Genomic DNA, 144,179 nt, shown 5'->3' with positions numbered 1-144,179 from the left:
CGCCGGTCCATCTGAAAACTGTCCAGTGACAACGTTCCGCGGTGAAAAAAATTGTGCGATTAAAATGCGTTAATTTTTTTAACGCGTTAATTTTTCTGTAGTTAATTAATCTCAATTAACGCGTTAAAGTCCCGGCCCTAATTATAATATAAGGAGGAAGAACGTTTTCCAAAAAGTGTACAGTAGGCCTACTTGTTAAAATCATGCTTTTATGTGGACATGTGGAATCGTAAATATAGTCCATAAGCCATATCTGCAATATTCTGTCAATAATTACACTATACATTTTGGTACTGCTAAGGAGATTTTGTGTGGAGACACATTGACTGGTCAGAATAGCTTGGTCTCTGAGAGCAATCCCTTCAGAGGTTCCCATGCAGACTACCTGCAGGGGGTAGCCTTTGAGGCTTGGTGAGGTGTTGGAGACACTTAGTATTCTATTGTCCTCCAGGAACCTTCAAGATGTTTGTGAGAGACCACTTGGCTATCTCTCTGCAATATGTTGATCTGTATGTAAATCTTAACCACACCCAGAGTTCAACTGTTGTTTTGTGAAAAGTATATAGGCCTATCTTGTCATTTTGTCATGTAAAAGTTACTAGTCTTAGCTGGCTGCGGTCAGTCATGGAGCTCCTGAGCTCTTGCTCAGGGCCCACGGCGAAGCTATCTGTCTTTGGTCTGGAATAAAATGGTCAACATGGATCTTCAGTTCACTCTCTCTGCCTGCGTTTCTTCGATCTGATCTGAGGTTTTTGACTACTACAGTTTGCTTTGTGTCTAGAGAGTTCATGTTTCTCTAGTTTAGTGAGTTTACTGGGTCAGTTGTGTGCGAAAATACACGACAGACACACAAAACATTACAGTGCAGAAGAGAAATAAAGAGACAGAACAGTCTTTCATTGTGATTTTTTTAAGTTGCAATGTAAGTTCAATTTGACAGTCTTCATAAATAGTAGCCACACTGTGAAGGCCTTCACATCTTTTACGATTGATTTTAACTGCTAAACCTACATTCCCAGCATCAAGGAATCAAATAGTTATGAAGATGATATTTTTCAACATTAACCCTTTAGATGCATGACTGGGTCAAAAATGACCTGGCGTGGTTAATCAGATGACTATGTAAATTTGTTGGATTTGTTTTTAAAAGATGTGCATAACTATACATTTTAGGAAAGGGTATTGGCTAAGGAAATCAGAAAATCAATGTTTTTGCATTTGCCCAGTTGTGTATGTGGCGGCCATATTGGAATCTTAATCATCCAAACATTGTTTGTTTGTCATGTTTATTTCAAATATGCCAATAAAAGTAACAGTAACATTTCTTGCATTTCCTAATCACAAAGAAAAACAATTTAAATAAATAAATTCAAATATAGTGAGTGAGTGAGTGAGTGAGTGAGTGAGTGAGTGAGCGAGTGAGACATTAAGTATGTGTTAAGGGTTAGGCTTTGTAACTCTGAGAATATGACACATGGAACCAAATGGACCCTTACAGCTCTGTAACTCTGAGAATATGACACATGGAACCAAATGGACCCTTACAGGTCTGTAACTCTGAGAATATGACACATGGAACCAAATGGACCCTTACAGCTCTGTAACTCTGAGAGTATGTAACCAAATGGACCTTTACAGTGCTGTAACTCTGAGAGTATATGTAACCAAATGGACCGTTACAGGGTCCAATGTCATCAAATGGTGGTCCGTGGCTCAAATGGGTCTGAGAGGCTAAATGTCATCAAATGGTGGTCCGTGGCTCAAATGGGTCTGAGAGGCTGAATGTCATCTGGTGGTCCGTGGCTCAAATGGGTCTGAGAGGCTAAATGTCATCAAATGTTGGTGGCAATGTATGTAATGGAATGCAATGTATGTAATGTATGTAATGTTGGTGGCAACGTAATGTGCAATAAACTTAGACAAAATACCCCATTGAAAGTCAACCAAATGGACCCTTACAGGGTCTGAGAGGCTAAATGTCATCAAATGGTGGTCCGTGGCTCAAATGCTGCACAGACTTGGCGAGCTGCAGGCACCCAGTCAAATTTCCTGAAATTTGTTTCTAGTTCTGGGTGCCTGCCATGCAATGGCAGAAACACAGGTTGAAATCTAAAACGCATACTTAATCGTAGTAATAATAATAATAATCACCAATACGCGAAACTTCGACGTCTATGGCCGGCCGCACGGTTTACCAAAGCCCCGCAATATATACATCAAAACGTGCGGCTCGGCCGGGAATGGTGTGCTTGTGCTTTTCTTTCCGATTCGCGTTACCGTGCCCACGTAATTCGCAATAAACGACGCGAAAAATGCCCCATTCAAAGTCGATGGGGAGACGCGGGTAAAAACAGAAAACGACACGTTACTTTGGAGCCACATTGCTCTGGCATACTGTTACGTAGAAACACGATTTAAACGTCAAACAGCACACGAGGCCATCGACTTTGTGGTGGTTCAGACGGAATTCGAATACGTTGCACGGTTTGCCCGCTATCGCAGTTCAAAGTGTGTGTGGTCTGAGCAATAATCTCGACTCAGAGTGTCGCACGCCCAGAGAGAGAGCTGGTTAGAGTGAGAAGCCAATGTGAAGACTGTACCGAAATTCTCCGAACAAATTGTCCTCACGGCCAAAATATTCACTTTACACGCATGGGTTTCGGTAATTTTGTAGCCACACTCGTCCTCTTTCACCCAATGTCACAACCATAGCCCAGATACATACAGTACGTGAACTACAGCCCTGAAAGCGACAGGTGTACCATCATACTGTGTCATAAACTCCATGTTAAATACCTGAATGAGTCAGCAATTTTTTCATCACAAGCACAATTCTTAACTCGCTCTTATAACCACGTTTTTTTATCGTACCAATACCACGATCGCACGCGGCGTACCTCAATGCCTCGGGTCACTCACGGCAAAAACAAAAATCGCATTCGACTTTTACTTTTTGCGATAGAGCAATTTGTTCGGACATACGTTCTGTCATTGACAGTCAGTGGGCATATAACTTTCAATACTGTTTGCGTTTGCATAGACTAGCCCAGGTGAAAATGATACTTTGTTAATGATTCAAGGTCACCTGACCAACTCTCACACACGCGCGCACACACGCACATGCACGCACATGCACACATGTGCACGCACACACACACATTGAAAGTCAATAGAGAAATTTGGTGAAACACGTAACTCTGTCATTTCTCAACCGTTTCGGACGCGGGGCGGCTCGCCAGAACCGGGTCGCCCCCCTGAGCGAAACCAAATGGACCCCTTAGCATGTTAGCATTAGCATGTTAGCATTAGCATATTAGCATGTTAGCATTAGCATGTTAGCATGTTAGCATTAGCATGTTAGCATGTTAGCCTTAGCATGTTAGCATTAGCATATTAGCATGTTAGCATTAGCATGTTAGCATATTAGCATGTTAGCATTAGCATGTTAGCATGCTAGCATTAGCATGTTAGCATTAGCATGTTAGCATTAGCATGTTAGCATTAGCATGTTAGCATTAGCATGTTAACATGTTAGCATTAGCATGTTAGCATTAGCATGTTAGCATTAGCATGTTAGCATTAGCATGTTAACATTAGCATGTTAGCATTAGCATGTTAGCATTAGCATGTTAGCATTAGCATGTTAGCCTTAGCTTGTTAGCATTAGCATGTTAGCCTTAGCATGTTAGCATGTTAGCATTAGCATGTTAGCATTAGCATGTTAGCATGTTAGCATTAGCATGTTAGCATTAGCATGTTAGCATTAGCATGTTAGCCTTAGCATGTTAGCATTAGCATATTAGCATGTTAGCATTAGCATGTTAGCATGTTAGCATGTTAGCATGTTAGCATTAGCATGTTAGCATTAGCATGTTAGCATTAGCATGTTAGCATTAGCATGTTAGCACTAACATGTTAACATGTTAGCATTAGCATGTTAGCATTAGCATGTTAGCATGTTAGCATTAGCATGTTAGCATGTTAGCCTTAGCATGTTAGCATTAGCATGTTAGCATTAGCATGTTAGCATGTTAGCATTAGCATGTTAGCATTAGCATGTTAGCATGTTAGCATTAGCATGTTAGCCTTAGCATGTTAGCATTAGCATATTAGCATGTTAGCATTAGCATGTTAGCATATTAGCATGTTAGCATTAGCATGTTAGCATTAGCATGTTAGCATTAGCATGTTAGCATTAGCATGTTAGCATTAGCATGTTAACATGTTAGCATTAACATGTTAGCATTAGCATGTTAGCATTAGCATGTTAGCATGTTAGCATTAGCATGTTAGCATTAGCATGTTAGCATGTTAGCATTAGCATGTTAGCATGTTAGCATTAGCATGTTAGCCTTAGCATGTTAGCATTAGCATATTAGCATGTTAGCATTAGCATGTTAGCATATTAGCATGTTAGCATTAGCATGTTAGCATGTTAGCATGTTAGCATTAGCATGTTAGCATTAGCATGTTAGCATTAGCATGTTAACATTAGCATGTTAGCATTAGCATGTTAGCATTAGCATGTTAGCATTAGCATGTTAGCCTTAGCATGTTAGCATTAGCATGTTAGCCTTAGCATGTTAGCATGTTAGCATTAGCATGTTAGCATGTTAGCATTAGCATGTTAGCATTAGCATGTTAGCATTAGCATGTTAGCCTTAGCAAGTTAGCATTAGCATATTAGCATGTTAGCATTAGCATGTTAGCATGTTAGAATTAGCATGTTAGCATGTTAGCATGTTAGCATTAGCATGTTAGCATTAGCATGTTAGCATTAGCATGTTAGCATTAACATGTTAGCACTAACATGTTAACATGTTAGCATTAGCATGTTAGCATTAGCATGTTAGCATTAGTATGTTAGCATGTTAGCATTAGCATGTTAGCATTAGCATGTTAGCATGTTAGCCTTAGCATGTTAGCATTAGCATGTTAGCATTAGCATGTTAGCATGTTAGCATTAGCATGTTAGCATTAGCATGTTAGCATTAGCATGTTAGCATATTAGCATGTTAGCATTAGCATGTTAGCATTAGCATGTTAGCATTAGCATGTTAGCATTAGCATGTTAGCATTAGCATGTTAACATGTTAGCATTAGCATGTTAGCATTAGCATGTTAGCATTAGCATGTTAGCATGTTAGCATTAGCATGTTAGCATTAGCATGTTAGCATGTTAACATGTTAGCATGTTAGCATTAGCATGTTAGCATCAGCATGTTAGTATTAGCATGTTAGCATGTTAGCATTAGAATGTTGGTGGCAACGTAATGTGCAATAAACTTAGACAAAATACCCCATTGAAAGTCAACCAAATGGACCCTTACAGGGTCTGAGAGGATAAATGTCATCAAATGGTGGTCCGTGGCTCAAATGCTGCACAGACTTGGCGAGCTGCAGGCATACTTAATCGTAATTATAATTATCAATACGCGAAACTTCGACGTCTACGGCCGGCCGCACGGTTTGCCAAAGCCCCGCAATATATACATCAAAACGTGCGGCTCGGCCGGGAATGGTGTGCTTGTGCTTTTCTTTCCGATTCGTGTTACCGTGCCGACGTAATTCGCAATAAACGACGCGAAAAATGCCCCATTCAAAGTCGATGGGGAGACGCGGGTGAAAACAGAAAACGACACGTTACTTTGGAGCCACATTGCTCTGGCATACTGGTACGTAGAAACACGATTCGAACGTCAAACAGCACACGAGGCCATCGACTTTGTGGTGGTTCAGACGGAATTCGAATACGTTGCACGGTTTGCCCGCTATCGCAGTTCAAAGTGTGTGTGGTCTGAGCAATATTCTCGACTCAGAGTGTCGCACGCCCAGAGAGAGAGCGGATCAGAGTGAGAAGCCAATGTGAAGACTATACCGAAATTCTCCGAACAAATCGTCCTCACGGCCAAAATATTCACTTTACACGCATGGGTTTCGGTAATTTTGTAGCCACACTCGTCCTCTTTCACCCAATGTCACAACCATAGCCCAGATACATACAGTACGTGAACTACAGCCCTGAAAGCGACAGGTGTACCATCATAATGTGTCATAAACTCCATGTTAAATGCCTGAATGAGTCAGCAATTTTTTCATCACAAGCACAATTCTTAACTCGCTCTTATAACCACGTTTTTTATCGTACCAATACCACGATCGCACACGGCGTACCTCAATGCCTCGGGTCACTCACGGTGAAAACAAAAATCGCATTCGACTTTTACTTTTTGCGATAGAGCAATTTGTTCGGACATACGTTCTCTCATAGAGAGTCAGTGGGCTTTTAACTTGCAATACTGTTTGCATTTGCATAGACTAGCCCAGGTGAAAATGATACTTTGTTAATGATTCAAGGTCACCTGACCAACTCTCACACACGCGCGCACACACCCACATGCACGCACATGCACACATGTGCACGCACACACACACATTGAAAGTCAATAGAGAAATTCGGGGAAACACGTAACTCTGTCATTTCTCAACCGTTTTGGACGCGGGGCGGCTCGCCAGAACCGGGCCGCCCCCCTGAGCGAAACCAAATGGACCCCTTAGCATGTTAGCATTAGCATGTTAGCATTAGCATGTTAGCATGTTAGCATGTTAGCATGTTAGCATTAGCATATTAGCATGTTAGCATTAGCATGTTAGCATTAGCATGTTAGCATGTTAGCATTAGCATGTTAGCATGTTAGCATGTTAGCATTAGCATGTTAGCATTAGCATATTAGCATGTTAGCATTAGCATGTTAGCATGTTAAAATGTTAGCATGTTAGCATGTTAGCATTAGCATGTTAGCATTAGCATGTTAGCATGTTAGCATTAGCATGTTAGCATTAGCATGTTAGCATTAGCATATTAGCATGTTAGCATTAGCATATTAGCATGTTAGCATTAGCATTTTAGCATGTTAGCATTAGCATGTTAGTATTAGCATGTTAGCATTAGAATGTTGGTGGCAACGTAATGTGCAATAAACTTAGACAAAATACCCCATTGAAAGTCAACCAAATGGACCCTTACAGGGTCTGAGAGGCTAAATGTCATCAAATGGTGGTCCGTGGCTCAAATGCTGCACAGACTTGGCGAGCTGCAGGCACCCAGTCAAATTTCCTGAAATTTGTTTCTAGTTCTGGGTGCCTGCCATGCAATGGCAGAAACACAGGTTGAAATCTAAAACGCATACTTAATCGTAGTAATAATAATAATAATCACCAATACGCGAAACTTCGACGTCTATGGCCGGCCGCACGGTTTACCAAAGCCCCGCAATATATACATCAAAACGTGCGGCTCGGCCGGGAATGGTGTGCTTGTGCTTTTCTTTCCGATTCGCGTTACCGTGCCCACGTAATTCGCAATAAACGACGCGAAAAATGCCCCATTCAAAGTCGATGGGGAGACGCGGGTAAAAACAGAAAACGACACGTTACTTTGGAGCCACATTGCTCTGGCATACTGTTACGTAGAAACACGATTTAAACGTCAAACAGCACACGGGGCCATCGACTTTGTGGTGGTTCAGACGGAATTCGAATACGTTGCACGGTTTGCCCGCTATGGCAGTTCAAAGTGTGTGTGGTCTGAGCAATAATCTCGACTCAGAGTGTCGCACGCCCAGAGAGAGAGCGGTTTAGAGTGAGAAGCCAATGTGAAGACTGTACCGAAATTCTCCGAACAAATCGTCGTCACAGCCAAAATATTCACTTTACACGCATGGGTTTCGGTAATTTTGTAGCCACACTCGTCCTCTTTCACCCAATGTCACAACCAAAGCCCAGATACATACAGTACGTGAACTACAGCCCTGAAAGCGACAGGTGTACCATCATAATGTGTCATAAACTCCATGTTAAATACCCGAATGAGTCAGCAATTTTTTCATCACAAGCACAATTCTTAACTCGCTCTTATAACCACGTTTTTTATCGTACCAATACCACGATCGCACACGGCGTACCTCAATGCCTCGGGTCACTCACGGGGAAAACAAAAATCGCATTCGACTTTTACTTTTTGCGATAGAGCAATTTGTTCGGACATACGTTCTGTCATAGAGAGTCACTGTGCTTTTAACTTGCAATACTGTTTGCATTGCATAGACTAGCCCAGGTGAAAATGATACTTTGTTAATGATTCAAGGTCACCTGACCAACTCTCACACACGCGCCCACACACGCACATGCACGCACATGCACACATGTGCACGCACACACACACATTGAAAGTCAATAGAGAAATTCGGGGAAACACGTAACTCTGTCATTTCTCAACCGTTTCGGACGCGGGGCGGCTCGCCAGAACCGGGCCGCCCCCCTGAGCGAAACCAAATGGACCCCTTAGCATGTTAGCATTAGCATGTTAGCATGTTAGCATTAGCATGTTAGCATGTTAGCATTAGCATGTTAGCATGTTAGCATTAGCATGTTAGCATGTTAGCATTAGCATGTTAGCATTAGCATATTAGCATGTTAGCATTAGCATGTTAGCATGTTAGCATTAGCATGTTAGCATGTTAGCATTAGCATGTTAGCATTAGCATGTTAGCATGTTAGCATTAGCATGTTAGCATGTTAGCATTAGCATGTTAGCATTAGCATGTTAGCATTAGCATGTTAGCATGTTAGCATTAGCATGTTAGCATGTTAGCATTAGCATGTTAGCATTAGCATGTTAGCATGTTAGCATTAGCATGTTAGCATTAGCATGTTAGCATGTTAGCATTAGCATGTTAGCATGTTAGCATTAGCATGTTAGCATTAGCATGTTAGCATGTTAGCATTAGCATGTTAGCATGTTAGCATTAGCATGTTAGCATTAGCATGTTAGCATGTTAGCATTAGCATGTTAGCATTAGCATGTTAGCATTAGCATGTTAGCATGTTAGCATTAGCATGTTAGCATGTTAGCATGTTAGCATGTTAGCATTAGCATGTTAGCATGTTAGCATTAGCATGTTAGCATTAGCATGTTAGCATGTTAGCATTAGCATGTTAGCATGTTAGCATTAGCATGTTAGCATTAGCATGTTAGCATTAGCATGTTAGCATGTTAGCATTAGCATGTTAGCATGTTAGCATTAGCATGTTAGCATGTTAGCATTAGCATGTTAGCATTAGCATGTTAGCATTAGCATGTTAGCATTAGCATGTTAGCATGTTAGCATTAGCATGTTAGCATTAGCATGTTAGCATTAGTATATTAGCATGTTAGCATTAGCATGTTAGCATTAGCATGTTAGCATGTTAGCATTAGCATGTTAGCATTAGCATGTTAGCATTAGCATGTTAGCATTAGCATGTTAGCATGTTAGCATTAGCATGTTAGCATTAGCATATTAGCATGTTAGCATTAGCATATTAGCATTAGCATGTTAGCATTAGCATGTTAGCATGTTAGCATGTTAGCATTAGCATGTTAGCATCAGCATGTTAGTATTAGCATGTTAGCATGTTAGCATTAGAATGTTGGTGGCAACGTAATGTGCAATAAACTTAGACAAAATACCCCATTGAAAGTCAACCAAATGGACCCTTACAGGGTCTGAGAGGCTAAATGTCATCAAATGGTGGTCCGTGGCTCAAATGCTGCACAGACAGCTGCAGGCACCCAGTCAAATTTCCTGAAATTTGTTTCTAGTTAAGTATGCGTTTTAGATTTCAACCTGTGTTTCTGCCATTGCATGGCAGGCACCCAGAATAATTATTATAATCAATACGCGAAACTTCGACGTCTATGGCCGGCCGCACGGTTTGCCAAAGCCCCGCAATATATACATCAAAACGTGCGGCTCGGCCGGGAATGGTGTGCTTGTGCTTTTCTTTCCGATTCGCGTTACCGTGCTGACGTAATTCGCAATAAACGACGCGAAAAATGCCCCATTCAAAGTCGATGGGAAGACGCGGGTAAAAACAGAAAACGACACGTTACTTTGGAGCCACATTGCTCTGGCATATTGTTACGTAGAAACACGATTTAAACGTCAAACAGCACACGAGGCCATCGACTTTGTGGTGGTTCAGACGGAATTCGAATACGTTGCACGGTTTGCCCGCTATCGCAGTTCAAAGTGTGTGTGGTCTGAGCAATATTCTCGACTCAGAGTGTCGCACGCCCAGAGAGAGAGCGGATCAGAGTGAGAAGCCAATGTGAAGACTATACCGAAATTCTCCGAACAAATCGTCGTCACGGCCAACATATTCACTTTACACTCATGTGTTTCGGTAATTTTGTAGCCACACTCGTCCTCTTTCACCCAATGTCACAACCATAGCCCAGATACATACAGTACGTGAACTACAGCCCTGAAAGCGACAGGTGTACCATCATAATGTGTCATAAACTCCATGTTAAATACCTGAATGAGTCAGCAATTTTTTCATCACAAGCACAATTCTTAACTCGCTCTTATAACCACGTTTTTTATCGTACCAATACCACGATCGCACACGGCGTACCTCAATGCCTCGGGTCACTCACGGCGAAAACAAAAATCGCATTCGACTTTTACTTTTTGCGATAGAGCAATTTGTTCGGACATACCTGTCATTGACAGTCAGTGGGCTTTTAACATTCAATACTGTTTGCGTTTGCATAGACTAGCCCAGGTGAAAATGATACTTTGTTAATGATTCAAGGTCACCTGACCAACTCTCACACACGCGTGCACACACGCACATGCACGCACATGCACACATGTGCACGCACACACACACATTGAAAGTCAATAGAGAAATTCGGGGAAACACGTAACTCTGTCATTTCTCAACCGTTTCGGACGCGGGGCGGCTCGCCAGAACCGGGCCGCCCCCCTGAGCGAAACCAAATGGACCCCTTAGCATGTTAGCATTAGCATGTTAGCATGTTAGCATTAGCATGTTAGCATGTTAGCATTAGCATGTTAGCATTAGCATGTTAGCATGTTAGCATTAGCATGTTAGCATTAGCATGTTAGCATTAGCATGTTAGCATGTTAGCATTAGCATGTTAGCATTAGCATGTTAGCATTAGCATGTTAGCATTAGTATATTAGCATGTTAGCATTAGCATGTTAGCATTAGCATGTTAGCATGTTAGCATGTTAGCATTAGCATGTTAGCATTAGCATGTTAGCATTAGCATGTTAGCATGTTAGCATTAGCATGTTAGCATGTTAGCATTAGCATGTTAGCATTAGCATATTAGCATGTTAGCATTAGCATATTAGCATTAGCATGTTAGCATGTTAGCATGTTAGCATTAGCATGTTAGCATCAGCATGTTAGTATTAGCATGTTAGCATGTTAGCATTAGAATGTTGGTGGCAACGTAATGTGCAATAAACTTAGACAAAATACCCCATTGAAAGTCAACCAAATGGACCCTTACAGGGTCTGAGAGGCTAAATGTCATCAAATGGTGGTCCGTGGCTCAAATGCTGCACAGACTTGGCGAGCTGCAGGCACCCAGTCAAATTTCCTGAAATTTGTTTCTAGTTAAGTATGCGTTTTAGATTTCAACCTGTGTTTCTGCCATTGCATGGCAGGCACCCAGAATAATTATTATAATCAATACGCGAAACTTCGACGTCTACGGCCGGCCGCACGGTTTGCCAAAGCCCCGCAATATATACATCAAAACGTGCGGCTCGGCCGGGAATGGTGTGCTTGTGCTTTTCTTTCCGATTCGTGTTACCGTGCCCACGTAATTCGCAATAAACGACGCGAAAAATGCCCCATTCAAAGTCGATGGGGAAACGCGTGTAAAAACAGAAAACGACACGTTACTTTGGAGCCACATTGCTCTGGCATACTGTTACGTAGAAACACGATTTAAACGTCAAACAGCACACGAGGCCATCGACTTTGTGGTGGTTCAGACGGAATTCGAATACGTTGCACGGTTTGCCCGCTATCGCAGTTCAAAGTGTGTGTGGTCTGAGAAATATTCTCGACTCAGAGTGTCGCACGCCCAGAGAGAGAGCGGATCAGAGTGAGAAGCCAATGTGAAGACTATACCGAAATTCTCCGAACAAATCGTCCTCACGGCCAAAATATTCACTTTACACGCATGGGTTTCGGTAATTTTGTAGCCACACTCGTCCTCTTTCACCCAATGTCAAAACCATAGCACAGATACATACAGTACGTGAACTACAGCCCTGAAAGCGACAGGTGTACCATCATAATGTGTCATAAACTCCATGTTAAATGCCTGAATGAGTCAGCAATTTTTTCATCACAAGCACAATTCTTAACTCGCACTTATAACCACGTTTTTTATCGTACCAATACCACGATCGCACACGGCGTACCTCAATGCCTCGGGTCACTCACGGGGAAAACAAAAATCGCATTCAACTTTTACTTTTTGCGATAGAGCAATTTGTTCGGACATACGATCTCTCATAGAGAGTCAGTGTGCTTTACCTTTCAATACTGTTTGCATTGCATAGACTAGCCCAGGTGAAAATGATACTTTGTTAATGATTCAAGGTCACCTGACCAACTCTCGCACACACGCACATGCACACATGTGCACGCACACACACACATTGAAAGTCAATAGAGAAATTCGGGGAAACACGTAACTCTGTCATTTCTCAACCGTTTCGGACGCGGGGCGGCTCGCCAGAATCGGGCCACCCCCCTGAGCGAAACCAAATGGACCCCTTAGCATGTTAGCATTAGCATGTTAGCATGTTAGCGTTAACATGTTAGCATGTTAGCATTAGCATGTTAGCATTAGCATATTATCATGTTAGCATTAGCATGTTAGCATTAGCATGTTAGCATTAGCATGTTAGCATGTTAGCATTAGCATGTTAGCATGTTAGCATGTTAGCATTAGCATGTTAGCATTAGCATGTTAGCATGTTAGCATTAGCATGTTAGCATTAGCATGTTAGCATGTTAGCATTAGCATGTTAGCATTAGCATGTTAGCATTAGCATGTTAGCATTAGCATGTTAGCATTAGCATGTTAGCATATTAGCATTAGCATGTTAGCATTAGCATGTTAGCATATTAGCATTAGCATGTTAGCATTAGCATGTTAGCATATTAGCATTAGCATGTTAGCATTAGCATGTTAGCATTAGCATGTTAGCATTAGCATATTAGCATTAGCATGTTATCATTAGCATGTTAGCATTAGCATGTTAGCATGTTAGCATGTTAGCATTAGCATGTTAGCATTAGCATGTTAGCATGCTAGCATTAGCATATTAGCATTAGCATGTTAGCATTAGCATGTTAGCATGTTAGCATTAGCATGTTAGCATATTAGCATTAGCATGTTAGCATTAGCATGTTAGCATTAGCATGTTAGCATTAGCATGTTAGCATTAGCATGTTAGCATGTTAGCATTAGCATGTTAGCATGTTAGCATTAGCATGTTAGCATTAGCATGTTGGCATTAGCATTAGCATGTTGGCATTAGCATTTTAGCATGTTAGCATTAGCATATTAGCATTAGCATGTTAGCATGTTAGCATTAGCATATTAGCATTATCATGTTAGCATGTTAGCATTAGCATGTTAGCATTAGCATGTTAGCATGTTAGCATTTTAGCATGTTAGCATTAGCATGTTAGCATTAGCATGTTAGCATATTAGCATTAGCATGTTAGCATATTAGCATTAGCATGTTAGCATGTTAGCATTAGCATGTTAGCATTAGCATGTTAGCATGTTAGCATTAGCATGTTAGCATGTTAGCATTAGCATGTTAGCATGTTAGCATGTTAGCATTAGCATGTTAGCATTAGCATGTTAGCATGTTAGCATTAGCATGTTAGCATTAGCATGTTAGCATTAGCATGTTAGCATGTTAGCATTAGCATGTTAGCATTAGCATGTTAGCATATTAGCATTAGCATGTTAGCATTAGCATGTTAGCATTAGCATGTTAGCATTAGCATGTTAGCATATTAGCATTATCATGTTAGCATGTTAGCATTAGCATGTTAGCATTAGCATGTTAGCATGTTAGCATTTTAGCATGTTAGCATTAGCATGTTAGCATTAGCATGTTAGCATATTAGCATTAGCATGTTAGCATATTAGCATTAGCATGTTAGCATGTTAGCATTAGCATGTTAGCATTAGCATGTTAGCATGTTAGCATTAGCATGTTAGCATGTTAGCATTAGCATGTTAGCATGTTAGCATGTTAGCATTAGCATGTTAGCATTAGCATGTTAGCATGTTAGCATTAGCATGTTAGCATTAGCATGTTAGCATTAGCATGTTAGCATGTTAGCATTAGCATGTTAGCATTAGCATGTTAGCATTAGCATGTTAGCATTAGTATATTAGCATGTTAGCATTAGCATGTTAGCATTAGCATGTTAGCATGTTAGCATGTTAGCATTAGCATGTTAGCATTAGCATGTTAGCATTAGCATGTTAGCATGTTAGCATTAGCATGTTAGCATGTTAGCATTAGCATGTTAGCATTAGCATATTAGCATGTTAGCATTAGCATATTAGCATTAGCATGTTAGCATGTTAGCATGTTAGCATTAGCATGTTAGCATCAGCATGTTAGTATTAGCATGTTAGCATGTTAGCATTAGAATGTTGGTGGCAACGTAATGTGCAATAAACTTAGACAAAATACCCCATTGAAAGTCAACCAAATGGACCCTTACAGGGTCTGAGAGGCTAAATGTCATCAAATGGTGGTCCGTGGCTCAAATGCTGCACAGACTTGGCGAGCTGCAGGCACCCAGTCAAATTTCCTGAAATTTGTTTCTAGTTAAGTATGCGTTTTAGATTTCAACCTGTGTTTCTGCCATTGCATGGCAGGCACCCAGAATTATTATCATCATCAATACGCGAAACTTCGACGTCTACGGCCGGCCGCACGGTTTGCCAAAGCCCCGCAATATATACATCAAAACGTGCGGCTCGGCCGGGAATGGTGTGCTTGTGCTTTTCTTTCCGATTCGTGTTACCGTGCCCACGTAATTCGCAATAAACGACGCGAAAATGCCCCATTCAAAGTCGATGGGGAGACGCGGGTAAAAACAGAAAACGACACGTTACTTTGGAGCCACATTGCTCGGGCATACTGTTACGTAGAAACACGATTTAAACGTCAAACAGCACACGAGGCCATCGACTTTGTGGTGGTTCAGACGGAATTCGAATACGTTGCACGGTTTGCCCGCTATGGCAGTTCAAAGTGTGTGTGGTCTGAGCAATATTCTCGACTCAGAGTGTCGCACGCCCAGAGAGAGAGCGGATCAGAGTGAGAAGCCAATGTGAAGACTATACCGAAATTCTCCGAACAAATCGTCCTCACGGCCAAAATATTCACTTTACACGCATGGGTTTCGGTAATTTTGTAGCCACACTCGTCCTCTTTCACCCAATGTCACAACCAAAGCCCAGATACATACAGTACGTGAACTACAGCCCTGAAAGCGACAGGTGTACCATCATAATGTGTCAAAAACTCCATGTTAACTGCCTGAATGAGTCAGCAATTTTTTCATCACAAGCACAATTCTTAACTCGCTCTTATAACCACGTTTTTTATCGTACCAATACCACGATCGCACACGGCGTACCTCAATGCCTCGGGTCACTCACGGGGAAAACAAAAATCGCATTCGACTTTTACTTTTTGCGATAGAGCAATTTGTTCGGACATACCTGTCATTGACAGTCAGTGGGCTTTTAACATTCAATACTGTTTGCGTTTGCATAGACTAGCCCAGGTGAAAATGATACTTTGTTAATGATTCAAGGTCACCTGACCAACTCTCACACACGCGCGCACACACGCACATGCATGCACATGCACACATGTGCACGCACACACACACATTGAAAGTCAATAGAGGAATTCGGGGAAACACGTAACTCTGTCATTTCTCAACCGTTTCGGACGCGGGGCGGCTCGCCAGAACCGGGCCGCCCCCCTGAGCGAAACCAAATGGACCCCTTAGCATGTTAGCATTAGCATGTTAGCATGTTAGCATGTTAGCATTAGCATGTTAGCATGTTAGCATGTTAGCATGTTAGCATTAGCATGTTAGCATTAGCATGTTAGCATTAGCATGTTAGCATTAGCATGTTAGCATTAGCATGTTAGCATGTTAGCATGTTAGCATTAGCATGTTAGCATGTTAGCCTTAGCATGTTAGCATTAGCATATTAGCATGTTAGCATTAGCATGTTAGCATATTAGCATGTTAGCATTAGCATGTTAGCATGTTAGCATGTTAGCATTAGCATGTTAGCATGTTAGCATTAGCATGTTAGCATGTTAGCATTAGCATGTTAGCATTAGCATGTTAGCATTAGCATGTTAGCATTAGCATGTTAGCATTAGCATGTTAGCATGTTAGCATGTTAGCATGTTAGCATTAGCATGTTAGCATTAGCATGTTAGCATGTTAGCATTAGCATATTAGCATGTTAGCATTAGCATGTTAGCATATTAGCATGTTAGCATTAGCATGTTAGCATATTAGCATGTTAGCATTAGCATGTTAGCATGTTAGCATGTTAGCATTAGCATGTTAGCATGTTAGCATGTTAGCATTAGCATGTTAGCATGTTAGCATTAGCATGTTAGCATGTTAGCCTTAGCATGTTAGCATTAGCATATTAGCATGTTAGCATTAGCATGTTAGCATATTAGCATTAGCATGTTAGCATTAGCATGTTAGCATTAGCATGTTAGCATTAGCATGTTAGCATGTTAGCATGTTAGCATGTTAGCATGTTAGCATTAGCATGTTAGCATGTTAGCATTAGCATGTTAGCATTAGCATGTTAGCATTAGCATGTTAGCATTAGCATGTTAGCATGTTAGCATGTTAGCATTAGCATGTTAGCATGTTAGCATGTTAGCATGTTAGCATTAGCATGTTAGCATTAGCATGTTAGCATGTTAGCATTAGCATATTAGCATGTTAGCATTAGCATGTTAGCATATTAGCATGTTAGCATTAGCATGTTAGCATATTAGCATGTTAGCATTAGCATGTTAGCATGTTAGCATGTTAGCATTAGCATGTTAGCATGTTAGCATTAGCATGTTAGCATGTTAGCATTAGCATGTTAGCATGTTAGCCTTAGCATGTTAGCATTAGCATATTAGCATGTTAGCATTAGCATGTTAGCATATTAGCATGTTAGCATTAGCATGTTAGCATGTTAGCATGTTAGCATTAGCATGTTAGCATGTTAGCATTAGCATGTTAGCATGTTAGCATGTTAGCATTAGCATGTTAGCATTAGCATGTTAGCATTAGCATGTTAGCATTAGCATGTTAGCATGTTAGCATGTTAGCATTAGCATGTTAGCATGTTAGCATTAGCATGTTGGCATGACAAGTGTTTGGTTGGTTGGTTGGTTGCATTTGGAGTTTGTTGTTGCATGTGGGGGTCCCCGGAACATCTAGGCACACAGGAACACCCCCAGCCTGGTTCCTGTCACAACGAGAAGATGAAGTTAACATCATAATACAGCAGCAACACCAAACCTTGGGCTATCCACATAGCGTGCTGACTGGGTAAAAAAACAAATGTCAGCTAAATGTAGACCGTAATTAGCCTTAGAACCTTTAAGTGAGCTGGAAATTGAACCATCTTGTATTTCTGCTTAAAGGCCTGTCTTGGTTTAAAGCCCACTCACCACGACAAGGTGCAGGCTGAGAGTGGGGGACACATGAGGGTGGGGGAGACAGGGGACAAACATGACAGGGGGGGTTCACGGGACAAACACAGCGACAAACACAAGACAAACACAGGTGGGCGACATTGGGAGAAACACGGTGAGGACACGGAACAAACACAAAAAACAGAGGTATGGGACAAACACACAGGGTTAAACATTAAAAACATGGAACAAACAGAGGGGAGACACAGATATGGGTCAAACACAGGGGAAACAGGAAAACACACGGAACAAACAGAGGTGAGACAGAGACACAAGACAAACAGAACAAACAGGGAGGGGGGACCAACAAACGGAACATACACAGAGGGAAGACACAGAGACACGGGACAAATACTGAGGGAAGACAGATACACAAGACAAAGACGGTACACAAGCAGGGGGACACAAGAGACAAACAGGGGGAGTAACAGGACAAGCATGGGGGGACATTGGTGGGAGACACAAGACAAACCGGGGGAGAGGGGGCATGGGACGAACACAGGACAAACACAGGGAAGTGGGAATGGTGCAAACATGGAGGTGGGAATGGTCACAGGACAAACATGGCGGGAGACACAGGACAGATCCAAGGGGGGGGGGGAGGGGGACACCATCCAAGGCGAGGAACTGATGGAGTGTGCGGAGAGTGCAGCCAGCGCATGGTGAAAGGCAATATGGGGAACGAACTGGCCAGATGTATGGAGAACCCGGATGACTGGGAGTGACGATGGAGAGCTCATCTGAGGACGGCCTAGAGATACCTTGGGTCTTCCCGTTTGTCCCTCAGCTGTCGTTGAGCTTTACGGTGGCAGGCTGATGGACGGTTAATGGCTGGCTGTGATGTGATGTGACTGACAGGCTGTCGGGTGGGCTTGCTGGCATGTGACTGACTGGCGGATGGGTCGTTTGGGATGCTGATGGCTGGCTTGAAGTCAACACGCAGTATATGGCATCGTGATAACTGTAGTATGAGCCAGCGCATGGTGAAAGGCAATATGGGGAACAAACTGGCCAGATGTATGGAGAACCCGGATGACTGGGAGTGACGATGGAGAGCTCATCTGAGGACGGCCTAGAGATACCTTGGGTCTTCCCGTTTGTCCCTCAGCTGTCGTTGAGCTTTACGGTGGCAGGCTGATGGACGGTTAATGGCTGGCTGTGATGTGATGTGACTGACAGGCTGTCGGGTGGGCTTGCTGGCATGTGACTGACTGGCGGATGGGTCGTTTGGGATGCTGATGGCTGGCTTGAAGTCAACACGCAGTATATGGCATCGTGATAACTGTAGTATGAGCCAGCGCATGGTGAAAGGCAATATGGGGAACAAACTGGCCAGATGTATGGAGAACCCGGATGACTGGGAGTGACGATGGAGACCTAGAGATCCCTTGGGTCTTCCGATTTGGACGGCTGATGGCTGGCTGTCATGTGACCGACAGGCTGTCGGAAGGGCTTGCTGGCATGTGACTGACAGGCGGATGGGTCGTTTGGCATGCTGACGGCTGGCTTGATGTCAACACGCAGTACTTCATTTGTTCCTCAGCTGTCGTTGAGCTTTACGGTGGCAGGCTGATGGCTGGCTGTCATGTGACCGACAGGCTGTCGGGTGGGCTTGCTGGCATGTGACTGACAGGTGGATGGGTCGTTGAGCTTTACGGTGGCAGGCTGATGGCTGGCTGTCAGGTGGGCTTGCTGGCATGTGACTGACTGGCGGATGGGTCGTTTGGGATGCTGATGGCTGGCTTGAAGTCAACACGCAGTATATGGCATCGTGATAACTGTAGTATGAGCCAGCGCATGGTGAAAGGCAATATGGGGAACAAACTGGCCAGATGTATGGAGAACCCGGATGACTGGGAGTGACGATGGAGAGCTTTACGGTGGCAGCTTTACGGAGAGCTTTACGGTGGCAGGCTGATGGCTGGCTGTCATGTGACCGACAGGCTGTCGGGTGGGCTTGCTGGCATGTGACTGACAGGTGGATGGGTCGTTGAGCTTTACGGTGGCAGGCTGATGGCTGGCTGTCATGTGACCGACAGGCTGTCGGGTGGGCTTGCTGGCATGTGACTGACTGGCGGATGGGTCGTTTGGGATGCTGATGGCTGGCTTGAAGTCAACACGCAGTATATGGCATCGTGATAACTGTAGTATGAGCCAGCGCATGGTGAAAGGCAATATGGGGAACAAACTGGCCAGATGTATGGAGAACCCGGATGACTGGGAGTGACGATGGAGACCTAGAGATCCCTTGGGTCTTCCGATTTGGACGGCTGATGGCTGGCTGTCATGTGACCGACAGGCTGTCGGAAGGGCTTGCTGGCATGTGACTGACAGGCGGATGGGTCGTTTGGCATGCTGACGGCTGGCTTGATGTCAACACGCAGTACTTAATTTGTTCCTCAGCTGTCGTTGAGCTTTACGGTGGCAGGCTGATGGCTGGCTGTCATGTGACCGACAGGCTGTCGGGTGGGCTTGCTGGCATGTGACTGACAGGTGGATGGGTCGTTGAGCTTTACGGTGGCAGGCTGATGGCTGGCTGTCATGTGACCGACAGGCTGTCGGGTGGGCTTGCTGGCATGTGACTGACTGGCGGATGGGTCGTTTGGGATGCTGATGGCTGGCTTGAAGTCAACACGCAGTATATGGCATCGTGATAACTGTAGTATGAGCCAGCGTATGGTGAAAGGCAATATGGGGAACAAACTGGCCAGATGTATGGAGAACCCCGATGACTGGGAGTGACGATGGAGAGCTTTACGGTGGCAGCTTTACGGAGAGCTTTACGGTGGCAGGCTGATGGCTGGCTGTCATGTGACCGACAGGCTGTCGGGTGGGCTTGCTGGCATGTGACTGACAGGTGGATGGGTCGTTGAGCTTTACGGTGGCAGGCTGATGGCTGGCTGTCATGTGACCGACAGGCTGTCGGGTGGGCTTGCTGGCATGTGACTGACTGGCGGATGGGTCGTTTGGGATGCTGATGGCTGGCTTGAAGTCAACACGCAGTATATGGCATCGTGATAACTGTAGTATGAGCCAGCGCATGGTGAAAGGCAATATGGGGAACAAACTGGCCAGATGTATGGAGAACCCGGATGACTGGGAGTGACGATGGAGACCTAGAGATCCCTTGGGTCTTCCGATTTGGACGGCTGACCGACAGGCTGTCGGGTGGGCTTGCTGGCATGTGACTGACTGGTGGATGGGTCATTTGGCATGCTGATTGGCTGGCTTATGGTGAAAGGAAATATGGAACGAACTGGCCAGATGTATGGAGAACCCGGATGACTGGGGTTGACAATGGAGGTCTCATCTGTGGACGGCCTAGAGATCCCTTGGGTCTTCACGTTTGTCCCTCAGCTGTCGTCGAGCTTTACGGTGGCAGGCTGATGGACGGCTGATGGCTGGCTTTCATGTTGACGGCTGTCGTGGGCTTGCTGGCATGTGACTGACAGGCGAGGCGGATGGGTCATTTAGCATGCTGATGGCTGGCTTGAAGTCAACACGCAGTAGACGGCATCGTGATAACTGTAGTATGTGTGCAGTACACCCGACTGAAGGCAATACCCTGGTTGTGATATGTAGATGTGATCAATCAGGGTATTATTTTCGGTTGTTGCAGTGGAGATCAGCTGGCTGTAGCCTTTGGACTCAAACTCCTCCTTAACTAGTTTCCGGTCCGTCTTGAGCAGGTCCTCATTGAAGTCTCCACAGACAACAACAGGCTGGCAGTCCATCAAGGCCAAGGATTCCAAGAGGCGGCCAAGGTTGAGACAAAAGGCGCTTTTCCTGTATTTGGGGGGTCTGTAGACAGTGGCTATGAGCGCTTTGACTGGGGCCTCAACTCTGACGACTGCAAACTCGAGATCGGTGACATTGTGAACGGCCCTCCGGGCGTCTGCTAGAAGACTACTTCTGTAGTAGACCGCGACTCCACCTCCCCTTTCTGTAGCAATGTCCTTAGTGTTGGTGTACGACACGTGTCTGTTGCGTGCAAACACATGGTATCCCTCCAGCTCGATGCCAGGGGGAACGGAGGATCCAGTCAAATGGGTCTCTGTCATGCACAACACATCGGCGTGTCTGAATTCGTGGTGCGCTTTCACGTCCCCAATGTGCGACATTAGCCCCTGTGCGTTGTGATGCACGATGGTCAACGTCGGGCCGATGTTGTCTGCTGACTTGACAAAGTGCAACAGTGGTCTCGTCATTTGGAACGAAGCACGAGTCATGCTCTCCATTGCCGCCTTTATGTCTGGGTTGGCATAAATCTTCTTCTCGTTGAAGTCTGTGATTTTGAGCCCTTGAAGGGAGGTTGTTCGGCTCAGGGCGACATAGGCCATTCCGGGTTGAAAGATGTGCTTCAGAGACACCACTGCATAATCCATGGTCATGCCTTGCACTTTGTGGGCTGTACACCCAAAGGCAAGTTTGATGGGAAACTGCCGTCGCACCACCGTTGATTTGGTCAGTCTCTCCTCAAACCTTTCGATGTACACCAGGTCATCAGTTGGCCCTTGAATCTTCCTGCGGAACGTCCGACCTGCCGTGGGATTGTCCAGTTGGAGGCCAAGCAAATCCACAACGGTCTGCCCGTTTGCAGTGGTTGTGACAATGTTGGCTATTGTTCCAAAGGTCCCGTTTACCATCCCATCTTCAACGTCTAGATTCCTGATGACCATGACTCGCGCTCCTTCAGCAGCTTGGAAGGTTGACGGCAACTCCCTCGAGTTGCCTCTGAAGGGACAGACCAGCGGCGTCATGTCTTCGGAGTTTCCGTACTTCCGATAATCTTGAGCTTGAATCGTGGAAATCTGGGTGCCGAGCTCGGTGATGACCACATCGTTGTGGGCATCGACCTCCTTGTTTGTCGCAAAGATATGAAGGACATCACGTGGGCAGTCTTTGCTTTCAGCCACAGCCTGTGCGAGCAGACAACTGTCGTGGGCACTCAGAGCGTCCGCCTTCCCCTTTACTCTCAGCCTGTTCAAGAGTTCGGCGAAAATGAGATCATCTTTCTGACGCATGATCTCGGTAAGGTCGACCATCTGAAAATCTGCCCAGACACCTGGCACAGCCTCGTTGACAATGCAGAGCGCTTTGCTATTACCAACGGGTGGCAGCTGGTAGAAGTCTCCAACTGCGAGGACAGACATGCCACCAAAGGGTTTCCTGTTGCCCTTGATCTGCTGCAATCGCAAGTTGACAAAGTTAAAGAGCTCCTGGGAGACCATGGATATCTCATCAATGATCAAGATCTCGGCGTGGGCCAATACCCCTCTCACGTCGTCCAGTGCATTTCCAAGTGAAACATACTGTTCCTTCAAACTTCTCGGCAGCTTCAGCAAGGAGTGCAGGGTTCGTCCATTGATGTTGAAAGCCGCAGTGCCGGTAAACGCTGACAGCAGCACCAAGGGCTGGGTCATGTCTGCTTCGTTGCGATAACTGGGCAGTTGACGGAGAATCTTGGTACCCTCCTGATAAATGCACTTGATGACATGGGATTTGCCACAGCCAGCACCCCCAGAGATGAAATAAAGAAAGGGCTCAGGGTCGTCACGCAAGACACGCTTCAAACACCATTGACGCACGGTGTAGAAGATGGACGCTTGCGTTTCGTTGAGGCTCCGGTACATGCTCCTGACATAGTCCGGGCTCAATTCGGGAGCATCGATCACTGGCATCGCTTTACTGGCGTCGGGATGGACTTGGTATTCGGGAACCTCGTCTCGCTCTTGTCGCTCGTGGGGATCGCTGGGTTTCCGAAGGCTGATGCACTCCAAACGGTCGACCTCGACCTCTGGCGCAAAAGTGTTCCACGCATTGAAAACTGCTCCTTCTTCCGCAAGCGTGTCCAGTACCTGCTCCACAATTCTCCCCCGCCCTTCATATAAGTCCTTGTTCTTATCCACAATCTCCTTCACACGGACGCGGAATCCAATCCTTGTCCTGGCAAGATCATGTTCGTAGAACTGCTCATACGTGGCATGGGTCTCGCCTTTCAGTTCCCTGTCTGCTCTGTGTGGAAAGTACAGTTTCAGCATCCCTCTGTAGTACTTCTCCTTGTTTTTCTGCTCGGAGAATCGAGTGAAGCGAATAACGGCGACTCTTTCAAGGTTGGTCCTTTTCTGAACATACCCCATGTCGTTCTGCAGGGGCAGTGCGTTCTGCAATTTGCTTGTGCTGGCCAGAACCCTGTATTCGGACGCAAACTCAGCAAGACACATGTATTCGAACTCCGGCTCGTCTGGTCTGTTCAAGTACTTCTCGGGAATGCCTGACATCCACACATCTTCTGCGTCTGGGTCCATCTCCTTCAGTTTACTCATGGGCTGACTCATTCTCAGGCCATCCTCATCAGTCTGTAGGAAAATGACCTGACGCGTGCACTTTTTAAGCGGGAGACTGCATACACGCGCGACAGACTCCTGAGCGCTGACCTCTCTGTGCTGAACGTATGTGTGCATGATGTGCTTCATTTCATCCATTTCTTTGGCGTCCGGATTAGACTTGCGCGCGTCCGCAACGACTGCGCTGAGGAGCTCGGACATCTCGTGTTCCGGTTTCGCCACGTAAGCCATCATGTACTGGGCACAAGATGCATCATCTAGTATATACTGGATGTCCATGTTGGCGTCCCACACTCGCAGCAGATGGGGATTGTACGCATTTATCCAGCACTCATCAGGATGACGCCTCAGGTGAACTTGCGGTACAGTGCTAAGGTCAAAGACAAATTGCAGATACCGCCCCCGAGTAAGGTTGCATTTCTTGAGCAGTTCTGGCAAATCCCTGAATGAGGCTTCAGGGTCATTGAGCATGTCTCTCAGTGGTGCCAGCTTTTCCTTGGCCTCCTTTTGTTTCAATGTCTCTTTCCGCGAGCCTTTTCGCCTTTTGCCTTTAGCTTTCTGGCCACTGCCGCTGTTGTCTTTCTGACCGTCATCGTCATCATCTGAGGACAGGAGACGAGGAAGTGCGATGATAGTTTCGTCCATGGGTAGTTTGGGGAACCCAAATCGACAAGTCACATTTCCTTTCTTGCATGACCTGGAGTGGTTCCGGCTGTGAACTTGAACTTCAGACACGATTTTGTGGAGCTCGGGGTCTGCATACTGGTCAGGCATCCTGCAACTGACGTACTTGTTGTATGAAGTCGTCAACACCAGGATCCTCAGCATCTGGTGCATTCTTGACCCAAACCATCATGTGTATGTGAGGGCTACCACGAGCCTGGAACTCCACGCGATAGAAGTAATCCTCCACTTTACCGACTGGATGTGCAGGCGACAGCAAAAAAGCGACGGCTGCGTCCACTCTCTTTTCAAACAATCGCATGAGAGTGACAGGGTTGCTCCGGAGAATGTCGCATTTTGCAACCCAGTCTAGCTCTGAGAAGTCCCCTTGTTCACCTTGTTGTGCTTTGATGGCCTTAATGACTTCTGGCCACCTCATCTCCGCGGCACTCAATGTGATGAACCAGTTGGGCTTTCCGAGCTGTCTGCACATAGCGTGGAGATCTTTAAGCGCTCTGCTCCAGAACGCCGGAGTGCCTCTGAGGGGCTGCATGAAGCGCGTCGCATCCCTGTTACGGACGAGCTTCACTACCTCGTTTTTGTCCTGAAGCATTTTGTTTGACAGCGTTCTTCCGTCCCTGGTATATCTTTTCCCCTTCCGCGTCTGGATGGACATGCTGTTGGTAGCCTGCTGCGTTTCTGTCACAAACTGCGCAAAGAAGAGGTAGGTTTGGTCGGTGGCAAAGCGGGTATCGACAGAAAGGAGCCTCGCATTGAAGTACCTACTTGGGGACAATTTGATGTCTCTGACCTCATCTAATGTATTCTCTCCGGTTGAGAACTGCACGGGAAAGGCCATGCTTTCAAGCTTGGGGACGGTGAAAATACCCACAGGTCTGTTTCCTTGGGCTGGAGCGATGCTGAATACCCCCTCACCGTACGATAGGATTTCCTGTGCGATGTCAGGAGGCTGCATGCAAGAGTCAAAGATCAGACCGGGTCTAAGTTCCTCCTGTTCGCTAGACGGCTGTTCACCTGTTGTGTCAGCAACAGGTGACACAGCCTCTTGTGCATCTTCCTCATCGACTGACAGTTCATCCTGGAGGCGGTCAAACGTGGCATTATCATTAATGACTATGTCACGGTATTCCGGATGAGTCACTTTCAGTTTCCTCAGTGCCGCCAGCACATCTGTCATGTTCACCGTGTGGAAGTGCTGATATCCCTTGTACTTGATGTTCCGCTTCAGCTTAACCTGCAACAGCTGGTCTTCATGTCTGGACCTCGGCAGAGCATTCACCGTGGCTTCCACTTCCGACGGTACACACACAACTGGACCATGCACTGCCCTTTGCCGTCCTTTCGGCAACGAAATAATTTTAGCAAAGGGTATGTACTTTGCGATTAGCTGCCTTTCCAGGTAATTCAACAGTTGCAGCTCTAGGGGAATGGGTGCTGGTTCCAGCTTATTAGCAGCTGCTATGCATGGCATCCTCCCTTTTGTTAGGTTGTCGTCACAGCTGTAGCAGATATACTCCTGTTTTCTCTCATTTGCAACGTCACACGGGGCTGAGCATTCACAGTCACATATGTGCACATACTTGGCTGTCAAGCAAGCAGTTACCAGGTGTGGGTTTAATTTGAGGTACTTTGCCCTGTTGCACCATAGGACCTGATTGCCGAACAAAACTCTGTGGCACACCGTACACACAAATGTGGGCCCTAATTTAATCCGTTCTCGGAATTTCGACATGTGAACTTTCATAAGAGCTTCCATTTCACGTAGAGACTGGCGGTTTGCAATATGTATGGATTTCCTCTTTAGTCTCATAGCACACTGCAACTTGTGGTGGATACGGAGTATAGTATCTGCTGCGAGTCTCTCCATCTTGTTCTTGGTGCACAGTTGTATATGGCGCCGCCTGAATTCAGCTTCATTGTGATATCTTTGATGGTGCTTCTGTTTGCGTGATTCACGGAAAACAGCATCGGTGCTCCATCTGTTGTTCTGCTTCTTTTTGCGTGATTCACGGAAAACCGCATCGGTGCTCCATCTGTTGTTCTGCTTCTTTTTGCGTGATTCACGGAAAACAGCATCGGTGCTCCATCTGTTGTTATGCTTCTGTTTGTGTGATTCACGGAAAACAGCATCGGTGCTCCATCTGTTGTTCTGCTTCTTTTTGTGTGATTCACGAAAATCAGCATCAGTGTTCAATCTCTTTTTCCAATAGTTTTTCATGAAGGCTTTATGTGTTTCACGGAATCCAGCATCAGTGAGCCAGCGTGTGGTCCTGGATTCATTCTTGTACTCATGCTGTTTCTGCACAAGTTTCCGCTGATTCTTTATTCGCCTTGCTTTATTTAGTTTGGAAAGATGATATTCTGGAGTCTCACTGGAGCCGTGGTCAAAGAAGGGCACACTGTGAGGTGGTGCCGCTGGTGCCTCACTGGAGCCGTGGTCAAGGGAGGGCACACTGTGAGGTGGTGCCACTGGTGTCTGGTCAATTTCAAAGACAACAGGCAAGAGCTCATATGACGCATGAGTAGGACGGCCTTTGAGGACCAGGCGCAAGTGGCAGGCCAAGTCAGTCACGTTTTGGAAAGTCAACATAATTGCTTTTCCTCCAGATATTGGCATACCCCAGTCATTTCTTGAGTGTGAATCAAACAACCCGTAGCGTCCTGATCTGTCCCGAAACACTGCAAAGCATTCAGGATGAACCATCAACACTGCATGGGTGAGATCATTTGACAGGCACTGCAGCTGTTTGGCAAGGGAGTAATTCTTTCCTTTTGTTTTGTTCAAGGGACCAACTTTCAGGTCTGACATGTCCATGCGAACGGTGTAAACACTGTTCTCGCCGAAGACCCGATTTGGCAACTGCTCCATGGTCAAGAGATCTGACTGATGCGTATTGTCCAAATGCAGATGCTGTATTGTGTCTTCGTAGAGAACATCTCCCTGGACAAGCACTTTGTCAAGGCAGGCCGTGTCAAAACCAACTCCCTCATTGTGGTAGGCAAGAAAGGTGAGAGCCATGCAGGTGCACTGAGTGTTTGACCTCTCTGACTCAGGATTGGTGCGTATGTCACCTTGACACATAGTGGCACTCACCAATTGTGGCGCTCGCTGCAGACCCTGCTTTGCATGCCACCTGTTGCTCTGCACTGTTGGTACTGCTGCTCTAATTGTCACATTTGTTGACGGTGCAGGAGTCTTGCTGGAGACATGGTCGATTGCTGCAGTAGCTGGTGTGCTTGTCACACTTGTTGACGTTGCAGCAATCTCGCTGGAGCCATGGTCGATTGTTGCAGGAGCTTGCGCACGTGTCACATTTGTTGACGGTCCAGGAGCGTCGCTGGAGTGATGGTCAAATGAAACAGGCACAAACTCATACCGCGCTAAAGGAGAACGCTCTTTGAAAAGCATGTCAAAGTGGCGGACCAAACCACTCAGATCTTGGAACGTCAGTAGAATAGCTTTTCCTTCAGGCATCGGCAAACCTGTCGCAGATCTCGAATGGGAGTCAAAAACGCCATAACGTCCTGATGTGTCACGGAACACTGCAAAGCATTCGGGACTTACAATCAGGAAAGCACGGGTGACCTCTTGCGACAGGCACTTCAGTTCCTGCTCCAGAAACAGCATATCCTTAGGTATGTTAGTGTGGTGTTTGGCTGATGGGTTCACATAACCAACTTTCACATACCACATATTGACACTGTAGAAATTGCTCTCAACGACAACCTGTTTTGGCATCTCCTCTATGGTCAGATTCCTGAACGTAAGCTTTGCTTCATGGTTTTCCACAAAAAGGTGGCGTATATTGTCTTTGTAGAGATCATCTCCCTGATAAAGCACTTTGTCAAGGGAGGATGTGTCGAAACGCACTCCATCAGTGTGGAAAGCCAGAAAGGTGAGCGCCATGCAGGTGCACTGACTGTTCAACTTGCCTAGCCAAGGCTTATAGGGGTTGATGTAGGTTATGTCCGCTTGACAGATGCTTGCCCTCACTGACTGCACAGGCTGCTGACTCTGCCTCACCGCACTCTTCTCCCGACGTTCAACAGGGGACATCTGATGTAAGCAAGAGCACACAAACCGTTTCATCACCATTTGACATAGCGCCTCTTGGACAGTATAAACATTCTTAGATTTTACCAATTTATCTGGGTCAGAAAGGGAGAGAAACTTTTTAAAACGCTTCAATGTCAACATAAACATTGCATCCAAATTACCTCGCTGCCACATGGAATAGCTGGGCGACCCACATAGCTGGAAACATGGGATCGGACGGCAGCATCCATCGCATCTGAGAAGTCACGGGGAAAAGACACAGGATCTGGTCGGATGGAACACTCAGCCAAGTCCACCTGTGGAGCAAAGTACGTCAAATCATACACATCAATGATAATGGTAATATAATATTGGCTGCATGTTAGCATGCATGTTAGCATGTTGACATGCTAATTCTAACATGCTGATGCTAACATGCTAATGCTAACATGTGCTAATGTGCTAACATGCTAATGTTAACATGCTAATGCTAACATGCTAGTGCTAACATGCCAATGCTAACATGCTAACATTACCATGCAAACATGCTAATGCTAACATGCTAACATGCTAGCATGCTAATGCTAACATACTATCTAACATGCTAACATGGTAACATGCTAGTGCTAACATGCTAGTGCTATCATGCTAACATGCTAGTGCTATCATGCTAACATGCTAATGCTAACATGCTAATGCCAACATGCTAGCATGATAATGCTAACATAATAATGCTAACATGCTAATGCTAGCTGGATAGTAATTATTATTATTCTGGGTGCCTGCCATGCAATGGCAGAAACACAGGTTGAAATCTAAAACGCATACTTAATCGTAATAATTATCATCATCAATACGCGAAACTTCGACGTCTATGGCCGGCCGCACGGTTTGCCAAAGCCCCGCAATATATACATCAAAACGTGCGGCTCGGCCGGGAATGGTGTGCTTGTGCTTTTCTTTCCGATTCGTGTTACCGTGCCGACGTAATTCGCAATAAACGACGCGAAAATGCCCCATTCAAAGTCGATGGGGAGACGCGGGTAAAAACAGAAAACGACACGTTACTTTGGAGCCACATTGCTCTGGCATACTGGTACGTAGAAACACGATTTAAACGTCAAACAGCACACGAGGCCATCGACTTTGTGGTGGTTCAGACGGAATTCGAATACGTTGCACGGTTTGCCCGCTATGGCAGTTCAAAGTGTGTGTGGTCTGAGCAATATTCTCGACTCAGAGTGTCGCACGCCCAGAGAGAGAGCGGATCAGAGTGAGAAGCCAATGTGAAGACTATACCGAAATTCTCCGAACAAATCGTCCTCACGGCCAAAATATTCACTTTACACGCATGGGTTTCGGTAATTTTGTAGCCACACTCGTCCTCTTTCACCCAATGTCACAACCAAAGCCCAGATACATACAGTACGTGAACTACAGCTCTGAAAGCGACAGGTGTACCATCATAATGTGTCAAAAACTCCATGTTAACTGCCTGAATGACTCAGCAATTTTTTCATCACAAGCACAATTCTTAACTCGCTCTTATAACCACGTTTTTCATCGTACCAATGCCACGATCGCACACGGCGTACCTCAATGCCTCGGGTCACTCACGGTGAAAACAAAAATCGCATTCGACTTTTACTTTTTGCGATAGAGCAATTTGTTCGGACATACGTTCTGTCATAGAGAGTCACTGTGCTTTTAACTTTCAATACTGTTTGCATTGCATAGACTAGCCCAGGTGAAAATGATACTTTGTTAATGATTCAAGGTCACCTGACCAACTCTCACACACGCGCGCACACATGCACATGCACGCACATGCACACATGTGCACGCACACACACATTGAAAGTCAATAGAGAAATTCGGGGAAACACGTAACTCTGTCATTTCTCAACCGTTTCGGATGCGGGGCGGCTCGCCAGAACCGGGCCGCCCCCCTGAGCGAAACCAAATGGACCCCTTAGCATGTTAGCATTAGCATGTTAGCATTAGCATGTTAGCATGTTAGCATTAGCATGTTAGCATGTTAGCATTAGCATGTTAGCATGTTAGCATTAGCATGTTAGCATGTTAGCATTAGCATATTATCATGTTAGCATTAGCATGTTAGCATGTTAGCATTAGCATGTTAGCATTAGCATGTTAGCATTAGCATGTTAGCATGTTAGCATTAGCATGTTAGCATGTTAGCATTAGCATGTTAGCATGTTAGCATTAGCATGTTAGCATGTTAGCATTAGCATATTATCATGTTAGCATTAGCATGTTAGCATGTTAGCATTAGCATGTTAGCATTAGCATGTTAGCATATTAGCATGTTAGCATTAGCATGTTAGCATTAGCATGTTAGCATGTTAGCATGTTAGCATGTTAGCATTAGCATGTTAGCATGTTAGCATTAGCATGTTAGCATGTTAGCATTAGCATGTTAGCATGTTAGCATTAGCATGTTAGCATGTTAGCATTAGCATGTTAGCATGTTAGCATTAGCATATTATCATGTTAGCATTAGCATGTTAGCATGTTAGCATTAGCATGTTAGCATTAGCATGTTAGCATATTAGCATGTTAGCATTAGCATGTTAGCATTAGCATGTTAGCATGTTAGCATTAGCATGTTAACATGTTAGCATTAGCATGTTAGCATTAGCATGTTAGCATTAGCATGTTAGCATGTTAGCATTAGCATTTTAGCATGTTAGCATTAGCATGTTAGCATGTTAGCATTAGCATGTTAACATGTTAGCATGTTAGCATTTTAGCATGTTAGCATTAGCATTTTAGCATGTTAGCATTAGCATGTTAGCATTAGCATATTAGCATTATCATGTTAGCATGTTAGCATTAGCATGTTAGCATTAGCATGTTAGCATTAGCATGTTAGCATGTTAGCATTAGCATGTTAGCATTAGCATGTTATCATGTTAGCATTAGCATGTTAGCATTAGCATGTTAGCATGTTAGCATGTTAGCATTAGCATGTTAGCATTAGCATGTTAGCATTAGCATGTTAGCATTAGCATGTTAGCATGTTAGCATGTTAGCATTAGCATGTTAGCATGTTAGCATTAGCATGTTAACATGTTAGCATTAGCATGTTAGCATTAGCATGTTAGCATTAGCATGTTAGCATGTTAGCATTAGCATGTTAGCATTAGCATATTAGCATTAGCATGTTAGCATTAGCATTTTAGCATGTTAGCATTAGCATGTTAGCATTAGCATGTTAGTATTAGCATGTTAGCATGTTAGCATTAGAATGTTGGTGGCAACGTAATGTGCAATAAACTTAGACAAAATACCCCGTTGAAAGTCAACCAAATGGACCCTTACAGGGTCTGAGAGGCTAAATGTCATCAAATGGTGGTCCGTGGCTCAAATGCTGCACAGACTTGGCGAGCTGTAGGCACCCAGTCAAATTTCCTGAAATTTGTTTCTAGTCGTAATTATAATTATCAATACGCGAAACTTCGACGTCTACGGCCGGCCGCACGGTTTGCCAAAGCCCCGCAATATATACATCAAAACGTGCGGCTCGGCCGGGAATGGTGTGCTTGTGCTTTTCTTTCCGATTCGTGTTACCGTGCCCACGTAATTCGCAATAAACGACGCGAAAAATGCCCCATTCAAAGTCGATGGGGAAACGCGTGGAAAAACAGAAAACGACACGTTACTTTGGAGCCACATTGCTCTGGCATACTGTTACGTAGAAACACGATTTAAACGTCAAACAGCACACGAGGCCATCGACTTTGTGGTGGTTCAGACGGAATTCGAATACGTTGCACGGTTTGCCCGCTATCGCAGTTCAAAGTGTGTGTGGTCTGAGAAATATTCTCGACTCAGAGTGTCGCACGCCCAGAGAGAGAGCGGATCAGAGTGAGAAGCCAATGTGAAGACTATACCGAAATTCTCCGAACAAATCGTCCTCACGGCCAAAATATTCACTTTACACGCATGGGTTTCGGTAATTTTGTAGCCACACTCGTCCTCTTTCACCCAATGTCAAAACCATAGCACAGATACATACAGTACGTGAACTACAGCCCTGAAAGCGACAGGTGTACCATCATAATGTGTCATAAACTCCATGTTAAATGCCTGAATGAGTCAGCAATTTTTTCATCACAAGCACAATTCTTAACTCGCACTTATAACCACGTTTTTTATCGTACCAATACCACGATCGCACACGGCGTACCTCAATGCCTCGGGTCACTCACGGGGAAAACAAAAATCGCATTCGACTTTTACTTTTTGCGATAGAGCAATTTGTTCGGACATACGTTCTCTCATAGAGAGTCAGTGGGCTTTTAACTTGCAATACTGTTTGCATTTGCATAGACTAGCCCAGGTGAAAATGATACTTTGTTAATGATTCAAGGTCACCTGACCAACTCTCACACACGCGCGCACACATGCACATGCACGCACATGCACACATGTGCACGCACACACACATTGAAAGTCAATAGAGAAATTCGGGGAAACACGTAACTCTGTCATTTCTCAACCGTTTCGGATGCGGGGCGGCTCGCCAGAACCGGGCCGCCCCCCTGAGCGAAACCAAATGGACCCCTTAGCATGTTAGCATTAGCATGTTAGCATTAGCATGTTAGCCTTAGCATGTTAGCATTAGCATATTAGCATGTTAGCATTAGCATGTTAGCATTAGCATGTTAGCATGTTAGCATTAGCATGTTAGCATTAGCATGTTAGCATTAGCATGTTAGCATGTTAGCATGTTAGCATTAGCATGTTAGCATTAGCATGTTAGCATTAAAATGTTAGCATTAAAATGTTAGCATGCTAGCATGTTAGCATTAGCATGTTAGTATTAGCATGTTGGTGGCAACGTAATGCGCAGTAAACTTAGACCAAATACCCCATTGTAAGTCAATGGGGAGACCTGGCTTACATGTAACCAAATGGACCCTTACAGGGTCTGAGAGGCTAAATGTCATCAAATGGTGGTCCGTGGCTCAAATGCTGCACAGACTTGGCGATCTGCAGGCACCCAGTCAAATTTCCTGAAATTTGTTTCTAGTTCTGGGTGCCTGCCATGCAATGGCAGAAACACAGGTTGAAATCTAAAACGCATACTTAACTAGAAACAAATTTCAGGAAATTTGACTGGGTGCCTGCAGCTCGCCAAGTCTGTGCAGCATTTGAGCCACGGACCACCATTTGATGACATTTAGCCTCTCAGACCCTGTAAGGGTCCATTTGGTTGACTTTCAATGGGGTATTTTGTCTAAGTTTATTGCACATTACGTTGCCACCAACATTCTAATGCTAACATGCTAACATGCTAATACTAACATGCTAATGCTAACATGCTAATGCTAACATGCTAACATGCTAAAATGCTAATGCTAACATGCTAATGCTAATATGCTAATGCTAACATGCTAATATGCTAATGCTAACATGCTAATGCTAACATGCTAATGCTAACATGCTAATGCTAACATGCTAACATGCTAATGCTAACATGCTAATGCTAACATGCTAATGCTAACATGCTAATATGCTAATGCTAACATGCTAATGCAAACATGCTAACATGCTAATGCTAACATGCTAACATGCTAACATGATAATGCTAACATGGTAACATGCTAACATGCTAATGCTAATGCTAACATGCTAACATGCTAACATGCTAATGCTAACATGCTAACATGCTAATGCTAACATGCTAATGCTAACATGCTAATGCTAACATGCTAACATGCTAAAGCTAACATGCTAACATGCTAACATGCTAATGCTAACATGCTAACATGCTAATGCTAACATGCTAACATGCTAATGCTAAAATGCTAACATGCTAATGCTAACATGCTAACATGCTAACATGCTAATATGCTAATGCTAACATGCTAACATGCTAATGCTAACATGCTAACATGCTAATGCTAACATGCTAACATGCTAATATGCTAATGCTAACATGCTAACGCTAACATGCTAATGCTAACATGCTAAGGGGTCCATTTGGTTTCGCTCAGGGGGGCGGCCCGGTTCTGGCGAGCCGCCCCGCATCCGAAACGGTTGAGAAATGACAGAGTTACGTGTTTCCCCGAATTTCTCTATTGACTTTCAATGTGTGTGTGCGTGCACATGTGTGCATGTGCGTGCATGTGCATGTGTGCGCGCGTGTGTGAGAGTTGGTCAGGTGACCTTGAATCATTAACAAAGTATCATTTTCACCTGGGCTAGTCTATGCAATGCAAACAGTATTGCAAGTTAAAAGCCCACTGACTCTCTATGAGAGAACGTATGTCCGAACAAATTGCTCTATCGCAAAAAGTAAAAGTCGAATGCTATTTTTGTTTTCACCGTGAGTGACCCGAGGCATTGAGGTACGCCGTGTGCGATCGTGGTATTGGTACGATAAAAAACGTGGTTATAAGAGCGAGTTAAGAATTGTGCTTGTGATGAAAAAATTGCTGACTCATTCAGGCATTTAACATGGAGTTTATGACACATTATGATGGTACACCTGTCGCTTTCAGGGCTGTAGTTCACGTACTGTATGTATCTGTGCTATGGTTTTGACATTGGGTGAAAGAGGACGAGTGTGGCTACAAAATTACCGAAACACATGAGTGTAAAGTGAATATGTTGGCCGTGACGACGATTTGTTCGGAGAATTTCGGTATAGTCTTCACATTGGCTTCTCACTCTGATCCGCTCTCTCTCTGGGCGTGCGACACTCTGAGTCGAGAATATTGCTCAGACCACACACACTTTGAACTGCGATAGCCGGCAAACCGTGCAACGTATTCGAATTCCGTCTGAACCACCACAAAGTCGATGGCCTCGTGTGCTGTTTGACGTTTAAATCGTGTTTCTACGTACCAGTATGCCAGAGCAATGTGGCTCCAAAGTAACGTGTCGTTTTCTGTTTTTACCCGCGTTTCCCCATCGACTTTGAATGGGGCATTTTTCGCGTCGTTTATTGCGAATTACGTTGGCACGGTAACACGAATCGGAAAGAAAAGCACAAGCACACCATTCCCGGCCGAGCCGCACGTTTTGATGTATATATTGCGGGGCTTTGGCAAACCGTGCGGCCGGCCGTAGACGTCGAAGTTTCGCGTATTGATTATAATAATTATTCTGGGTGCCTGCCATGCAATGGCAGAAACACAGGTTGAAATCTAAAACGCATACTTAATCGTAATAATTATAATTATCAATACGCGAAACTTCGACGTCTACGGCCGGCCGCACGGTTTGCCAAAGCCCCGCAATATATACATCAAAACGTGCGGCTCGGCCGGGAATGGTGTGCTTGTGCTTTTCTTTCCGATTCGTGTTACCGTGCCGACGTAATTCGCAATAAACGACGCGAAAATGCCCCATTCAAAGTCGATGGGGAGACGCGGGTAAAAACAGAAAACGACACGTTACTTTGGAGCCACATTGCTCTGGCATACTGTTACGTAGAAACACGATTTAAACGTCAAACAGCACACGAGGCCATCGACTTTGTGGTGGTTCAGACGGAATTCGAATACGTTGCACGGTTTGCCCGCTATGGCAGTTCAAAGTGTGTGTGGTCTGAGCAATATTCTCGACTCAGAGTGTCGCACGCCCAGAGAGAGAGCGGATCAGAGTGAGAAGCCAATGTGAAGACTATACCGAAATTCTCCGAACAAATCGTCCTCACGGCCAAAATATTCACTTTACACGCATGGGTTTCGGTAATTTTGTAGCCACACTCGTGCTCTTTCACCCAATGTCAAAACCATAGCACAGATACATACAGTACGTGAACTACAGCCCTGAAAGCGACAGGTGTACCATCATAATGTGTCATAAACTCCATGTTAAATGCCTGAATGAGTCAGCAATTTTTTCATCACAAGCACAATTCTTAACTCGCACTTATAACCACGTTTTTCATCGTACCAATGCCACGATCGCACACGGCGTACCTCAATGCCTCGGGTCACTCACGGTGAAAACAAAAATCGCATTCGACTTTTACTTTTTGCGATAGAGCAATTTGTTCGGACATACCTGTCATTGACAGTCAGTGGGCTTTTAACATTCAATACTGTTTGCGTTTGCATAGACTAGCCCAGGTGAAAATGATACTTTGTTAATGATTCAAGGTCACCTGACCAACTCTCACACACGCGCGCACACACGCACATGCATGCACATGCACACATGTGCACGCACACACACACATTGAAAGTCAATAGAGGAATTCGGGGAAACATGTAACTCTGTCATTTCTCAACCGTTTCGGACGCGGGGCGGCTCGCCAGAACCGGGCCGCCCCCCTGAGCGAAACCAAATGGACCCCTTAGCATGTTAGCATTAGCATGTTAGCATGTTAGCATGTTAGCATTAGCATGTTAGCATGTTAGCATTAGCATGTTAGCATTAGCATGTTAGCATTAGCATGTTAGCATGTTAGCATGTTAGCATGTTAGCATTAGCATGTTAGCCTTAGCATGTTAGCATTAGCATATTAGCATGTTAGCATTAGCATGTTAGCATATTAGCATGTTAGCATTAGCATGTTAGCATGTTAGCATGTTAGCATGTTAGCATTAGCATGTTAGCATGTTAGCATTAGCATGTTAGCATGTTAGCATTAGCATGTTAGCATTAGCATGTTAGCATTAGCATGTTAGCATTAGCATGTTAGCATGTTAGCATGTTAGCATTAGCATGTTAGCATGTTAGCATTAGCATGTTAGCATGTTAGCATTAGCATGTTAGCATTAGCATGTTAGCATGTTAGCATTAGCATATTAGCATGTTAGCATTAGCATGTTAGCATATTAGCATGTTAGCATTAGCATGTTAGCATATTAGCATGTTAGCATTAGCATGTTAGCATGTTAGCATGTTAGCATTAGCATGTTAGCATGTTAGCATTAGCATGTTAGCATGTTAGCATTAGCATGTTAGCATTAGCATGTTAGCATTAGCATGTTAGCATGTTAGCATTAGCATGTTAGCATGTTAGCATGTTAGCATTAGCATGTTAGCATGTTAGCATTAGCATGTTAGCATGTTAGCATTAGCATGTTAGCATTAGCATGTTAGCATGTTAGCATTAGCATATTAGCATGTTAGCATTAGCATGTTAGTATATTAGCATGTTAGCATTAACATGTTAACATGTTAGCATTAGCATGTTAACATTAGCATGTTAGCATGTTAGCATGTTAGCATTAGCATGTTAGCATGTTAGCATTAGCATGTTAGCATGTTAGCATGTTAGCATTAGCATGTTAGCATTAGCATGTTAGCATGTTAGCATGTTAGCATTAGCATGTTAGCATGTTAGCATATTAGCATTATCATGTTAGCATGTTAGCATTAGCATGTTAGCATTAGCATGTTAGCATGTTAGCATTAGCATGTTAGCATGTTAGCATGTTAGCATTAGCATGTTAGCATTAGCATGTTAGCATGTTAGCATTAGCATGTTAGCATGTTAGCATATTAGCATTATCATGTTAGCATGTTAGCATTAGCATGTTAGCATTAGCATGTTAGCATGTTAGCATTTTAGCATGTTAGCATTAGCATGTTAGCATTAGCATGTTAGCATTAGCATGTTAGCATATTAGCATTAGCATGTTAGCATTAGCATTTTAGCATGTTAGCATTAGCATATTAGCATTAGCATGTTAGCATTAGCATGTTAGCATGTTAGCATTAGCATGTTAGCATTAGCATGTTAGCATTAGCATGTTAGCATGTTAGCATGTTAGCATTAGCATGTTAGCATGTTAGCATGTTAGCATTAGCATGTTAGCATTAGCATGTTAGTATTAGCATGTTAGCATGTTAGCATTAGAATGTTGGTGGCAACGTAATGTGCAATAAACTTAGACAAAATACCCCATTGAAAGTCAACCAAATGGACCCTTACAGGGTCTGAGAGGCTAAATGTCATCAAATGGTGGTCCGTGGCTCAAATGCTGCACAGACTTGGCGAGCTGTAGGCACCCAGTCAAATTTCCTGAAATTTGTTTCTAGTTAAGTATGCGTTTTAGATTTCAACCTGTGTTTCTGCCATTGCATGGCAGGCACCCAGAATTATTATAATAATCAATACGCGAAACTTCGACGTCTACGGCCGGCCGCACGGTTTGCCAAAGCCCCGCAATATATACATCAAAACGTGCGGCTCGGCCGGGAATGGTGTGCTTGTGCTTTTCTTTCCGATTCGTGTTACCGTGCCGACGTAATTCGCAATAAACGACGCGAAAAATGCCCCATTCAAAGTCGATGGGGAAACGCGTGGAAAAACAGAAAACGACACGTTACTTTGGAGCCACATTGCTCTGGCATACTGGTACGTAGAAACACGATTTAAACGTCAAACAGCACACGAGGCCATCGACTTTGTGGTGGTTCAGACGGAATTCGAATACGTTGCACGGTTTGCCCGCTATCGCAGTTCAAAGTGTGTGTGGTCTGAGCAATATTCTCGACTCAGAGTGTCGCACGCCCAGAGAGAGAGCGGATCAGAGTGAGAAGCCAATGTGAAGACTATACCGAAATTCTCCGAACAAATCGTCCTCACGGCCAAAATATTCACTTTACACGCATGGGTTTCGGTAATTTTGTAGCCACACTCGTCCTCTTTCACCCAATGTCACAACCAAAGCCCAGATACATACAGTACGTGAACTACAGCCCTGAAAGCGACAGGTGTACCATCATAATGTGTCATAAACTCCATGTTAAATGCCTGAATGAGTCAGCAATTTTTTCATCACAAGCACAATTCTTAACTCGCTCTTATAACCACGTTTTTTATCGTACCAATACCACGATCGCACACGGCGTACCTCAATGCCTCGGGTCACTCACGGTGAAAACAAAAATCGCATTCGACTTTTACTTTTTGCGATAGAGCAATTTGTTCGGACATACGTTCTCTCATAGAGAGTCAGTGGGCTTTTAACTTGCAATACTGTTTGCATTTGCATAGACTAGCCCAGGTGAAAATGATACTTTGTTAATGATTCAAGGTCACCTGACCAACTCTCACACACGCGCGCACACATGCACATGCACGCACATGCACACATGTGCACGCACACACACACATTGAAAGTCAATAGAGAAATTCGGGGAAACACGTAACTCTGTCATTTCTCAACCGTTTCGGATGTGGGGCGGCTCGCCAGAACCGGGCCGCCCCCCTGAGCGAAACCAAATGGACCCCTTAGCATGTTAGCATTAGCATGTTAGCATTAGCATGTTAGCATGTTAGCATGTTAGCATTAGCATGTTAGCATTAGCATGTTAGCATGTTAGCATGTTAGCATTAGCATGTTAGCATGTTTGCATTAGCATGTTAGCATTAGCATATTAGCATGTTAGCATTAGCATGTTAGCATTAGCATGTTAGCATTAGCATGTTAGCATGTTAGCATTAGCATGTTAGCATTATCATGTTAGCATGTTAGCATTAGCATGTTAGCATTAGCATGTTAGCATGTTAGCATGTTAGCATTAGCATATTAGCATGTTAGCATTAGCATATTAGCATTAGCATGTTAGCATTAGCATTTTAGCATGTTAGCATGTTAGCATGTTAGCATTAGCATGTTAGCATTAGCATGTTAGTATTAGCATGTTAGCATGTTAGCATTAGAATGTTGGTGGCAACGTAATGTGCAATAAACTTAGACAAAATACCCCATTGAAAGTCAACCAAATGGACCCTTACAGGGTCTGAGAGGCTAAATGTCATCAAATGGTGGTCCGTGGCTCAAATGCTGCACAGACTTGGCGAGCTGTAGGCACCCAGTCAAATTTCCTGAAATTTGTTTCTAGTTAAGTATGCGTTTTAGATTTCAACCTGTGTTTCTGCCATTGCATGGCAGGCACCCAGAATAATTATCATCATCATCAATACGCGAAACTTCGACGTCTATGGCCGGCCGCACGGTTTGCCAAAGCCCCGCAATATATACATCAAAACGTGCGGCTCGGCCGGGAATGGTGTGCTTGTGCTTTTCTTTCCGATTCGCGTTACCGTGCCCACGTAATTCGCAATAAACGACGCGAAAAATGCCCCATTCAAAGTCGATGGAGAAACGCGGGTAAAAACAGAAAACGACACGTTACTTTGGAGCCACATTGCTCTGGCATACTGGTACGTAGAAACACGATTTAAACGTCAAACAGCACACGAGGCCATCGACTTTGTGGTGGTTCAGACGGAATTCGAATACGTTGCACGGTTTGCCCGCTATGGCAGTTCAAAGTGTGTGTGGTCTGAGCAATATTCTCGACTCAGAGTGTCGCACGCCCAGAGAGAGAGCGGATCAGAGTGAGAAGCCAATGTGAAGACTATACCGAAATTCTCCGAACAAATCGTCCTCACGGCCAAAATATTTACTTTACACGCATGGGTTTCGGTAATTTTGTAGCCAAACTCGTCCTCTTTCACCCAATGTCACAACCATAGCCCAGATACATACAGTACGTGAACTACAGCCCTGAAAGCGACAGGTGTACCATCATAATGTGTCATAAACTCCATGTTAAATGCCTGAATGAGTCAGCAATTTTTTCATCACAAGCACAATTCTTAACTCGCTCTTATAACCACGTTTTTTATCGTACCAATACCACGATCGCACACGGCGTACCTCAATGCCTCGGGTCACTCACGGTGAAAACAAAAATCGCATTCGACTTTTACTTTTTGCGATAGAGCAATTTGTTCGGACATACGTTCTCTCATAGAGAGTCAGTGGGCTTTTAACTTGCAATACTGTTTGCATTTGCATAGACTAGCCCAGGTGAAAATGATACTTTGTTAATGATTCAAGGTCACCTGACCAACTCTCACACACGCGCGCACACATGCACATGCACGCACATGCACACATGTGCACGCACACACACATTGAAAGTCAATAGAGAAATTCGGGGAAACACGTAACTCTGTCATTTCTCAACCGTTTCGGATGCGGGGCGGCTCGCCAGAACCGGGCCGCCCCCCTGAGCGAAACCAAATGGACCCCTTAGCATGTTAGCATTAGCATGTTAGCATTAGCATGTTAGCATTATCATGTTAGCATGTTAGCATGTTAGCATTAGCATGTTAGCATGTTTGCATTAGCATGTTAGCATTAGCATGTTAGCATTAGCATGTTAGCATGTTAGCATTAGCATGTTAGCATTAGCATGTTAGCATTAGCATGTTAGCATTAGCATGTTAGCATGTTAGCATTAGCATATTAGCATGTTAGCATTAGCATATTAGCATTAGCATGTTAGCATTAGCATTTTAGCATGTTAGCATGTTAGCATTAGCATGTTAGCATTAGCATGTTAGTATTAGCATGTTAGCATGTTAGCATTAGAATGTTGGTGGCAACGTAATGTGCAATAAACTTAGACAAAATACCCCGTTGAAAGTCAACCAAATGGACCCTTACAGGGTCTGAGAGGCTAAATGTCATCAAATGGTGGTCCGTGGCTCAAATGCTGCACAGACTTGGCGAGCTGTAGGCACCCAGTCAAATTTCCTGAAATTTGTTTCTAGTTATTATTAGTAATTATTATAATCACCAATACGCGAAACTTCGACGTCTATGGCCGGCCGCACGGTTTGCCAAAGCCCCGCAATATATACATCAAAACGTGCGGCTCGGCCGGGAATGGTGTGCTTGTGCTTTTCTTTCCGATTCGTGTTACCGTGCCGACGTAATTCGCAATAAACGACGCGAAAAATGCCCCATTCAAAGTCGATGGGGAGACGTGGGTAAAAACAGAAAACGACACGTTACTTTGGAGCCACATTGCTCTGGCATACTGGTACGTAGAAACACGATTTAAACGTCAAACAGCACACGAGGCCATCGACTTTGTGGTGGTTCAGACGGAATTCGAATACGTTGCACGGTTTGCCCGCTATCGCAGTTCAAAGTGTGTGTGGTCTGAGCAATATTCTCGACTCAGAGTGTCGCACGCCCAGAGAGAGAGCGGATCAGAGTGAGAAGCCAATGTGAAGACTATACCGAAATTCTCCGAACAAATCGTCCTCACGGCCAAAATATTCACTTTACACGCATGGGTTTCGGTAATTTTGTAGCCACACTCGTCCTCTTTCACCCAATGTCACAACCATAGCCCAGATACATACAGTACGTGAACTACAGCCCTGAAAGCGACAGGTGTACCATCATAATGTGTCATAAACTCCATGTTAAATGCCTGAATGAGTCAGCAATTTTTTCATCACAAGCACAATTCTTAACTCGCTCTTATAACCACGTTTTTTATCGTACCAATACCACGATCGCACACGGCGTACCTCAATGCCTCGGGTCACTCACGGTGAAAACAAAAATCGCATTCGACTTTTACTTTTTGCGATAGAGCAATTTGTTCGGACATACGTTCTCTCAGAGTCACTGTGCTTTTAATTCTGGGTGCCTGCCATGCAATGGCAGAAACACAGGTTGAAATCTAAAACGCATACTTAATCGTAATAATAATCAATACGCGAAACTTCGACGTCTATGGCCGGCCGCACGGTTTGCCAAAGCCCCGCAATATATACATCAAAACGTGCGGCTCGGCCGGGAATGGTGTGCTTGTGCTTTTCTTTACGATTCGTGTTACCGTGCCGACGTAATTCGCAATAAACGACGCGAAAAATGCCCCATTCAAAGTCGATGGGGAGACGCGGGTGAAAACAGAAAACGACACGTTACTTTGGAGCCACATTGCTCTGGCATACTGGTACGTAGAAACACGATTTAAACGTCAAACAGCACACGAGGCCATCGACTTTGTGGTGGTTCAGACGGAATTCGAATACGTTGCACGGTTTGCCCGCTATCGCAGTTCAAAGTGTGTGTGGTCTGAGCAATATTCTCGACTCAGAGTGTCGCACGCCCAGAGAGAGAGCGGATCAGAGTGAGAAGCCAATGTGAAGACTATACCGAGATTCTCCGAACAAATCGTCCTCACGGCCAAAATATTCACTTTACACGCATGGGTTTCGGTAATTTTGTAGCCACACTCGTCCTCTTTCACCCAATGTCACAACCATAGCCCAGATACATACAGTACGTGAACTACAGCCCTGAAAGCGACAGGTGTACCATCATAATGTGTCATAAACTCCATGTTAAATGCCTGAATGAGTCAGCAATTTTTTCATCACAAGCACAATTCTTAACTCGCTCTTATAACCACGTTTTTTATCGTACCAATACCACGAACGCACACGGCGTACCTCAATGCCTCGGGTCACTCACGGTGAAAACAAAAATCGCATTCGACTTTTACTTTTTGCGATAGAGCAATTTGTTCGGACATACGTTCTCTCATAGAGAGTCAGTGGGCTTTTAACTTGCAATACTGTTTGCATTTGCATAGACTAGCCCAGGTGAAAATGATACTTTGTTAATGATTCAAGGTCACCTGACCAACTCTCACACACGCGCGCACACATGCACATGCACGCACATGCACACATGTGCACGCACACACACATTGAAAGTCAATAGAGAAATTCGGGGAAACACGTAACTCTGTCATTTCTCAACCGTTTCGGATGCGGGGCGGCTCGCCAGAACCGGGCCGCCCCCCTGAGCGAAACCAAATGGACCCCTTAGCATGTTAGCATTAGCATGTTAGCATTAGCATGTTAGCATGTTAGCATGTTAGCATTAGCATGTTAGCATGTTAGCATTAGCATGTTAGCATGTTAGCATTAGCATGTTAGCATGTTTGCATTAGCATGTTAGCATTAGCATATTAGCATGTTAGCATTAGCATGTTAGCATTAGCATGTTAGCATTAGCATGTTAGCATTAGCATGTTAGCATGTTAGCATTAGCATGTTAGCATGTTAGCATTAGCATGTTAGCATTAGCATGTTAGCATTAGCATGTTAGCATTAGCATGTTAGCATTAGCATATTAGCATATTAGCATTAGCATATTAGCATTAGCATGTTAGCATTAGCATTTTAGCATGTTAGCATGTTAGCATTAGCATGTTAGCATTAGCATGTTAGTATTAGCATGTTAGCATGTTAGCATTAGAATGTTGGTGGCAACGTAATGTGCAATAAACTTAGACAAAATACCCCATTGAAAGTCAACCAAATGGACCCTTACAGGGTCTGAGAGGCTAAATGTCATCAAATGGTGGTCCGTGGCTCAAATGCTGCACAGACTTGGCGAGCTGCAGGCACCCAGTCAAATTTCCTGAAATTTGTTTCTAGTTCTGATTGTTTTTTGCCATTGCACCAATCTACCTACAATTTTTTGTTTTTGTTTCATTGCATCTGCCCCTTCATATTTTTTATTTGTATTATAAGTCTCGATATTCAATTTCATCCCGATCTTATTCTTTTTGCACTGTAATTCACTGCAGATTTGCTGTATATTATTGTCAACGCTGAGGAAGGCCCACCTGACTGAAACGCGTTGGCTCATCAGGTAAATAAACGTGTGAAAGGGACATTAATTGAGTGCTGGCATTCCTTCTTTCATTGTATCTGACCCTAGATTAGACATCCTTTCTCTCCCCTATTAGAGGTGGCGATGATTGCCCTCCTCTTTGAGGACATTTACACCTGTATTATGATATGACACTTGTGATCACCCAGGATGCAAATAGTGAACCGGCCCATCCACACCTAGGATGTATTGAAATGCAAAGTGAAGACGGATGTCTGTTCTGTACAAAACAACAACAGTCCTGTACAGAACTAGACCACTGTCTTCTAGGGGATAAAAGTGATTAGAACATACATTGCAAATGTATTGATATTTTGAAATACAGGGCACAGTAGTGCATACGGTAGGCTATGTACAACGTGAATATGTGAAGGCTGGTGTTAGTGTGCTATTTAAAGAATGTGTTCTTCATTTCAGGGGGTGGGTGGCAGAGTCTTGGAAAACAAACAAACTGGTAGACTTTTTTTTCTTTCATTGCGTTGTGTTTTAGCATTTATTTTAATACATATTCAAAGGCAATAGTTGTTTGTTTATCTGTGGTTAATAGGAGTCCAGTTTGCTCATGACAACGGCAGTCAGTAACATGAGATACCCTTTTAGGTAATAACCCTTCTAATGTTACATTGTTATTATTGCAGCATTATTCAATTTCATTCCCAAATATTATTCTTGGTTTCACTGTAATGTTATACCTGCAGATATGCTGTAGGCCTAGGCCTATTTAGATGTGCTCTGTCTCAGAAGTTGATCACACTTTGTACATTTTATTTGTAGATAATAATAGCTTTTAGTCAGTCAAATTACTTAGAACATTACTTACAACTGTTCCGCCAGCTGTGTTGTTGTGCAGTCTGCACTGTTCAGTACACTACACACAGTATTACACACACTAAACATTTGGACACATGGGGTTGTATCATCAGTCTGACTGCCCTGACCTACCAGAAGTGAATGAACAAGGAAGCTTGGCAAAGAAAAAACACCATTGCTGTGATCAGTGTGGAAAACACTTTCATTCCATGTCCAAACTTAAAAGCCACCAGAGAATTCACACTGGAGAGAAACCATATGGATGTGATCAGTGTGGACAACACTTCTCTCAAATGTCCAACGTTTTTTCCTTTCATTGTGTTTTTGCCTTTATTTTAATACATATTCAAAGGGAAGAGTTGTTTGTTTATCTGTGGTTAATAGGAGTCCAGTTTGCTCATGACAACTGCAGTCAGTAACATGAGATACCCTTTTTAGGTAATAACCCTTCTAATGTTACATTGTTATTATTGCTGCATTATTCAATTTCATTCCCAAATCGTATTCTTCGTTTCACTGTAATGTTACCTGCAGATATGCTGTACATTAGATTTAGATGTGCTCTGTCTCAGAAGTTGTTCACAGTTTGTACATTTTATTTGCAGACCACGTGGAAGATAATAATAGCGTGGAAACTCTTTTTGTCAGTCAAATTACTTTGAAGTTCACAATGTTGTACACTGTGTACACAATGGATTTAAACTGTTCAATAGGCTGTGTTGTTGAGCAGTCTGCACTGTTCAGTACACTACACACAGGATTACACACACTAAAAATGTGGACACATGGGGTTTTCATTAAGCTTTATTCTAAATGTAAATAACAGTGTGGCCAGCACATCCACATAATGCCCTAGCTAAATATACACAACATAATTCACACTGGAGGGAAACCCTTTCATTCCGATGTGGGTGTAAAAGCTGGTCTATGTTTTAATCCCCGGTGGGATTCAGAATGCAATGTATTGCTGAAGTTACCATAAACACAGTAGGCCTACATGTATAATTCACCTCAAACTGTCTCTAGTACAAATTAACATCATCTTATTTCTGTAAAGGTCACTGCTATCCATTGTGCATGTGCTGCTGTCATTTACATGTAGATGAACAATCTATGCATGTCCTTGAGATGAATGGGACTGTCTCTGCCCCCTCTTGTTATTCAATGTGCATCCATTGAGCATATTGGGGGAGGATCCCTCCTCCCCCAATATGCTCAATGGATCAGTGGAGGACAATATGTTTGACTGTGATTGGTGGAGAGACAGGTGGCCCTATTGTTCTATTTGGCCAATCCTATCAAAGCAGTTAGTGGTTCCACCTCAGACTCTCTGGTATAAGATGACTTGGTCTGTGTCATTTCTCCACAACTCCTCCAGGATATCAATCATTTCTGATCACATCTGACTGTGGACTCCAGACTTCAGCTGAAGATGAACTCTCTTGACCCCACCAGGGACATTTCTGCTGAACAGGAGGAACCCAAAGACCTTGGTATGTTACTCGACCTCCCCTTTCACTCCCCCTCTTCAGTGTGGACAACACTTCTCCATGATTTCAAACCTTAAAAAACACCAGAGAATTCACACTGGAGAGGAACCCTATGGGTGTGATCAGTGTGGACAACATTTCCCTCAATTGGCCCACCTAAAAAGCCACAGGAAAATCCACACTGGAGAGAAACCACATGGATGTGATCAGTGTGGACAACACTTCTCTGAAATGTCCAGCCTTAAGAAACACCAGAGAATTCACACTGGAGAGAAACCCTATGGATGTGATCAGTGTGGACAACACTTCTCTGAAATGTCCAGCCTTAAGAAACACCAGAGAATTCACACTGGAGAGAAACCCTATGGGTGTGATCATTGTGGACAACACTTCTCCATGATTTCAAACCTTAGAAAACACCAGAGAATTCACACTGGAGAGAAACCATATGGATGTGATCAGTGTGGACAACACTTCTCTCAAATGTCCAACCTTAAAACACACCAGAGAATTCACACTGGGGAGAAACCCTATGGATGTGATGTGTGTGGAAAAGCTTTTAGTCAACCAATTACTTTAAAAGCTCACAAGGTTGTACACACTGGATGTAAACTGTTTCCATGTGGTCAGTGTGGAAAGAGTTTCGCCACTTCAAGCAGCCGAAAATGTCATGAGCGCAAACATATGGAAGATAAATCTGTTTAGTGTGAACAGCATGACACAAGCTTCATTATAGGGTATGTATAAAGATATATTGCTGATTTGTTTTTAATTATATTTTTTATTAATTGCAAGTAATCTCTTTAGTGGAATTTCGTATTCACTGTGTCAAGAGTCAAGAGATTTTGATTGATTGTTTATTTTCCCATTGCATCTACATGTATGTTTTTTATTATGGTAAGTAAATAAGCCTTGCCAAGCCATAAGGCCTATAGGGCAGGAGCCTATCTCCTGTTTCTGGACTCCCTTGGTGGTATTTCTTATTTACTGTGTCAATAGTTTTCATGGACATTATTAGAACAGAAATGTATTGTGTTTGTTCGGTTATTTGGCGATGTTGTGCCCGGCTCCGACCAGCCCATGCAGTAGGCAGAGTTAAAGTGACTAACACGCACAGTTGAACCAAATGCTCCCAATGATAGCTTATATTTGATGAACTCAAACGTGCATTTTATAGGGTTTTTATTAATTCATATTAATTAAACACTTACAATCATACATTCACACGTTCTGTTCACACTTCCCCCCAACTCAAGATGAATACAGTAACCCCGGAATCTGGATTACAGGTCCTATTGGTCTGTGGTTCTATCCTAACTCTGTCGGTAGGGTTTACTATCATTTGAACACTCTAATCTCCCAGATCATGGTACAGTTTAGCTTGTCATAGTTGACTCTCAGACTTAGTTCAGTACATTAATGGTACATTAAGTGTACATTAAGTGATTAAGTGATTAAGTGGTTTTAAATCTACCTTATCATAATCAAATGGTAATTAAACAATGATCGGGAGACAAGAACACAGAGAGAACACTGGTTACAATCTAAACATCATATTACATCGATTATGAATAATGCACAAACATCTATTTATAGCATATAATATATGGCAAATACATTACCGCTGGTCTCTGCCTAGACATGTTCACGTTCGATGGTATTGGTGAATCTAAATTACACTTTGTGCTCCACAGCATATAGTCACAGTGGTCCCTGACTGAAGTCCCACCTTCATGCTACACTTTCAGCCAATCATATGCCACTGACCCATGCATCCCTTCTGCCCTCTCTGTGAGAGGACAGTGTGGAGATCTGACTTTAGGTTAGATTAAACTGTCAGACTATTACAGGTATTTATCATTTAGGCTTTTTACCAACCCAATATATAATAGGTTATTAGAACACATTTAAACAATTGAAGAGGAATTAAAGATTGGTTACTTCATCCCCCATTTTCCATGTTCTATTTGTGTGAGTTGACACTGCCCTGAGAGGTGCCATAAACTATTAGACCCTTCACAGCTGGAATGCAGGCCAACAGCCAACCCCCCAGCAAGGAAGTGGCCTGGCATTTACGACCTCCTAGGCTCTCCTTAACTCACCAATTGCTGTAATTCTCTCTTCTTTGGGAACACACCTAGACACCATAATCTATATATATTTTCTTCCCCAATATCTGAGAATACATCTCGCACACCCATAATTAACCAAACACCCCTCACGTCAGTTATGAAAATTGATATGGTTATTCATTTTTCATAAACTGAAAGATTATTTTTGATATTAATTCTTTTTTTCGGAAATATTATTTTTTGATATTTGGGCGCATGCCATTTTTAGTAATTTCGGAACCTGTTAAATAATACTGGATCCACATACTGAAGTTATAACATTATACAACTTTGAAAAACACATTGAAACAAAACACAACCCATTAACTGCATAAATCAATAAAACAATGAAAATAATAAAAGGTTTACATGCGTCGATATCGTGGACATTTTTTGTAATTATCCCAACGCACCCTTAAGTATTAAATTCAGTTACAGCTAATCAAACTTATGTATACTTCTATAATGTGATACAGTGCATCTCCACTTTTGTAGGAGAGATGCTGGTTCATGTCAGTTAGGGGTCACCTAACTGACATGAACTTTTGGTCACCTCTGTCCGTTTAATTTTATGGCTGTTTGCCCGGACAAAGCTTCAGACTTATCTAAACAACCCCCTTGTTTAAGAAGACAGTTTATTTCCACACAAGACTGGTTCCTTATCTTAAGAAACATTCTTCCTGCGCTCCCCCCACCTGAAACGACTCTTTTGGTTGCAGAATGGGGCCCAGTTGGTAAACACATGTTCAAACAATGCAGTTTATTACCCCTGGTTGTTTCCTAATCAATCATGATCCCAAACTTGCCTTAGTATTTGTCACCGTGTTGGGAACTTCAAATTGTGATTTTAACAAAATAATCGATTTTGCATCTCAACAACTTGGTGTCATTTGACTTTTTGGATTTTTTACTTTGACTTTACCTACCAAAAGCAACCCAATTGAAAATTGCAAATCCTTGCAACATCTTAACCACATTATGTGTCTTTCACACATGCAGTCTTTGTGCTTGTGTGTGTGTTAATTTGTGCGTGCGTGCGCGCACACGCGCTCACGCACAAAACCCACTTGCACTTTGAGAGACAGTGTTCCCCCCTCCCAATCGAAGGAAACTTAATCATTTTACCAGCATTCTTTTTTACCTTTGTCCATAAGGACTTAATTGGCACAAATTAAATCCACCTATCTGCTAACTTGTTGTCTAGTACAGATATAATGAACCCACATACATCATCACATTTATTATGCACAGATCAGACACACATCTCGTGTGTGAGTGTGTGTGTGCGTGCGCGTGCGTGTGTGTGTGTGTGTGCTGTTTGTGACTTCTTGTTGTCACTGTAGCCCCAATTGTTCCCTGCTGTAGGAAAAACAAATGGGTAGAGAAGCATTTCACATGCTACTCTTTCTGACCCAGTTCTGATCTCGCTGGCATGAAAGCGTTCACCCACCCCCATCTTTTTCCTTTTCTAGGATCTAAAAGGACAGGAGCCATTTTGGCCTTCTTCTCAGCCGCTTTACAAACTCGACACAACAAATGTGTCGACACTGCGGTTTTCTGTACCAGACTGGACTTTGCCATTCCCGGTTTGCCACCCTTCACGAAAGTCACCCCAGGGTGCTTCTCTGGCTCGCCTGGACCCCTCACGGGACCCCTCACGAAAGTCACCCCAGGGTGCTTCTCTGGCTCGCCTGGACCCCTCACGGGACCCCTCACGAAAGTCACCCCAGGGTTCCTGGTGTGTGCGTCATGCCCTTCCCCCGCCGCCCGTTGATCGCGTAGACTGGCACCAGTAATGCCACAAATCACGCTCGGCGTTTCTGTGGTGAGAAGGATCGACGACCCGTCGGCCTTGCCCACAACGTTTGCGGGCATGGCTCTGATGATGAACGGTGAGGCGTAGGCAGCCTCCAGCTCCTCCGGAAGGCCGCTCACCTGTTCCGCTCCCGTTGACAGCTCTGCCTCTGCTGTCGGTTCTGCTTGTCCAACGTCGATGTTCGGCGATTCCTCCTCTGTCGAAGGCTGCGGAACTGCGTGGTTCTCGTCGGTTCCCTCAGCTCTGCCCGTAGCCGCTCTTGGCCTGCTACGGTACTGACTGAGGGCTTGTCCTGCGTCGTTCGCAGGTGCGACGTCTGCCGCTCGTTGGTTTCCCACTTCGATGTTCGGCCATTCCTCCTCTGTCGAAGGCTGCGGAACGTCGGTTCCCTCAGCTCTGCCCGTAGCCGCTCTTGGCCTGCTAGGACTCTGACTGAGGGTTGGTGTAGAGGGCCCTGGGCCCCCTGCATGGTTACTGCAGGAAGCACCAGGCTGTGCCTCCGTTGTGACAGGCTCGGTTCCCTCAGCTCTGCCCGTAGCCGCTCTTGGCCTGCTACGGTACTGACTGAGGGCTTGTCCTGTCGTGGGTTCGTTGCCCATGGTAGAGGGCTCTGGCTTCCCTGCATGGATACTGCAGGCACCAGGCTCCTCCGTTGTGACAGGCTCCATCTGCTCCCAGTCTGGATGGCTGGTAGCCCTGTCTCTTCGCCCCTCAGGGGCCGTGTCCGCTGGCACCGTGTCCGCTCCGCCCGTCTCTGCGCTGGCGAAGGGGTCCGTGATGTCACATCTCGTGACGCCTGGTGCTGCTTCTGCGGGCTGGAGTATGCCCCCCTCCTTGGCTCCTATGTTCCTGCTTTCTGCAGGAAACTCACAGAGGCCTATCTGGTGGCACCCTGCTCTGACGACACCTCTGGCTACCCTGTCATTCTCCTGACAGATAGCAGCCCTGATTAAACGGTATCTTTCACTGTTGTACTGTTTAACATATAAATTCAGTAATTCATTTTCTATGTGTGCGAGTCTATCTTCGTTTTGTTCCTGAAGGATCATCTCGTAATCTGACGACGCGTCTATCACATCGTCCATCGCCCTGTCCAGCTCAGCAAAACTTTCAGTTATCTCACTGAATGAACCCTTGTCCATACAAAGATCCACCCTAAAGGTTTTACTATCAAACATAGCTAGAGCCTGTGAGCTCTGTATCTTTAGCTCGTTTAAAGAAGCCATTTTTCCACCCCCCTGTCCCTCCCCTTAACAAACAGTACAGGAACTAATTGGACTGGGTTAGTGGTTTAGTCGACTTCACAAATCATTCATTCACTCAAGTAAATGGTTAGTTTTTTGCCCAGCTTTAATTAGCGGACTCTGACCTTATTTGTTCTCAGAGAAGCCCATACTTCCCTACCAAATAAACCTTTTTATACTATAACCTTTTTATATTATATAGATTATATATAATATAAGTATATAGATTTATATTGGCCGTGGGCGGTCAAACTCTATAGCCTTCCGTAAACCTGGATTACAGGTTTTGCTAGATGCGTCACGCAACAGTTATTATAGACACGCCCTTCCTTTATGCGCACTTCAAAGCACGCCTTCAGCGTTAAACATTATTGACTCGTAAGATTATTACATCGCCTTTAATGCTGAGTTTAAAACCCTATTTTGTTCTAAACATTTATCACCGCTATTAATTACTACTTTGGTAGGTTATACCGCCGCAGTGATTACCAGTCCCCCTGTCACTCCAGTGACACATTGGGACATTTGCATGACAGTGGGAAAAAGGAATTTCCATCTCCCCCCACATGCACTAAACTGCTGTTCTTGGTGCTGCACCCAGCAGGAAAAGACTTTTATTGTGGTTAGTATAAAAAGCACCTCTCTTGGTTCAAACGACCGGTGTCTTATCCGGTCTCAATTAAACTTTATGTTTGGTTACAAATAGTCTTTAATAATCAGTTTCCTAAACTGACCGTCGATTAGAACTTTGCCCTATCGACCAATGACTCCCAAACCATTAGTTAAACCCGCAGTCACTTTTGTGGCTCACGGTTTTAACTGTCCGTTTCAGATGGCCCCATAACCACACAAAACGGTTTAACGGTGTCGCATTTATTAGTAGCACAAATCAAACGGCATGCCGTCACGGCAGCATTTATAGTTTGATTTAATCCTGTGGATACTAACGCTGCGGCATCGCATTCACATCAACGTGCGCTGCCATCAACGCACGGCTTAAATTTCAGTTAAATAACGTCACACCAGACAACCACAGTAGTCTATATATGGGGCTGTACCTTACACATTTTTGCCACTGGGGGCGCTAGTGAGTAATTTATGTTAATTTATGTTAATTTATTCATACATTCCATACATTCCATACATTCCATACATTCCATAATCATATTGTATATATCATAAAATCATATTATATTATAATTATTATAATTATTATTATTATTATAATCGTTTTATTTATGTATGTGATGTATGCCATGCTTTTTGTTCTTGCTTAAGTGTTAAGCTTAAGTGTTTTACATTAAGTGCTTAAATCTCCCATCTCTCCCTTTCTCTATGTCCCATTCATGTCACAGCCTGTGACCCCCCTCATGTGGGTCTGTCCCACAGATCAGACAGACATGCCGGCTCCAGGTGTGAATAGGACAATAGAAATGTTAGATGAACCACTGTGTGTGGGTGGGGGTGGGGGATCCCTTATCTTTTAGAAGTGCCAGGTGCAGTTGTAACCCCCTCCCCCTCAAAACATCTGTTTGTTGTGTTAATGTGTTAATTAGATATAGTTAAAACCGGGGGGTGGGGTCCCTTTCTCTTTGAAGGGCCAGGTACAGTGTGTGTGTGTGTGTGGGGGCCAGGGGGGGTGGGGGTCCCCCTCTCTTTGAAAGTGACAGGTGACAGGTGACCGGTGACAGGTGACAGTTGACAGGTGACAGCAGCTGACAGATGACAGGAAAACATACAGCTTTTGTGATGGTATAACCTAACATTGCAATTTCCAGGTGCATATATACGTTGGAGTATTGGGTGTACAGTAGGTGTACACTATTGAGTATAGGTATGGAAAAATAAAAGTATGAATAAATTACTTTAAAAAAGCTTAAAGTTAAAAAAAGTTACAAAACAAGTTCAAAGTTAAAAAACTTAAACAAATAAAGAAAAGGAGAAAAATGAAAAAATCAAGAACTTTTAGTGTAAATATGGTTTCTCAACTGTACTGCCGATGTACGTGTGAACTCGTAGAGAAGAACGCTTGAACTAGCTTGGGTGTTGTAGATGCCGCAAATATGTTCGAAAAGGTTTGTACAATGGTTAGTTAGAGGGGGTGGTCTACTGTGTGGGTGGGGTGTGTATGGGGGTTGGTCTACTATGTGTAGGTGTAGTCTAGTGTAAATGTGGCGTATAGCTGGTACTGCAGGTTTAAACATCAGGTTGGTCTGCTGTCTAGCTTTTCTTTTTTGTCTAACAGATTTGTCCATTTTATGGTGTAATTCCATTTTTGACCATAGACTATGGATCTAATAATGTAGATGTAATTCCTCATACAGCCACTACAGACCTGTAGGGGGTTTCAGCCTCCTAGTGCAATTCATCTATTTTATTTTTCGTCCCATTGGTTCAGAGGACACCCCCATCCAGGGGCCCCACAAGGGGGTGTAATACCAGTTTTGGCCCATAGACTATGGATTTGAGCATCTCATCGGTGTAATACCGGTTAACACCACTACACCCAAATGCATTGGGGTTTCAAGCCCTCTAGGGGAGTGGATCTCAGTTCACTTCATTTTTGGTCCACAGACAGCTAAAATCATGATGAGCATGCAACCAAATGGACTCTTGATGAAGGCTTTATGATTATAGGGGTAATGATCAGGCATGTAGGGATAGCCAGTATGGGGGGGGGGTCATGAGTCATGATTTGCTAGTAAATGTAGCAAGTCTTCAAAATTACTAAAAACTATGTAGTTGTATTGGCTATTCTTTAGACTTTTTAGACTAATTCAGGCTTTTCAATGTTCAATGTTATTGGTGGTATGGTAACCAAATGCCCCCACTGTATATGGACCTGACTGTATAGTATATAGTATAGTATGGCTGTCTATATGGATTTCTATGGGGTGGTTTACTGTCTAACTGATTTTTCTATATGTCTGTAACATAGGTCTATTATTGACAGGTGGGGACCAAATGGAACCCATTAGATATTTAACTCTTGAGATGCTATCTAACTGTATGCTTGGATTACTGTATGCCTATCTGGCTGCCTTGTGCATGTGCGGAACCACAAAGGGTGTAATATCAGGTTTGCCCCATAGGCTGTGAATTTAAGTAATGTAGGTGTAATTCAGATCTACCCCATAGGCTCAATACATACATGAAGGGGGTTATACTTAGCTTGAATATTGACCGGTGTAAATCTAGCCTGTGTAGCCTATCTGTGAACAATTACACAACATACAGAATAGTATGAGAGCCGTAGGTGTTTACGATTATCTGTACGCAGTAACTGGTAGTTTTTACAGTATTACATGGATCCAATATCCTCTGCTATTATTTGGTATCCTTCAGACATCATGAGGCTCTTACATGTAACATATCTGTCCTCTCTAATTATATTACAATATGGTTATGTTATGCTCTTAGGGAACAGTGGTTCGAGCAGTAATTATTGTCTTCAGACATTGTATGATCAGGTTATTAACCAAACATTACAGGTAGTACATCATAATCCCATATGGTCTAGTGGTTTAGGATGCTTGGAGTCTAGCCATGAGACCCAAGTTCGACTCTTGGTGTGGGAAATATAAGTATATGTTTTCAATTATAGTGAAAGTTAATGATATCCACCTAGTGGGGCAATTTCTATAGATGTTGGTCAACCAGTCATGCAAACGATTTCAGCACCATAGACAGCATTATGCCCCTATTGTTAGGACTGCTAGTACACCTTATGTAGACACAGAACTCTATAGTGCATACGTATTGGTTCATCATACAGATATTCCACTGATGGATTGATGGTAGGTTACTAGTTAGCGTATGATTCATGTTGATAATCTTTTGAAAAATGTGATTTTACGGGGGTTCATTTGGTAAAATGCCTAAATTGTAAATTGTAAACTACATAACAATACTATTTACAGCATCACATACACAAAAATGACACAAAAACAAAACAAAAATCATACAACAGCAGAAAACAAAACAAAAATGACACAAAGCAAACAGCAAAAAACATAACACAGCAACAATACGAAACAAAATCAAAAGGCTACACACCAAACAAGACAATATGTAAAAACATATGTGATAAAAACACAAAACAAAATCAAAAACTGGACAAAAACACAACAAAACAAAAACTTGACAAAACACAACACAAACAAAAAATACTAAAACAGAAATAAATAAACTACACAGCAGACAAAAACGAGACAAAAACTGGACAAAACACAACAGAACAAAAACTTGACAAAACACAACACAAACAAAAAATACTAAAACAGAAATAAATAAACTACACAGCAGACAAAACAAAAACTTGACAAAGCACAACACCACAAAAACTGGACAAAACACAACACAAACAAAAATACTACAACAAAAATAAATAAATAAACTACACAGCAGACAACACAACAAAAATAATAATAACTTGACATGAAGTATATGACTAAACGTGTAGCTAGATGGAATAGGGGGGTATACACAGACATGACCCGCTACCCATACATGTCCAGATCAGGCGGTTATAGCACCACCAGCAATGATAAGATGCTTTTTTCTTTGGGAGAAAACGTATAATTCCTACACAGGCAGGGGTTATCGATGTATACAAAAACATCTACTTTGATCAATTATCCTGGAATTATTTTTTACTTCTAAGATTATATTCTTGGAAAAAGTTGCTAAAACTCTGTTGTTAAATGCTAAACGCCTATTGTTTTAGATCTACAGTGATCTGTATAGATAGTGTAGTCAGAACAAATCACTAGTTGTCAGTGATAGACAGTAAATCCTTCATCATCAATCACCAGACACTTTTGACTCATTCACTCAGTTGTTCTCTCTTCCACTATATTATGACTAGTACATTATTCAACCAATACCAATAACTATTAACTAATAACTATTTTGCAACTAAATTTGGAAAAATTGTTAATTTCAGTTATTTTATCATTTTTCAGACATACTCTCTATCCATTTTTGTAACCGTGCAAACCTCTGTAGTGGTAAAAGACCCCCACACTTCACCATTTTCCCCCTGGTGGGTAGATAATTACACAGCCAACAGATCCCTAACAGCATCCTAACAGCATCCTCCATCTGATTTCACGAGCCAAAGGCCTATAGGGTCTATCAGAGATACAGGACCCTGTGGTCACAGGGGTCTGGTATAGTCCTACCATGAGCCCACAACCTGACAGGGCCTATTTTTATGGCAGGGTCTAGTTCCATCTATATAGTTGTATCTAGTACACAAGCTTTTTACATACACAAATTAACCTCAGTGACATATCCAACACTCATCTACCATTACATGCTGGTTAAACTAAATCACTAGTCACTAAATTGATCCATAGGGGGTATTGTACGGAAAAAGCACACACCTATGGCATGAAATCTAATGTGGAACACCGTATCTTAACATCTTAGTCAAAATAATAGGCTAAATCATCATAATAGTTCTCAATCCTGGCTGAGGGTAGTAGGTAAATTAGGGCACTAGATAATTTGCCCACCCAAAGTTGCTGTGAAACTTCACAATATACAATAAATATATATATATTTATGTCAGGGTCCTAGTAAAATATAGTGTAAGGGGTGCATTGGGGTAAATAAATAGGCATTTTCAGTTTATAAGACCTAAAGAGCCCTGAAGATACTGTATTAATTGTTAAAGCTCTGCATAATATAGACCCAAATACCACTTATTGCACACTAAGGGTTGGTTGTTTTAATGATAGACATCATATTTCTGACTTTTGACACCCTGATATATGACTTGGGTACTCTGTCACAACTGGGTCAATAAAAAATATACCAATTATGTACAGATTTTTGGTGTCTCTGCATCTTTACACAAAAATATTATAGCGTTAGGCGTGATGAAGACGATCATTGTATGAATTCTATCAGGGGTTTTCTAGGGGAAGTTTTGAAAAGAGTCAACAAGTTGGCACATTAAACTTGAAAATACTACATTCAAGTTGTTTATGTTTGGGCAAGGGTCACAATTTCAGACAAAATTACTCCCCTCATCACAGGGGAACACAGTCATGTGGACACAGTCACTGTACGTTTTACATACATAAACTATGTTGTTCATGGTGTAAATACAAATATTATACAATGAGTCACTAATATGACTTAATATAATACCCCTTTTGACTAGACCCAACCACTCTTTGTATCACCAAATTCTTCTATTGTTGTCTATTCTACACACAAAGTATGAAGTGAAATGCTAAACCCCTCAAAAGAGACTGACCCCTAAACCAAGCCAAGATACCAGAGCTGTTTCATAAAACAGATACTGATGTTAAACACATACAATGTTGCAGAAATGATTTGCACTAACAAAATGACAGCAAAATATACACATTTTTATGATTGCATATTTTATTACGACTGCATATTTAGGAATATTCACAGTAGTCACTGTAGATGGTACACAATATCAGACCAATATTTGTCTCAATACAGTACATACAACATACAACGTGTACTATGTAATAATACGCGGGCGGAAAACTGTATGCAATATATGCAACTATACAATTGTTTCATTATATGCATAACTTATACGTGCCGCATTAGCTATATCTTAGATTTTTGTGTGTATATAGGGTAAATCCTTCAACTCATTTAGGTACGATTCACAGATTTTATGGATTCTGGACACTGGTGCTACAACTCCGTGAGTTTCCAACACCTGCACGAGTCCTGGTAGAAATTCATCAGTCCATAGCTTGTTCGTTAAATCTTTAAAATGATTGTAGAAGTAATATCTAGGTGTATCACCCAAACACGGGTGTTCGGTTTGGCTAGAATGGTTTATCTGACAACCGTTGCAACTTTCTCTCATCTGTTCAGTTATAGCCTTTTCGAGTAGTTGCACAATTCGTATTTTCATAATATCTATATGTACTGTGCTGATCACCCCGTCATTCTCATCCATAGTCAGGGGCAAATTCACTGGGGATGGCGTCGAAAGCACTGTTGATGTGGTTGGAGTGTCATGGGGAATGGGTGAATTTGTGGATAATAGGTCTACCCTCTCAAAAAATTCAGCGTCCCCCTTATCATAGCCCCAAAATGCCCTCTCATCATATTCAGTGTCTTTGTCCGTATCATCATATTCATCGTCTTCGTCCATATCCCCAATACTGTTGGGAGTCCACCATGATTGGGCCTCAGACACTGCCCACCGAGGGTCCATCCACCAAGCTTTGTCTCCTCCACTTGAGCTGGATTCTCCCAGTGAAAAAGTAGAGTCCTCCATGGTGAATGATCAATGATCATATCACAATTATACACAGAGTATAAGGTAGAGGTTGCGGAGTTCGCCTTTTTACCTATAGTGTAGGAGGGGTGGCGTAGTAGCTGCATATGTTGGTGTGTCATTTTCCAGGCTGTCATCAGGCATTGAGAATAATGTTGCACCAGCTGGTTTGGGTACATTTATGTTGCGGGGTTTATCCAGATCTATGCGCCGCGGCTTCTTTGCAAAGGGATAGGTCAATGACAATACATGACTGTAACAATAACTTGTAAGGCGTGCCTCCAACAGTAATGCCTTTCTACACTCTTTTGCTCTGGCGAATTTTTTTATTTATTAATTTCAACACGTCTTGTAACAACCATAAATCTCCTGCATGAAATGCTATACGGATCGGGAAGTATTTCTCTTTATCCATCATAGTTTTCGGTTTTTCAGGAGGGCCCTGGTGAGACTGCGATCTCACCAACAGCCACAAATTTGATGTAATCAGTCGTATCTAGCTCTAATATCCTTGTCGACTGATTACATCAAATTTGTGGCTGTTGGTGAGATCGCAGTCTCACCAGGGCCCTCCTGAAAAACCGAAAACTATGATGGATAAAGAGAAATACTTCCCGATCCGTATAGCATTTCATGCAGGAGATTTATGGTTGTTACAAGACGTGTTGAAATTAATAAATAAAAAAATTCGCCAGAGCAAAAGAGTGTAGAAAGGCATTACTGTTGGAGGCACGCCTTACAAGTTATTGTTACAGTCATGTATTGTCATTGACCTATCCCTTTGCAAAGAAGCCGCGGCGCATAGATCTGGATAAACCCCGCAACATAAATGTACCCAAACCAGCTGGTGCAACATTATTCTCAATGCCTGATGACAGCCTGGAAAATGACACACCAACATATGCAGCTACTACGCCACCCCTCCTACACTATAGGTAAAAAGGCGAACTCCGCAACCTCTACCTTATACTCTGTGTATAATTGTGATATGATCATTGATCATTCACCATGGAGGACTCTACTTTTTCACTGGGAGAATCCAGCTCAAGTGGAGGAGACAAAGCTTGGTGGATGGACCCTCGGTGGGCAGTGTCTGAGGCCCAATCATGGTGGACTCCCAACAGTATTGGGGATATGGACGAAGACGATGAATATGATGATACGGACAAAGACACTGAATATGATGAGAGGGCATTTTGGGGCTATGATAAGGGGGACGCTGAATTTTTTGAGAGGGTAGACCTATTATCCACAAATTCACCCATTCCCCATGACACTCCAACCACATCAACAGTGCTTTCGACGCCATCCCCAGTGAATTTGCCCCTGACTATGGATGAGAATGACGGGGTGATCAGCACAGTACATATAGATATTATGAAAATACGAATTGTGCAACTACTCGAAAAGGCTATAACTGAACAGATGAGAGAAAGTTGCAACGGTTGTCAGATAAACCATTCTAGCCAAACCGAACACCCGTGTTTGGGTGATACACCTAGATATTACTTCTACAATCATTTTAAAGATTTAACGAACAAGCTATGGACTGATGAATTTCTACCAGGACTCGTGCAGGTGTTGGAAACTCACGGAGTTGTAGCACCAGTGTCCAGAATCCATAAAATCTGTGAATCGTACCTAAATGAGTTGAAGGATTTACCCTATATACACACAAAAATCTAAGATATAGCTAATGCGGCACGTATAAGTTATGCATATAATGAAACAATTGTATAGTTGCATATATTGCATACAGTTTTCCGCCCGCGTATTATTACATAGTACACGTTGTATGTTGTATGTACTGTATTGAGACAAATATTGGTCTGATATTGTGTACCATCTACAGTGACTACTGTGAATATTCCTAAATATGCAGTCGTAATAAAATATGCAATCATAAAAATGTGTATATTTTGCTGTCATTTTGTTAGTGCAAATCATTTCTGCAACATTGTATGTGTTTAACATCAGTATCTGTTTTATGAAACAGCTCTGGTATCTTGGCTTGGTTTAGGGGTCAGTCTCTTTTGAGGGGTTTAGCATTTCACTTCATACTTTGTGTGTAGAATAGACAACAATAGAAGAATTTGGTGATACAAAGAGTGGTTGGGTCTAGTCAAAAGGGGTATTATATTAAGTCATATTAGTGACTCATTGTATAATATTTGTATTTACACCATGAACAACATAGTTTATGTATGTAAAACGTACAGTGACTGTGTCCACATGACTGTGTTCCCCTGTGATGAGGGGAGTAATTTTGTCTGAAATTGTGACCCTTGCCCAAACATAAACAACTTGAATGTAGTATTTTCAAGTTTAATGTGCCAACTTGTTGACTCTTTTCAAAACTTCCCCTAGAAAACCCCTGATAGAATTCATACAATGATCGTCTTCATCACGCCTAACGCTATAATATTTTTGTGTAAAGATGCAGAGACACCAAAAATCTGTACATAATTGGTATATTTTTTATTGACCCAGTTGTGACAGAGTACCCAAGTCATATATCAGGGTGTCAAAAGTCAGAAATATGATGTCTATCATTAAAACAACCAACCCTTAGTGTGCAATAAGTGGTATTTGGGTCTATATTATGCAGAGCTTTAACAATTAATACAGTATCTTCAGGGCTCTTTAGGTCTTATAAACTGAAAATGCCTATTTATTTACCCCAATGCACCCCTTACACTATATTTTACTAGGACCCTGACATAAATATATATATATTTATTGTATATTGTGAAGTTTCACAGCAACTTTGGGTGGGCAAATTATCTAGTGCCCTAATTTACCTACTACCCTCAGCCAGGATTGAGAACTATTATGATGATTTAGCCTATTATTTTGACTAAGATGTTAAGATACGGTGTTCCACATTAGATTTCATGCCATAGGTGTGTGCTTTTTCCGTACAATACCCCCTATGGATCAATTTAGTGACTAGTGATTTAGTTTAACCAGCATGTAATGGTAGATGAGTGTTGGATATGTCACTGAGGTTAATTTGTGTATGTAAAAAGCTTGTGTACTAGATACAACTATATAGATGGAACTAGACCCTGCCATAAAAATAGGCCCTGTCAGGTTGTGGGCTCATGGTAGGACTATACCAGACCCCTGTGACCACAGGGTCCTGTATCTCTGATAGACCCTATAGGCCTTTGGCTCGTGAAATCAGATGGAGGATGCTGTTAGGATGCTGTTAGGGATCTGTTGGCTGTGTAATTATCTACCCACCAGGGGGAAAATGGTGAAGTGTGGGGGTCTTTTACCACTACAGAGGTTTGCACGGTTACAAAAATGGATAGAGAGTATGTCTGAAAAATGATAAAATAACTGAAATTAACAATTTTTCCAAATTTAGTTGCAAAATAGTTATTAGTTAATAGTTATTGGTATTGGTTGAATAATGTACTAGTCATAATATAGTGGAAGAGAGAACAACTGAGTGAATGAGTCAAAAGTGTCTGGTGATTGATGATGAAGGATTTACTGTCTATCACTGACAACTAGTGATTTGTTCTGACTACACTATCTATACAGATCACTGTAGATCTAAAACAATAGGCGTTTAGCATTTAACAACAGAGTTTTAGCAACTTTTTCCAAGAATATAATCTTAGAAGTAAAAAATAATTCCAGGATAATTGATCAAAGTAGATGTTTTTGTATACATCGATAACCCCTGCCTGTGTAGGAATTATACGTTTTCTCCCAAAGAAAAAAGCATCTTATCATTGCTGGTGGTGCTATAACCGCCTGATCTGGACATGTATGGGTAGCGGGTCATGTCTGTGTATACCCCCCTATTCCATCTAGCTACACGTTTAGTCATATACTTCATGTCAAGTTATTATTATTTTTGTTGTGTTGTCTGCTGTGTAGTTTATTTATTTATTTTTGTTGTAGTATTTTTGTTTGTGTTGTGTTTTGTCCAGTTTTTGTGGTGTTGTGCTTTGTCAAGTTTTTGTTTTGTCTGCTGTGTAGTTTATTTATTTCTGTTTTAGTATTTTTTGTTTGTGTTGTGTTTTGTCAAGTTTTTGTTCTGTTGTGTTTTGTCCAGTTTTTGTCTCGTTTTTGTCTGCTGTGTAGTTTATTTATTTCTGTTTTAGTATTTTTTGTTTGTGTTGTGTTTTGTCAAGTTTTTGTTTTGTTGTGTTTTTGTCCAGTTTTTGATTTTGTTTTGTGTTTTTATCACATATGTTTTTACATATTGTCTTGTTTGGTGTGTAGCCTTTTGATTTTGTTTCGTATTGTTGCTGTGTTATGTTTTTTGCTGTTTGCTTTGTGTCATTTTTGTTTTGTTTTCTGCTGTTGTATGATTTTTGTTTTGTTTTTGTGTCATTTTTGTGTATGTGATGCTGTAAATAGTATTGTTATGTAGTTTACAATTTACAATTTAGGCATTTTACCAAATGAACCCCCGTAAAATCACATTTTTCAAAAGATTATCAACATGAATCATACGCTAACTAGTAACCTACCATCAATCCATCAGTGGAATATCTGTATGATGAACCAATACGTATGCACTATAGAGTTCTGTGTCTACATAAGGTGTACTAGCAGTCCTAACAATAGGGGCATAATGCTGTCTATGGTGCTGAAATCGTTTGCATGACTGGTTGACCAACATCTATAGAAATTGCCCCACTAGGTGGATATCATTAACTTTCACTATAATTGAAAACATATACTTATATTTCCCACACCAAGAGTCGAACTTGGGTCTCATGGCTAGACTCCAAGCATCCTAAACCACTAGACCATATGGGATTATGATGTACTACCTGTAATGTTTGGTTAATAACCTGATCATACAATGTCTGAAGACAATAATTACTGCTCGAACCACTGTTCCCTAAGAGCATAACATAACCATATTGTAATATAATTAGAGAGGACAGATATGTTACATGTAAGAGCCTCATGATGTCTGAAGGATACCAAATAATAGCAGAGGATATTGGATCCATGTAATACTGTAAAAACTACCAGTTACTGCGTACAGATAATCGTAAACACCTACGGCTCTCATACTATTCTGTATGTTGTGTAATTGTTCACAGATAGGCTACACAGGCTAGATTTACACCGGTCAATATTCAAGCTAAGTATAACCCCCTTCATGTATGTATTGAGCCTATGGGGTAGATCTGAATTACACCTACATTACTTAAATTCACAGCCTATGGGGCAAACCTGATATTACACCCTTTGTGGTTCCGCACATGCACAAGGCAGCCAGATAGGCATACAGTAATCCAAGCATACAGTTAGATAGCATCTCAAGAGTTAAATATCTAATGGGTTCCATTTGGTCCCCACCTGTCAATAATAGACCTATGTTACAGACATATAGAAAAATCAGTTAGACAGTAAACCACCCCATAGAAATCCATATAGACAGCCATACTATACTATATACTATACAGTCAGGTCCATATACAGTGGGGGCATTTGGTTACCATACCACCAATAACATTGAACATTGAAAAGCCTGAATTAGTCTAAAAAGTCTAAAGAATAGCCAATACAACTACATAGTTTTTAGTAATTTTGAAGACTTGCTACATTTACTAGCAAATCATGACTCATGACCCCCCCCCCCATACTGGCTATCCCTACATGCCTGATCATTACCCCTATAATCATAAAGCCTTCATCAAGAGTCCATTTGGTTGCATGCTCATCATGATTTTAGCTGTCTGTGGACCAAAAATGAAGTGAACTGAGATCCACTCCCCTAGAGGGCTTGAAACCCCAATGCATTTGGGTGTAGTGGTGTTAACCGGTATTACACCGATGAGATGCTCAAATCCATAGTCTATGGGCCAAAACTGGTATTACACCCCCTTGTGGGGCCCCTGGATGGGGGTGTCCTCTGAACCAATGGGACGAAAAATAAAATAGATGAATTGCACTAGGAGGCTGAAACCCCCTACAGGTCTGTAGTGGCTGTATGAGGAATTACATCTACATTATTAGATCCATAGTCTATGGTCAAAAATGGAATTACACCATAAAATGGACAAATCTGTTAGACAAAAAAGAAAAGCTAGACAGCAGACCAACCTGATGTTTAAACCTGCAGTACCAGCTATACGCCACATTTACACTAGACTACACCTACACATAGTAGACCAACCCCCATACACACCCCACCCACACAGTAGACCACCCCCTCTAACTAACCATTGTACAAACCTTTTCGAACATATTTGCGGCATCTACAACACCCAAGCTAGTTCAAGCGTTCTTCTCTACGAGTTCACACGTACATCGGCAGTACAGTTGAGAAACCATATTTACACTAAAAGTTCTTGATTTTTTCATTTTTCTCCTTTTCTTTATTTGTTTAAGTTTTTTAACTTTGAACTTGTTTTGTAACTTTTTTTAACTTTAAGCTTTTTTAAAGTAATTTATTCATACTTTTATTTTTCCATACCTATACTCAATAGTGTACACCTACTGTACACCCAATACTCCAACGTATATATGCACCTGGAAATTGCAATGTTAGGTTATACCATCACAAAAGCTGTATGTTTTCCTGTCATCTGTCAGCTGCTGTCACCTGTCAACTGTCACCTGTCACCGGTCACCTGTCACCTGTCACTTTCAAAGAGAGGGGGACCCCCACCCCCCCTGGCCCCCACACACACACACACACTGTACCTGGCCCTTCAAAGAGAAAGGGACCCCACCCCCCGGTTTTAACTATATCTAATTAACACATTAACACAACAAACAGATGTTTTGAGGGGGAGGGGGTTACAACTGCACCTGGCACTTCTAAAAGATAAGGGATCCCCCACCCCCACCCACACACAGTGGTTCATCTAACATTTCTATTGTCCTATTCACACCTGGAGCCGGCATGTCTGTCTGATCTGTGGGACAGACCCACATGAGGGGGGTCACAGGCTGTGACATGAATGGGACATAGAGAAAGGGAGAGATGGGAGATTTAAGCACTTAATGTAAAACACTTAAGCTTAACACTTAAGCAAGAACAAAAAGCATGGCATACATCACATACATAAATAAAACGATTATAATAATAATAATAATTATAATAATTATAATATAATATGATTTTATGATATATACAATATGATTATGGAATGTATGGAATGTATGGAATGTATGGAATGTATGAATAAATTAACATAAATTAACATAAATTACTCACTAGCGCCCCCAGTGGCAAAAATGTGTAAGGTACAGCCCCATATATAGACTACTAACCACAATCAAACGGGGTGCCGTCTTTCGGCCCCAATTCTGTCTGATTTAATCCTGTGGTTATTAGTGTGGCACGATTCAACTCTGTGTGCTGGTCCCAACACACTGTAATTTATTTTTGTTACAAATTGTGGTCACTTTAGTGACTATACACCGATCTACGCTGTTTAGTTCAAACAGCACGGCAACCAAATAAGTTCAAACCGTCGCAGTTGAACTATATTCTGAATTAAACAACTTTAAATTGCAGATCCCTTTAGTGACTGCTATTTAAAGCCCTTTACAACGCGGTAGCAATTTAAACTGTAATATGTCAAACGGTTTCGGTTCAGACTATATTATATCTTAAATATGCCCGGGCGCGTGTATAGCTGCACGCTGATCCCAGCGTACGGCTCTTTCTTTCTGTTCAAACTAGGCACTTTAGTGGCTCTATGGTTTTGACAGTTCGCTCGGCGGCGAATTAACTTTCGCTCGGCGGCGAATTACTGTGCACTGATCCCAATGCACAGCACAACTGCCTTTAAATTGTGGTCACTTTAGTGACCACTAATTTAAAGTTCTTTAAACGCGGTAGCGATTGAAACCATAATATGTCCAAACGGTCTCAGTTTAGGCTATATTATGCTTCCAACCGCCCGGCCGTGATGTAAAACTGTGCGCTGAGCGCACGGTACAGATCTTGTTTCAAGTCAAGTCACGTCAGTGACACGCTATGAATTAAACTGTGCGCACGGCTACGCAACGAATTAAACTATTCGCTCCGCGATTTAAACTCCGTACATTAGGCCCTTTAGTGGCCGTACGGTTTCAAACTGTGCACTCTAGTAGCACAGCGCTTTAAACTGGTATATGGTGAACTGTTTAAAGCTAGTCGCTGCACGCAGCGATTTGAAACTAGTAATATGTCTAGATTATAGGCTATATTACGCTTCAAACCCCCAGCAACGATTTAAAACTGTTCGGTTATTTGGCGATGTTGTGCCCGGCTCCGACCAGCCCATGCAGTAGGCAGAGTTAAAGTGACTAACACGCACAGTTGAACCAAATGCTCCCAATGATAGCTTATATTTGATGAACTCAAACGTGCATTTTATAGGGTTTTTATTAATTCATATTAATTAAACACTTACAATCATACATTCACACGTTCTGTTCACACTTCCCCCCAACTCAAGATGAATACAGTAACCCCGGAATCTGGATTACAGGTCCTATTGGTCTGTGGTTCTATCCTAACTCTGTCGGTAGGGTTTACTATCATTTGAACACTCTAATCTCCCAGATCATGGTACAGTTTAGCTTGTCATAGTTGACTCTCAGACTTAGTTCAGTACATTAATGGTACATTAAGTGTACATTAAGTGATTAAGTGATTAAGTGGTTTTAAATCTACCTTATCATAATCAAATGGTAATTAAACAATGATCGGGAGACAAGAACACAGAGAGAACACTGGTTACAATCTAAACATCATATTACATCGATTATGAATAATGCACAAACATCTATTTATAGCATATAATATATGGCAAATACATTACCGCTGGTCTCTGCCTAGACATGTTCACGTTCGATGGTATTGGTGAATCTAAATTACACTTTGTGCTCCACAGCATATAGTCACAGTGGTCCCTGACTGAAGTCCCACCTTCATGCTACACTTTCAGCCAATCATATGCCACTGACCCATGCATCCCTTCTGCCCTCTCTGTGAGAGGACAGTGTGGAGATCTGACTTTAGGTTAGATTAAACTGTCAGACTATTACAGGTATTTATCATTTAGGCTTTTTACCAACCCAATATATAATAGGTTATTAGAACACATTTAAACAATTGAAGAGGAATTAAAGATTGGTTACTTCATCCCCCATTTTCCATGTTCTATTTGTGTGAGTTGACACTGCCCTGAGAGGTGCCATAAACTATTAGACCCTTCACAGCTGGAATGCTGGCCAACAGCCAAACCCCCCAGCAAGGAAGTGGCCTGGCATTTACGACCTCCTAGGCTCTCCTTAACTCACCAATTGCTGTAATTCTCTCTTCTTTGGGAACACACCTAGACACCATAATCTATATATATTTTCTTCCCCAATATCTGAGAATACATCTCGCACACCCATAATTAACCAAACAGTGTTTGAGTCTTTTATAGCCTATTTTTTTTTTTACTTCTGTCATTCTGATTGTTTTTTGCCATTGCACCAATCTACCTACAATTTTTTGTTTTTGTTTCATTGCATCTGCCCCTTCATATTTTTTATTTGTATTATAAGTCTCGATATTCAATTTCATCCCGATCTTATTCTTTTTGCACTGTAATTCACTGCAGATTTGCTGTATATTATTGTCAACGCTGAGGAAGGCCCACCTGACTGAAACGCGTTGGCTCATCATAGGTAAATAAACATGTGAAAGGGACATTCATTGAGTGCTGGCATTCCTTCTTTCATTGTATCTGACCCTACATGTTTTATATGATACTGTTATACTGAATTGTCTCTGTGGAACATGTCCCACCAACATTACGCTGAGATAGAAATAAACAAGTGTCAATATTCAATTCAATTCCCAATCATATTCTTTCTTTCACTGTTGTTGGACCTGCAGATTTGCTGTAGAGGTGGAGATGATTGCCCTCCTCTTTGAGGAAATTTACACCTGTATTATGATATGACACTTGTTGCTTGTGTTTCATTGCATCTGACCCTTCATGTTTTTTATTTTTATTATAAGTCTCGATATTCAATTTCATCCCCGATCTTATTCTTTTTGCACTGTAATTCACTGCAGATTTGCTATATATTGTCAACAGCAACGCTGAGGAAGGCCCACCTGACTGAAACGCGTTGGCTCATCAGGTAAATAAACGTGTGAAAGGGACATTAATTGAGTGCTGGCATTCCTTCTTTCATTGTATCTGACCCTAGATTAGACATCCTTTCTCTCCCCTATTAGAGGTGGCGATGATTGCCCTCCTCTTTGAGGACATTTACACCTGTATTATGATATGACACTTGTGATCACCCAGGATGCAAATAGTGAACCGGCCCATCCACACCTAGGATGTATTGAAATGCAAAGTGAAGACGGATGTCTGTTCTGTACAAAACAACAACAGTCCTGTACAGAACTAGACCACTGTCTTCTAGGGGATAAAAGTGATTAGAACATACATTGCAAATGTATTGATATTATGAAATACAGGGCACAGTAGTGCATACGGTAGGCTATGTACAACGTGAATATGTGAAGGCTGGTGTTATTGTGCTATTTAAAGAATGTGTTCTTCATTTCAGGGGGTGGGTGGCAGAGTCTTGGAAAACAAACAAACTGGTAGACTTTTTTTTCTTTCATTGCGTTGTTTTTTAACATTTATTTTAATACATATTCAAAGGCAATAGTTGTTTGTTTATCTGTGGTTAATAGGAGTCCAGTTTGCTCATGACAACGGCAGTCAGTAACATGAGATACCCTTTTAGGTAATAACCCTTCTAATGTTACATTGTTATTATTGCAGCATTATTCAATTTCATTCCCAAAGATTATTCTTGGTTTCACTGTAATGTTATACCTGCAGATATGCTGTAGGCCTAGGCCTATTTAGATGTGCTCTGTCTCAGAAGTTGATCACACTTTGTACATTTTATTTGTAGATAATAATAGCTTTTAGTCAGTCAAATTACTTAGAACATTACTTACAACTGTTCCGCCAGCTGTGTTGTTGTGCAGTCTGCACTGTTCAGTACACTACACACAGTATTACACACACTAAACATTTGGACACATGGGGTTGTATCATCAGTCTGACTGCCCTGACCTACCAGAAGTGAATGAACAAGGAAGCTTGGCAAAGAAAAAACACCATTGCTGTGATCAGTGTGGAAAACACTTTCATTCCATGTCCAAACTTAAAAGCCACCAGAGAATTCACACTGGAGAGAAACCATATGGATGTGATCAGTGTGGACAACACTTCTCTCAAATGTCCAACCTTAAGAAACACCAGATAATTCACACTGGAGAGAAACCCTATGGATGTGATCAGAGTGGACAACACTTCTCCATGATTTCAAACCTTAAAAAACACCAGATAATTCACACTGGAGAGAAACCCTATGTGTGTGATCAGTGTGGACAACATTTCCCTCAATTGGCCCACCTAAAAAGCCACATGAAAATCCACACTGGAGAGAAACCACATGGATGTGATCAGTGTGGACAACACTTCTCTGAAATGTCCAGCCTTAAGAAACACCAGAGAATTCACACTGGAGAGAAACCCTATGGATGTGATCAGTGTGGACAACACTTCTCTCAAATGTCCAACCTTAAAAGACACCAGAGAATTCATACTGGAGAGAAACCATTTTGTTGTGATGTGTGTGGGAAAGCTTTTAGTCAATCAAATAGTTTAGAAGTTCACATGGTTGTACACAGTGGATTTAAACTGTTTCCCTGTGGTCAGTGTGGAAAGAGTTTTGCCAACTCAAGAAACCGAAAATCATTGAGCGCACACATATGAAAGATTAATCTGTGTAGTGTGAACAGTATGACGAGAGCTTCATTATAGAAACACCAGCACACCCACATAAAAGTGTTGTATAATGCCTTTTTTATTTCCCCTTTTTAATGTGTTGATTGATTGCAAGTACACTGGCAACATATTTGTAGTGGTATTTCTTCACTGTGTCAAGAGTTTTCAGAGACAGATTAGAACAGATAAGTATGGTGGTGACTTGTGTTGGAGTCTGGTAGAGCCTATTGTTTGTCTTCAGACATTTTTTTTTCTTTTTTTCAATTGCATCAATCTATGTACATTTATTTGTGCTTCATTGCTACATGTTTTGATTTTGTATTTTATTATGATACTGTTATACTGTATTGTATTTGTGGAGCATGTCCCACCAACATTCTGCTGCACGTAGAAATAAACAAGTCTCCATATTCAAATGCATTGACTTGACATTGGTTATTATGGATATCATATCGTTTCACTGTGCACACGGATGCTTACACACCAGAGTCCTTGTAGCGGTGCCGGAACAACATAATTTGTAATCATAATAGATAAGATATTACAAGGCCCAATGATATATTTATAGCCACCATTTAATTACAAAAAAAAGTTTAACGTATGTAACCATGGTCCAATTCACCATGGACACAATTCACAAGAATCTTAAAGATGGAGTGCCACGATTCTTTTCCACCCTAAAACATGATCATCAGGTATTATTACAATATAAGGGGGAAGACCCTTTTCCAAAAAGTGTACAGTATTTGTTAAAATCATGCTTTTATGTGGACACGCCCACCAGTTCATTAAGTATGCCTGGTTTGCCTGGTGGGTGGTGATGGGTGGTGATGCACCTGAACTGAAGCCGCACCCACAGCTGTAGTTGTATGATAAAAGGGGAGGGGCTGATAGTGTGGTGTCACTATATTACTGTTTATTGAATTGGCCCGTTTGACTGTCAAGGGTTCAGCCTCCAGGAAGAAACCCTAAATACAAAGTTAATACACCATTGCACATACAAACAACTCCAGGGTGTCTAATGAAGTACTGTCACCTCATAGACACATGAAAAACTGGACAAATACAAAAAATGTGGCATTCCATCTTTAACATTTAGTGCACTAACTTACTCCATTATGTCAAGCCTTAAAATACACCAGATAATTCATACTGGAGATAAACCATTTTGTTGTGATGTGCTGTGTTGAAGTATCAAACCAACTTTGAGTTTTGGTCTGTGTTTTACTCCCTGATGGTGGTGAGCTATTTGAGAATGTAATATGATTGCTGAAGTTACCATAAACACGTTAGGCCTACATGGATCTCTCTCCATTTGGTTACCAACTCTTCATTATTTCAGTTAAACTGGGAACCACCTGGATTTAAGTAGATTAGACATCCTTTCTCTCCCCTATTAGAGGTGTAGATGATTGTCCTCCTCTTTGAGGACATTTACACCCGTATTATGATATGACACTTTTGATCACCCAGGATGCAAATAGTGAACTTCCCCATCGACACCTCGGATAGTATTGAAATGCTAAGTGAAGACAGATGGCTGTACAGAACTAGACCACTGTCTTCTAGGGGCTAAAAGTGATTGGAACATAGGCTACTTTGCAAATGTATTGATATTTTTAAATACAGGTCACAGTAGTGGATACAGTAGGCTATGTACAACGTGTATATGTGAAGGCTGTTTGCTATTTATGAAGACTGTGTTCTTCATTTCAGAGGGGGATGCCATGCAGTTTAAGTCTTGGAAAACAAACAAACTGGTAGTCTTTTTTTCCTTTCATTGTGTTTTTGCCTTTATTTTAATACATATTCAAAGGGAAGAGTTGTTTGTTTATCTGTGGTTAATAGGAGTCCAGTTTGCTCATGACAACTGCAGTCAGTAACATGAGATACCCTTTTTAGGTAATAACCCTTCTAATGTTACATTGTTATTATTGCTGCATTATTCAATTTCATTCCCAAATCTTATTCTTCGTTTCACTGTAATGTTACCTGCAGATATGCTGTACATTAGATTTAGATGTGCTCTGTCTCAGAAGTTGTTCACAGTTTGTACATTTTATTTGTAGACCACGTGGAAGATAATAATAGCGTGGAAACTCTTTTTGTCAGTCAAATTACTTTGAAGTTCACAATGTTGTACACTGTGTACACAATGGATTTAAACTGTTCAATAGGCTGTGTTGTTGAGCAGTCTGCACTGTTCAGTACACTACACACAGGATTACACACACTAAAAATGTGGACACATGGGGTTTTCATTAAGCTTTATTCTAAATGTAAATAACAGTGTGGCCAGCACATCCACATAATGCCCTAGCTAAATATACACAACATAATTCACACTGGAGGGAAACCCTTTCATTCCGATGTGGGTGTAAAAGCTGGTCTATGTTTTAATCCCCGGTGGGGATTAGATTTCAGAATGCAATGTATTGCTGAAATTACCATAAACACAGTAGGCCTACATGTATAATTCACCTCAAACTGTCTCTAGTACAAATTAACATCATCTTATTTCTGTAAAGGTCACTGCTATCCATTGTGCATGTGCTGCTGTCATTTACATGTAGATGAACAATCTATGCATGTCCTTGAGATGAATGGGACTGCAGTCTCTGCCCCCTCTTGTTATTCAATTTGTACCCATTGAGCATATTCGATATTGATACTGATACTCAATGGATCAGTGGAGGACACTATGTTTGACTGTGATTGTTGGAGAGACAGGTGGCCCTATTGTTCTGTTTGGCCAATCATATCAAAGCAGTTAGTGGTTCCACCTCAGACTCTCGGGTATAAGAAGACTTGGTCTGTGTCATTTCTCCACAACTCCTCCAGGATATCAATTGATCATTTCTGATCACATCTGACTGTGGACTCCAGACTTCAGCTGAAGATGAACTCTCTTGACCCCACCAGGGACATTTCTGCTGAACAGGAGGAACCCAAAGACCTTGGTATGTTACTCAACCTCCCCTTTCACTCCCCCTCTTCTGTTTTTATTCTCACCTCAATATTCTCAATATTCTCAAATATTCTCTTTTTACTTGCCCTGTTCCGTTAATATTCTAAATGTCATTGTATTATTAATTTTATTCTGAATCTTACATTGAGTTTCATTGTAATTTGTCTGGTAGTTTTGCAATAGTTTATGTTAGTTTCTGCATCACAGAAACAAACCAGATATCAACTATGCTTTTAAAATACTACTGATATTACTTAAGTATTAAGTAGCTACGTGATTCCTATATTTTTAGTCATGCAGTAGTGTAGTGAGGTTTTTGGGGCCATTGTTTTGTTAAAAGTAGTTGTTCAACAAATCCCTGTCTGCTGTCTTTCTACCTATCAACAACCGTTCCTTTGTATTTGTTTCCAATTCAGTGTTGTATCATCAGTCTGACTGCCCTGACCTACCAGAAGTGAATGAACAAGGAAGCTTGGCAAAGAAAAAACACCATTGCTGTGATCAGTGTGGAAAACACTTCCATTCCATGTCCAAACTTAAAAGCCACAAGATGATTCACACTGGAGAGAAACCGTATGGATGTGATCAGTGGGGACATCGCTTCTCTAGAATGGCACCTATCAAATACCTGTCATGTAGCTGTCTTTCTACCTATCAACAGTCTTTCCTTTGTATTTGTTTCCTACCAGAGGTAAATTAACAAAGAAGCTTGGCAAAGAAAAAACACCACTGCTGTGATCAGTGTGGAACACCCTCACATCTCCACACTGGAGAGAAACCCTATGGATGTGATGAGTGTGGAAAGCACTTCTCTATAATGTCCAGCCTTAAACGGCACCAGATAATTCACACTAGAACACCAGCACACCACATAACGTTGGTATAATACCTTTTTTGATTTACTTTTTTAAATGTGTTGATTAGTTACAACTTTTACAAGTAAACTGAACACACAGTTTACATTTTTTTAGTAAGTAAATAAGCCTTGCCAAGCCATAAGGCCTATAGGGCAGGAGCCTATCTCCTGTTTCTGGACCCCCTTGGTGGTATTTCTTATTTACTGTGTCAAGAGTTTTCATGGACATTATTAGAACAGAAATGTATTGTGTTTGAGTCTTTTATAGCCTATTGTTTTTACTTCTGTCATTCTGATAGTTTTTTGCCATTGCACCAATCTACCTACAATTTTTTGTTTTTGTTTCATTGCATCTGCCCCTTCATATTTTTTATTTGTATTATAAGTCTTGATATTCAATTTCATCCCGATCTTATTCTTTTTGCACTGTAATTCACTGCAGATTTGCTGTATATTATTGTCAACGCTGAGGAAGGCCCACCTGACTGAAAATGTCATGAGCGCACACATATGAAAGATTAATCTGTGTAGTGTGAACAGTATGACGAGAGCTTCATTATAGAAACACCAGCACACCCACATAAAAATGTTGTATAACGCCTTTTTTATTTCCCCTTTTTAATGTGTTGATTGATTGCAAGTACACTGGCAACATATTTGTAGTGGTATTTCTTCACTGTGTCAAGAGTTTTCAGAGACAGATTAGAACAGATAAGTATGGTGGTGACTTGTGTTGGAGTCTGGTAGAGCCTATTGTTTGTCTTCAGACATTTTTTTTTTCTTTTTTCCAATTGCATCAATCTATGTACATTTATTTGTGCTTCATTGCTACATGTTTTGATTTTGTATTTTATTATGATACTGTTATACTGTATTGTATTTGTGGAGCATGTCCCACCAACATTCTGCTGCACGTAGAAATAAACAAGTCTCCATATTCAAATGCATTGACTTGACATTGGTTATTATGGATATCATATCGTTTCACTGTGCACACGGATGCTTACACACCAGAGTCCTTGTAGCGGTGCCGGAACAACATAAGTTGTAATCATAATAGATAAGATATTACAAGGCCCAATGATATATTTATAGCCACCATTTAATTACAAAAAAAAGTTTAACGTATGTAACCATGGTCCAATTCACCATGACAGTAGAACAAATGGGCCTGTGGACACAATTCACAAGAATCTTAAAGATGGAGTGCCAGTGCCACGATTCTTTTCCACCCTAAAACATGATCATCAGGTATTATTACAATATAAGGGGGAAGACCCTTTTCCAAAAAGTGTACAGTATTTGTTAAAATCATGCTTTTATGTGGACACGCCCACCAGTTCATTAAGTATGCCTGGTTTGCCTGGTGGGTGGTGATGGGTGGTGATGCACCTGAACTGAAGCCGCACCCACAGCTGTAGTTGTATGATAAAAGGGGAGGGGCTGATAGTGTGGTGTCACTATATTACTGTTTATTTAATTGGCCCGTTTGACTGTCAAGGGTTCAGCCTCCAGGAAGAAACCCTAAATACAAAGTTAATACACCATTGCACATACAAACAACTCCAGGGTGTCTAATGAAGTACTGTCACCTCATAGACACATGAAAAACTGGACAAATACAAAAAATGTGGCATTCCATCTTTAACATTTAGTGCACTAACTTACTCCATTATGTCAAGCCTTAAAATACACCAGATAATTCATACTGGAGATAAACCATTTTGTTGTGATGTGCTGTGTTGAAGTATCAAACCAACTTTGAGTTTTGGTCTGTGTTTTACTCCCTGATGGTGGTGAGCTATTTGAGAATGTAATATGATTGCTGAAGTTACCATAAACACGTTAGGCCTACATGGATCTCTCTCCATTTGGTTACCAACTCTTCATTATTTCAGTTTAACTGGGAACCACCTGGATTTAAGTAGATTAGACATCCTTTCTCTCCCCTATTAGAGGTGTAGATGATTGTCCTCCTCTTTGAGGACATTTACACCCGTATTATGATATGACACTTTTGATCACCCAGGATGCAAATAGTGAACTTCCCCATCGACACCTCGGATAGTATTGAAATGCTAAGTGAAGACAGATGGCTGTACAGAACTAGACCACTGTCTTCTAGGGGCTAAAAGTGATTGGAACATAGGCTACTTTGCAAATGTATTGATATTTTTAAATACAGGTCACAGTAGTGGATACAGTAGGCTATGTACAACGTGTATATGTGAAGGCTGTTTGCTATTTATGAAGACTGTGTTCTTCATTTCAGAGGGGGATGCCATGCAGTTTTAAGTCTTGGAAAACAAACAAACTGGTAGTCTTTTTTTCCTTTCATTGTGTTTTTGCCTTTATTTTAATACATATTCAAAGGGAAGAGTTGTTTGTTTATCTGTGGTTAATAGGAGTCCAGTTTGCTCATGACAACTGCAGTCAGTAACATGAGATACCCTTTTTAGGTAATAACCCTTCTAATGTTACATTGTTATTATTGCTGCATTATTCAATTTCATTCCCAAATCTTATTCTTCGTTTCACTGTAATGTTACCTGCAGATATGCTGTACATTAGATTTAGATGTGCTCTGTCTCAGAAGTTGTTCACAGTTTGTACATTTTATTTGTAGACCACGTGGAAGATAATAATAGCGTGGAAACTCTTTTTGTCAGTCAAATTACTTTGAAGTTCACAATGTTGTACACTGTGTACACAATGGATTTAAACTGTTCAATAGGCTGTGTTGTTGAGCAGTCTGCACTGTTCAGTACACTACACACAGGATTACACACACTAAAAATGTGGACACATGGGGTTTTCATTAAGCTTTATTCTAAATGTAAATAACAGTGTGGCCAGCACATCCACATAATGCCCTAGCTAAATATACACAACATAATTCACACTGGAGGGAAACCCTTTCATTCCGATGTGGGTGTAAAAGATGGTCTATGTTTTAATCCCCGGTGGGGATTAGATTTCAGAATGCAATGTATTGCTGAAATTACCATAAACACAGTAGGCCTACATGTATAATTCACCTCAAACTGTCTCTAGTACAAATTAACATCATCTTATTTCTGTAAAGGTCACTGCTATCCATTGTGCATGTGCTGCTGTCATTTACATGTAGATGAACAATCTATGCATGTCCTTGAGATGAATGGGACTGTCTCTGCCCCCTCTTGTTATTCAATTTGTACCCATTGAGCATATTCGATACTGATACTGATACTCAATGGATCAGTGGAGGACACTATGTTTGACTGTGATTGTTGGAGAGACAGGTGGCCCTATTGTTCTGTTTGGCCAATCATATCAAAGCAGTTAGTGGTTCCACCTCAGACTCTCGGGTATAAGAAGACTTGGTCTGTGTCATTTCTCCACAACTCCTCCAGGATATCAATTGATCATTTCTGATCACATCTGACTGTGGACTCCAGACTTCAGCTGAAGATGAACTCTCTTGACCCCACCAGGGACATTTCTGCTGAACAGGAGGAACCCAAAGACCTTGGTATGTTACTCAACCTCCCCTTTCACTCCCCCTCTTCTGTTTTTATTCTCACCTCAATATTCTCAATATTCTCAAATATTCTCTTTTTACTTGCCCTGTTCCGTTAATATTCTAAATGTCATTGTATTATTAATTTTATTCTGAATCTTACATTGAGTTTCATTGTAATTTGTCTGGTAGTTTTGCAATAGTTTATGTTAGTTTCTGCATCACAGAAACAAACCAGATATCAACTATGCTTTTAAAATACTACTGATATTACTTAAGTATTAAGTAGCTACGTGATTCCTATATTTTTAGTCATGCAGTAGTGTAGTGAGGTTTTTGGGGCCATTGTTTTGTTAAAAGTAGTTGTTCAACAAATCCCTGTCTGCTGTCTTTCTACCTATCAACAACCGTTCCTTTGTATTTGTTTCCAATTCAGTGTTGTATCATCAGTCTGACTGCCCTGACCTACCAGAAGTGAATGAACAAGGAAGCTTGGCAAAGAAAAAACACCATTGCTGTGATCAGTGTGGAAAACACTTCTATTCCATGTCCAAACTTAAAAGCCACAAGATGATTCACACTGGAGAGAAACCGTATGGATGTGATCAGTGGGGACATCGCTTCTCTAGAATGGCACCTATCAAATACCTGTCATGTAGCTGTCTTTCTACCTATCAACAGTCTTTCCTTTGTATTTGTTTCCTACCAGAGGTAAATTAACAAAGAAGCTTGGCAAAGAAAAAACACCACTGCTGTGATCAGTGTGGAACACCCTCACATCTCCACACTGGAGAGAAACCCTATGGATGTGATGAGTGTGGAAAGCACTTCTCTATAATGTCCAGCCTTAAACGGCACCAGATAATTCACACTAGAACACCAGCACACCACATAACGTTGGTATAATACCTTTTTTGATTTACTTTTTTAAATGTGTTGATTAGTTACAACTTTTACAAGTAAACTGAACACACAGTTTACATTTTTTTAGTAAGTAAATAAGCCTTGCCAAGCCATAAGGCCTATAGGGCAGGAGCCTATCTCCTGTTTCTGGACCCCCTTGGTGGTATTTCTTATTTACTGTGTCAAGAGTTTTCATGGACATTATTAGAACAGAAATGTATTGTGTTTGAGTCTTTTATAGCCTATTTTTTTTACTTCTGTCATTCTGATTGTTTTTTGCCATTGCACCAATCTACCTACAATTTTTTGTTTTTGTTTCATTGCATCTGCCCCTTCATATTTTTTATTTGTATTATAAGTCTTGATATTCAATTTCATCCCGATCTTATTCTTTTTGCACTGTAATTCACTGCAGATTTGCTGTATATTATTGTCAACGCTGAGGAAGGCCCACCTGACTGAAAATGTCATGAGCGCACACATATGAAAGATTAATCTGTGTAGTGTGAACAGTATGACGAGAGCTTCATTATAGAAACACCAGCACACCCACATAAAAGTGTTGTATAATGCCTTTTTTATTTCCCCTTTTTAATGTGTTGATTGATTGCAAGTACACTGGCAACATATTTGTAGTGGTATTTCTTCACTGTGTCAAGAGTTTTCAGAGACAGATTAGAACAGATAAGTATGGTGGTGACTTGTGTTGGAGTCTGGTAGAGCCTATTGTTTGTCTTCAGACATTTTTTTTTTCTTTTTTCCAATTGCATCAATCTATGTACATTTATTTGTGCTTCATTGCTACATGTTTTGATTTATTATGATACTGTTATACTGTATTGTATTTGTGGAGCATGTCCCACCAACATTCTGCTGCACGTAGAAATAAACAAGTCTCCATATTCAAATGCATTGACTTGACATTGGTTATTATGGATATCATATCGTTTCACTGTGCACACGGATGCTTACACACCAGAGTCCTTGTAGCGGTGCCGGAACAACATAAGTTGTAATCATAATAGATAAGATATTACAAGGCCCAATGATATATTTATAGCCACCATTTAATTACAAAAAAAAGTTTAACGTATGTAACCATGGTCCAATTCACCATGACAGTAGAACAAATGGGCCTGTGGACACAATTCACAAGAATCTTAAAGATGGAGTGCCACGATTCTTTTCCACCCTAAAACATGATCATCAGGTATTATTACAATATAAGGGGGAAGACCCTTTTCCAAAAAGTGTACAGTATTTGTTAAAATCATGCTTTTATGTGGACACGCCCACCAGTTCATTAAGTATGCCTGGTTTGCCTGGTGGGTGGTGATGGGTGGTGATGCACCTGAACTGAAGCCGCACCCACAGCTGTAGTTGTATGATAAAAGGGGAGGGGCTGATAGTGTGGTGTCACTATATTACTGTTTATTTAATTGGCCCGTTTGACTGTCAAGGGTTCAGCCTCCAGGAAGAAACCCTAAATACAAAGTTAATACACCATCGCACATACAAACAACTCCAGGGTGTCTAATGAAGTACTGTCACCTCATAGACACATGAAAAACTGGACAAATACAAAAAATGTGGCATTCCATCTTTAACATTTAGTGCACTAACTTACTCCATTATGTCAAGCCTTAAAATACACCAGATAATTCATACTGGAGATAAACCATTTTGTTGTGATGTGCTTTGTTGAAGTATCAAACCAACTTTGAGTTTTGGTCTGTGTTTTACTCCCTGATGGTGGTGAGCTATTTGAGAATGTAATATGATTGCTGAAGTTACCATAAACACGTTAGGCCTACATGGATCTCTCTCCATTTGGTTACCAACTCTTCATTATTTCAGTTAAACTGGGAACCACCTGGATTTAAGTAGATTAGACATCCTTTCTCTCCCCTATTAGAGGTGTAGATGATTGTCCTCCTCTTTGAGGACATTTACACCCGTATTATGATATGACACTTTTGATCACCCAGGATGCAAATAGTGAACTTCCCCATCGACACCTCGGATAGTATTGAAATGCTAAGTGAAGACAGATGGCTGTACAGAACTAGACCACTGTCTTCTAGGGGCTAAAAGTGATTGGAACATAGGCTACTTTGCAAATGTATTGATATTTTTAAATACAGGTCACAGTAGTGGATACAGTAGGCTATGTACAACGTGTATATGTGAAGGCTGTTTGCTATTTATGAAGACTGTGTTCTTCATTTCAGAGGGGGATGCCATGCAGTTTAAGTCTTGGAAAACAAACAAACTGGTAGTCTTTTTTTCCTTTCATTGTGTTTTTGCCTTTATTTTAATACATATTCAAAGGGAAGAGTTGTTTGTTTATCTGTGGTTAATAGGAGTCCAGTTTGCTCATGACAACTGCAGTCAGTAACATGAGATACCCTTTTTAGGTAATAACCCTTCTAATGTTACATTGTTATTATTGCTGCATTATTCAATTTCATTCCCAAATCTTATTCTTCGTTTCACTGTAATGTTACCTGCAGATATGCTGTACATTAGATTTAGATGTGCTCTGTCTCAGAAGTTGTTCACAGTTTGTACATTTTATTTGTAGACCACGTGGAAGATAATAATAGCGTGGAAACTCTTTTTGTCAGTCAAATTACTTTGAAGTTCACAATGTTGTACACTGTGTACACAATGGATTTAAACTGTTCAATAGGCTGTGTTGTTGAGCAGTCTGCACTGTTCAGTACACTACACACAGGATTACACACACTAAAAATGTGGACACATGGGGTTTTCATTAAGCTTTATTCTAAATGTAAATAACAGTGTGGCCAGCACATCCACATAATGCCCTAGCTAAATATACACAACATAATTCACACTGGAGGGAAACCCTTTCATTCCGATGTGGGTGTAAAAGCTGGTCTATGTTTTAATCCCCGGTGGGGATTAGATTTCAGAATGCAATGTATTGCTGAAATTACCATAAACACAGTAGGCCTACATGTATAATTCACCTCAAACTGTCTCTAGTACAAATTAACATCATCTTATTTCTGTAAAGGTCACTGCTATCCATTGTGCATGTGCTGCTGTCATTTACATGTAGATGAACAATCTATGCATGTCCTTGAGATGAATGGGACTGCAGTCTCTGCCCCCTCTTGTTATTCAATTTGTACCCATTGAGCATATTCGATACTGATACTGATACTCAATGGATCAGTGGAGGACACTATGTTTGACTGTGATTGTTGGAGAGACAGGTGGCCCTATTGTTCTGTTTGGCCAATCATATCAAAGCAGTTAGTGGTTCCACCTCAGACTCTCGGGTATAAGAAGACTTGGTCTGTGTCATTTCTCCACAACTCCTCCAGGATATCAATTGATCATTTCTGATCACATCTGACTGTGGACTCCAGACTTCAGCTGAAGATGAACTCTCTTGACCCCACCAGGGACATTTCTGCTGAACAGGAGGAACCCAAAGACCTTGGTATGTTACTCAACCTCCCCTTTCACTCCCCCTCTTCTGTTTTTATTCTCACCTCAATATTCTCAATATTCTCAAATATTCTCTTTTTACTTGCCCTGTTCCGTTAATATTCTAAATGTCATTGTATTATTAATTTTATTCTGAATCTTACATTGAGTTTCATTGTAATTTGTCTGGTAGTTTTGCAATAGTTTATGTTAGTTTCTGCATCACAGAAACAAACCAGATATCAACTATGCTTTTAAAATACTACTGATATTACTTAAGTATTAAGTAGCTACGTGATTCCTATATTTTTAGTCATGCAGTAGTGTAGTGAGGTTTTTGGGGCCATTGTTTTGTTAAAAGTAGTTGTTCAACAAATCCCTGTCTGCTGTCTTTCTACCTATCAACAACCGTTCCTTTGTATTTGTTTCCAATTCAGTGTTGTATCATCAGTCTGACTGCCCTGACCTACCAGAAGTGAATGAACAAGGAAGCTTGGCAAAGAAAAAACACCATTGCTGTGATCAGTGTGGAAAACACTTCCATTCCATGTCCAAACTTAAAAGCCACAAGATGATTCACACTGGAGAGAAACCGTATGGATGTGATCAGTGGGGACATCGCTTCTCTAGAATGGCACCTATCAAATACCTGTCATGTAGCTGTCTTTCTACCTATCAACAGTCTTTCCTTTGTATTTGTTTCCTACCAGAGGTAAATTAACAAAGAAGCTTGGCAAAGAAAAAACACCACTGCTGTGATCAGTGTGGAACACCCTCACATCTCCACACTGGAGAGAAACCCTATGGATGTGATGAGTGTGGAAAGCACTTCTCTATAATGTCCAGCCTTAAACGGCACCAGATAATTCACACTAGAACACCAGCACACCACATAACGTTGGTATAATACCTTTTTTGATTTACTTTTTTAAATGTGTTGATTAGTTACAACTTTTACAAGTAAACTGAACACACAGTTTACATTTTTTTAGTAAGTAAATAAGCCTTGCCAAGCCATAAGGCCTATAGGGCAGGAGCCTATCTCCTGTTTCTGGACCCCCTTGGTGGTATTTCTTATTTACTGTGTCAAGAGTTTTCATGGACATTATTAGAACAGAAATGTATTGTGTTTGAGTCTTTTATAGCCTATTTTTTTTACTTCTGTCATTCTGATTGTTTTTTGCCATTGCACCAATCTACCTACAATTTTTTGTTTTTGTTTCATTGCATCTGCCCCTTCATATTTTTTATTTGTATTATAAGTCTTGATATTCAATTTCATCCCGATCTTATTCTTTTTGCACTGTAATTCACTGCAGATTTGCTGTATATTATTGTCAACGCTGAGGAAGGCCCACCTGACTGAAAATGTCATGAGCGCACACATATGAAAGATTAATCTGTGTAGTGTGAACAGTATGACGAGAGCTTCATTATAGAAACACCAGCACACCCACATAAAAGTGTTGTATAATGCCTTTTTTATTTCCCCTTTTTAATGTGTTGATTGATTGCAAGTACACTGGCAACATATTTGTAGTGGTATTTCTTCACTGTGTCAAGAGTTTTCAGAGACAGATTAGAACAGATAAGTATGGTGGTGACTTGTGTTGGAGTCTGGTAGAGCCTATTGTTTGTCTTCAGACATTTTTTTTTTCTTTTTTCCAATTGCATCAATCTATGTACATTTATTTGTGCTTCATTGCTACATGTTTTGATTTTGTATTTTATTATGATACTGTTATACTGTATTGTATTTGTGGAGCATGTCCCACCAACATTCTGCTGCACGTAGAAATAAACAAGTCTCCATATTCAAATGCATTGACTTGACATTGGTTATTATGGATATCATATCGTTTCACTGTGCACACGGATGCTTACACACCAGAGTCCTTGTAGCGGTGCCGGAACAACATAAGTTGTAATCATAATAGATAAGATATTACAAGGCCCAATGATATATTTATAGCCACCATTTAATTACAAAAAAAAGTTTAACGTATGTAACCATGGTCCAATTCACCATGACAGTAGAACAAATGGGCCTGTGGACACAATTCACAAGAATCTTAAAGATGGAGTGCCACGATTCTTTTCCACCCTAAAACATGATCATCAGGTATTATTACAATATAAGGGGGAAGACCCTTTTCCAAAAAGTGTACAGTATTTGTTAAAATCATGCTTTTATGTGGACACGCCCACCAGTTCATTAAGTATGCCTGGTTTGCCTGGTGGGTGGTGATGGGTGGTGATGCACCTGAACTGAAGCCGCACCCACAGCTGTAGTTGTATGATAAAAGGGGAGGGGCTGATAGTGTGGTGTCACTATATTACTGTTTATTTAATTGGCCCGTTTGACTGTCAAGGGTTCAGCCTCCAGGAAGAAACCCTAAATACAAAGTTAATACACCATCGCACATACAAACAACTCCAGGGTGTCTAATGAAGTACTGTCACCTCATAGACACATGAAAAACTGGACAAATACAAAAAATGTGGCATTCCATCTTTAACATTTAGTGCACTAACTTACTCCATTATGTCAAGCCTTAAAATACACCAGATAATTCATACTGGAGATAAACCATTTTGTTGTGATGTGCTTTGTTGAAGTATCAAACCAACTTTGAGTTTTGGTCTGTGTTTTACTCCCTGATGGTGGTGAGCTATTTGAGAATGTAATATGATTGCTGAAGTTACCATAAACACGTTAGGCCTACATGGATCTCTCTCCATTTGGTTACCAACTCTTCATTATTTCAGTTTAACTGGGAACCACCTGGATTTAAGTAGATTAGACATCCTTTCTCTCCCCTATTAGAGGTGTAGATGATTGTCCTCCTCTTTGAGGACATTTACACCCGTATTATGATATGACACTTTTGATCACCCAGGATGCAAATAGTGAACTTCCCCATCGACACCTCGGATAGTATTGAAATGCTAAGTGAAGACAGATGGCTGTACAGAACTAGACCACTGTCTTCTAGGGGCTAAAAGTGATTGGAACATAGGCTACTTTGCAAATGTATTGATATTTTTAAATACAGGTCACAGTAGTGGATACAGTAGGCTATGTACAACGTGTATATGTGAAGGCTGTTTGCTATTTATGAAGACTGTGTTCTTCATTTCAGAGGGGGATGCCATGCAGTTTAAGTCTTGGAAAACAAACAAACTGGTAGTCTTTTTTTCCTTTCATTGTGTTTTTGCCTTTATTTTAATACATATTCAAAGGGAAGAGTTGTTTGTTTATCTGTGGTTAATAGGAGTCCAGTTTGCTCATGACAACTGCAGTCAGTAACATGAGATACCCTTTTTAGGTAATAACCCTTCTAATGTTACATTGTTATTATTGCTGCATTATTCAATTTCATTCCCAAATCTTATTCTTCGTTTCACTGTAATGTTACCTGCAGATATGCTGTACATTAGATTTAGATGTGCTCTGTCTCAGAAGTTGTTCACAGTTTGTACATTTTATTTGTAGACCACGTGGAAGATAATAATAGCGTGGAAACTCTTTTTGTCAGTCAAATTACTTTGAAGTTCACAATGTTGTACACTGTGTACACAATGGATTTAAACTGTTCAATAGGCTGTGTTGTTGAGCAGTCTGCACTGTTCAGTACACTACACACAGGATTACACACACTAAAAATGTGGACACATGGGGTTTTCATTAAGCTTTATTCTAAATGTAAATAACAGTGTGGCCAGCACATCCACATAATGCCCTAGCTAAATATACACAACATAATTCACACTGGAGGGAAACCCTTTCATTCCGATGTGGGTGTAAAAGCTGGTCTATGTTTTAATCCCCGGTGGGGATTAGATTTCAGAATGCAATGTATTGCTGAAATTACCATAAACACAGTAGGCCTACATGTATAATTCACCTCAAACTGTCTCTAGTACAAATTAACATCATCTTATTTCTGTAAAGGTCACTGCTATCCATTGTGCATGTGCTGCTGTCATTTACATGTAGATGAACAATCTATGCATGTCCTTGAGATGAATGGGACTGTCTCTGCCCCCTCTTGTTATTCAATTTGTACCCATTGAGCATATTCGATACTGATACTGATACTCAATGGATCAGTGGAGGACACTATGTTTGACTGTGATTGTTGGAGAGACAGGTGGCCCTATTGTTCTGTTTGGCCAATCATATCAAAGCAGTTAGTGGTTCCACCTCAGACTCTCGGGTATAAGAAGACTTGGTCTGTGTCATTTCTCCACAACTCCTCCAGGATATCAATTGATCATTTCTGATCACATCTGACTGTGGACTCCAGACTTCAGCTGAAGATGAACTCTCTTGACCCCACCAGGGACATTTCTGCTGAACAGGAGGAACCCAAAGACCTTGGTATGTTACTCAACCTCCCCTTTCACTCCCCCTCTTCTGTTTTTATTCTCACCTCAATATTCTCAATATTCTCAAATATTCTCTTTTTACTTGCCCTGTTCCGTTAATATTCTAAATGTCATTGTATTATTAATTTTATTCTGAATCTTACATTGAGTTTCATTGTAATTTGTCTGGTAGTTTTGCAATAGTTTATGTTAGTTTCTGCATCACAGAAACAAACCAGATATCAACTATGCTTTTAAAATACTACTGATATTACTTAAGTATTAAGTAGCTACGTGATTCCTATATTTTTAGTCATGCAGTAGTGTAGTGAGGTTTTTGGGGCCATTGTTTTGTTAAAAGTAGTTGTTCAACAAATCCCTGTCTGCTGTCTTTCTACCTATCAACAACCGTTCCTTTGTATTTGTTTCCAATTCAGTGTTGTATCATCAGTCTGACTGCCCTGACCTACCAGAAGTGAATGAACAAGGAAGCTTGGCAAAGAAAAAACACCATTGCTGTGATCAGTGTGGAAAACACTTCCATTCCATGTCCAAACTTAAAAGCCACAAGATGATTCACACTGGAGAGAAACCGTATGGATGTGATCAGTGGGGACATCGCTTCTCTAGAATGGCACCTATCAAATACCTGTCATGTAGCTGTCTTTCTACCTATCAACAGTCTTTCCTTTGTATTTGTTTCCTACCAGAGGTAAATTAACAAAGAAGCTTGGCAAAGAAAAAACACCACTGCTGTGATCAGTGTGGAACACCCTCACATCTCCACACTGGAGAGAAACCCTATGGATGTGATGAGTGTGGAAAGCACTTCTCTATAATGTCCAGCCTTAAACGGCACCAGATAATTCACACTAGAACACCAGCACACCACATAACGTTGGTATAATACCTTTTTTGATTTACTTTTTTAAATGTGTTGATTAGTTACAACTTTTACAAGTAAACTGAACACACAGTTTACATTTTTTTAGTAAGTAAATAAGCCTTGCCAAGCCATAAGGCCTATAGGGCAGGAGCCTATCTCCTGTTTCTGGACCCCCTTGGTGGTATTTCTTATTTACTGTGTCAAGAGTTTTCATGGACATTATTAGAACAGAAATGTATTGTGTTTGAGTCTTTTATAGCCTATTTTTTTTACTTCTGTCATTCTGATTGTTTTTTGCCATTGCACCAATCTACCTACAATTTTTTGTTTTTGTTTCATTGCATCTGCCCCTTCATATTTTTTATTTGTATTATAAGTCTTGATATTCAATTTCATCCCGATCTTATTCTTTTTGCACTGTAATTCACTGCAGATTTGCTGTATATTATTGTCAACGCTGAGGAAGGCCCACCTGACTGAAAATGTCATGAGCGCACACATATGAAAGATTAATCTGTGTAGTGTGAACAGTATGACGAGAGCTTCATTATAGAAACACCAGCACACCCACATAAAAGTGTTGTATAATGCCTTTTTTATTTCCCCTTTTTAATGTGTTGATTGATTGCAAGTACACTGGCAACATATTTGTAGTGGTATTTCTTCACTGTGTCAAGAGTTTTCAGAGACAGATTAGAACAGATAAGTATGGTGGTGACTTGTGTTGGAGTCTGGTAGAGCCTATTGTTTGTCTTCAGACATTTTTTTTTTCTTTTTTCCAATTGCATCAATCTATGTACATTTATTTGTGCTTCATTGCTACATGTTTTGATTTTGTATTTTATTATGATACTGTTATACTGTATTGTATTTGTGGAGCATGTCCCACCAACATTCTGCTGCACGTAGAAATAAACAAGTCTCCATATTCAAATGCATTGACTTGACATTGGTTATTATGGATATCATATCGTTTCACTGTGCACACGGATGCTTACACACCAGAGTCCTTGTAGCGGTGCCGGAACAACATAAGTTGTAATCATAATAGATAAGATATTACAAGGCCCAATGATATATTTATAGCCACCATTTAATTACAAAAAAAAGTTTAACGTATGTAACCATGGTCCAATTCACCATGACAGTAGAACAAATGGGCCTGTGGACACAATTCACAAGAATCTTAAAGATGGAGTGCCACGATTCTTTTCCACCCTAAAACATGATCATCAGGTATTATTACAATATAAGGGGGAAGACCCTTTTCCAAAAAGTGTACAGTATTTGTTAAAATCATGCTTTTATGTGGACACGCCCACCAGTTCATTAAGTATGCCTGGTTTGCCTGGTGGGTGGTGATGGGTGGTGATGCACCTGAACTGAAGCCGCACCCACAGCTGTAGTTGTATGATAAAAGGGGAGGGGCTGATAGTGTGGTGTCACTATATTACTGTTTATTTAATTGGCCCGTTTGACTGTCAAGGGTTCAGCCTCCAGGAAGAAACCCTAAATACAAAGTTAATACACCATCGCACATACAAACAACTCCAGGGTGTCTAATGAAGTACTGTCACCTCATAGACACATGAAAAACTGGACAAATACAAAAAATGTGGCATTCCATCTTTAACATTTAGTGCACTAACTTACTCCATTATGTCAAGCCTTAAAATACACCAGATAATTCATACTGGAGATAAACCATTTTGTTGTGATGTGCTGTGTTGAAGTATCAAACCAACTTTGAGTTTTGGTCTGTGTTTTACTCCCTGATGGTGGTGAGCTATTTGAGAATGTAATATGATTGCTGAAGTTACCATAAACACGTTAGGCCTACATGGATCTCTCTCCATTTGGTTACCAACTCTTCATTATTTCAGTTTAACTGGGAACCACCTGGATTTAAGTAGATTAGACATCCTTTCTCTCCCCTATTAGAGGTGTAGATGATTGTCCTCCTCTTTGAGGACATTTACACCCGTATTATGATATGACACTTTTGATCACCCAGGATGCAAATAGTGAACTTCCCCATCGACACCTCGGATAGTATTGAAATGCTAAGTGAAGACAGATGGCTGTACAGAACTAGACCACTGTCTTCTAGGGGCTAAAAGTGATTGGAACATAGGCTACTTTGCAAATGTATTGATATTTTTAAATACAGGTCACAGTAGTGGATACAGTAGGCTATGTACAACGTGTATATGTGAAGGCTGTTTGCTATTTATGAAGACTGTGTTCTTCATTTCAGAGGGGGATGCCATGCAGTTTAAGTCTTGGAAAACAAACAAACTGGTAGTCTTTTTTTCCTTTCATTGTGTTTTTGCCTTTATTTTAATACATATTCAAAGGGAAGAGTTGTTTGTTTATCTGTGGTTAATAGGAGTCCAGTTTGCTCATGACAACTGCAGTCAGTAACATGAGATACCCTTTTTAGGTAATAACCCTTCTAATGTTACATTGTTATTATTGCTGCATTATTCAATTTCATTCCCAAATCTTATTCTTCGTTTCACTGTAATGTTACCTGCAGATATGCTGTACATTAGATTTAGATGTGCTCTGTCTCAGAAGTTGTTCACAGTTTGTACATTTTATTTGTAGACCACGTGGAAGATAATAATAGCGTGGAAACTCTTTTTGTCAGTCAAATTACTTTGAAGTTCACAATGTTGTACACTGTGTACACAATGGATTTAAACTGTTCAATAGGCTGTGTTGTTGAGCAGTCTGCACTGTTCAGTACACTACACACAGGATTACACACACTAAAAATGTGGACACATGGGGTTTTCATTAAGCTTTATTCTAAATGTAAATAACAGTGTGGCCAGCACATCCACATAATGCCCTAGCTAAATATACACAACATAATTCACACTGGAGGGAAACCCTTTCATTCCGATGTGGGTGTAAAAGCTGGTCTATGTTTTAATCCCCGGTGGGGATTAGATTTCAGAATGCAATGTATTGCTGAAATTACCATAAACACAGTAGGCCTACATGTATAATTCACCTCAAACTGTCTCTAGTACAAATTAACATCATCTTATTTCTGTAAAGGTCACTGCTATCCATTGTGCATGTGCTGCTGTCATTTACATGTAGATGAACAATCTATGCATGTCCTTGAGATGAATGGGACTGTCTCTGCCCCCTCTTGTTATTCAATTTGTACCCATTGAGCATATTCGATACTGATACTGATACTCAATGGATCAGTGGAGGACACTATGTTTGACTGTGATTGTTGGAGAGACAGGTGGCCCTATTGTTCTGTTTGGCCAATCATATCAAAGCAGTTAGTGGTTCCACCTCAGACTCTCGGGTATAAGAAGACTTGGTCTGTGTCATTTCTCCACAACTCCTCCAGGATATCAATTGATCATTTCTGATCACATCTGACTGTGGACTCCAGACTTCAGCTGAAGATGAACTCTCTTGACCCCACCAGGGACATTTCTGCTGAACAGGAGGAACCCAAAGACCTTGGTATGTTACTCAACCTCCCCTTTCACTCCCCCTCTTCTGTTTTTATTCTCACCTCAATATTCTCAATATTCTCAAATATTCTCTTTTTACTTGCCCTGTTCCGTTAATATTCTAAATGTCATTGTATTATTAATTTTATTCTGAATCTTACATTGAGTTTCATTGTAATTTGTCTGGTAGTTTTGCAATAGTTTATGTTAGTTTCTGCATCACAGAAACAAACCAGATATCAACTATGCTTTTAAAATACTACTGATATTACTTAAGTATTAAGTAGCTACGTGATTCCTATATTTTTAGTCATGCAGTAGTGTAGTGAGGTTTTTGGGGCCATTGTTTTGTTAAAAGTAGTTGTTCAACAAATCCCTGTCTGCTGTCTTTCTACCTATCAACAACCGTTCCTTTGTATTTGTTTCCAATTCAGTGTTGTATCATCAGTCTGACTGCCCTGACCTACCAGAAGTGAATGAACAAGGAAGCTTGGCAAAGAAAAAACACCATTGCTGTGATCAGTGTGGAAAACACTTCCATTCCATGTCCAAACTTAAAAGCCACAAGATGATTCACACTGGAGAGAAACCGTATGGATGTGATCAGTGGGGACATCGCTTCTCTAGAATGGCACCTATCAAATACCTGTCATGTAGCTGTCTTTCTACCTATCAACAGTCTTTCCTTTGTATTTGTTTCCTACCAGAGGTAAATTAACAAAGAAGCTTGGCAAAGAAAAAACACCACTGCTGTGATCAGTGTGGAACACCCTCACATCTCCACACTGGAGAGAAACCCTATGGATGTGATGAGTGTGGAAAGCACTTCTCTATAATGTCCAGCCTTAAACGGCACCAGATAATTCACACTAGAACACCAGCACACCACATAACGTTGGTATAATACCTTTTTTGATTTACTTTTTTAAATGTGTTGATTAGTTACAACTTTTACAAGTAAACTGAACACACAGTTTACATTTTTTTAGTAAGTAAATAAGCCTTGCCAAGCCATAAGGCCTATAGGGCAGGAGCCTATCTCCTGTTTCTGGACCCCCTTGGTGGTATTTCTTATTTACTGTGTCAAGAGTTTTCATGGACATTATTAGAACAGAAATGTATTGTGTTTGAGTCTTTTATAGCCTATTTTTTTTTACTTCTGTCATTCTGATTGTTTTTTGCCATTGCACCAATCTACCTACAATTTTTTGTTTTTGTTTCATTGCATCTGCCCCTTCATATTTTTTATTTGTATTATAAGTCTTGATATTCAATTTCATCCCGATCTTATTCTTTTTGCACTGTAATTCACTGCAGATTTGCTGTATATTATTGTCAACGCTGAGGAAGGCCCACCTGACTGAAAATGTCATGAGCGCACACATATGAAAGATTAATCTGTGTAGTGTGAACAGTATGACGAGAGCTTCATTATAGAAACACCAGCACACCCACATAAAAGTGTTGTATAATGCCTTTTTTATTTCCCCTTTTTAATGTGTTGATTGATTGCAAGTACACTGGCAACATATTTGTAGTGGTATTTCTTCACTGTGTCAAGAGTTTTCAGAGACAGATTAGAACAGATAAGTATGGTGGTGACTTGTGTTGGAGTCTGGTAGAGCCTATTGTTTGTCTTCAGACATTTTTTTTTCTTTTTTCCAATTGCATCAATCTATGTACATTTATTTGTGCTTCATTGCTACATGTTTTGATTTTGTATTTTATTATGATACTGTTATACTGTATTGTATTTGTGGAGCATGTCCCACCAACATTCTGCTGCACGTAGAAATAAACAAGTCTCCATATTCAAATGCATTGACTTGACATTGGTTATTATGGATATCATATCGTTTCACTGTGCACACGGATGCTTACACACCAGAGTCCTTGTAGCGGTGCCGGAACAACATAAGTTGTAATCATAATAGATAAGATATTACAAGGCCCAATGATATATTTATAGCCACCATTTAATTACAAAAAAAAGTTTAACGTATGTAACCATGGTCCAATTCACCATGACAGTAGAACAAATGGGCCTGTGGACACAATTCACAAGAATCTTAAAGATGGAGTGCCACGATTCTTTTCCACCCTAAAACATGATCATCAGGTATTATTACAATATAAGGGGGAAGACCCTTTTCCAAAAAGTGTACAGTATTTGTTAAAATCATGCTTTTATGTGGACACGCCCACCAGTTCATTAAGTATGCCTGGTTTGCCTGGTGGGTGGTGATGGGTGGTGATGCACCTGAACTGAAGCCGCACCCACAGCTGTAGTTGTATGATAAAAGGGGAGGGGCTGATAGTGTGGTGTCACTATATTACTGTTTATTTAATTGGCCCGTTTGACTGTCAAGGGTTCAGCCTCCAGGAAGAAACCCTAAATACAAAGTTAATACACCATCGCACATACAAACAACTCCAGGGTGTCTAATGAAGTACTGTCACCTCATAGACACATGAAAAACTGGACAAATACAAAAAATGTGGCATTCCATCTTTAACATTTAGTGCACTAACTTACTCCATTATGTCAAGCCTTAAAATACACCAGATAATTCATACTGGAGATAAACCATTTTGTTGTGATGTGCTTTGTTGAAGTATCAAACCAACTTTGAGTTTTGGTCTGTGTTTTACTCCCTGATGGTGGTGAGCTATTTGAGAATGTAATATGATTGCTGAAGTTACCATAAACACGTTAGGCCTACATGGATCTCTCTCCATTTGGTTACCAACTCTTCATTATTTCAGTTTAACTGGGAACCACCTGGATTTAAGTAGATTAGACATCCTTTCTCTCCCCTATTAGAGGTGTAGATGATTGTCCTCCTCTTTGAGGACATTTACACCCGTATTATGATATGACACTTTTGATCACCCAGGATGCAAATAGTGAACTTCCCCATCGACACCTCGGATAGTATTGAAATGCTAAGTGAAGACAGATGGCTGTACAGAACTAGACCACTGTCTTCTAGGGGCTAAAAGTGATTGGAACATAGGCTACTTTGCAAATGTATTGATATTTTTAAATACAGGTCACAGTAGTGGATACAGTAGGCTATGTACAACGTGTATATGTGAAGGCTGTTTGCTATTTATGAAGACTGTGTTCTTCATTTCAGAGGGGGATGCCATGCAGTTTAAGTCTTGGAAAACAAACAAACTGGTAGTCTTTTTTTCCTTTCATTGTGTTTTTGCCTTTATTTTAATACATATTCAAAGGGAAGAGTTGTTTGTTTATCTGTGGTTAATAGGAGTCCAGTTTGCTCATGACAACTGCAGTCAGTAACATGAGATACCCTTTTTAGGTAATAACCCTTCTAATGTTACATTGTTATTATTGCTGCATTATTCAATTTCATTCCCAAATCTTATTCTTCGTTTCACTGTAATGTTACCTGCAGATATGCTGTACATTAGATTTAGATGTGCTCTGTCTCAGAAGTTGTTCACAGTTTGTACATTTTATTTGTAGACCACGTGGAAGATAATAATAGCGTGGAAACTCTTTTTGTCAGTCAAATTACTTTGAAGTTCACAATGTTGTACACTGTGTACACAATGGATTTAAACTGTTCAATAGGCTGTGTTGTTGAGCAGTCTGCACTGTTCAGTACACTACACACAGGATTACACACACTAAAAATGTGGACACATGGGGTTTTCATTAAGCTTTATTCTAAATGTAAATAACAGTGTGGCCAGCACATCCACATAATGCCCTAGCTAAATATACACAACATAATTCACACTGGAGGGAAACCCTTTCATTCCGATGTGGGTGTAAAAGCTGGTCTATGTTTTAATCCCCGGTGGGGATTAGATTTCAGAATGCAATGTATTGCTGAAATTACCATAAACACAGTAGGCCTACATGTATAATTCACCTCAAACTGTCTCTAGTACAAATTAACATCATCTTATTTCTGTAAAGGTCACTGCTATCCATTGTGCATGTGCTGCTGTCATTTACATGTAGATGAACAATCTATGCATGTCCTTGAGATGAATGGGACTGTCTCTGCCCCCTCTTGTTATTCAATTTGTACCCATTGAGCATATTCGATACTGATACTGATACTCAATGGATCAGTGGAGGACACTATGTTTGACTGTGATTGTTGGAGAGACAGGTGGCCCTATTGTTCTGTTTGGCCAATCATATCAAAGCAGTTAGTGGTTCCACCTCAGACTCTCGGGTATAAGAAGACTTGGTCTGTGTCATTTCTCCACAACTCCTCCAGGATATCAATTGATTATTTCTGATCACATCTGACTGTGGACTCCAGACTTCAGCTGAAGATGAACTCTCTTGACCCCACCAGGGACATTTCTGCTGAACAGGAGGAACCCAAAGACCTTGGTATGTTACTCAACCTCCCCTTTCACTCCCCCTCTTCTGTTTTTATTCTCACCTCAATATTCTCAATATTCTCAAATATTCTCTTTTTACTTGCCCTGTTCCGTTAATATTCTAAATGTCATTGTATTATTAATTTTATTCTGAATCTTACATTGAGTTTCATTGTAATTTGTCTGGTAGTTTTGCAATAGTTTATGTTAGTTTCTGCATCACAGAAACAAACCAGATATCAACTATGCTTTTAAAATACTACTGATATTACTTAAGTATTAAGTAGCTACGTGATTCCTATATTTTTAGTCATGCAGTAGTGTAGTGAGGTTTTTGGGGCCATTGTTTTGTTAAAAGTAGTTGTTCAACAAATCCCTGTCTGCTGTCTTTCTACCTATCAACAACCGTTCCTTTGTATTTGTTTCCAATTCAGTGTTGTATCATCAGTCTGACTGCCCTGACCTACCAGAAGTGAATGAACACGGAAGCTTGGCAAAGAAAAAACACCATTGCTGTGATCAGTGTGGAAAACACTTCCATTCCATGTCCAAACTTAAAAGCCACAAGATGATTCACACTGGAGAGAAACCGTATGGATGTGATCAGTGGGGACATCGCTTCTCTAGAATGGCACCTATCAAATACCTGTCATGTAGCTGTCTTTCTACCTATCAACAGTCTTTCCTTTGTATTTGTTTCCTACCAGAGGTAAATTAACAAAGAAGCTTGGCAAAGAAAAAACACCACTGCTGTGATCAGTGTGGAACACCCTCACATCTCCACACTGGAGAGAAACCCTATGGATGTGATGAGTGTGGAAAGCACTTCTCTATAATGTCCAGCCTTAAACGGCACCAGATAATTCACACTAGAACACCAGCACACCACATAACGTTGGTATAATACCTTTTTTGATTTACTTTTTTAAATGTGTTGATTAGTTACAACTTTTACAAGTAAACTGAACACACAGTTTACATTTTTTTAGTAAGTAAATAAGCCTTGCCAAGCCATAAGGCCTATAGGGCAGGAGCCTATCTCCTGTTTCTGGACCCCCTTGGTGGTATTTCTTATTTACTGTGTCAAGAGTTTTCATGGACATTATTAGAACAGAAATGTATTGTGTTTGAGTCTTTTATAGCCTATTTTTTTTACTTCTGTCATTCTGATTGTTTTTTGCCATTGCACCAATCTACCTACAATTTTTTGTTTTTGTTTCATTGCATCTGCCCCTTCATATTTTTTATTTGTATTATAAGTCTTGATATTCAATTTCATCCCGATCTTATTCTTTTTGCACTGTAATTCACTGCAGATTTGCTGTATATTATTGTCAACGCTGAGGAAGGCCCACCTGACTGAAAATGTCATGAGCGCACACATATGAAAGATTAATCTGTGTAGTGTGAACAGTATGACGAGAGCTTCATTATAGAAACACCAGCACACCCACATAAAAGTGTTGTATAATGCCTTTTTTATTTCCCCTTTTTAATGTGTTGATTGATTGCAAGTACACTGGCAACATATTTGTAGTGGTATTTCTTCACTGTGTCAAGAGTTTTCAGAGACAGATTAGAACAGATAAGTATGGTGGTGACTTGTGTTGGAGTCTGGTAGAGCCTATTGTTTGTCTTCAGACATTTTTTTTTTCTTTTTTCCAATTGCATCAATCTATGTACATTTATTTGTGCTTCATTGCTACATGTTTTGATTTTGTATTTTATTATGATACTGTTATACTGTATTGTATTTGTGGAGCATGTCCCACCAACATTCTGCTGCACGTAGAAATAAACAAGTCTCCATATTCAAATGCATTGACTTGACATTGGTTATTATGGATATCATATCGTTTCACTGTGCACACGGATGCTTACACACCAGAGTCCTTGTAGCGGTGCCGGAACAACATATGTTGTAATCATAATAGATAAGATATTACAAGGCCCAATGATATATTTATAGCCACCATTTAATTACAAAAAAAAGTTTAACGTATGTAACCATGGTCCAATTCACCATGACAGTAGAACAAATGGGCCTGTGGACACAATTCACAAGAATCTTAAAGATGGAGTGCCACGATTCTTTTCCACCCTAAAACATGATCATCAGGTATTATTACAATATAAGGGGGAAGACCCTTTTCCAAAAAGTGTACAGTATTTGTTAAAATCATGCTTTTATGTGGACACGCCCACCAGTTCATTAAGTATGCCTGGTTTGCCTGGTGGGTGGTGATGGGTGGTGATGCACCTGAACTGAAGCCGCACCCACAGCTGTAGTTGTATGATAAAAGGGGAGGGGCTGATAGTGTGGTGTCACTATATTACTGTTTATTTAATTGGCCCGTTTGACTGTCAAGGGTTCAGCCTCCAGGAAGAAACCCTAAATACAAAGTTAATACACCATTGCACATACAAACAACTCCAGGGTGTCTAATGAAGTACTGTCACCTCATAGACACATGAAAAACTGGACAAATACAAAAAATGTGGCATTCCATCTTTAACATTTAGTGCACTAACTTACTCCATTATGTCAAGCCTTAAAATACACCAGATAATTCATACTGGAGATAAACCATTTTGTTGTGATGTGCTGTGTTGAAGTATCAAACCAACTTTGAGTTTTGGTCTGTGTTTTACTCCCTGATGGTGGTGAGCTATTTGAGAATGTAATATGATTGCTGAAGTTACCATAAACACGTTAGGCCTACATGGATCTCTCTCCATTTGGTTACCAACTCTTCATTATTTCAGTTTAACTGGGAACCACCTGGATTTAAGTAGATTAGACATCCTTTCTCTCCCCTATTAGAGGTGTAGATGATTGTCCTCCTCTTTGAGGACATTTACACCCGTATTATGATATGACACTTTTGATCACCCAGGATGCAAATAGTGAACTTCCCCATCGACACCTCGGATAGTATTGAAATGCTAAGTGAAGACAGATGGCTGTACAGAACTAGACCACTGTCTTCTAGGGGCTAAAAGTGATTGGAACATAGGCTACTTTGCAAATGTATTGATATTTTTAAATACAGGTCACAGTAGTGGATACAGTAGGCTATGTACAACGTGTATATGTGAAGGCTGTTTGCTATTTATGAAGACTGTGTTCTTCATTTCAGAGGGGGATGCCATGCAGTTTAAGTCTTGGAAAACAAACAAACTGGTAGTCTTTTTTTCCTTTCATTGTGTTTTTGCCTTTATTTTAATACATATTCAAAGGGAAGAGTTGTTTGTTTATCTGTGGTTAATAGGAGTCCAGTTTGCTCATGACAACTGCAGTCAGTAACATGAGATACCCTTTTTAGGTAATAACCCTTCTAATGTTACATTGTTATTATTGCTGCATTATTCAATTTCATTCCCAAATCTTATTCTTCGTTTCACTGTAATGTTACCTGCAGATATGCTGTACATTAGATTTAGATGTGCTCTGTCTCAGAAGTTGTTCACAGTTTGTACATTTTATTTGTAGACCACGTGGAAGATAATAATAGCGTGGAAACTCTTTTTGTCAGTCAAATTACTTTGAAGTTCACAATGTTGTACACTGTGTACACAATGGATTTAAACTGTTCAATAGGCTGTGTTGTTGAGCAGTCTGCACTGTTCAGTACACTACACACAGGATTACACACACTAAAAATGTGGACACATGGGGTTTTCATTAAGCTTTATTCTAAATGTAAATAACAGTGTGGCCAGCACATCCACATAATGCCCTAGCTAAATATACACAACATAATTCACACTGGAGGGAAACCCTTTCATTCCGATGTGGGTGTAAAAGCTGGATTATATTTCAGAATGCAATGTATTGCTGAAATTACCATAAACACAGTAGGCCTACATGTATAATTCACCTCAAACTGTCTCTAGTACAAATTAACATCATTTTATTTCTGTAAAGGCCACTGCTATCCATTGTGCATGTGCTGCTGTCATTTACATGTAGATGAACAATCTATGCATGTCCTTGAGATGAATGGGACTGTCTCTGCCCCCTCTTGTTATTCAATTTGTACCCATTGAGCATATTCGATACTGATACTGATACTCAATGGATCAGTGGAGGACACTATGTTTGACTGTGATTGTTGGAGAGACAGGTGGCCCTATTGTTCTGTTTGGCCAATCATATCAAAGCAGTTAGTGGTTCCACCTCAGACTCTCGGGTATAAGAAGACTTGGTCTGTGTCATTTCTCCACAACTCCTCCAGGATATCAATTGATCATTTCTGATCACATCTGACTGTGGACTCCAGACTTCAGCTGAAGATGAACTCTCTTGACCCCACCAGGGACATTTCTGCTGAACAGGAGGAACCCAAAGACCTTGGTATGTTACTCAACCTCCCCTTTCACTCCTCCTCTTCTGTTTTTATTCTCACCTCAATATTCTCAAATATTCTCTTTTTACTTGCCCTGTTCCGTTAATATTCTAAATGTCATTGTATTATTAATTTTATTCTGAATCTTACATTGAGTTTCATTGTAATTTGTCTGGTAGTTTTGCAATAGTTTATGTTAGTTTCTGCATCACAGAAACAAACCAGATATCAACTATGCTTTTAAAATACTACTGATATTACTTAAGTATTAAGTAGCTACGTGATTCCTATATTTTTAGTCATGCAGTAGTGTAGTGAGGTTTTTGGGGCCATTGTTTTGTTAAAAGTAGTTGTTCAACAAATCCCTGTCTGCTGTCTTTCTACCTATCAACAACCGTTCCTTTGTATTTGTTTCCAATTCAGTGTTGTATCATCAGTCTGACTGCCCTGACCTACCAGAAGTGAATGAACAAGGAAGCTTGGCAAAGAAAAAACACCATTGCTGTGATCAGTGTGGAAAACACTTCCATTCCATGTCCAAACTTAAAAGCCACAAGATGATTCACACTGGAGAGAAACCGTATGGATGTGATCAGTGGGGACATCGCTTCTCTAGAATGGCACCTATCAAATACCTGTCATGTAGCTGTCTTTCTACCTATCAACAGTCTTTCCTTTGTATTTGTTTCCTACCAGAGGTAAATTAACAAAGAAGCTTGGCAAAGAAAAAACACCACTGCTGTGATCAGTGTGGAACACCCTCACATCTCCACACTGGAGAGAAACCCTATGGATGTGATGAGTGTGGAAAGCACTTCTCTATAATGTCCAGCCTTAAACGGCACCAGATAATTCACACTAGAACACCAGCACACCACATAACGTTGGTATAATACCTTTTTTTATTTACTTTTTTAAATGTGTTGATTAGTTACAACTTTTACAAGTAAACTGAACACACAGTTTACATTTTTTTAGTAAGTAAATAAGCCTTGCCAAGCCATAAGGCCTATAGGGCAGGAGCCTATCTCCTGTTTCTGGACCCCCTTGGTGGTATTTCTTATTTACTGTGTCAAGAGTTTTCATGGACATTATTAGAACAGAAATGTATTGTGTTTGAGTCTTTTATAGCCTATTTTTTTTACTTCTGTCATTCTGATTGTTTTTTGCCATTGCACCAATCTACCTAAATTTTTTTGTTTTTGTTTCATTGCATCTGCCCCTTCATATTTTTTATTTGTATTATAAGTCTCGATATTCAATTTCATCCCGATCTTATTATTTTTGCACTGTAATTCACTGCAGATTTGCTGTATATTATTGTCAACGCTGAGGAAGGCCCACCTGACTGAAAATGTCATGAGCGCACACATATGAAAGATTAATCTGTGTAGTGTGAACAGTATGACGAGAGCTTCATTATAGAAACACCAGCACACCCACATAAAAGTGTTGTATAATGCCTTTTTTATTTCCCCTTTTTAATGTGTTGATTGATTGCAAGTACACTGGCAACATATTTGTAGTGGTATTTCTTCACTGTGTCAAGAGTTTTCAGAGACAGATTAGAACAGATAAGTATGGTGGTGACTTGTGTTGGAGTCTGGTAGAGCCTATTGTTTGTCTTCAGACATTTTTTTTTTCTTTTTTCCAATTGCATCAATCTATGTACATTTATTTGTGCTTCATTGCTACATGTTTTGATTTTGTATTTTATTATGATACTGTTATACTGTATTGTATTTGTGGAGCATGTCCCACCAACATTCTGCTGCACGTAGAAATAAACAAGTCTCCATATTCAAATGCATTGACTTGACATTGGTTATTATGGATATCATATCGTTTCACTGTGCACACGGATGCTTACACACCAGAGTCCTTGTAGCGGTGCCGGAACAACATAAGTTGTAATCATAATAGATAAGATATTACAAGGCCCAATGATATATTTATAGCCACCATTTAATTACAAAAAAAAGTTTAACGTATGTAACCATGGTCCAATTCACCATGACAGTAGAACAAATGGGCCTGTGGACACAATTCACAAGAATCTTAAAGATGGAGTGCCACGATTCTTTTCCACCCTAAAACATGATCATCAGGTATTATTACAATATAAGGGGGAAGACCCTTTTCCAAAAAGTGTACAGTATTTGTTAAAATCATGCTTTTATGTGGACACGCCCACCAGTTCATTAAGTATGCCTGGTTTGCCTGGTGGTAGGCATGCCACGGTATGATATTTTACAGTACGGTACGGTGCCGGTATTGATAACCTATACCTCGGTATTCCACGGTATTTATATATAATAAAAAAAAAAAAGATTGCCCCCCCCATCTATGTATAGTGACTACCCCTACCTCCTTATAAGACCTTCTTTGTTCCCCAACCTGTAGGCCTACATATTATTTTGTATTTTTACCTTTTATGATAATTTAAATTTTGTTATTTGTCATGTGACTTGTCATGATTATGAATTGATTACCCAGGACCTGAATGGAAACAAGACTGCAAGGACTTTTTTCAGTGATCCCTTTGGACATGTGTTTGACTGTACCCTATACTGATTACATTTCTGCCAATAAAGTATTTAATCAATAGCTATTCCCCACTGTATTTCACTGTACTATGGCTCCCCCTAATGGCCGTTTTGTACCCTGCACGCTGCAGCAGAGCTAGTGCGTAATCTCAACTGCGCATGATCACAACTCTGTGTGCCGTGTTGACAGTTCACAACTTCACACATAGTAGGCTACATATGGAAATATGGAATATACAATTGGATCTGGGTGTCTTTCAGCAACACTAACTCAAAGGTAGGAAGCAACTTTTCAATCTACTGCAGCTGTGTGGTGAAAATAAATGTTTTGCCTTAGTCTGCAAGTGGAGTTGCACTGCATATGCGCAGCATGCGCCGCCCACCGACGCTGTATTAAAATACCGTCAGCTCGGAAATCTCACGGTATCAACACCGTGGCTTTTCCTGTCGCGGTATTACCGAAATTCGGTATACCGTGGCATGCCTACCTGGTGGGTGGTGATGGGTGGTGATGCACCTGAACTGAAGCCGCACCCACAGCTGTAGTTGTATGATAAAAGGGGAGGGGCTGATAGTGTGGTGTCACTATATTACTGTTTATTTAATTGGCCCGTTTGACTGTCAAGGGTTCAGCCTCCAGGAAGAAACCCTAAATACAAAGTTAATACACCATTGCACATACAAACAACTCCAGGGTGTCTAATGAAGTACTGTCACCTCATAGACACATGAAAAACTGGACAAATACAAAAAATGTGGCATTCCATCTTTAACATTTAGTGCACTAACTTACTCCATTATGTCAAGCCTTAAAATACACCAGATAATTCATACTGGAGATAAACCATTTTGTTGTGATGTGCTGTGTTGAAGTATCAAACCAACTTTGAGTTTTGGTCTGTGTTTTACTCCCTGATGGTGGTGAGCTATTTGAGAATGTAATATGATTGCTGAAGTTACCATAAACACGTTAGGCCTACATGGATCTCTCTCCATTTGGTTACCAACTCTTCATTATTTCAGTTTAACTGGGAACCACCTGGATTTAAGTAGATTAGACATCCTTTCTCTCCCCTATTAGAGGTGTAGATGATTGTCCTCCTCTTTGAGGACATTTACACCCGTATTATGATATGACACTTTTGATCACCCAGGATGCAAATAGTGAACTTCCCCATCGACACCTCGGATAGTATTGAAATGCTAAGTGAAGACAGATGTCTGTACAAAACTAGACCACTGTCTTCTAGGGGCTAAAAGTGATTGGAACATAGGCTACTTTGCAAATGTATTGATATTTTTAAATACAGGTCACAGTAGTGCATACAGTAGGCTATGTACAACGTGTATATGTGAAGGCTGTTTGCTATTTATGAAGACTGTGTTCTTCATTTCAGAGGGGGATAACATGCAGTTTAAGTCTTGGAAAACAAACAAACTGGTAGTCTTTTTTTCCTTTCAATGTGTTTTTGCCTTTATTTTAATACATATTCAAAGGGAAGAGTTGTTTGTTTATCTGTGGTTAATAGGAGTCCAGTTGCTCATGACAACTGCAGTCAGTAACATGAGATACCCTTTTTAGGTAATAACCCTTCTAATGTTACATTGTTATTATTGCTGCATTATTCAATTTCATTCCCAAATCTTATTCTTCGTTTCACTGTAATGTTACCTGCAGATATGCTGTACATTAGATTTAGATGTGCTCTGTCTCAGAAGTTGTTCACAGTTTGTACATTTTATTTGTAGACCACGTGGAAGATAATAATAGCGTGGAAACTCTTTTTGTCAGTCAAATTACTTTGAAGTTCACAATGTTGTACACTGTGTACACAATGGATTTAAACTGTTCAATAGGCTTTGTTGTTGAGCAGTCTGCACTGTTCAGTACACTACACACAGGATTACACACACTAAAAATTTGGACACATGGGGTTTTCATTAAGCTTTATTCTAAATGTAAATAACAGTGTGGCCAGCACATCCACATAATGCCCTAGCTAAATATACACAACATAATTCACACTGGAGGGAAACCCTTTCATTCCGATGTGGGTGTAAAAGCTGGTCTATGTTTTAATCCCCGGTGGGGATTAGATTTCAGAATGCAATGTATTGCTGAAATTACCATAAACACAGTAGGCCTACATGTATAATTCACCTCAAACTGTCTCTAGTACAAATTAACATCATCTTATTTCTGTAAAGGTCACTGCTATCCATTGTGCATGTGCTGCTGTCATTTACATGTAGATGAACAATCTATGCATGTCCTTGAGATGAATGGGACTGTCTCTGCCCCCTCTTGTTATTCAATTTGTACCCATTGAGCATATTCGATACTGATACTGATACTCAATGGATCAGTGGAGGACACTATGTTTGACTGTGATTGTTGGAGAGACAGGTGGCCCTATTGTTCTGTTTGGCCAATCATATCAAAGCAGTTAGTGGTTCCACCTCAGACTCTCGGGTATAAGAAGACTTGGTCTGTGTAATTTCTCCACAACTCCTCCAGGATATAAATTGATCATTTCTGATCACATCTGACTGTGGACTCCAGACTTCAGCTGAAGATGAACTCTCTTGACCCCACCAGGGACATTTCTGCTGAACAGGAGGAACCCAAAGACCTTGGTATGTTACTCAACCTCCCCTTTCACTCCCCCTCTTCTGTTTTTATTCTCACCTCAATATTCTCAATATTCTCAAATATTCTCTTTTTACTTGCCCTGTTCCGTTAATATTCTAAATATCATTGTATTATTAATTTTATTCTGAATCTTACATTGAGTTTCATTGTAATTTGTATGGTAGTTTTGCAATAGTTTATGTTAGTTTCTGCATCACAGAAACAAACCAGATATCAACTATGCTTTTAAAATACTACTGATATTACTTAAGTATTAAGTAGCTACGTGATTCCTATATTTTTAGTCATGCAGTAGTGTAGTGAGGTTTTTGGGGCCATTGTTTTGTTAAAAGTAGTTGTTCAACAAATCCCTGTCTGCTGTCTTTCTACCTATCAACAACCGTTCCTTTGTATTTGTTTCCAATTCAGTGTTGTATCATCAGTCTGACTGCCCTGACCTACCAGAAGTGAATGAACAAGGAAGCTTGGCAAAGAAAAAACACCATTGCTGTGATCAGTGTGGAAAACACTTCCATTCCATGTCCAAACTTAAAAGCCACAAGATGATTCACACTGGAGAGAAACCGTATGGATGTGATCAGTGGGGACATCGCTTCTCTAGAATGGCACCTATCAAATACCTGTCATGTAGCTGTCTTTCTACCTATCAACAGTCTTTCCTTTGTATTTGTTTCCTACCAGAGGTAAATTAACAAAGAAGCTTGGCAAAGAAAAAACACCACTGCTGTGATCAGTGTGGAACACCCTCACATCTCCACACTGGAGAGAAACCCTATGGATGTGATGAGTGTGGAAAGCACTTCTCTATAATGTCCAGCCTTAAACGGCACCAGATAATTCACACCAGCACACCACATAACGTTGGAATAATACCTTTTTTGATTTACTTTTTTAAATGTGTTGATTAGTTACAACTTTTACAAGTAAACTGAACACACAGTTTACATTTTTTTAGTAAGTAAATAAGCCTTGCCAAGCCATAAGGCCTATAGGGCAGGAGCCTATCTCCTGTTTCTGGACTCCCTTGGTGGTATTTCTTATTTACTGTGTCAAGAGTTTTCATGGACATTATTAGAACAGAAATGTATTGTGTTTGAGTCTTTTATAGCCTATTTTTTTTTACTTCTGTCATTCTGATTGTTTTTTGCCATTGCACCAATCTACCTACAATTTTTTGTTTTTGTTTCATTGCATCTGCCCCTTCATATTTTTTATTTGTATTATAAGTCTCGATATTCAATTTCATCCCGATCTTATTCTTTTTGCACTGTAATTCACTGCAGATTTGCTGTATATTATTGTCAACGCTGAGTAAGGCCCACCTGACTGACACGCGTTGGCTCATCATAGGTAAATAAACATGTGAAAGGGACATTCATTGAGTGCTGGCATTCCTTCTTTCATTGTATCTGACCCTACATGTTTTATATGATACTGTTATACTGAATGGTCTCTGTGGAACATGTCCCACCAACATTACGCTGAGATAGAAATAAACAAGTGTCAATATTCAATTCAATTCCCAATCATATTCTTTCTTTCACTGTTGTTGGACCTGCAGATTTGCTGTAGGCTATATTAGATTCAGATGAGCTTGTATTTCTGTAATTTTGGGATCCATTGACTGGGTGGCAATGGAACATGTTCAGTAACTGTTTCTGGCTCTGAAATCTAATGCTGATGTGATTCTACAGTTTGCATGTTGTGTTGTTTCTGCCATTGAAGGTATGTGAGTTGTAACAGGGAACAGTATGTGTACATGTGGCTCTTGATCACTTCAATAATCCTATGAGTGAATTTGCTATTTCAATTTGGTGCCAGCCAAGTCTATGGACTTTAATGTTGACAGTATGACAAATAGCGTCAATCCACAAAAAGCTTAACATTTAGTGTACAAACTTACCCCACAGTGAGATACTGTACTGTATCCATACAGGACACAGGTTTGTATTTAACCAGGTAAAGAGCAATATAAATAGAAACACCAGGAAAGACTGAAAACAGAAACGTTTTTTTGTAGGGGGTGACAAAAAGGTATGAATTGTATTAGCTAATACAGCGGCACTCTATAAATGGCCAAAGATAAATACAATTTTAATGGAAAATAATAAAAGCCATATTTCCTAAAATCCTAAAAATAAATCCTATATAAACTAAACCCTAAAATGAAATCACTTAATGAAAATAACAACAACAAATCAATAACTTCTTTAAAATGCTCTTGTATCAAATGTGCAATGAAGGGGAATCAGCTCAGAGATACTGGGGTTAAAGTGCTGAGATGTGCAGAGGGGGATATCGGCCTGGTACTTCTTGTACATGTTGTCCAAAATGCTGTATTGGTGTTGGTACCATTAGGTGAGATAACAGGCAAACAATCAAACATAACAATTCTCCTTAACTCTAGTAAAAAGAGTGAAATAAGTTTCATGTTAGTTTCATGTTACGCTCTCAAGAGTAATAGATCCAGGGTCCATTTGGTTACCAACTGTTCATTATTTCATCTTAACTGGGAATTAATCCTGGATTTAAGTAGATTAGACATCCTTTCTCTCCCCTATTAGAGGTGGAGATGATTGCCCTCCTCTTTGAGGACATTTACACCTGTATTATGATATGACACTTGTTGCTTGTGTTTCATTGCATCTGACCCTTCATGTTTTTTATTTTTATTATAAGTCTCGATATTCAATTTCATCCCCGATCTTATTATTTTTGCACTGTAATTCACTGCAGATTTGCTGTATATTATTGTCAACAGCAACGCTGAGGAAGGCCCACCTGACTGAAACGCGTTGGCTCATCAGGTAAATAAACATGTGAAAGGGACATTAATTGAGTGCTGGCATTCCTTCTTTCATTGTATCTGACCCTAGATTAGACATCCTTTCTCTCCCCTATTAGAGGTGGCGATGATTGCCCTCCTCTTTGAGGACATTTACACCTGTATTATGATATGACACTTGTGATCACCCAGGATGCAAATAGTGAACCGGCCCATCCACACCTAGGATGTATTGAAATGCAAAGTGAAGACGGATGTCTGTTCTGTACAAAACAACAACAGTCCTGTACAGAACTAGACCACTGTCTTCTAGGGGCTAAAAGTGATTGGAACATAGGCTACTTTGCAAATGTATTGATCTTTTTAAAAACAGGTCACAGTAGTGCATGCAGTAGGCTATGTACAACGTGTATATGTGGAGGCTGGTGTTAGTGTGCTATTTATGAATACTGTGTTCCTCATTTCAGGGGGTGGATGCCAGTTTGAGTCTTGGAAAACAAACAAACTGGTAGACTTTTTTTTCTTTCATTGTGTTGTGTTTTTGCCTTTATTTTAATACATATTCAAAGGGAAGAGTTGTTTGTTTATCTGTGGTTAATATGAGTCCAGTTTGCTCATGACTGAACTGCAGTCAGTAACATGAGATACCCTTTTTAGGTAATAACCCTTCTAATGTTACATTGTTATTATTGCTGCATTATTCAATTTCATTCCCACACCTTATTCTTCATTTCACTGTAATGTTACCTGCAGATATGCTGTACATTATATTTAGATGTGCTCTGTCTCAGAAGTTGTTCACACTTTGTACATTTATTTGTAGACCAAGTGGAAGATAATAATAGCGTGTCAACTCTTTTAGTCAGTCAAATTACTTTGAAGTTCACAATGGGTGTGATCAGTGTGGACAACACTTCTCTCAAATGTCCAACCTTAAAGGCCACCAGAGAATTCACACTGGAGAGAAACCATATGGATGTGATCAGTGTGGAAAACACTTCTCCATTATGTCAAGCCTTAAAAAAACACCAGAGAATTCATACTGGAGAGAAACCATATGGGTGTGATCAGTGTGGACAACACTTCTCTCACATGTCTACCCTTAAAGGCCACCAGAGAATTCACACCGGAGAGAAACCCTATGGATGTGATCAGTGTGGAAAACAATTTCTTTCCATGTCCAAACTTAAACGCCACCAGATGATTCACACTGGAGAGAAACCGTATGGATGTGATCAGTGTGGACAACACTTCTCTCAAATGTCTAGCCTTAAAGCCCACCAGAGAATTCACACTGGAGAGAAACCCTATGGGTGTGATCAGTGTGGACAACACTTCTCTGACACGTCCAGCCTTAAGAAACACCGGAGAATTCACACTGGAGAGAAGCCCTATGGATGTGATCAGTGTGGAAAACACTTCTCCATTATGTCAAGTCTTAAAATACACCAGATAATTCATACTGGAGAGAAACCATTTCGTTGTGATGTGTGTGGAAAAGCTTTTAGTCAATACAATAGTGTAGAAGTTCACAAGGTTGTACACACTGGATTTAAACTGTTCCCTTGTGGTCAGTGTGGAAAGAGTTTTACTACTTCAGGCAACCGAAAGTGTCACGAGCGCACACATGTGAAAGATGTTTAGTGAACAATATGACAAGAGCTTTATTATAGAAACACCAGCACACCCACATAAAAGTGTTGGATAATGATGTGATGATTAAATGCAAGAAAGTAAATATACTGTTGACATGTATCTTTTTAGTGGTATTTCTTATTCACTGTCAAGAGTTTTCAGAGACAGTATGGTGGTGACCATGTGTTGGAGTGTATTAGAGCCTATTTTTATTCTGTCATTTTCATTTCATTCCAATTGCACCAATGTATCTACATTATGTTTTGCTTCGTTGCATCTGACCCTACATGTTTTTTATGATACTGTTGTTGTACTGACTTTGTGGAACATGTCCCACCAACATTATGCTGCAAATCAAAATAAACACTTCTCAATTTTCAATTGCATTTCCAATGTTATGTTTCCATGTTTCATTTGGGCACATGGGGTTTTCATTGCGCTTTATTTTACATGTAAATAATGTATTTGCATGTAGAATAAGCCCATTAATTTAAATTAATGTATGGACTGCACTTCCACACGTGTGGAAAGCTTTTAATCGGTAACCCTTCATTTTACGGTACGGTAATTACCAGGTAACTACCAGGTAATTACCTGGTAATAATAGGTAAGTACCTGGTATTATCTGGTAACAACCAGGTAGTAGTTATAAGTATTTACCCATTAATTACCTGGTAATTACATGGTAACTTCCAGATGCATTACTCATTAATTACGATGTAATTACCAAGTATTACCCAGTATGTATAACTATTTACTGTATAATCTCCAGGTAATTATATGGAACTTACCATGGTAAATGACACACTGGTTGCCAGGTAATTACCAAGTATGTTCCTGACAATTACCAGGTATTTATACGTTTTTACTATGTAATTACCAGCTAACTACCCGGTATTTATAAGTATTTACTCTGCAACCAGGCACGATACCCTGGTTGCAGGTACTATAGGTATGTAGGTACTTGGTATATAGGTATACCAAGTATTTTCAACAACTACCAGGTATTTACTCTGCTACCAGGCAAGTTACCCAGTAGGTACTAGGTCATTACCAAGTATTTTCCTGACAACTACCAGGTAATAACATGGTAACTGTATTCACTGTGTTTACATGGGTACTACCCATGAAACACATGGGTAGTAGCCTACCAGGAAATGACCAGTTGTTACTAGGTAATTTCCTGACAACTACCATGTAATTACCTGATAGGTACGGAAGGAGGAACTGTACTGTAAAAGGAAGCGTGCTCTATTTCCATGATATTACCATGTACCTACCTGGCAATTGTAGATTATAATCACTGGTAATTTCCCGGTAGGCTACCCATGCCTTTACATGGGTAGTACCCATGTAAACACAGTGACTACAGTTACCATGTAATTACCTGGTAGTTGTCAGGAAAATTACCAGTTGTTACTAGGCAATTCCCTGACAACTACCATGTAATTACCTGATAGGTATCCAGTAAGAAAGGAGGAACTGTACTGTGAAAGGAAGTGTGCTCTATTTCCATGATATTACCATGTACCTACCTGGTAATTGTAGATTATAAATTATAATCTATAATTTATAATTTATAATCCTCCCCATTACCCATCAGGGTGTATTTTGAACTTTGAACTTTGAATTTTGAACTGGCAAAAACTGTTAATTACCAGGTATTTACTGTATAAATTAACAGGTAAAACCAAGCAAGTTACCGTGTAAGAAAGGTGGAATTGTACTGTGAAAGGAAGCGTGGTTTGTTACAGTGAAAGTACAGGGTAATATTATGGAAACAAACCACGATATTATGGAAACAAACCACGACCAAACGTAATGACCTAGTACCTACTGGGTAACTTGCCTGGTAGCAGAGTAAATACCTGGTAGTTGTTGAAAATACTTGGTATACCTAGTACCTACATACCTATAGTACCTGCAACCAGGGTATCGTGCCTGGTTGCAGAGTAAATACTTATAAATACCGGGTAGTTAGCTGGTAATTACATAGTAAAAACGTATAAATACCTGGTAATTGTCAGGAACATACTTTGTAATTACCTGGCAACCAGTGTGTCATTTACCATGGTAAGTTCCATATAATTACCAAGAGATTATACAGTAAATAGTTATACATACTTGGTAATTACATAGTAATTACTGAGTAATGTATCTGGAAGTTACCATGTAATTACCAGGTAATTAATGGGTAAATACTTATAACTACTACCTGGTTGTTACCAGGTAATACCAGGTACTTACCTATTATTACCAGGTAATTACCTGGTAGTTACCTGGTAATTACCGTACCGTAAAATGAAGGGTTACCTTTTAATCAATCACATTACTTAGAAGTTCACATGGTTGTACACACTGGATTTGAACTGTTCCCCCAGCGGTGTTGTTGAGCATGTGTGATTTTTGTCTTATTGCTTGGTCCTTGGTCTTATCGCTGTGTAGTGAGATAATAGGCATATTTATGAGGTCAATTAGCCAGAAATCAAATGTAACCCCGACTCGCCAGCGAATCAAATACACATTTAATTCCTATCTACTTGCATCTCATTAACGTCCAATAAAGACGTGAGTCACTTAGCCTGTCAATATACACACAGTTTCCACTCGGAATGAAGCGATTTGAAACTATGTATATACTGTGTATCTTATCATAAAAACGTCTATCTGAAGACGTGAGTTCTTGAAACCGGTATGAATAAATACTGTGTTACAGCCCCCCCCCAATGTAAAACAAATCAAATGCACACAGACAGGATCAAAGAATAGTCCGGAGATTTGTTTAGATTGTACCAGCAAAATGAGATATTTATTATATCGAAATACTGGTTACAAATACTTCATTCAAATAAAAACATAGCAGGAACTGGCGCGTCGTGGTTAATTCAGTTAATTCAGTTTGGACATTAGCCAGAAAGATTTAACCAGGCGCATTGAAAAATATATTTTCACCAGGCCAGTGCGTCTGCCGTTGATATAACTTGCGCGGTGGAGCGGAGTTATATTCAAGGGCAGTACACAATGAAATCCGATCTGGTCAAAATTATATTACAAATATAGCTTCGTTCCGTTTAAAACACATAGCAAAGAATAGAAAGTAGTTTTAGAAAGAAGACAGAGGGAAAAATCTCGCGAGGAGAGGCTCTATGGTTGGCGTCACTTTAAGATTTAAATGACAAAACTAAGTCAAAAGGTAGCTAACCCTATCATTAGTTCTGAACACTATTTGTATCAAACGAATGTCGTTCTGGGAGCTCGAATGTCTCAATAAATCCTTGACCCACCTTTTGATGACAAAAACCTCAACGGCGCTCGGAAACTGGATACCAGGGTAAAGTTGACAAATTAGTTTCCAACGCTGCACGCGAGTGTATCTTTACTCGTCCTTCTTTAGTTAAAGTATAAAGTATAAAAGTCGATCAAATCGTTTCATATGGAAACCCACAAGTTGTTAGCAAACGGGACTCGCTCTAAGTCCTGATGTGGTTTCCCGGCGGGGCAGCCCACCGGCTGCCTGTAAAAGAGCGCACCTGCTGATGTGAGGCAGCCAGCGTCTCGACCAAAATGAGCACCAGTGTCTTGGTTGACACACGTTATATTGGAAGGGGTCTCAAACTAAATTAGGCGTTTTCCTTTGTCTAACTCCAAATCTAGTTTGAACCAGTTTTTGTTGGGAATTTAGCAGAATTGCTTTTAACAGCTTTTATGGCCTACAGGAAGAGGGAAGAACGCTGTCCTGTGCACCTATCACTCTTTCCTTATCGCTGGCCTAATCTCTAAGCCATCTCCTCTTTCAGATGTGTGCGCACACACACACACACCCACACACACACACACACACACACACACGTGCGCACCAACGCACACACATTTCCTCTCATTTGACGGACATGTTCACTCTGGTCTCAACGCAGTGGTTAGAACATGGGTAAAACAAAGAGGAGAAACAGTAATAATAACATTTGAGGACAGGTGTCCTACACATTCATTTATAGCGTTGCGTGGGTGTTTGCAGCCCAGAATCGTTTAAGGCAGGCACATGTCAGTGTGTATGCGTGTTGTAATCCAATTCCACGCAGGTCTGTTTGCGTGTTGATTTGCGAGTCTGTTTCTTGGTTGAGCGGTTTGTTGCGTGCCAGCCTATCTCCTGCTTAAGCACTTAAAAAGGCAAAAGGGGTCGCTGGGAGGTTGAGTCGTCCTGATTGCTTAGTCAGTGTAAACATCAAACTGGTGTGTGTGTGGTGAACCAGTGAGTTAGTGCCAAGAGGGATGTCACCCTCCCCCTGTTGGTTTGCTCCTCTAAATTATACTCACTCAAGAGGAACCGGTTTGGGGGGGGGGGTGTTGCATTGGTACATATTGGCATAATGTTAATTTCAATTTATTGGTACCCCCAAGACTACAAAATCCCCTCTTAGGACAACTAAAGGGACACGAAGTTCGTGGACCTTTCTTTGGCCTATTTCCCATCATTAACTAGATGCCAATTTGAGGCCAGTGGGATGTCTGTCTTGCCCATAGGGCCCCTTTTTCGACAGTGGGGTTGCGTTCCCCTGTAGTGGTGTCAATGTTCGTAGCACTCCCTTGGATGCCCAGGGTATCACCTGTGACACAGGGGAAAGGGAGGAAAGGCAGTGTCTGTACGGTCGTTTCAGGTAGGTGTAGAGTTCTGCTGGGTGCAGAGTAGATTCCATGAGAGAGAGTGAAACAGGTGACAGTGTCTGTAATGTCATCAGGTCTCCCTGAGCACGACCATACGCTCCCAGGGGAAACAACACAATGTCAATTCATTCAAAACACTGTCATTCAGGTGGATGCCAGGTTCCGCTAGTCACGGAGCAGCATCCATGAGAGAGAGAAACAGGAGACAGTGTCTGAAGGTCATTCAGGTTTCCCCGAGCACGACATACGCTCCCAGGGGAAACAAAACAATGCCAATTCATTCAAAACACTGTCATTCAGCTGGGTGTAATGCCCTCCAGGCATGGCGTAGCATCCATGTGGGGAAGAAAGAGCGGACAGGAGACAGTGTCTGTAATGTCATCCAGGCGGATGCAAGGTTCCGCTAGGCGCGGGGTAACATCCATGTGAGGGAGAGAGAGGCAGGAGGCAGTGTCTGTAATGTCATTCAGGTGGGTGTAAGGCTTCCCCGAGCACGACCATACGCTCCCAGGGGAAACACAACAATGTCAAAACATGTCATTGCTGGCGGGTCAAAGTGTTATTGACCACATCATGCACCCAAAACGACATTTTACACTGAGCTCTCTACTCCTATTGATAAAGTTGTACTGGTCTAACCAGGGTGATAGAGAAGAGAAAAGTGGAACAAGGGCCAGAGTAGAAGAGAGGAAATAATACTTTATCCTTCGTTTGTTAAAATAAAATTCAAACGATAACAGACTATAAGGAGCAAATGGCTCAACGTCTAGTGGAAATAATTATTTTGTCTGGTAAAAACAAACAAACGAAAAAACTAAGGAGCAATGGCTCAAACTCTAATGGTAGAAAACAAAACAACAGTAACTACATTTTGTGACCACAGGTGGTTTAGCAGGCTAGTGCACCTACAGGTTTGAATTCATTCAGCTAGCGAGGTTGATGTTTGATCATGTCTCACACCGAGTCAGGAAACGGAACAAAAGGTCAACCCTCTATCTTAGGAAGCATTATTCTGCACAGGCACTTTGAGGTCTTTTCATAATAATAAAACAAGAAAATGTAAACAAAAATTACTAATGGTGTGTGTGTTACACATACCAAGTGATCATCCCGTTTCGGTAGGGGAGGAGGTTTCTTACTGTTTCACGGGAAACAGGGTCCTATGTTGCTTAAACTATTTAGGCGAGAAACTCAATAGGCTAGGCACAACACAGCTAAGAGTTCTACAATGTAGAGCAGCCAACAAGGCACAGGGGACCTGTGCCTGCCGGTGAGTTCTCTCGCCTTGGTTTTGGTCTCAGAGTCTGTCAGTTCGGTGATTGTCTGGGGCGTGTGTAATTTGATTTGGTTTCGGTGTACCCATTTTGTCACTGGCTTGCCTTGGCCTTTCCCGATTTGTATCTTATAGGCTATCGGGGGAAACTTGTCCACTATGTGGTACAGGCCTTTCCATTTGGGGAGGGACCTATTGTTCATCCCCTCTTGGTGAGCAAAAGTGGAACACCGAACCAAATCCCTTACTTGGAGCTGGTCCTGCGAGGCCCTTTTGCCATAGTGGGCTTTCTTGACCTCCATGCTCTTTGCCAAGTTCTTCTGAGAAGATCTGGCAAATGGTCCAATCCAATCTATCTGCAGATCTGCCCATGGGAACATAATTCCCCTCTCTTGTAAGGGTGTTCTCGGGGTTGGACTTGAAGGTTGGAACTGACAGCACGTCAAACAACCTTTCACATACTTAACCACGTCTTGGTACATTTTGGGCCAATAGGCCATCTGGCACAACTCATCGCAGGTTGCCTCGACACCTCGGTGTACAGCAGTTGGGGAGTTGTGGCCAAAGCTTAATAGTACCCCCCTGTGGTGCTGGGGTATAACTAGACGCGGAGAAGTATATGAGTCAACAGCATACACCAACAAACCATTGCTCAGTGACATGCAGTCGCTTGATAACAGCAGTTGTGCTAGGTACTCTGTTGAGTCCCTGTCTGTGTCAGGGATAGGTGTTGGCGTGTCCCCAGCAAGGAGCGCCATCATGTGGGCTAGGGCTGGGTCAGCCGCCTGTAATGACACTAGATCAAAGTCTCTTTTCACAGGGGCCGTGGTCCCATCAGGGGACCGTTGGTCCCGCTGCAGTAACGCAGAGATTTTGCCAATGACCGGAATGGTCAGGCTGAAATCATAGAAGTCAGTGCTTATCAACAAACCCAAGTCTGTTCCTTCGCACAAAGTGGCGTCGGTATCCAGCCAGTTGGTCACCAATGGGTCTGTAGGCCTTCCTTCCACATCCAAAATGGGTGTGCCTTGGAAAGTCAGACTTTGCCATAACTGGGCATCTCTCCCCCCTAAAGGAGGAGTCCCCGGTGAGGAATTAGTGCCCTGTAAGCAAGTTGTTTCCAGCTGTGCCTCCACGAGGTCACTGTTGGTCTGTTGAAACTGGGTAAACTGCGCCTTGAGGTCGGCGATCTCTCGTTTAGCCCTACTCAACTTACTATCTGCGGTGGCTAGCTTGGTGACAATATCAGTCAAGCGAGCCTGTGTCTCTCGTAACTCAAGTTCATCAGTCAAGTCTTTTATCTGCTGCCGAGACCTGGCAATTGCCTCCACGTTAGCTTTGGCTGCTAAGCAATCAAGCTCATGTAACCGGACTAAGTTTGCCAATACATGCCCAGCTAATTTCTCGCGTTCTGCCTCAGTGTAAAGTCTTGATTCAGCATGAGCACTAGCTAAAGTTTGGAGATTTGAAAGGACCGTGTCTGCATCTATTTGACCGACGTTAGGAATGTCAGAGTCTGTCAGACTAAGCATCTTTCTTATAGCTACGCAAGAATCCATGCTCCCTGTTCGTGTAGCTGGCTAACAGCACAGTATGCTTCTAAGCCGCAACAATTCTGTCCACAGACAGCGGTAGGAAACAATGCAACAACCACGCTCCCTCGCTGCCTCTCAGGTAAAAACAGCACTGTGGTCCTCAATTTGGTTTGAGGACAATTGTGACAATTGTGCACAAGTGAAAAGGCTATATCGTTTTTATTCCTGCCTCTAACCCCCCTTTTTATTAACACCCTTAGTTCCTTTTGAAAGGAAGAAAGGGAGTGAATACAAATTTAAAAGGGAATAAACACAAAACAAAATTTAATTAAAAATCTCAGACTGTAAATGTCCAAAATTATAATAATTAATTAAACCCAATCAGTCAATTGCCTGATCAATAAAACCTCAAAGGCTTAATCAACCACACATCCAACCAAACGGAAATAACCAATTAAACCAGCTCGCTAATTGCCTGGTCGATTAAAACCTCAAAGGTTGTTAAATCAACCACTCATTTAGCCAGAAAGTTATTTTGAGCCTTAAATTTTAAATGCCACCAAGGAATGACTGAATCTCTCTTGAAATTCAAACTCTTAATGACAAAAAGGTATTATTTAATTAAACTCAACAATTTAATTGCCTGGTCGATTAAAACATCAACCACACACTTAAACAGAGTTTATTTTTAAAAATTCCAGCGTCCAACGAGAGATCGGAATGAATCATTCAAATAATTGAGTCAATCCCCATCTCAAAATTGGAACTGCAACTGTCAAAACAAACCCAATTTTGAGCAAAACAGGGCAATGAATTTGACTGAAATCCCGAAAGATTTTAAAACGATCAGTCAACCAAAGTCCACCTTAAAAATTTAAATTCAAATGATAATGCCTGAAATAAGCAAATATAACAAAAGACCTGTATCCCTTAAACAAAACAAGCTTGATTGTGCACAGAACAAAGGCTATGCAAATAAAAGAATGCTCCAATTCTGTCCAAGGCACAGGTCGTAAATAGCAGAGACGTTTCACTTTATGCACTACAAAATCAATTATCCACAACCGAATTTGCCTGAAATGAGCGTGAAAGAGGGTTTACGTGAGTCACCACGCAATATGTTTACAAACACAAGCAAACAACGCAAAATGTCCCCACAGCAGTGAGATAATTAATGAGCTACCAGTATGCGAACCTAATGAGTGTATTTTGACACGCAAAATAACGTCCCAAGTGCAAAGATCAAGAGGTGTTAATCTTCGTCAAGCAGCAAAACACACGACCATGCATGTGCCCTATTACAGCTCACATAGTGAAGCTAATGTTATGACACGTGTGACACCAGCGACGGCCACTAGATGGGGCGGCACGCCTTACTTGTATCACAGCACCGTGTCAATAGGCTGGACACGGCCTGAGACCCCCACCTCTCAGGGCGGAGTTCAGACGGGGAAAATCAAGATGGCGATTTTGCAATATGGTTGTAAGCAGCGTCCCACAAGTATAGCGGAAACGCCCCACTTCACCAATTTTCAAAATGGCGATCTCGCAAAACACAATGGCCAGATCAGAGCACCCGCAGACACAGCGAACACCCACTGTATGTGCGACCAACGTCAATCAACCACAGTATAGATTCCGTTTACTCTCCTGATTTAAAAACTCGAGACCTCAAAAGCGGCACACTACGGAGACACTTAAGTCTAAATTCATACTAAACCAATGGTCTTTCTGTAATCCCGTGAGCCGTTTTATAGTAAAGAGAAAATTCGCAGGTTCCAACCAGACAATAGCGCGAAATACACGCTATACGAATTTAATCGCTTAGTCAAGTGGCAAATATTCGTTGCTGAAATGACCCACGAATAGCTTACATTCGGGGTACAGTGCAACTGGGCGTTAGGAAACAGAACCCCTTAAAACGATAGCCCACTTTTTATTAATTACGCTCCAGGAAATAGTAATCCCGTTTCTGCAGAAACCTGGGACCTAAATTTCGGAGGGTCTGGCCGTTATTAGCCAGTGCTTGAGGTGATCAACCGTTACTCAAAAAGAGAAGGAAAAATTGTAGCGCACAATAAAGAGCAAGCGAACCTTTATTCAAATCAAATGTACATTAATTTCTCTCACATCGAAGGGTCGATAACACAGTAAACCAGTTCCGTTAACGGAGCACCATTATGTAGTGAGATAATAGGCATATTTATGAGGTCAATTAGCCAGAAATCAAATGTAACCCCGACTCGCCAGCGAATCAAATACACATTTAATTCCTATCTACTTGCATCTCATTAACGTCCAATAAAGACGTGAGTCACTTAGCCTGTCAATATACACACAGTTTCCACTCGGAATGAAGCGATTTGAAACTATGTATATACTGTGTATCTTATCATAAAAACGTCTATCTGAAGACGTGAGTTCTTGAAACCGGTATGAATAAATACTGTGTTACAGCCCCCCCCCCAATGTAAAACAAATCAAATGCACACAGACAGGATCAAAGAATAGTCCGGAGATTTGTTTAGATTGTACCAGCAAAATGAGATATTTATTATATCGAAATACTGGTTACAAATACTTCATTCAAATAAAAACATAGCAGGAACTGGCGCGTCGTGGTTAATTCAGTTTGGACATTAGCCAGAAAGATTTAACCAGGCGCATTGAAAAATATATTTTCACCAGGCCAGTGCGTCTGCCGTTGATATAACTTGCGCGGTGGAGCGGAGTTATATTCAAGGGCAGTACACAATGAAATCCGATCTGGTCAAAATTATATTACAAATATAGCTTCGTTCCGTTTAAAACACATAGCAAAGAATAGAAAGTAGTTTTAGAAAGAAGACAGAGGGAAAAATAAATGATCTTCTCGCGAGGAGAGGCTCTATGGTTGGCGTCACTTTAAGATTTAAATGACAAAACTAAGTCAAAAGGTAGCTAACCCTATCATTAGTTCTGAACACTATTTGTATCAAACGAATGTCGTTCTGGGAGCTCGAATGTCTCAATAAATCCTTGACCCACCTTTTGATGACAAAAACCTCAACGGCGCTGGATACCAGGGTAAAGTTGACAAATTAGTTTCCAGCGCTGCACGCGAGTGTATCTTTACTCGTCCTTCTTTAGTTAAAGTATAAAGTATACAAGTCGATCAAATCGTTTCATATGGAAACCCACAAGTTGTTAGCAAACAGGACTCGCTCTAAGTCCTGATGTGGTTTCCCGGCGGGGCAGCCCACCGGCTGCCTGTAAAAGAGCGCACCGGCTGATGTGAGGCAGCCAGCGTCTCGACCAAAATGAGCACCAGTGTCTTGGTTGACACACGTTATATTGGAAGGGGTCTCAAACAAAATTAGGCGTTTTCCTTTGTCTAACTCCAAATCTAGTTTGAACCAGTTTTTGTTGGGAATTTAGCAGAATTGCTTTTAACAGCTTTTATGGCCTACAGGAAGAGGGAAGAACGCTGTCCTGTGCACCTATCACTCTTTCCTTATCGCTGGCCTAATCTCTAAGCCATCTCCTCTTTCAGATGTGTGCGCACACACACACACACCCACACACACACACACACACACGTGCGCACCAACGCACACACATTTCCTCTCATTTGACGGACATGTTCACTCTGGTCTCAACGCAGTGGTTAGAACATGGGTAAAACAAAGAGGAGAAACAGTAATAATAACATTTGAGGACAGGTGTCCTACACATTCATTTATAGCGTTGCGTGGGTGTTTGCAGCCCAGAATCGTTTAAGGCAGGCACATGTCAGTGTGTATGCGTGTTGTAATCCAATTCCACGCAGGTCTGTTTGCGTGTTGATTTGCGAGTCTGTTTCTTGGTTGAACGGTTTGTTGCGTGCCAGCCTATCTCCTGCTTAAGCACTTAAAAAGGCAAAAGGGGTCGCTGGGAGGTTGAGTCGTCCTGATTGCTTAGTCAGTGTAAACATCAAACTGGTGTGTGTGTGTGGTGAACCAGTGAGTTAGTGCCACGAGGGATGTCACCCTCCCCCTGTTGGTTTGCTCCTCTAAATTATACTCACTCAAGAGGAACCGGTTTGGGGGGGGGGGGGGTGTTGCATTGGTACATATTGGCATAATGTTAATTTCAATTTCTTGGTACCCCCAAGACTACAGCTGCTTGCAGCAATATTATTATATTTTGGTGTTGAACAAATGAAAACCCATTCAGAGTCAATAGGTGCAATGAAATACCCTTTGGAAGGCAATATGAAACCTTGTGTGTTGGTGAGGAGATGAGGGCAAATTGCAAAAACAATTACAGTTCTCAGTTCATGAGCTGTGTTGAAGTATCAAACCAACTTTGAGTTTTGGTCTGTGTTTTACTCCCTGGTGGTGAGCTATTTGAGAACGTAATATGATTGCTGAAGTTACCATAAACACATTAGGCCTACATGGATAGTACAAGAGTACAAGTCACTTTTTTCTGTGAAGGTCACTGCTATCCATTGTGCATGTCCTGCATTCATTCACATGCAGATGACAACTATTCATATCCTTGAGTGTGAATGGGACTGTCTATCCTCCCTCTTGTTATTCAATTTGGATCCATTTAGCATATCTGGGGGGAGTAGGGAGGGTGGAGGACAGTATGTTAGACTGTGATTGGTGGATAGACAAGGTGGTCCTATTGTTCTATTTGGCCAATCATATCAAAGCAGTTAGTGGTTCCACCTCAGACTCTCTGGTATAAGAAGACTTGGTCTGTGACATTTCTCCACAACTCATCCAGGATATCAATCATTTCTGATCACATCTGACTGTGGACTCCAGACTTCAGCTGAAGATGAACTCTCTCCACCCCACCAGGGATATTTCTGCTGAACAGGAGGAACCCAAAGTCCTTGGTATGTTACCCCCCCTCTTCTGTTTTTATTCCCCCCTCAATATTCTCAATAGTAATTTTATTATTACATTTTACTCTCAATCTTACATTGAGTATCATTGCAATTTGTCCAGTAGCTTTGCTGTAGATAATTTCTGTTTAGCATCACAGCAATCACAACAAGAAGCAAATATCGACTATGACTAACATATAACTACTATTTTAATATTATTACTTAAGTATTAATTAGCCACTGAATTCCTATAGTTTTAGTCATGCAATGTAGTAAGGTATTTGAGGCCATTGTTAGTTAGCTACTTTGTGGACTTAAAAAGTAGTTGTTGTGCGACAAATCCCTGTCATGTAGCTGTCTTTCTACCTATCAACAATATTCTTTGTATTTGTTTCCAATCCAGTGTTTCATCATCAGTCTGACTGCCCTGACCTACCAGAGGTGAATGAACAGAGATGCCTAGCAAAGAAAAAACAACACTGCTGTGATCAGTGTGGAAAACACTTCCCTTACATCTCCACACTTAAAATACACCAGAGAATTCACACTGGCGAGAAACCCTATGGATGTGATCAGTGTGGACAACACTTCTCTGACATGTCCAACCTTAAGACACACCAGAGAATTCACACTGGAGAGAAACCCTATGGATGTGATCAGTGTGGACAACACTTCTCTGACAAGTCCAGCCATAAGACACACCAGATAATTCACACTGGAAAGAAGCCCTATGGATGTGATCAGTGTGGACAACACTTCTCTCAATTGGCCAACCTAAAAAGACACAGGAAAATCCACACTGGAGAGAAACCCTATGGGTGTGATCAGTGTGGACAACACTTCTCTGACACGTCCAGCCTTAAGACACACCAGAGAATTCACACTGGAGAGAAACCATATGGATGTGATCAGTGTGGAAAACACTTCTCCATTATGTCAAGCCTTAAAAAACACCAGATAATTCATACTGGAGAGAAACCATATGGGTGTGATCAGTGTGGACAACACTTCTCTCACATGTCTACCCTTAAACGCCACCAGATGATTCACACTAGAGAGAAACCGTGTGGATGTGATCAGTGTGGAAAACAATTTCCTTCCATGTCCAAACTTAAACGCCACCAGATGATTCACACTGGAGAGAAACCGTATGGATGTGATCAGTGTGGAAAACACTTCTCCATTATGTCAAGTCTTAAAATACACCAGATAATTCATACTGGAGAGAAACCATTTCGTTGTGATGTGTGTGGAAAAGCTTTTAGTCAATACAATAGTGTAGAAGTTCACAAGGTTGTACACACTGGATTTAAACTGTTCCCTTGTGGTCAGTGTGGAAAGAGTTTTACTACTTCAGGCAACCGAAAGTGTCACGAGCGCACACATGTGAAAGATGTTTAGTGAACAATATGAAAAGAGCTTTATTATAGAAACACCAGCACACCCACATAAAAGTGTTGGATAATGATGTGATGATTAAATGCAAGAAAGTAAATATACTGTTGACATGTATCTTTTTAGTGGTATTTCTTATTCCCTGTCAAGAGTTTTCAGAGACAGTATGGTGGTGACCATGTGTTGGAGTGTATTATAGCCTATTTTTATTCTGTCATTTTTATTTCATTCCAATTGCACCAATGTATCTACATTATTTTTTGCTTCGTTGCATCTGACCCTACATGTTTTTTTATGATACTGTTGTTGTACTGACTTTGTGGAACATGTCCCACCAACATTATGCTGCAAATCGAAATAAACACTTCTCAATTTTCAATTGCATTTCCAATGTTATGTTTCCATGTTTCATTTGGGCACATGGGGTTTTCATTGCGCTTTATTCTACATGTAAATAATTTATTTGCATGTAGAATAAGCTCATTATTTTAAATAACAGTATGGACTGCACTTCCACACGTGTGGAAAGCTTTTAATCAATCACATTACTTAGACGTTCACATGGTTGTACACACTGGATTTGAACTGTTCCCCCAGCAGTGTTGTTGAGCATGTGTGATTTTTGTCTTATTGCTTGGTCCTTGGTCTTATCGCTGCTTGCAGCAATATTATTTTGGTTTTGAACAAATGAAAACCCATTCAGAGTCAATAGGTGCAATTAAATACCCTTTGGAAGGCAATATGAAACCTTGTGTGTTGGTGAGGAGATGAGGGCAAATTGCAAAAACAATTACAGTGCTCAGTTCATGAGCTGTGTTGAAGTATCAAACCAACTTTGAGTTTTGGTCTGTGTTTTACTCCCTGGTGGTGAGCTATTTGAGAATGTAATATGATTGCTGAAGTTACCATAAACACATTAGGCCTACATGGATAGTACAAGAGTACAAGTCACTTTTTTCTGTGAAGGTCACTGCTATCCATTGTGCATGTCCTGCTTTCATTCACATGCAGATGACAACTATTCATATCCTTGAGTGTGAATGGGACTGTCTATCCTCCCTCTTGTTATTAAATTTGGATCCATTTAGCATATCTGGGGGGAGTAGGGAGGGTGGAGGACAGTATGTTAGACTGTGATTGGTGGATAGACAGGTGGTCCTATTGTTCTATTTGGCCAATCATATCAAAGCAGTTAGTGGTTCCACCTCAGACTCTCTGGTATAAGAAGACTTGGTCTGTGACATTTCTCCACAACTCATCCAGGATATCAATCATTTCTGATCACATCTGACTGTGGACTCCAGACTTCAGCTGAAGATGAACTCTCTCCACCCCACCAGGGATATTTCTGCTGAACAGGAGGAACCCAAAGTCCTTGGTATGTTACCCCCCCTCTTCTGTTTTTATTCCCCCCTCAATATTCTCAATAGTAATTTTATTATTACATTTTACTCTCAATCTTACATTGAGTATCATTGCAATTTGTCCAGTAGCTTTGCTGTAGATAATTTCTGTTTAGCATCACAGCAATCACAACAAGAAGCAAATATTGACTATGACTAACATATAACTACTATTTTAATATTATTACTTAAGTATTAATTAGCCACTGAATTCCTATAGTTTTAGTCATGCAATGTAGTAAGGTATTTGAGGCCATTGTTAGTTAGCTACTTTGTGGACTTAAAAAGTAGTTGTTGTGCGACAAATCCCTGTCATGTAGCTGTCTTTCTACCTATCAACAATATTCTTTGTATTTGTTTCCAATCCAGTGTTTCATCATCAGTCTGACTGCCCTGACCTACCAGAGGTGAATGAACAGAGATGCCTAGCAAAGAAAAAACAACACTGCTGTGATCAGTGTGGAAAACACTTCCCTTACATCTCCACACTTAAAATACACCAGAGAATTCACACTGGCGAGAAACCCTATGGATGTGATCAGTGTGGACAACACTTCTCTGACATGTCCAACCTTAAGACACACCAGAGAATTCACACTGGAGAGAAACCCTATGGATGTGATCAGTGTGGACAACACTTCTCTGACAAGTCCAGCCATAAGACACACCAGAGAATTCACACTGGAGAGAAGCCCTATGGATGTGATCAGTGTGGACAACACTTCTCTCAAATGATTTGGTCTCCTCCCTCTTGCTATTCAATTGGATCCATTGACCATATCTGGGGGAGTGTAGGCTATTTGTTTCCAATTCAGTGTTGCATCATCAGTCTGACTGCCCTGACCTACCCGAGGTGAACGAACAAAGACGCTTGGCAAAGCAAAAACACCACTGCTGTGATCAGTGTGGAAAACACTTTCCTCACATCTCTAAACTTAAAGTACACCAACAAATTCACACTGGAGAGAAACCCTATGGATGTGATCAGTGTGGACAACACTTCTCTCAAATGGCACACCTCAAAGGCCACCAGAGAATGCACACTGGAGAGAAACCCTATGGATGTGATCAGTGTGGACAACACTTCTCTCAAATGTCCAACCTTAAAAAACACCAGATGATTCACACTGGAGAGAAACCATATGGATGTGATCAGTGTGGACAACACTTCTCCATGATGTCAAGCCTTAAAAGACACCAGATAATTCACACTGGAGAGAAGCCCTATGGATGTGATCAGTGTGGACAACACTTCTCTCAAATGTCCAACTTTAAAACACACCAGATAATTCACACTGGAGAGAAACCCTTTCATTGTGATGTGTGTGGAAAAGCTTTTAGTCGATCAAGTCATTTAGAAGTTCACAAGGTTACACACTGGATTTAAACTGTTCCCTTGTGGTCAGTGTGGAAAGAGTTTTACTACTTCAGGCAACCGAAAATGTCATGAGCGCACACATATGAAAGATACATCTGTGTAGTGTGAACAGTATGACAAGAGCTTCATTATAGAAACAGCAGCACAATCACGTAACATTTTTGTATAATGATAACACAATGATATTTTTTTATTTACTTATTTTTAATGTGTTGATTAATACTGTTGACCTGTTCTATTTTAGTGGTATTTCTTATTCAATGTGTCAACACACTATTATAACCGAACATATGGTGGTGACTTGTGTTGGAGTATGTTAGAGCCTCCTTTTCCCCCTTTTCATTTAGATGTTTCCACCATTGCATCAATCTATCTACATTATTTGTTTTTGCTTCATTGCATCTGACCGTACATGTTTTTTCCCACCATTATGATACAGTTGTTATACTGTATAGAAATAAACAAAAGTCCAAAAGACGAAGTTTATTGATACGAGAACAGATCGCATGGCTGTATAGCCCAGGCGCGCCTCCTGGGCTCTCCTCGGTGACGCGCAAGAGTGAGACGTCATCGAAAAACTCCCTCCTCTGTTTAGCTGATGAAAACGAAAATCTTAAAACGTTCATAACTCGCAATCTAAATCATCCCGTCTTTTTCTGAAAAAAGATCCTGTGTTAGACGGCGCTCCGCGGTCCAGTCGCTAGTCTCGATAGATTTATTCTTGTCTCCCGTTGTTGTCGATCGACTCTAGAGTGGTGTGGCTATTGTTAGCTGCTACACAACATCATGAACTTCCGCCGGTCCGTCCGGAAAAGGCGTCCGTGTTTATAAATCGACTGGGCGCATGAATGTAATGGATTAAATAGTTCCGGGCAATTCAAGTGTTAATTAATTGGATTCATGGGGGTCTATGAGGGGACTGCTGATACAAATTAAAATTCACCTGTGATGAAACAATATTAGGCACATGGGGTTTCTTTAAGCTATGTTTGACATGCAAATGACAGTGTGGGCAGCACTTATTCACACTGGAGAGAAACCCTTTCATTGCGATGTATGTGGAAAATATTTTACTCAATTGAATGTCTTAGAAGTTCACATGGCTGTACACACTGGATTTACACTGTTCCCTTGTGGGAGAGTTTTACTACTTCAAGCAACTGAAAAGTAATGAGCGCACAGATGAGAAATAAGGGGGGCTTACCCACCCTTTTTTTGACTTGAGAGCTACTTTCAAAATGACCAGCTCAACAAGATCTACCCACCTGAAAATAGTATAAATATGTACCTGAGGGTGCTTTAGAATAGCGGCGCTGGCATTAAATATAAGACAAATGCACTTGGAATGGGAAATAAGAGGGGGAGAAATGGAATAGGTATAGGGTTTTTTTTGTATTTAATTTATAATGCTACCGATGTTTGTGCACAGCAACACTGAAAACAAAATGTTGCATTGTGGATTTGAGCTGACAGGCGCTTTTTGATGTCAATCAATCAAGTCACCTTTAATTCAAGTGGCAGATGCCAAGAATTGTCTTTTATATATTTAATTGAAATATTCTTTAGGGGCATGTCATGTGATCTACCTGCACAGTCTTTGTGATCTACTGGTAGATTGCAATCTACCTTTTGGGCACCCTGGCTTAGGGATTATTATTGCGATTGGGCCTTTTGACTCAAAGGCTTTCAGCTTTCAGGAAGAAGCAAAAATTACACAAGCTACGTATGTAAATGGCAGCAGGACATGCAGAATGGATAGCAGTGACCTTTACAGAAAAGAAAAGTTGAACTGTGGTTTGTCATGTGCATGATTTAAAAAAATCACACCCGTGTGAACTGAGTGGTGTAAGGTCTTATATAGACTGATCAGCTGTGGTCTGACGTAATGTCTGACGTAATTAAATCACACCTGTGTGAACTGGGTGACCATAGCAACCATGCTCATTTTTGAGTGGTGTAAACCACTCCTACAACTGGCTTTTTTGTGCAGAAAAAATGAGCATGGTTGCTATGTTCACCCTGTTGTAATGACGTAATGAAATCACACCCGGGTGAACAGGGTGAACATAGCAACCATGCTCATTTTTTCTGCACAAACAAAGCCAGGTAATGAAATCACACCCGGGTGTGATTTCATTACGTCAGACATGATTTTATTACGTCAGACAGACCTTACACCACTCAGTTCACACGGGTGTGATTTTTTTTGGTACGAACAGACACGGGTAAAACAAATTTGGTACGAACAGACACGGGTACATTTATTTTGGTACGAACAGACACGGGTACAAAGCCAGTTGTTGGAGTGGTTTACACCACTCAAAAAAAAAACATTTCACTGTGAGCTGTCTGGGAGAGCTAGTAATTCAGACGACCTCACCCTAACCCTTTATCATTATTTATTACAATTATGTTTCTCTAATTGAGTACCACAGACGAAAAACAGTCTAAGTCCAAATTTCAGACTGACCCCTCCACGAAAAGGCCTTGTTGTCCTGAACCCTTATCTATCATTTATACATTATGGATCAATAGTGTGGACTTAGACTGTTATTCGTCTGTGGTACTCAATTGACGAGTGTGCTGTTTTCAACACAATTTGAATAATAAAAAAAAAAGATTCATATCATTATCTTTCAGATTTTGATTTTTAGATGTGTTTAATTCAAGTAGTTCCAGTGGCATCTAAATGTACACGTGGTTGTAAGTAGTATTGTGCTTATCTGTGTTTTGCGAGGATGGAGGGGGAAGAAATGTCTCCCCACCAAGTAGCCAAAAAAGTTTGAGAACCCCTGATCCTAGACTAGATACAACTAAAATAAATAAAATATTAACTGTAAATCTCAAATTCTATTATATGTATTTGTGAGGATTGCTGGCCTTCGTAAGTACGCACGCACGCACGCACGCGCGCACACACACACACACACACACACACGCACACATGCGCACGCACACACACACACACTATTGAATATGTCTGGCTGAAGGTCATTGTAAAAGGACAGGTGATAGATGGAACATATTGGCTGGCTGTAGGTTTATCGTCACACGATAAGATGCCTTATATAAACTAAATGTACCACACACACACACACACACACACACACACACGCGCGCGCACGCGATAAACAAAATATACACACGTTTAAGTTTACTTGGCATCTACACCTTGTGCTTCTGAAACTCTATTAATGTTGAATAAGAAACCCCGAATTGTATTTGGCCGCAGACTGAGTGAGATGATTTGGTACCAGCCAGGGACCAGAGAACATTTGTGTTAAAAAATGTCAAAATGATTTCAAAAACAACAAAACAAACAAGAATTGTATTAAGTTATGCTCGCAACGGGTGACACTGCGAGGCGTTGTGACCTTGCAGATAGTTTTGAATGGCCAAATAATAAAATATGGTGCGTTCCCACTGGCAGATGCAGAGATACAGTCTGCCATTAATTCGATGTGAAGCTACGAAGCAAAACGATACAAAGATACTAATAGAAGGTGAACTGGGTTCAACTTCCAGATGCAAAGCTACATTGCTGGATGTTTTATTCTATCTAATTGGTCTTATCTAATCCATGAAACTAACCGCTAAAGGGTTTCTCCTAATCCATTAAACTACACTCTAAATGATCCACCCAGACAATCCTAACTCATAAACCTGTAAAACCTATCCTATCCCACTAACCTAACCGCTAAATGATCAATCTAACCCATAAAACGAACCAATTGATCAATCCCGATCCTAACCTGAGTCTTGTACTAATCACAAGCATATTATATTTCTTTTAACGATAAAACATCCATTTATGTTGATGACATGAATGGATCATTGACCTCACAATGTCTATTTCTCCAATGGGGGACATATCGGCAGCACAAGTATAGACACGCACGCACGCACGCACGCACGCACGCACGCACGCACGCACGCACGCACGCACGCACGCACGCACACACACACACACACACACACACAGCCATTCCTTTACCAATCCATATGTGAGTGAGCTGTGCATCCCAGAGCTGCCAGCTATACGCTTCTTAATGACCTGCTAATGAACACATTTACATGCACTAATGATCTGACTGGAGCGTGCATGTGTGTGTGTGTGTGTGTGTGTGTGTGTGTGTGTGTGTGTGTGTGTGTGTCAGACAGACAGACAGACAGACAGACAGACAGACAGACAGACAGAAGAGCGGACATGGTGAGAGAGGGTTGGTTAGACGGACGGCAGAGGTAATTGTAGTGCGTGCGTGCGTGCGTGCGTGCGTGCGTGCGTGCGTGCGTGCGTGCAACAGAAGACAGGAGGTGTTTCATTCAGCTATTTAACAGGTCCCGCAAATGTTATTAAATCCACCCGTCTTAAATCACCTACAAGCTCACCTACAAGCTCGTAGCGCGCCACTCGGTGGCGCGCTATGAGCTTGTAGATCTGCTATTTTTCAATAGCTAAAGTATAACATAATGCTTAGTTAAAACCCCAAAAGGGGTTCCCGTCCGGAATGGGCTAAAATTGGCGAGTTATGCTCTCCATTGTGTTTCTCTGCTTTGGAGATTTCCTCCATACATGATTCAGCTATCTTAACGTTCCAAATGTGATTCTGCTATATATTATCTACATTGGAACACGTTGGAATTATTATCATTTTTATATTTGGTGCTAATCACATGTGTACTCGTCCTATAAATGAATTATGCGGGGAGCTCTGAGCGAAAAACATGTACAGTATATGGAGAAAAAAGGGGGTAGGAATCAAGACATTTTATAGGGGCCAGTTTTGAATTGTAGCCGTCCGTAGGGGTTCTCTTTGAGAGCAGTTTTGAAGGAGTCAAGGGATTCACATTTCTTAATGGCTGTTGGTAGGGCGTTTCACATTTTAGTGGCATAAGATTAATTTAATACCTTTTTTGGAGACAATGTGCATTACACCCATCTCTCGCCATTCCAAGCTGCATTACATCCATCTCTCACCATTCCAGGCTGCATTACACCCATCACTCACCATTCCAGGCTGCATTACACCCATCTCTCACCATTCCAGGCTGCATTACACCCATCTCTCACCATTCCAGGCTGCATTACACCCATCACTCACCATTCCAGGCTGCATTACACCCATCCCTCACCATTCCAGGCTGCATTACACCCATCACTCACCATTCCAGGCTGCAGTACATCCATCTCTCACCATTCCAGGCTGCATTACACCCATCTCTCACCATTCCAGGCTGCATTACACCCATCACTCACCATTCCAGGCTGCATTACACCCATCCCTCACCATTCCAGGCTGCATTACACCCATCACTCACCATTCCAGGCTGCATTACACCCATCTCTCACCATTCCAGGCTGCATTACACCCATCACTCACCATTCCAGGCTGCATTACACCCATCTCTCACCATTCCAGGCTACATTACATCCATCTCTCACCATTCCAGGCTGCAGTACATCCATCTCTCACCATTCCAGGCTGCATTACACCCATCCCTCACCATTCCAGGCTGCATTACATCCATCTCTCACTATCCCACGCGCGGACACGGGACATTACACTGATGTCAGGGGAATCAGCTCCCACCTGTTTCGAGATAATGGTCCAATCTCAACATTTCATGCATTCAGACTTGATTCAAAGGATGGCGAATCGTTTTAACTCAAGTCGTTAACAAATATGACTTCATGAAAATGATGACTTCATGAAAATGAACGAAATCATTCTGTTACCGGCCGTCTGCGAGGAGAATATGAAGGACACGCGCTAGACTTTGCACTTTCATTAAAGTCACGAAAACTCCCAATATTACAATGTAGAAATGTATCAATACTGCAAAGTAGAAATACTAAAGTCTGGGATTCTAAATGTACTTGAGTAAAGTACAAAGGTATTGTTGACATGAAAATGTAACATAATATCCTCAGTAGTCCACTCCACAGACATGGCTGGCAAACAATTTATGTCATAAGTGCTCTGAACAAATTGTATACAAAGTAGTACTACTTTCGACCGTCTGGCGGTAGATACAGTTTACAGTGTGTTTTGCCGCCAGCATTAGGCGACTGTAGACAGATGTAAATGTATTTAAGTGAACATATTATCAGGATAGAGTTACACATGTCTGCTGGAGAGCCTTTATCCCATTTCGACCTGAGGACGATTCTACAAATGTATTCTAAACTCCTGACAGTTTTCTGAAAAACCTCATGTTTCTATGTCAGTAGTGCAGGTGCTCAAACTATTTCATGTCAAGGTCCCCCAGAAATATCTGCATTTGGCCACGGACCCCCATCTGAAAATATGTAGTTCCAGGGACGCCCCCCCCCCCAGCATCAAAGATGAGTTAAAAACATTCGCTCTGAAAGAATATATATTCAAAGCTTTGCACTACATTTTCACGATTTTTCAAAAATAGCAGACCTGCAAGCTCGTAGCTTGTAGATCTGCTATTTTTCAATAGAATTTACAATTTAGCAGACGCTCTTAATCCAGAGCGATTTACATTAAGCAAGAACAAAAAAGCATGGGAATACATCACCTATTTATAAAAAGCATGTATCATGAAACATGCGTAAGCTAAGAACGTAACAGTGGAATATCTATATAATTAAACTATACATATAAACTATACATACTATACTATGCTATGCATATGTACTATGTCGTGCTATGACTACATACAATGCAATTATAGTGCTGTCTACATAACATGCTATAAGTCTGTATCAAATGCTATCTAAGTGTACAGTAGTGCTATCTAAGGGGGTAGGGTAAGTGCTACGGGCCATGACGGAGTCTGAAGAGGTGGGTTTTCAGACTATACGGCGGAAGATTGGGAGTGATGCTGCAGTTCTGACTGCAACGGCAAGTGCATTCCACAGTTCTGGAATAGCTAAAGTATAACACAATGCTTAAAACACCAAAAGGGGTTCCCGCCCGAAATGGGTTATACTGTACCACAGAACCAGCCAGCACTCTTTCCACCGAGGCCTCAGGAGAACTAGCTCTCATGTTACAGTTGGCACGTACTGTCTGCAGGCCTATTGGTTCATAATTGTTATTGTTTCCTGTAGTGTCGTGGCTGTCTGAACACTTTGAACCCCCCCCCCCCCCCCCCCCCCCCCCCCCAAGCTCTTCACTGAAGACAGCCGACACAGTACACAGTACAGTATGTGTGGACCCAGTTTTAGTTTTACAAACATTGAGACCGCTTCCCCCTCCCCCCACGTGCTGGTTGGTTGCATGCAGAGGTGGACATTTAAGTAAATGTACTTAAGTGAATGTAGTTAAGTACTGTAGCCTACTTAAGTACAGAATTTGTACTCAAGTACTGACTTAACGCACTTACGTGTAGGCCTGACGTCGAACTTTAAGAGATGTCTTAAAAAAAAAGACAGTTTTCTGAAAAAACATATGTTTCTGTATCAGTGGTGCTCATAATATTCCATGTCAAGGACCCCAAAAATTATATGTAATATGCCTCAGCCCCCCCCCCCCATCTGAAAATATGTTGTTCCAGGGACCTCCCCAGAAGCAAAGATTTGAGTTAAAATGTTCACTCTGTAATAATATATATATATATATTCAAAGATTTGAGGCACATTTTCTGATTTTCACGATTTTTCAAAAATAGCAGACCTACAAGTTCCAGTTTTCTGATAAACCTATGTTTCTATGTCACTGGTGCTCAACCTTTTTCATGTCAAGGACCCCCAAAAATTATATGTAATTGGCCACCGACCCCCATCAGAAAATATGTTGTTCCAGGGTCCCCCCCCCCCCCCAGAAGCAAATATTTGAGTTAAAAACATCGCTCTGAAAGAATATATATTCAAAGATTTGCGCCACATTTTCCAGATTTTTCAAAAATGGCAGATCTACAAGCTCGTAGCGCAGCACTCGCGCTATGAGCTTGTAGATCTGCTATTTTTCAACAACTAAAGTTTTAAATAATGCTTAAAACAAGGGGTTCCTGTCCTGACTGTTCTAGATAAAGGGCTCATCTCACCCTGCTCTACACAATGTATTATGCTAGTTTGATCTCTCTGTCTGCCTCCATCTCCACTTAGCAAAGAGGAAAGGAAGTACACTCTATATGCGCACACACGCACGCACGCACGCACGCACGCACGCTCACGCACACGCACACGCACTCTCCCAGCGAGTGGCTGTGTGCAGTCATTATGCAGGGGCGTGCACGGTGAAACAATTAACATGTTAGCAGTGACTATAGGACTGATTAGTGACAAGATGCATGCTGATGTAGGCTACTGCTAATGTCTCTCTCTCTCTTTCTCTCTCTCTCTCTCTCTCTAAATGGTAAATGGTGCATTTATATAGCGCCACACACGCTGTGCATCACACACACACACACACACACACACACACACACACACACACACACACACACACACATTCATACACCGATGGCGGCGGAAACCATGCAAGGCAACAACCAGCACACCAGGAGCAATTTGGGGTTCAGTGTCTTGCTCAAGGACACTTCGACATTAACTCTGGGGGAGCCCACAGGGTTCGAGCAGGCAACCTTGCGGTTACCATCCAGCCACTCTACCCCTGAGCCACCGCTGCCCCTCTCCCTCTCTCTCCCTCTCTCTCCCTCTCTCTCTCTCTCTCTCTCTCTCTCTCTCTCTCTCTCTCTCTCTCTCTCTCTCTCTCTCTCTCTCTCTCTCTCTCTCTCTCTCTCTCTCTCTCTCTCCCTCTCCCTCTCGCTCTCTCTCTAAAGATGTGTGGGGAGATATATGGAATTGTGGCTCTAATTCATGTCTAATGAAACAATATCCAGACACATCACACACACACGCACGCACGCACGCACGCACGCACGCACGCACGCACACACACACACACCAAGGCCTCATATTTCACCACGCTCAATATTGCTTCTCACATTCTCTCTCTCTCTCTCTCTCTCTCTCTCTCTCTCTCATGCCCAAGAATAAATGCACAGAAAAAAAGCTCCATTATGAATTCACGTTTCCTCTGAGCTGAAAAAAAGAATAATAATAAAGGCTTGGTATATGTATGAGTGTGAAGTTTAAACGCACTGCTTTAAAGAACAGCTGAAATGACAAAGAAAGAAAATAATGAAATAATACAAATAATAATGTTGCTATAATTTGATTGGCTGAGAAAAGCACATGATAAAAAGTGAGGGCGGAAAAGTGAAGACGCCAATTGTGATATGGCCGGAATGCGATGATGTATGATGAAGTACGATGATACGAGCGCCCCCTCACTTCACACGAGTGTGATTTTTTTTAATGCACACGGACAGGGGGAAGCCAAAGGTGTCTCCTCCATGGACACTATAAATGTGACACTTCTGTCGTTTACAAAAAACTACGCTGACGAAGGCTTCCTTGATGGGTCAACCCAAACCATCGGATCCAGTCCGGGTTTCCTTCCTAATACAAATGGACAAATCAACAGGAAGTTAACATTTTTCTTTAAAAAAATAAAACAGTATGAGTTTTGATGATGCTCTATATTGTCTGAATCAACTTTGTTTGTGTTTGTTTACGTACTAAAAGAGTGACTTTGAGAGCTGTTTCAGTGTACAATGTAAGTCAATGAGGAGCATAATTTTGAATTATCAATGTCTAATCACTGGAGCAATTTTTTATTTTATTTCTTGTCCACATTTGGAGTTACATCATGGCAAGGTAACTACAAAACCCAAACCTCTACAAAAGTGGCCTTACCCTTCAATGTTTGCTGTATACTCCCACAGCTGCTCTATACATCTCCTTACAGCAGTGGTTTACCGGATTTTGCCGTTTGTGCTAAATAACACCATAAAACCGCCATTACCCTTTTCATGTCACGCACCCCCTAGAGGGCGTTCGCACATCACAAGGGGTGCACGGAGTACAGTTTGGGAACTATAGAGCGTCGCAGTCCCGCCCCCTCGAGAGACCCGGAAAATAAATCCCCGTTCATTTTCCTCATAGACTTTTCAGAAAGTATTTATTTAAAGACGTTTACGTCGCGGACAAAGCCAACTCTTGTCGTGACAAATCATGACAATAAACACAATGTTTTGGGCCAAACAAAGAATTAGAAAGTAGAAAAAAACGGCAGGTTACAACACTTTTTGTTGTTTTTCTTCTTTGTAATTATTTGTTTGGTCCAAAATATTGTGTTTGTTGTCATGATTTGTCACGACTCGAGTTGGTTTCGTACGACGCTTAAAAGGTCTTTAAATAAATACTTTTTGAAATGTCTATGGGAAAAATGCATTGTGATTCATTTCCTGGGCCTGGCGTCGTCATGAAAGGGGGCGGGACTGCGACCCTCTATAGTATAGGCGATCTGTGACTATTAATTGAATCCTTCCAAACACACCCTTAGCAATTTTGGCCGATTCTAAAATGCCTTTGATGTATATTTTGATAGCTTATGCATCTCAACATATGTCATAATTGTACACAACACTTTGGCTTAGGAGGTCACATTGAGTCTCAATGAGTGAAGAGTTAAGCCTAGGGACACTTGGGATGGTCAGCTTACAAACAGCTGTGAGTTCTTCCTGTCATATAGTAAGGACAGTGACTTTTATCACTCAGGAGTCCTTTTACAAAAGGACCCCTGCTGTGGTGACTGATTGCTGACTCTGTGGTAGCTTGTTGACTAAGCCTTGAGGGTCAACACACACACACACACACACACACACACACACACACACAGGAACAAGGCGACACCCACATGTTAAGAATGTATAAGACATGATGCAGGGAATCAGTAGTGAGTGAGTGAGATACAGAGAGAGACAGAGAGAGAGAGACAAGGGGGGCCCTGCATGAGATGCAGGCCTCAATACGATGGAACGATGATATCTGTAACCTGTCTGTAACTGATTGCTGACCAATAAATGGAAATAAGGATTATGTGCCTGCTTGGAACTCCATATTCATTTCAACAAGCAACTTAGTAAAATCTCCACAGAACCCTGAAGAAAAGACACATCACCTTCTAAATCCTGACCTAAGTTTTCGGAAAAACGTCAAATATTTATATAGCAGCATCAAATATCTTTTTGAATTCTGTACATACTGTACAGAACCCCAAGAGGGGTTCCCGTCCAGAAGAGTTAATAACACCAAAAGGGGATCCCAAGCAGAATGGGTTAAGTACATTTATTTGTACCTTTCATGGCAGTTTATATATTCGAGGGTCACCGATCCTCTCCAACGGAGCAGTTTAACGTCATGCCCAGGACAATTGCACTTTAGTTTTACTCCACTACATTTATTTGAAAACTTTACTTACTAGTTACTTTGTAGATCTTGATTATTATTATTACAAAACATACATTACCCCATTGAGACCTATATAGCCTACCTTTTGGCCATTTGAAAATAGCCGATCTACAAGCTCACAATGTGCTGCAAGAGCCGCAATGCAACGCATTGTGAGCTTGTAGGACTGCTATTTGAAAAAGATCTTTCTACATTTTGAAAACTTGAAATGGCATATTCTGCATAATGACTTTTCTTTTTCTTTTTCTTGTGGTACTCAAGTTAATTTTGATTACCGGACTTTTACTTGTATCAAAGTGTTTCTACATCGCAGTTTTGATACTTTTACTTAATAAAGCATTGTTTCACAACAACTACTTACGAGAAGGACGAAGATCAAGGATAAATGACGAAACCACAACACAATTATTTCCCACTTCAGTTATGAGATTATGAGGAAAGGAAACGAGGAGAAAGGAAGCAGCATTTTGTCCTTGACTACCACTGCAGAAAATCATTGTCTCTTATTGATTGGCATATTCCACCTCACAATAACATGTCTGGTGGAAACCTAGTATATCCAAACATGTTTACTCTTCAGGAAATGGGGGGAAAAAATGCCCTTTCTTACTGTATTATTTAGTCACTATAGCCCTTGTTAATGCATTAAGAACTGAGACCAGATTCTGCAAATGTCTTCTAAATCACGACAGCTTTCTGATATCAGATATCAGATATCAATATCGGTGGTTCTGAAATTGGAAATGATGACATGCACAGAGAAATGAGCAGACAAAACTGTAACTGCTTCCGTTGTGAGCTTGTAGATGGCATGTTTGCTACTTTTGTGTCACACTAATAGTACGATTAAGCATCCCGTTTATGAAAAGAAAACATGTGGAGATACAAGGTTTGACGGAGGATTCGAGGACCCACGCGTTGCCGCGCAGCGGCCTTCCACCGGTGACCTTCAGATCGATGGAACGACAGTGGTTGACAACTCTGTTCACTCCATTGGACCAATTATTCTACACTCAATGGTGGAGGTGGATCATATGGAACGTCAATATAGTCTCTGGTGGTGATTTACTCCAAGTACTTCCACTTTAGTACCGTTCTGAGGCACGTTGTGGCGTTGCCTCAAAACGTGTTGAGAGCTTTGCAACATACTGTGACCAAATTTGACTGAGGGACTGCCATTGGATTTTTTTTTTAATTCTTCGTTCATTCGTCTCATATGAAAGCAGGGAATCATAGCTTCAAATTGACATATCGGTTGATCAGTTTGACCCACCGGTTGTGGAGATATGGCTTATAGAGCAGGGGTTCTCAAAGAGTTTTCTTTTGTTTTTTTTTGCAACTGAATGGCTGTAAAGTGGAAATGAAGAGTTTACATATAGTACACATAGTACATGCCCACTGCGCAATCGGACGTTGATACGACGTTGAAATGACGTCATTTCCTGACGTCGGTTGACGGTCTAATTATGGTCTAGAACGTACGTCAAAATGACGTCATTTGCGTACGTCTTCCAGACGTCAACGTTTGACGTCAACAGGACCTCAAATTCTAGTCGAAATTCGGTCAGTTCTACGTCAAAGTGACGTCAACATGACCCATTATTCTAGTCGAAATAACGTCATTTTGACGTCTATATATATATATATATATGGCGGCCTCCCGTGGCCACAAGGGGTACTGCATTAATTATCAGAAAAGGAGCCAGTCTGAAAATACAGTTTATGTATAAACTGTACTTGCATGTTTTCAGACAGTGGCTCCTTTTCTGATCATTTAACATATTGCTCAGCAGCAATGTCAATTGTATACACATTTGAATGCTAAGCCAAACAAGTTAAGGGAAAATTAACTTTAACATATATATATATATATACACACACACACACACTTCTGAAAACTGGGATTACAGTTATGCACATTAACAAATAAAATCACAAGTCAATACATTAAATAAATTCACAGTCATGCACAGGTTAACAAATAAAATCACAAATCATGAAATCAAGCCACATTTTTCAATTTTATTTTTTTCTGCACCCAATGCATTCTCAATGGCAATAGCACAAACTTTGGCATGCTACTAGTCCTACATACGTACACCTAGAAACCCCTTTCAAACCCATTTAGGGTCATCTTACGGTGGCCATGTTTGCCCTAAAAGGAATCTTTGAAAAGTTGCATAGTTTTGGAAAGTGCTTTCAAATTTGAGAAATGTATAATGAGGCTCAATGGCAGATATTGGCAATCACTTTCACCTAGAAACTCCATTCACACTTTTCTTTTATAATTCAGCTTACTGTGGAGACACATGCTGGAACCTTTTACTTCGAAATGTTTGAACAAAACAACAGAGTAGCGCGCTACGAGTGTGTAGGTCTGCTATTTTTGAAAAATCGAAGAACGACTGACATAGAAACATAGCTTTTTCATAAAACTGTCAGGATTTAGAAGACTTTATAGAATCTCAGGTCAAATTGGGTTAATGTGCCTCATGGTCCTGCCCTTTGCCCCCCTTCCTTTGCGGAGCATGTTTTAGGTGGACCCCAATGTGGTCCTTTATGTCGTCCTCTTTGGCCCCTGGCTGTGCCTTCAGGACTGCTTCTGCAGAATAAGAAATCACATGTGAATTAAGGCACGATGCGTAAAGTAAATGTTTTGCCACTGAAATTATTAACAGGTTAGGGGTGCTTATTTTCTTTATGGGCCGGCTTACCTGTTGTTGCTCGAAACAGGGCAGTCCCGATGAAGGCCCGCTTCTCCCCCGTCCCTTTCAGGTTGAATCGGCCCATCAGGCTGTTACTCATGAGCCTGTAGCAAAACAAAGTTACATCCATTAAGGATTATTTTTTGTAAACATGGCATAAAACCTTAACTTTTATACAGGTCCTTTAGCTCACACCAAATAACTGTTCAGACATATTTGAAACACTGTATACGAAACACTGTATACCTATTCAGAACTTTGTGGACGCACTCCTTGGTGTCTCTCCCCCCAATGCGAGAGAGTTGCAGCACCTGTTGAATAATTAAGTTCATGTAAACTTCATAAAAACAGTGTGCAGGTGCATATTATACTGCTTTATATGCTGTTAATTACTCTTGGCTATACATACCAGGGTTTTGAAAGCTGCTTCATCACCTAGGCGTAGCTCCTCCCTGTCGAACTCCTCCAGGCCGTCCATCGTCTCCACATGACTGGTGGAAGTCTCTGGTTCTGCTCTTGCATTCCGGCGCACCTCGTTCCTGATGTCGACTAAGATGGCTAAGGACTTCCTCTGGTATACTGAAAAAAGGAAATACATTTATATGAACACAAATTTAAATGTTCTCCAACATTCATAGATATCACCCTACAATGATACAAAACACTGCCGTTTGAAGTGGGAGGCATACTTTGGTTCGATATATCATTGGTTCAAAGGAGCATTGCTCTGAGGTGCGCGTTAAGGTTAGGTTTAGGTGTGCTGCCCCGTGGGGGGTTAGGGTGAGGGTTTGAGATAGGTTGTCGTTATCGGACCAATGATATGTCGGACAAAACGCATGTACACGTTTGAAGTGCAGTTTGTGTCCTGATAGGAAATGAGGACTGAGGGAACATAAGGAGAGAAAGGCCAGATGAGAGAGGGTTACAAATTATAAATTCTTAATCTTGACCAGTGACCCGTCCCCTTTGAAATAGCTCAGAACTTACCTGCTGTTGGCCAAGGGAAATTGCTCTGTGACCATACGTCATTCTCCACTGCTGTTGTAAAAATAAAGGTACTGTATTAAAACTTCCCAAGACACAGATGACCATGCATTAGATGAGAAATACAAGTCTGGCATACTGTAACCAATACTACTTCATTTTACGTCTAATTATAAAGGCATTGATTACTTGAACTCACCATGCCCGACTGTGTCCCTGGATCTGTCAGATCTGGACCTCTGACGGTGGGACCTGCTGTCACCATGCCTGACTGTGTCCCTGGATCTGTCAGATCCGTGGGACCTGCTGTGCACTCTGGATCGGATAGAGTGTGTGGACGTGTGTGGACCGGACAGAATGCCTGGACCGGATAGAGTGCCTGGAGTCACAGGAGTCTTGGCTCGCACTGTGCCTGGAGTCGAAGCTGGATCTAGACCTAGGACATTAGAGGTTTAATTAATTATTGGACATGTATAAAACACCATGTCACACTGAAAAAATGTTGACAATCACACCCGATACAAATATAGTTCAATGCACCTGCTGACAGGTGGCTTTGCGGCCAAGCTCGAAGCTGTAGGAAATCCCTAGGCCAGCGATAAGGGTAAGTCAGTCGCTACTGTGCCTTACACGTACCTGGAGCGATGGTCATCATGCCTGCCGGAGATTTTATTTGCATGTTGAGCTCCTAAAGAATTCACAAATGGTGAGATTAAACATGGCTGATTAGTAAACAAAAGTAAAAACATTTTTAAAATGTGACAAATACTCACTGGATGGTGATGTGCTCTGGCGTGATCGGTGTGACTCTGAAAAATAAATTTAAAAAATCTTACGTTCCAAATATTATTTTGTAGAAACATGACTACATGTGATGCATACTCACAGCTTGTGAATGGTAATGAGTTCTACAAAATGCAATTTAAATGTGTTGGTGCAATAGAAAGTCAATACTTACGGGGTGTCGACATTGGGCTCTTACGGGCTACCTTCTGTGAGCCTAGAGAAATAGAAAAACATATCTTAGATTCAAAATGTGCAGTTCAATATAAACACAAGGTTTTTTACAATGCACACTCACTGGGTGTGGAAGTGTGCCTGCGCTGCGATCCTTCATTCCGGCCAGAGCGAGCAGACTCTATAAAATATTATTGAGCTAGTTATACTCACCGCTTGTGAATGGTAAGGAGTTCTACAAAATGCAATTTAAATGTGTTGGTGCAATAGAAAGTCAATACTTACGGGGTGTCGACATTGGGCTCTTACGGGCTACCTTCTGTGAGCCTAGAGAAATAGAAAAACATATCTTAGATTCAAAATTTGCAGTTCAATATAAACACAAGGTTTTTTACAATGCACATACTCACTGGGTGTGGAAGTGTGCCTGCGCTGCGATCCTTCATTCCGGCCAGAGCGAGCAGACTCTATAAAATATTATTGAGCTAGTTATACTCACCGCTTGTGAATGGTAAGGAGTTCTACAAAATGCAATTTAAATGTGTTGGTGCAATAGAAAGTCAATACTCACGGGGTGTCGACATTGGGCTCTTACGGGCTACCTTCTGTGAGCCTAGAGAAATAGAAAAACAAATCTTAGATTCAAAATATGCAGTTAATATAAACACAAGGTTTCTTACAATGCAATGCATATACTCACTGGGTGTAGAGGTGTGACTGCGCTGCGATCCTTCATTCCGGCCAGAGCGAGCAGAATCTGAAAAACATTGAGCTTTTAACTATACTTACTCACTGCTTGTGACTCATGGTAATTATATACACGTACTAAATGTACAGTAAATGTGTTGTACAAGGAGAAATACTCACTGTGTGCAGAACCCGCAGCATGACTAAACTCGGCCTCTTCGTCATTCAGCAGGACATCTAGGGAGTCTAAAGGCAACATGAACAGGCTGATTCACACATGTTTCAAAGTGTATAAATCCATTCCAAAATAATTCACAGGCAGTTATAACACCATGGTCATGAATGGACTTTAAATGTCAACGGGAGATGTTCACTCACGTGGAGGAGTGGACATTTCCCTGCCCTGAGAACTCTCTGCAGGCTTCACTGGGAGAGACATGGCTGGGTTTTTAGAGTCTGAAACATAAGAATCAGCTTGTAAATGATTTCACGTT

General features: G+C 41.2%; 3 protein-coding genes and 1 long non-coding RNA gene across 4 annotated transcripts in view; all 4 read right to left on the bottom strand.

The window, feature by feature from the left end:
* Positions 1-24,776: 24,776 nt before the first annotated feature.
* Positions 24,777-118,022, bottom strand: LOC306926357 (uncharacterized protein; the record flags this gene model as incomplete). The annotated part of the gene is made up of 4 exons (XM_079505623.1): positions 24,777-28,751; positions 28,913-29,047; positions 115,071-115,159; positions 117,137-118,022. The coding sequence occupies 4 exons, from the start codon at positions 118,020-118,022 to the stop codon at positions 24,777-24,779; spliced, it is 5,085 nt and encodes a 1,694-aa protein (XP_079361749.1).
* A 22,612-nt stretch (positions 118,023-140,634) lies between these two features.
* Positions 140,635-142,306, bottom strand: LOC306926356 (uncharacterized protein; the record flags this gene model as incomplete). Its single annotated transcript, XM_079505622.1, has 6 exons — positions 140,635-140,954; positions 141,067-141,161; positions 141,304-141,368; positions 141,467-141,636; positions 142,045-142,095; positions 142,231-142,306. 6 exons carry the CDS (start codon positions 142,304-142,306, stop codon positions 140,833-140,835), a joined length of 579 nt encoding a protein of 192 aa, XP_079361748.1. The 3' UTR covers positions 140,635-140,832.
* Positions 142,307-142,603: 297 nt separating this feature from the next.
* LOC306925953 lies at positions 142,604-143,041 on the bottom strand. Its single transcript, XR_013790330.1, has 3 exons — positions 143,000-143,041; positions 142,815-142,850; positions 142,604-142,729 (listed from the first exon to the last, which is right to left on the bottom strand). It is a non-coding gene; the product is annotated as an uncharacterized lncRNA (long non-coding RNA).
* A 231-nt stretch (positions 143,042-143,272) lies between these two features.
* Positions 143,273-144,179, bottom strand: part of LOC306926355 (uncharacterized protein) — a gene marked incomplete at its 3' end in the record, with an annotated part of 1,369 nt that continues 462 nt past the window's right edge. Inside the window, exons 4-6 of the mRNA XM_079505621.1 lie at positions 144,064-144,141; positions 143,866-143,931; positions 143,273-143,325 (exon numbers count right to left, since the gene is read on the bottom strand). Of these exons, the coding sequence (XP_079361747.1) occupies positions 143,273-143,325; positions 143,866-143,931; positions 144,064-144,141 (197 nt within the window). The remainder of the gene's footprint in view (positions 143,326-143,865; positions 143,932-144,063; positions 144,142-144,179) is intronic.

Source organism: Electrona antarctica (genome assembly GCF_951216825.1).
Source record: "Electrona antarctica genome assembly, chromosome: 7".
Taxonomy (NCBI): domain Eukaryota; kingdom Metazoa; phylum Chordata; class Actinopteri; order Myctophiformes; family Myctophidae; genus Electrona; species Electrona antarctica.
Note: the sequence above shows the minus strand (reverse complement) of the source record. Positions and strands in the feature narration are given on the sequence as shown.